Genomic DNA, 107,121 nt, shown 5'->3' on the forward strand with positions numbered 1-107,121 from the left:
TTGATGATGTGATTATATCAAGTATCCATCGAATTACCGGAAATGAGTATTTTAAACAATTGTTTCTGAGGCAGAGTCAAAACTGTTTTTCAGCACGTAGCGCAAAGGAACCCTCAACACAAAAATCACGACTTTGGGATTTTTTGTCAAAAATAGGGCGCTTTAACCCGTTACGATACATAAACTTTCTTTAAATTGTTATTTATGCAAAATGTGCATAAAGCACTGCTTGTTTAACAAGTGCTTTTTACATAGAAACCACAATAGTATATTATGATACGAGTCTTATAAGAAGCATTTTATCGCACGCACGGGTTTAGAGCACGACGAGCGTAGCGAGGAGTGCCCTAAAGGAGTAAGTGCGATAAAGTGCCTTATAAACGAGATGTCATACAGTATTTTTTCTACTTTGCCACTTTTTCAATGAAAAAAAAATAATTTAAAATTTAAAACCATTAAAGTTGAAGGATTCCACCCAAGGTCACGTCTGCGGTCTGCCGCGACACCACAGTATCCGTCAACATTAAAAAATTAAATTTCACTGTTTTTAGTATTATTATTATATCACGCCTTTTCCTATTACGATACGCAAAACAGTATCGTAATAGCATCAGTACGAACGCAAAGTAGAAAAATAAATTTTTTATGAAACGCTGCAAGCATTCGGGGCACTTTTCCAGATTCCGCAATATTATCGGAAATTTTTGTATTATAAAACAAAAATGTTTATGTAATTATGTTATTATGTTATTAATATTTTATGAAATAATTATTTGTTCATCAAGGTCAAAAAGTGCACCTTTTTTCCGAGTCTGAGTTTTTTGGCCAAGGCGCTTGAAAACAGGCGAGGACAAAAGGCACTTTTTGCCAGAGGAGCACATTAATTTTTTAGGGAACCGCACGAACTACAAAGCAAAAGACATCATTGGATACATTATAAATTTATTTTCTATCTACCTTTTTCAAATAGATAAATTTATTAATACATATTAACTTTTTTTAAATAGTATTTCCCAACAAAACTAAAAATTTACTATTTGCAATATAGTTACTTATTTAGGTACATAATTTATGGTGACAGAACAAATATCGGTTTTGTCGGTTTCGTTGCTAACTTACTAAAGAGACCAACAGATGGCGCCACGGTCATCGTCCGAAAAAGATTTACTTTTCGTTCGCTTGTGAGTAAATAAAATTATCTTCCGTATATGAATTAGGTAGTAGGTACTAATCCTTTATTGTAATTGCGTTACGTAGGTAATTACCTAAAAATAAAAAAAGATGTTGAAATGCACACATTGAAGTTCCTTTACAATTGTATGGGTTATTTGGAAAACAACTCCCAAATGGATAATGTTCATGAGATAACTGACATGTAAATCTTCCCATAATTAGAGAAAAAATTGTTATTTTTCTTCTTTTGCGCTGAACAATAATGAGATGTGGAAAAACTCAAAAGTTGGGAGTATTCGACAAATTTGTGACCCATCATGTTTCTAAAATGACTATTCACTTATTTCCATAAAATGACTGAATGCTGTATTGAGGCATATTGAGGCACTACCAAATATTCCACCACTAATTCTTTTTATGTTGTACTTATATTTGTAAAGAGCACTACTGATGAGTAGCAACTGCTACAAACTATTTAATAATACTTTAAGGGTCAGTTTATATAAAGAGAATTAAATATTTAATTCGAATAAAATTTTAATGCGCGATTAACCCGCAAATCCGAAACTTTGATTGGTTCGATCTGATCACGTGTTCAGTTAATCCCGCATTTGATTACCATGAACTTAATTTCGCTTCTGTAAACTGGCCCTAAATGAACTATTTGATATTCTGTTTTTATCCCTCTTCATGAATATAGTTTCATACCCGGTCGATCAGTAACGAACATGTTATTCTGTATTAATCGATGGTTGAAAACTTTAGGGCCTAATCAGTAATCAACCCTACTCATTCGTATGTTGGAACGGTATGGTATTCGGGCGATCCACTCAAATGGATTAAAGCTTGTGTGTTTAAAGTTGGATCTAATCATTTGTCAGGTAAAACTGTTTTCAGTGGAGTACCTACCTCAGGATCCGATGCTGGGTCATTTACTTTATCTCGCATACACGCAACTGTCCTATTGACACAAATTTCTTGGCAACACTCAGTATATGCAGATGATGTGAAAATTTAACATTTAACGGAACATGGAAGTTTGCACCACATATCAAATCTAATAGCGAAATGGTCTAATGATTGATTTGGTTTCAACATCCTGTGCAATTGCACCCGCACAAGGGTGGGGGACACGGTAGATAGGAAGAAGGGGAGTTGAGGAAGTGTCCAACGCCAGGAACACAGACTCGAGTCACAGCATTGTATAGTTCGTTTTTGTAAGAAGTACACGGGCGGAGCCAACAACCTGCGCTAAGCTGACGTCATAGTTATGAACGTTGGCGTAACCAAATTACCGGGCGATCCAAAAATCTTTCTATCAAGTGGAAACGAATGCCGTGGGGCTGCAGCATATTTGGCGCATATCTAAATGAAAATTAAAAATATATTTTATTAGTCTGTCCGTATCTTTTGATATTTTTAATTTCACATTTTTTTATTTTATGGTGTAATTATAATAATGTCATGGCTCACTTGATAGAGAGACTTTTGGATCGCTCAGTAATTACATAGGGTTTTTGTTGAATAAAGTTAAAATAAATGAAAGTACCTAGGCATATTTCTCGTCACAGTGTTAATTATATTGGACACCCAAGAAATGATTAGGCTTTTTTTAACAGTCGACCTCAATTAGTTGTAATGTATTATTGGATTACTTACAGAGACCTATGTTCTAGAGTGCAGGTTTCTATTGTCAATTGCAGTTCTTATCGTTTACCACAACTGAAAAACAGGACGCCACTGAATGTACGAACAGCTGATTGATTTAGCAGAGTGGGGCACGAGCGAAACAACGTTGGTTTTCTGCGCAACTACCGTGCCTTCAAATAATTTCAGAATTAGAGTAGGCTATGATTTATATATTTTATCTAGTAACGATTAGCAATAGACGTTTAACACGTGTATTGTGCTGTCCAAGGTCCCTGTTGTGCCTTTAAAAATTGCATGTTACCAACTTCATAATAAAATCACAACCAACTCTAATTCCGAATTTATTTGAACGCACGGTGTATGGTGTGTAGCTCTTACAAAAACAGGCTCTAACTAATCGCATGTATCGGCAAAGCATCAAAAACGAGAGCAATCAAGGCCCAGGGATCGAGAACTTGCCCAGTCCAGGAATCAAGTTAATTCCAGCAGCAGTATAGGTACGCAACACACTCCTTGTGTGAACTATCACTTAAGTAATGTTCAGATTTAGAAAGTTTTTGCTCACAAAGGCTTGGACATTACTACAACCGTGTCAACGTCAGACCAAATCGTGAAAACTGTAAATAAATTACTTAACACTTTTGACATGGTCACGTCCATCACTAGCACCTGAACAGGTTACTAAATTGTGCACAACTTATGTTAAACCTTAGCTGGAATTTTCAGTTCCTGTTTGGAGTAAAAACAACAAAAAAAGTAAATATTCATGTTAATTTTGCAAATGTATTGTGGGTTGAATTTTCAATTCCGTCGGGCTCATTATCACTCGAAAAATACCTTGTATTATGGTGGGAAACAAGAACAACGGTTAATATACTCGTGTAATATATACCGTCTGTCCATTCTCAAACTCGAACATAGGGAATTAACATTGTATTGAACGTTTTTGCTGATTCCTGCTCGCCAATTGAACTTACAGGTAAGGTAATGGTATCAATAGAAAGACAAAATTATTGCGCTTAAAATGATACTAATAATAAGATTAAAGGTGCTATTTTTATTTTAAAATACAAATTTAAAACTTGGCGATTTTTAAATATGACATGCCATGATTTTCAAATTGGGCAGCATTTGTCAAAAAATTTAGTAATTTGTTGGGTTAAGTCAGCGAATTTTGGTAAATTACTGTCAAAATTATTTACGGAAAAATGAATAGTTACTCCATACAGATTAAGACAAATTTCTCAATTTCTCTTGAAGTAAGTTTATGTAAATCGCGGATACTGAATATCCTCAGGAAGTACAAATATCATCCCTAAAAGACACAGTGTCATCAACAGATTTTTGCTGTTGATGAAGAAAGTAAGAGTGAAACCTGTTATGAAATACAGGAGCATGCTAATGATCGTCGCTTTCTGTCGACAATTTGCTTTACAGACGAATCTACTTTTACACTAAATAACGAACCAAATGTTCAAAACACGCGATATTGGGCTCAAGAAAACCCTCGAGTAAATATTCCTACTAGAACTCGGTATCCTCAAAAAATTCATATCTGGGCTGGGATTTTTAATAACATTTGAAATAAAGGGAAATTTAAATTCAGCAAATTATTTAGATTTATTATTAACTAAGGTAAGAACTGCATTGTAATTTTTTCAAAGAATTTATAATAAAAACTGCTTAAATTGTTAATTACTTTAATATCATAATTTAATTCTTTAATACATATTATTGATGTATCGAAATAATGGCATAATATCTATAAACTGAATGCACAGTGTTAATTGCCTATGTTCGACTTTGAGAGTGGACACCCGGTATAAGAAAACTCTAGAAATATCGAAAAGCTACCGCAATTGGCTAAAGCAACCAATTTAGAATCTCACCGAGCTGATTGCGCTTTTTGCTAAAGAAGAGGGTGCGAAAGTCGGATGTTTGAAAAACAACAACCCTATTGACAACGGCCCTGAAAAGCTGCATTCGATAATCAAAACGAACGCCGAACAATAACGAAGGGGGGCTCTGGGGAATTTTATCTCCAAAGTAACTGGAGGTACCTTTAATACCGACAGCAGTCATTTCGTGTCCACGTGTTGTAAAGCTAGTGTAACACGATACTAAATTTCACAGAAAATTCTGTAAAAATGACAAAGACAGACTATGATCCTGATCGTTCATTGGTCCTGATCGAGGGTCTCTCTTATTTTCTAACAAATTTTCTACAAAATTTAGCATCGTGTCAAACTAGGTTCCAGGAGTATCGCGTCAGGTTCAATTTAATAGGGTAGTCAATTCAATATTAATCACATCATATCACATAGTTCGCATCTCAAATTCTTATAATGCTGTTCACGTTCGTAAATTTATGTATTTATTTGGCTTAGCCATTTATATTAAATTGACTATATCATTCATTACTTTATAAACCAATAAGAATCTTTGATTTTCTTTAGTTACCATGTATTACAGCGGTTATTTTAGTAACCAGGGCGATTTCGAATATACGAACCTTTGTATATTCGAATATACCAACCTTTGTATTTTCGCTCGCCGCCTTAACTTACAAAAATTTTTGCGCTAGTCGTCAAATCAACGTCACATTAAATCGCTCTGCTATTGAATGCGCCCAGTCGGTTTCGGGAACCTGTTCATTTGTTTATTTTTTTTTATTCAGGATATAGTCTACCCGTATACAACTCGAGGATGGAAAATTCTCGATTATACTCGACGTGTTACCGGAAACACCACTCGATCTACGATCTCGTGGTGTTTCCGGGCAACACGTCTCGTATAATCGAGAATTTTCAATCCTCTAGTTGTATAATACCGGGACATTTTTTAACATTGAACTTAGCCCATACTTATTCCCTATGTTCAGTTTTATGTATGTAATCATGTAACGAAGGTAACGAAAATAAGTAATTGACAGTTTAACAAAATGATCAAGTTGTTTGAAGAAGAAATACACATAATGCAGTTATTCTATGCCAATCAGAGCATTAGAAATGTGCGTGACATTTCCAATGCAACACATGATAGACCAATTCCATCAATCGGAACAATTTTTAACATTATTTCAAAATCTCTGGTGTTCGGTATAGTTGGTTGCATAGCAACTCACAATGCATTGATCTGTGTTTTTTAAAATTGAATATAGGGAATAAGAATGGACTATGTTCAGAGTTAAAAAAATGTCCCGGTATATGATTATAAGGGACTTCGCTGCTTAAATGGAAATAAGATCTACAATAAGCCCTGATTTTGACTTTTAGAATTAACTAACAGAGAAGGTTGCCGAAGTTACGATAGCATACGATTTTAAAAAGCTCTTGAATGTGGCTAATGCTCAACACAACATCCTGCACATACGGCTAAAACCCTAGGATCTTCAGACTATTTGTGAAAATCACGTGCATTCAGTTTTACGTTATACCTTCGCATGAGGGCAAAAATGCCATGTTTAGTTTAAACACAAAAGTTGAGTACGCTACTGGTATCACGCTAGGAAGAATACGAGTACATTAAAAAAATTTTGGTTTTCATTCATAGTAACGTACGAGTATGTAACAAAAATTTTGGGGAATTTTTTTGTATTATTTTTTTCCTATTAAAATAAAATAAAGCAATCAACTTACCATTGGATATGGCAAATCTTTCAAGTTTCCCCTAGAGTTTAACAATACATTTGTGTTGACAAAAATTTACAAAATTTCTTACAAGCTAAAATTGCAAAATGGAATTTACAACTTGCTCAAACGTGATATTGTCGCCATTTATAGAAACCAAAATATTTCTAAGACAACAATTTACCGCATCATTAGGGAATGTGAGGAAGATTTGCCGTATATGAATCTTCACAAAGCGGGCCGTTCTGGAGTTTTTAATCATCCAAGACTTCAGAACTTGATTGAATCTGCAAAAAACATAAAGAGAGTTTCAACGGGAAGATTCGGTTGAAGATTTCACGCATCCTAGACATACGACCATCGCGCCATTATGCGAGAACAACCCAAGAGTGGTTAAAGCAAAAAAATATTCTATATGTACTGTTACGATTTAAATTTCTTACCAAATCATATTTCTAGAACCTTCTAGAATGTTCGAGAACATGCGCACGGCCCGCGGTGTTTCCGTATCCGCCAAACAGAAAAACCTGACTAGAGGGGCAGAAGGCATATAAGGGGGGAACCAGCGCGACTCGAGGAAGTTTTCACGACCTTTTGCCCGGTGTGTTGGTTTACAAAGGGGAGTGTAGGGGTATTAAGTGTGTAGCAGGTGCTGGTGTGATCGTGGTGGAGTCGAAACAGACAGGAGCAGGAAATTGGAGAAGCTCAAGCCGAATCGCTGCGGCGGATTTGGGATCTACACCACGTAAAGCTACGGTTTCTTAGAAAAGTACGCCACGCACAGTGCGCTCAAGTCAACGACTGCGTCCAAATCAAGTCGAAACTGATTACGACGTACACCACCCAACTCATACGCCAACAATGCGTTCAGCTGAACTTTTTCTAAGAAAACGCTTCCATCAGTATCAACTGATTGGATTTACGCGGTTGTGCGCGGCGCACGACTTACCGTGAGTTGTGCGCCGCGAACTTCTTTAAGAAACCGTAGCTTAAGGTTTAACGAACCTAACGCTCGACGGATTAACCCACGCCGGCGTCTGCTGGACCGTTCGTCCCCGAAACTCTCTCAGAGGACCCAGACTACGCCAGGACCGGACCTAGGGTGTCACCATCTTCACCACCAGGTCGTGGACTTCCCGGAAGGACACCTCATCATAATAGATCGCGTCAGAAGTCCATTCCGTCCATTTGGAGTCATCAGGACCTACTCGCAGGGAGAGTTACTGTACACCCCGCGATATTTAAGTAGTTTAAAAATTTTCATTTTTAGTCCGCCATCTTGGCCACTTTTTTTTTATACGTTTGCGTTGGATCTGACTGCGAGTGACCTCGTCAGGTTTGGCGTATCACTCGCAGACACGTAGAGGCGCAGACATCATTTTTTATTAGAGTTCTTTCTCCGGGTCTCTCCGAGAAAAATATTTTTTTTAATTTATTTAGTTTTTGGGACGAGGGAGGACTTCGAGGACCTCCCCGCTCATGCAGGCGGCGTAGCCGACTAGCGGCGTAAACAGTACTCAGGAGACCTTCCTCTCCATCCTTTTAGGACCTTTGGATTGATTCATTTTGGAAAATTTGTAGTCGGGGCCCGGAGCAAGACTCATTTGCAACGTAAGAAATTCATTTTAATTTATTGTTCACGCCTTCAGCGACCCAAGAAATTGTGAATTCTTTAGTCCACGGTTCAGGTTTTTATATCCTTTGTGTTGTATAACTCCGAAGTCGAGGTTGATTGTATGCTGTAAGGGCCATCAACGGCCGGTTAGGCTCCTTCTTCCTTGAGTTTTCATTTCGTTAGCCAGTTGTGACTTTGAGAGTAATAATAGTTATTTAAACATTAAGGGAGGTAACTAATATTTACCTGTCGAGGACAAGTTTGCCCCCGAGCGATAGCGAGGGGTAGCAATAGAGTCCGAGACTGGTTAAATTAGTTACCTCCCGAATTGTTTATAATATTTTTTCCACTCTCAAAGTTATTTTGAACTGCATACTTTCTTTTTGATGAATTTATTTGAAACATTTGAATAAAATATTAGTATGTCTGTTGCCGGTTGCTACGACTTTCATCACACAAAACGTCAATATTAAAAGCGTCGTGTCAAAAGTTTGTAAAATGAATTTGAACAAAATTAAAAGAGAAATGGAAGTTGCTGAGGCTGCAAACGCTTCATGTTCCTTCCCCCTGCCACAGAAATCGAATAAACGTTACCATAAGGCATATTAGTGTTTTGTTTGGTTTAATTTTTGTCACTTATTTCCCCGAGGGAGGTAAGTGGTTACTTACATCCCGTCGTTAATAGTAACCAACGGTAGGTCAAAAAAGTTGTACCTACATCCACCAAATCAATGTCATAACAACGTACTTACCATGTAGAGAGTGGAAAAACTATTGTACAAGTATTTTTGAGTTTTTCTCCCGATTTCCGGGCAAGCCTATTGCTTATCATTTTCAGCACTATCGAGGTGGTGACAGCGACATTCGATAGAAGACCAGTCATTCTAAGAAATCGTTATTGTTTCGATTCAAAAAAGAAAACACTAACGTAACAGTGCCTAGAGAGGATAACTCCCCGAATGTTCCTCAGGTGCGTCCTATTGGCGACTTTTCGGCTTTACTCAGTAGAAAAGTTTACGACGGTGGGTGGGAAGGTAAAATGAAGAAGAACTGCGACGAAGAATCTACCAAAGATTCGAGAGTTTAACCAATGTACCATCCAAAGGCTGATGAAAGGAGTTCGCACCAAATTGCGAACCATTAAAACCCATGGCAGTTTAGCGGCTATGTGATAAATTATAATTATTGTTAAATCTTCACTGAATAGTTTTCTGTAGTATTACTTTAAATAAGACAATTATAGTTAGTTTTATAAGATTTGAAAAATTTTCTCAAAACTTTTGTTACATACGTTATTCTAACATATTTTTGCGGCTCTATGGATTTAACCCTGCGTTACGGGTGTTTTTAGAGAGTCTAAAAGACCCAAAATTGAATAATTTTTTTTTTGCAAATTAGAAAATGGTTTTTAAGTTCGGTTACTGTTATATTGTTCATTAGGATGTTTGTCTTTCTCATATCCATCTAATTATTATGAATTTTAAATTAAAACCATGTTTTGCAATTTTATGTTAAAACACTGCATTTTCGGCGTGTTTGTTTTTAATGTTTAATTCCAAACAAACATTTTGTGATATCCCGTTATTATTTTGTTTTCATTAGATAATACATGACACTCTTCTCTTAAACCATCAAAAGGCATAAACAAAAATCAATACAAAAATTAGACAGGTTCAAAAGGTTCAAAGGCAACAGTGAGATCTAAACATAACTGAGCTTTGCACAATTTACAAAAATATTTTGTTTTACGTTCTTCCCATTATTTATACGGTCCTAGACTATTTGCAAGTTAACCGGAGTGCTGTTATTTCGGAAGTCCAATCAAGCGATTTTCTGATTCTCGAATGCTTCGTTTTAGGTTTGGATGACAATATATCACGAGAGGTCAATGTCTTGTGTTTATTATTTGTTATTTGTTGTTTTCTTACTATTCCACCTCCACCCGGCGGCACGGCAATTTTGCCGGAGTACATACACTATTACGGATAATACTATCAAGTAATAGTGCAGTGCTTATCAACATAATTACCGGCGTCTCGCCTCCACATTTTGACTTTTTTGTGTTTTATGTTCTGTGTCAATGTTAAGGAATTTCCTCACGATGTGACATGAGTATAATAATATACCTTTTTGAATTTCAACCACCAATGTGTTCTCTAAGTCCAAAATTTTTAAATTTTTAAAAAGAGATTGCGGTACTATTCCTGTTGCTGAAATTATAAATGGTAAAATCGAAATTTTTTCTAAACACCAAAGATTTCTCATAGCAACGGAGAGTTCTAAATATTTATTAATTTTTGTATTATATGTCTGTGTTATATTGTTAGTTGTTATTTTATTTATTTCAAAAAAAAAATAAAAAACAAAGTTACAGGATTACACGGGGTGGGTCTCACAGACTCAAATGCCCCCCTGACACTTAAACGGCTCCGGAATTATATTACCTAATTCGTACAGACTAAAATACACCAAAAGTTGAGAAGGTACTGCTGAACCCAATTGAGTTACTTAAGGCATAACGAAATTATAGCATATTTTTACATGGTCTGGGTCCCGCAGACCCAACCCGTGTGACGCAGGGTGGATTTAAAGTGTTTTTGGGCTATTTCAATCAATGTAAAGTTTTGTGACTCTAGGTTTTTAAAGCGTTTTTGCGGCTATTCATGTTTCGATTTATTACAGTTTGCAGAAGCGTCTCGTTCGGGATGGAATTAAGTCAAATTGGATTTTATAAATTTAAAATGTTCAACAACATTTTCAGTTTATTCACTTATTGAAGATACTATGGTTTACATATTATGATACGTCTTACTTACTAGGAATAAGTGCAATACAAACGGTGGTCACAAAACTAATAGGAACAAGTATCTATACTGTTAAGCGAATTTTCAGTATTTTCAATGATTCTACTAGCACAAGTCTTGATCTGATGCAACTGAACTTCCTTGTGGTGTTCTCTGATTTTAACCTCGTGTTCAATCACATGAGCTACTTCAGTAATTTTATCTTTAATAGTAGCGATAACGCGATCGAAACATTGTTCAGACTGACCACAGAGAATGATTTGTTTTTCTTCTTCAGCAATGGCATTCCAAACATAATCCGCTAGTTCCAATTTTTGTTTGGAGAGCAAATTTACGCTGTCATTTCCTTGTTGATTAATACATTGTACAAGTTCCTCCGTGTTCGATTTCTTCACATGTTCGACAACATTATCTCTTACCCCTCTGCACATGGGTGTCCTAACTTTATCAGCCTCCAGTTTCTTCAAGAATTTGTAGCATTTTTTTTCTATTTCGGCCAAACCGTGTTGCTTTGACATCAGTGTAGCGGCATCGATTTCATTTGACATTTTCGTATCTTCTGAGTTAGCTAGTCCCATGTGTTTGGCTGTAAGTTCTCTTAGTTCCACCAGTTTTGTCTTTGCTTCTGTTACTGTAGCAGCTTTGTTATCCTATAAAATTCAAAACTTTTATGCAATGGAAAATAACTAAATAGCCTTTTACCTGAACTGTTGCGATTACAACAAAAATAAAAATAATGGTGTTCGCGTTCATTTTGTTGGATGCAGCTTGATGGTGGGCTTGAATAGTTTAACAAAATACTGTAGTGGTCACCTTTTATACTACTATTCTTATCACGACTTTCAATCACTAGATTGTACTAACAATATATACGGAAATACATTTATCAATGATCTAATTAATTCGTATTAAATGCTAATTGTTAATTTTATTGTTTAATATTTAATAAACAACTCGAGTTATTTTGTGGTTTTTACAATGTCCATAGCCCTATTTTATATTTTTGTTGGTGAGATTTGTTTGATTTAAAAAAAAAAATTGCATACTATTGATTTTAGTTAACTTGAATGTGTCATTTTACCACAAAAAATGTCTGTGCAGGGTTTTTATTAAATACAATTAATTTATGTTCTTTATTTCTAATCAATATTTTATTCTATTTTAGTCAATAGTCGTCTTTATACGCCCCCAAATGAGGGCATAAATTGGCTTTTATGGCACAGATCTGTCAAAAAGCTGCCAAGCAACGGTTGGTTTAATTATTCAAACAATGGTATCAAACATTATTTTATTAAAGAAAATGATACATTATAGACACAATAACCCTAACAACATCAAAATAGCTAACTAAATTTGCATGGACACAACTTTTAATTGATTTCCTTTAAGGAATATAAATATTTTTCTAATTTTGACATATAAAGTGACACTTTTCAAAATTAATTGACGTTTGGAAACGTCACACTTTTCGTAACTGGTTACGAAAAGTAAAATCTTTCCCAACTGGTTAGGAAAAATTTATTTTCTAATAAATTTTTCCTAACCAGTTAGTCATATTTTTTGTTTTTAAGCAAAATAACCGTGCCTACTTACCTACTTGATATTTTAACACAATAATAATTTATTATTCATTACTTCGTTTAACGTTTGAAGAAACATTTCTTTTGTCAAAATTAGAAAAAATCTTGTATGTAACACGTCAGGAAATGCAATTTTGTGTAACTCGTGTGATTTTGCGGGATCTCGCTGCGCTCGTCCCGCAAATATTCCACTCGTTACACAAAATAACGCATTTCCTAACTGGTTACATAAATAGCTATTGTTTGAATCTTTTAGAAATTATAAAATAAAATAAAACGTAAATAAATAACTATTAATTGCTAGCCTATCAATTTTAAAATCAAATATATTGCGATTATTTCGCACTAATATCATAATTTTAACTTTAATAAAACTCTAAGAAATTAGAAAAGTTAGAAAGTATGTAATATAAAAGATAAATGTGTAGTGAAAAGGATTTTAGTCGTATCTATCCGCTACTGCGGCATGACAGTTAACTTCCAGATGCAATTTTTTATTTAAATTGTATCACCAGGTCTAATTTGATAGGTTCATTGTATTTAACTGACTATTTCCTTCAAAAAATTTAAGCCAATCAAAAAGCTCGAATAATTGAATTTTAGCCAACAGCGATAATACAGCACTACTGCAATTATCGATAATTTGCACTAGTGCCAAATTTTCGCGTAGTCCTAATTAAAAAATCATTTGATATTAATTTTATATTTTAAAAAGAATTACGTTTATTTGTACTTACTTATCATGTAAATTTTTCTCAGGAAATAGTCTGCCAAAATATCCTCTCGTGCATGATAATTTGACATGCACTCGGGATATTACTAGTGAAAATCGCACGACACTTAAAAATAGCCAATAGAAAAACAGAATTCGGTGCCTTTTCTATAACAATATAGAGATTTCCTGGAAATTTTTTGCACCTAGCTAACCCAACATGAAATTAATAAGTGGAAATTTTTTCAGCCAATCAAAATCATTTATTTATTAAAAATCTCCAAATTTTTTCCGTTGTCAAGGATAATTCTGTTATACAACTTGATTTTTTTTATCAGAAATTTATAATTTAAGAAGCGTAATGTCCGTGTCTTTGCGATTTTCTTACCGAATATGCCCTCGTGCATTGATTAATATCCGGAAATTTTTTCGAATGCATTTCCAAAACGTATTAATTAGCCCGAGTGGAACACACATAAATGAGAAGCATGCCTACTTTCTCATCGTTTGAGTAATAATAATTCATAATGAAGTTTTAGCAAAACTGTCAAAGTTGACAAACTCAGAACAATATAATCGTGGATTAATGTTCTAATTTTTTTAATATTAGAGATCTAGTGAATGCTGGAATTAATATTTTTGGTTGCATCAAAGACCATTACATTAATACCCCACAATTAACTCATACTGTATAATTATTTACTGAATATAATGCTCGAATTACTAAGTAATGCTACACGGAAATTTATAAAATATTGTTGATTAGGAGTACTTGATAATAAATACTATTGTCAACCACTATTAGAAATGATTTAAGTACCTACTTCCCTGATATGAAACAAAAAGTGTAAAATATATCTCAATTTTAATAAAAATAAAGTTAAAAGTTAAACATACTCGTATTAATTGTTAAGTTAAATCATATTAATTGTTCTTATCTAAAAATTATTTTTACTGTTGTTTATATCTTAACGATTTACTTATTGAATATAATTGTATTAGGTACTACTGTTGATTACTTGATAATATACGAGTATACTTTTGTCAACTATTATTATTAGTAATGATTTAAAGTGCATGTCAGTCAATTGCAATTCTGCAATATCCGTATCAGGTACAAAGGTACACTCGAAAATTTGGGTAGCGGAGAGGGTTTTCGGAAATCTTACGGATCATGTCAGCGATCCACTTGTCACCCGGTAGCCCGCGTTTACCTGCTCGATCCGTGCCGGATCTGGCGCTATGGCCCGTCACAAATACTCCGGTACGACGTTGTCATTCCGCTTTCTATGAATGATCTCAAACTCAAATGTTGGAGGATGTCTAAATCATAGCAACTACTGGCTAGATAAATTTACTGGAAGGTGAATAAGTAATAATAAGTCGCATGTCCCACCGACCGGACGTCCCAGCAGATCCTTGAGATTATTTAGCCATAATAGGGAATAATGGTCCGTCATCACCGTAAAACGCGTACCTTCCAGATAACACCGTAATCGAAAATAACTTTCTCCGTGGTATTGCACCTTCAGCCGCCAACAAGGTGCGCGAGAGGTAGAATATGACATGGTCGTGGCCGTCAATATTCTGAGTGAGTACCGTCCCGATACCGACGTCGCTGGCGTCACACTGGAGGTAAAGTCCTGGAGGGTGAAGTGATGTCCAAAGTTAGGGCAGAACAAAATCGGCGCGTGGATTCTTCATGTCGGTGAAGGGTCGATCACACTCCGGTGACCACGAAAAATGTGTTTTCCTCCTGGTCGGGTTGGTCAAAGGCGCGATTATGGCGAAAATCCGGAACGAACTGACGAAGCCAGCTCGGCATCCTGATCAGCCGGCGACGGTTCACTACTAACCCAGATAGTCGAGTTCACGTAAGGCTTGAGATCGAGGGTGAACAGCCCATATACCAAGGAGGTTCCGGCGGCATACTGACCGCGTCCGGCTATCGAAAAGGCTGTCAAAGGCCTGCTATTCTCCTCCAACGGGATCTCCCAGCATGCACTGGTAATATCTAAGCTAGACAGATACTTTGCATTACCCAAGTTGTCAAGTATATGGTAGATGTTAGGAAAAGGATAACACATCCTCTTCGACTTGGCGTTAACCCCGCGAAAATCGATGGCGAACCGGCACCATGAGGTAAGTGAGTTCCACTCCGATTCGGCCCTCTCGATGGCCCCCAACCTCAATATATTGTCGTCCTCCTTGTCGATGAGGCGTTGGATAAAAGGGCTTACGCGATAATTCCGGGCCCGTAACGATTTCGCGTCCTCGATCAGCACGGCACCCCAACATTCTGCATGGAAGAACAGTCACGAGGTATATGTTCCGGTTTCTTACAGCAGCAACAAACAGTGTACCGCGGACTGGACGACGCGTGGTGTCAACCTTTCTGCACGTGTCCGATCCGATGAATTCCGCGTTTTACTGCTACGTGTTGTTCAATATTGAAGCGTCGCCGTCGTGCCTAATCCGCGACAGAAACGGTACAAGTCGTCTAGCGATGCAACCTGTAATCGGTAGTAGTTTCTCCTGATCGCGGTCAGTTTCTCCGGGAAAGGCAACGGTCTGAACAAATAGCCCTCTAGTTAGTCGAAATGCGCTATAAACATTCTTATAGACTGTCTTTCCGTTTGCACTTTAAAGGATTTTCCCGCGTCGATTCCGAATCCCCTTTGGCAAGAATTTCTCTTTGAGACATTCGCGAAGATTTGACCAACTTGATACCCGAACTTCCATCAATCGCAACCAAACTAGGGCCTCCCCTTTGAACAATAGTTTGGCGTGTCGCAACAGGTCGTCTAGTGGCAGAGCACTTCTTACGACCTCCACCAGGATATCAAACACTGAAAGTTCGTTTATCCGGTCGCCCTTGAACGCAATGCCCCAGCTTGCGATTATTTGGGGTTGGTTGTTATGGCTCCTGTTAGGTTTGGGTTCATAGCCAAGATCTGCTTGCGGCGTAGACGTAGCCGTGTGCCGTTTCTCGCGGGCCACGGAACCCTCACGAACTCAGTGTGGCTTTCGACATTCGAAATGAAAATCACAGTTAAGCCCCCATCTTACGTTATTATTTTAATGTTTCGTCGAGAACTGACAACCGCACACCAGTGGTGAGAGAGTACGAGGGAAATGGTCAGCCAGTACCGCTCCGTCCGGAACCAGAAAAAATTAATAATAATAATAAACAAAATAGACAATACATTTACACCACTAGCTATACCCTACCTTAGTCGCCTGCCCATCATTTCCCAAAGATGTTCGATCGGCGTCCGATGATCGTGCAGGCCAGGGAAACATTTGCAATTGTGCTTGTTGGAGGTACGTCCTGGTAAGGTTTGTAGTTTGTGGACGTGCGTTATCCTGTTGGAAAATACCGTTTGGCAACGTCTGAATGAATGGTACTAACACCGGTTCCAGGACATTATGAATACAGCGATGAGTATTTAAAATACCTGGGACGAACACAAAAGGTGATCTTATACCGAAAGAAATCGCACCCCAAAACATAACTCCAGATGTTACGGCCGTCATTTGTCCACAAACAAAATCTTGATTCGTCACCGAAGACATGTCTTGATCTGATTCCAATGCTGCCGCTCTTGACAAGCCTAACAGCCTAACAGGCTGTGCATTGTGAGGAACGTTATTTAGAAACACTGCAATGCAAGCTACATTTGAACTTCCTTGTGATGCTCTCTGATTTTAATCTCATCTTCACCTACCTACGAGGGCAAGCTGATTAAAAAGGTACCTAACTATGAAGTAGTTGAAATAAAAAATTTAAACTTTCATCATTTTTCAATATAATTTCCTACTAATTCGACACATTTTTTACATTTTGAAATTAAAGAAAATAAACCGTCAAAAAAAAATGTTTCCTCTTGCTCTGCAAAAAAATGTTCAACTTCCCAAATCAACTCTTCGTCGTCCGAAAATCTTTGTCCTCTGAACTTTTTTTTTTATTTTCTGAACAGAAAATAGTCACAGGGCGCTAAGTCAGGGCTGTAGGGAGGGTGATTTAATTCTTGAAACTTTAATTTCTTCAGAGCATCTTGGACAACACCAGCTTTGTGCACCGGAGCATTGTCATGCAAAAGCAAAATTCCATTTTTGAATTTTCCTTTGCGTTTTTCTTTAATTGCTTTTTCTAATTTGCCTAATACTTCAGCATAATAGTTTCCCTTCATGGTGGTTTTACGTGGGAGGTAATCTATCAACAAAATTCCTTCTGAGTCCCAAAAGACCGTGGCCATAACCTTGCCTGCAGAGTGCTGGACTTTAAACTTCTTTGGGGGTGGAGAAACCTTATGTTTCCATTGCATGGATTCCTGTTTGCTTTCAGGATCATAGTGATGAATCCATGTTTCATCGCCAGTGACAATTCTTTGTATAATTTCTTCCTCCTATCCTTCACAGAGCTCCAAAAATTGTTGAGAAGTTTCAACTCGACGCTGTTTATCGAACGGAGACAACAAAAACTTTGACAAGTCAATGTACAACCGGAATTGAATAGTGAAAATTTCGTGACAGTATTCTGATAGTTTAAGGAATATGAGAAAAATACAATTTTTGTTTTTCATAGTCTCCTTCATAGTTAGGTACCTTTTATATCAGCTTGCCCTCGTACTTATAAGATCTGATAAGTCGGGACAAATTATTGGTTAAATAAATTTAAAATAATTTTCATTAAGCTATTTATTTTATCAAATATCTTACATGTTAATTAGCAATAAATATAATTAAGAAATAATACTAACAGTGGTTGCAAAACTAGTAAGAACAAGTATCTATGCTGTTAAGCGAATTTTCAGTATTTTCAATGATTCTACTAGCACAAGTCTTGATGTGATGTAACTGAACTTCCTTGTAATGTTCTCTGATTTTAACCTCGTCTTCAATCACGTGAGCTACCTCAATAATTTTATCTTTAATAGTAGCGATAACGCGATCGAAACATTGTTCAGACTGATCACAAAGAATGATTTGTTTTTCTTCTTCAGCAATGGCATTCCAAACATAATCCGCTAGTTCTAATTTTTGTTTGGAGAGCAAATTTACGCTGTCTTTTCCTTGTTGATTAATGCATTGTACAAGTTCCTCCGTGTTCGATTTCTTCACATATTCGACAACATTATCTCTTACCCCTCTGCACATGCGTGTCCTAACTTTATCAGCCTCTAGTTTCTTCAAGAATTTGTAGCATTTTTTTTCTACTTCGGCCAAACCGTGTTGCTTTGACATCAGTGTAGCGGCATCGATTTCATTTGACATTTTCGTATGTTCATCGTTAGCTATTCCCATGTGTTTGGCTGTAAGTTCTGTTAGTTCCAGCAGTTTTGTCTTTGCTTCTATTATTGTAGCAGCTTTGTTATCCTATAAAATACAAACATCTTGTGCGATGAAAATAATTAAACAGCTTTTTACCTGAATTGCTGCGATTACAACACTAACAAAAATAATGCTGTTCGTTTTCATTTTGTTGGTTGCAGTTTGATGGAGGGCTTGAATAGTTTGACAAAATACTGCAGTGGGCACCTTTTATAACGTGCGATCAATTAAAAAAAATCGAGTTACCTATTGCTATTCTGATGCTTTGATTGGTTCAAACCATCATTTTCGCCCACTCTATTTTTTTTTTATTTGATCGCCAGGTATTACTATTCTTATCACGACGTTCAATCACTAGATTGGACCAACAATATAATATACGGAATTACACATTTATCAATGATCTAATTTATTCCTATTAAATGATAATGATTAATTTAATTGTTTAATATTTAATAAACAACTCGAGTTGTTTGTGGTTTTACCACTTTCCATGGCCCTATTTTATATGTTTTAATAATAATAATAATAATAATAAACAGTTTATTGCAGCCATCGACACTGGTACATCCATGACATTAAAAAAAATACAAAACAAATCTTTAAAATTACAGAACAACAATATACAAAGTACATCGGGTGCAAAAGGCAGGAATCAGTCAAGGACTGTTTTCTATTCATGCCACTAAGAAGCCCAGGGCCTTATTGGTTTAGACATAAAATTTGTTTGAGCTTAACCCGAAAAGCAGCTTACGAATTAGAACTAAAACATTACCTAATTAGCATTTCAGAACTACTTTGACAACTTGACGTGCATCATATTTGATCCCGCCCGTTGGCAACTATTTGGTAACTGACAAAATTGGTTCTAAAACAACAAACAACATGTAACAACACACAAAAGTAGGCATTTTTTTAGTCATTGTATGATCAAAAAGTCTTTGGATCGCGATAGCCATGAAAACATCTATAGAATTATTTACTTCTACTGCCCGGGAAATCTCTCACGGAACTAATTTAAACATAAACGAGGCGAATAAACCCAATTACCATTTTCACCACGATTTCCATTACTGTAGTAATGTATTCCAGGTAAGTAACATCTTTACAAGCAAACTTACATTTCCGTCGATGTGCTCGTAAGTTGTAAAGTCCATGTAATACCCCAAGGCAGTAAAATATCCTTGTCTAACATAAAAAATTTTGATGAAACGGACAACTACAAAAAAAAACGTATTTCTGCTAGATCAATTGATACTTGTTGTTTTATATACAGGGCCTTTCACAACTCGCGCCCTAGAGAGAAAGGGCACCTACCGACGACAATAAGTTGTCAAAAAATAGAAACAAAGAATTTACTGCTGCTTTCATAACTGAGTTACAAGACTTGTAATTCTACCAATCCCAGAAGGGCATCTCGAGGTGTGATGTTATTTCAACCAAATAAAGCCAGTTGCTAGGTTTCAAAAATAATACCATCAGCTACAAAAAATGTTTGGGTTACTGTAATTTTGACACTATTAGATTTGACTTTTCATTCTCAACAAATTTAGTTTAACAATCTGAAATGTTAGAGCTGTCATTACATTGCAAGTTCAGATGTCTACTGCAAAGCCTATGGGCGATTCTAGGAGATGCTTGGAGTGTAGCGACTCCATGGACCTGAGCTGAGCCACCAGTGTCGGATCTGACAATAAATCGGTTACTGAGGCTCTGATGCTCAAAACCTACCCATGATTTTTGGCTGGCATGACCAGGTCGGACGCGCTCTCAAGTTTTGTCTTGGACGGGCCGCGGGCCTCGGACTCGTGGGGTAGTGGTTGATGCTTGATAGTCGCAACTAAATGGCATTCTAGGCATTTCAATTATTATTACAACGTATTGTAGCAAAAAATTAAAAAAATGTGTTGGAAACGAAAAAATAATTGTCATTTCTGCCCGGAAAACGTTCTTCGAAGACTCTTGCTGGCTCCCTAGCGTTACGCTCACATTCCCCAAAAATTATTATCATTTCTAAATAATCAGCGGCTGAATACATGATTGTAACCAAATAAACAAAGGTGTTGGCTTTTTTATTACAAATTTAATTTGACAGTGACATCTTTCAAAAACAACTCCAATCGCCCAAATATTTTAAAGATGTTTTTTCTTAAATGAAATCCTAGCAACGTAAAATTACGGCAAACACACCTTGGAGGTGTAGATCTCTGATTGGTTAACTTTAAGTTGTCCTTTCTCGAATATCTTTTAAGCTAGATTTTTTTTTCTACACATCCAAATGCGATCTCTTGTTTCCTCTTTTTCTCTAGGGCGCGAGTTGTGAAAGACCCTGTATATTATGCACAACATATTATCATGCACATACATTTTATAATTAAAAATATATGCTTTCATTCTGCTGACTTGGGGTATACATGGACTATACCACATACATACAACGTGATCAATAATGACTGAGTGTGTTGGCAATGAAACAATTGACTGACCGGATGTTTTAACTTAATGCGTCATAAAAAAAAAATAGGTTATGTCGGTTATGTGACAAGGAAGACAACTGGGACTCGGTGGCAGTCAAGATACAATAAATGTTGAAATTGTAAAGTGTAAAGACCATTTTAATAAATAAACCATTACAAAAATGAACCTCTGATCGTAAATTTCAAATTTGCCTTTCAACACTGTCAGAGTTGACAACCGGAAATGCGTTTAGATTACAATGATACCAAAATCATTCACATTTTCATTGTTTTCATTATTATCAACAGATTAATAATAAAAATGTTATGTTCTCTTTGAAACATTTTGAATTAAAACCTGAAAGTTGTCAAGTAAATGTCAAAAATAGTTGAAATAAATAATTTCATAGATAGCTTGTTAATTCCACGGCAACCCTGATCCAAAGACTTTTTGACCATACGATACAATTTAGCACACATACCGGGTATCAACCACCAAACCATAGGCAAATAATATATGAGTTGCTGTGAAATATATTATTGTATAATGTCATATTGACAGCTATAATTATCATCCGTACAAACAATACCATCAGGAAACTTTTGATGTAGGTAACGTAGAAATTAGAAATACTTTTGAAATTTGGAAAAGGGAAGAACGATCACAGAGCAGTATTATGCTCAATTATTGGGCAAATTTGACGAAACAATAATATGTTTCATAGCAACTCATATATTATTTTAATAGGTATGTCTAATGTGCCTATGGCCAGGTTTGGTTAGTTGATACCCGTTATAGGCAAATGAAGATCTATAAAATTCTTTGTTATCTTTTGGGATGTCAATCAGTTGATTAGACCACGTATTTCTATCATCTAAATATAATTCTGCTATATAAATATTCAGGGGTAACTACGAATACTGTTTTAAAAATAATGCTACACAAATAGTAAGTACTTACTTATTATACCTATTTTCTACATTCAGCCAACCCGATCGGCATAAATACGGTGTTGGTAACATATGTTTGGATTTTAAAAAATTTGCACTATTAATTTTGGTCATTTTATCATCAGATACTTTATAATTTAGTCTCTTATTTCTCTCAAAAAATGTCTTTACATTGTTTCTCTTAAATACTACTCCTATTAAATGATATTTTTTCTTGAAACGGATATTGAGTCAATTTATTTATGATAAGTAATTTTATTTTATTGTTGCCCTATTAATTTTAAAATGAAATATATTATGGCATTAATCTCATATTTTTAAGTTCAATAAAACTTCCCTATTAGGATTAGGAAAAGAAATAAGAAACTGACCAATCCTGTTGTTGATGTTAAGTTACCTATTAATTAGTTTTCCTGCTTTATTTGTAACTATGGATACATTTCAAATGATGCATATGCATTGTTGGGTATCCGCATTGTTTGTGCAATGACGGACGTTTTTAGGTTATAGTATTTTTCAGGTTATAGTATTTCTGCTAGGATGTTCCCTATTGGGAAAACGAACTGCGTACTCCTGAGGAGCAACTGTGGCACTCTCATCACACCGTCCATATAAGACAAGCATATCAAAATATTCTGAAGCGGCAAACATTACGCGTTTTTAATGACTTGTCAGAATTGTCAGAAATAATTTATTATGACATAATATTCAATTATAATGTCTTTGCAACAATCAAATTTGTTTCGATAATTACCAATATAATTTTTTAAGGTAATTTTATATCTACACGCGATTGGTCAATTAAAAACGTTCTTATTTTAAAATCCAATGAGGATGGATTTTTTAAAATATTTTTCCTATTATTTACAGAAGATAATTATTTCACCGTGTTATTTTGGTCCGCCAGTTCTGGGAGACCATGTAGAAGGAAAAAATATGTAATAAATAAGTAGATATCCCGAAAATAAAAAAATGTATTATATTAGACAGGGTGACTGACGAAAAACCTTTTATTCTTTATCCGATTTGAATAAGTGACACATCAAATGAAATAGTTCGAAAAACACTTCATTATTATCATCTATTTTTTGACAGACGATTTTTTTTTCAAATTACACTTTATATCAATAGCAAAGTTATAGCGTAGGCCGGTTTTTTATAAGACTACTGTATATCGACTACTGCGGCATGTCAGTTAACTGTCCCGATGTAATTTTCAATAATAGTATCAACAGGTTCAAATGTAGTTTACATTTGATAGGTTCATTGTATGTATTTACGTGAACACACAAGTTTGGCCATTAATAATAATTAGTGAATGAATAAACACAGGTTGATCACAGTGGAATAGAAAACCTAGTAAAACTAGGTACAAGTATTTTTAATACAGGTGTACCAGAATGAACCAGCATAATTTTAACCACGAGCTACTGGCTTCATGTAGACCTCGGAAAAAATATTTAAAATATCCTGTCAAAAATTAAAATGACATTTAATTTTTGAGGTACAATTTTTTTTAATTTTAAAAATACACCCTTGTATATCATATTTTATAAAATGTACACTAATGCGGTTTCCGTGTTTTAGAGCATATTTCCTAGAGGTTACACCCTGTATAAATGAAATACCGAAGTTCCTTCTACTGCATTTGCTGAGGAAGTGGGTTAATTGATTTACATTAGAAACAGATATTTTATAAATAGAGATTTGTAATGAAAAGAATTTGGTGCTTTTTTTAAAATTGTGTTAATTATTGGAACAAGAAACTATTTAGTTTAGTCTCAAGTTTAATAAATAGTATATTATGGTACAAGTTTATAAGGAAGCCTTTAAAGCACGCGCGACGAGTTTAAGAGCACGACGCGTAGCGGAGTGCTTTTAACGTTGCAATTAATGGCTTAATAGCCATTAATGCTCGAATTAGGTAGGTACTAAGTAATGAACTAATGATGATACATAGATATTATTAAATATTGTTGATTACTTGATAATAAATATTTTTGTCGACCATTGTTAGCAATGATTTAAAGTATTATACTTGCTAGATATAAAATAATAAAAATAAATTGATAATATATACTTTTGCCACCTATTATTATTAGTAATGATTTAAAGTGCATGTCAGTCAATTGCAATTGTGCAATATCCGTATCAGGTACAAAGGGGAAGAAAATATGTTGAAAAATAAATTTTTGAAACATTTTAAATTAAAATTTCTATAAAATGTTGATTGGAAAAATTACTTCAAGCTATGGAATTATCTTGTGCCTGTTTATTTTTGAAAAAAATATAGCTATCTAATACTTCCCCTAACATATTTGAAAATACATTGGCATAACGGAGAACCCATAAGTTTCATTAAAATTTTATTTGTTTTTTATAAATCAAGTCCTTTTATGGCCGTTTGCACCGTTGTGACATTAAGCAGTGAATAACAAAGTCTGCTTAAACTTTAATTATTTCTCAAATACATTTTAAGTTGCATTGTATTTTCTAAACGAATTCCTAGCAAAGAATTTAATGACGGCAACATGGTCAAAATTTAGTGACTTTAACAATTCGAGGTTGACGGGTAAATTAATGCTAGTAGAAATTTAATCGGAAGCGGCAGTGAATTGTGAAACTATCAATGACAGCTTTTAAATAATTTCAACAAACAATCAAAGTGAATATGGGTGCGGCTTCAGAAGAAAGTACACATAATTAAATTTCTTCATTTTCTTTCACAGAAAAATCTTGTAGATCGAACACACAAACAAAAAGATGAAAAGCACTTCATATTCACTTTTGTTAAAAAGTACAGAAACATCGTAGAAAATAAAAAGGCGGATGCAACAACTTGCCACGACAAAACCAAAACATGGCGTAAAATACAAAATGAATTTAACGCGCGTTTACCAAATTCTTGTCGAAGGAATGTAGAATCGTTGAAAAAGTTCTATTATAACAAAAAAAAAAGAAGTTCGAAAAGTCGCCGCTGAAGAAAAAAAGGAGGCTTTCTTGATTGGTGGTGGGAAGTCGAAAGTTGTGAAGAAAGATAATTTGTTGCTATCGCTAATGCGTGATACAACAGTCTATGGTTTATCTAACAGATTCGATTGTGACAATATTCCGTCTACTAGGAAAGATTTTGAAAATGAAAATTAATATATTTTGATAGCAAAGGAAGAAGAGATTATGATTCAGGAAGCAACAATTGCATTTCAAAAGGATTCTAATTTATTTGTTGATGCTGTGCAACCGAGCACCTTGTGCGGTGCCGTCCTAAAGACGCTGATGCACTTGTTGTCGTTGTGTTCTTCCTATGCCGGATCCCCCTATGTAGACATTACAAAATGCTGCGCCCGATCGCCAGAATGTGGAACGCGGCAATAGAGATAAATTAATACGAGTTATAGATATCATTATCTAAGGATTCATTGAAAACTACTTTTTAACGGAAATTATTTAAAATGTTGTTTAAGTGACGTTAATCTAGGAAATTTTACAAATGATGGTAGTCTAATATAAAATTTAGGGTCTTAAGAACAAGTAGACATGAAAATGATCTCTTTTTATCCAAACTTATTTCGAGGCAACCTGGATTGCTTACTTTAACATTGCCCAAAGAGAATTCCTTAAGTTATTGAACGAACCAACGCGCGATCATCGATCAATCAATATGATCCAGAGAGGTTGTTGTCGGTTGTGGGGGCTCTTATTGTCAATGAGTAATTTCATGCACAACAGACACATGATAGCGAAAAAAGTGCAAATCTTTTTTAAGGATAAGCTGAACTGTACCAAATAATAAGTTAGTCTCTTGGGTTAATCTCTGCCATAATTCTTTGTTCACCCCCTTCAATATTTTCAGCTGATCTTTTTGTCGGTCGTCTACTGCCTTTTTTGCGCAGAACACTACCTGTTTCCAAAAATATGTTTACGCATTTGTAGACTTTCTGGGCAAGTTATTGGTTAAGTGCCTTGAAAGTCCGGAAACTTTTGTTGAAATTCCTCAAAAACTCGAGGTGTCAAATAGAACCAAGCCTTTCTCTATTGCTGAAGAAACACTGGACAATGAAATTTGTTGCTCTAAAGTGAACATATTGTAATAGCAAATTTTAATAGTCAATAATTAATAATGACAATTACCATTGTAATGACATTTGAATTAAATTTTTACGTGCTGCCAACTGAAGTGTATTAATCATGGCAATCTCGATTTTTTTTATTTTCGATCGTTCGGTAGTACAGTCGATGGACAAATAAAACTGGGACAAAAATGACAATCACATAAGTCAAAATGTACAAATTTGCATCGTTTAATTACGCCTTTATCACAAATAGGTTAACTTTGGTATGACATATTATATAGACACTGACAAATATATTAACAATTCCATAGTCTGATTTACATAGATTAAATTTTAAGTGTCCCAGTTTTATTTGTCCACCGACCGTACCTAGCGCACGTAAAGGCGGCCTTACACCAAGGCAACAATTGGCAACATGTTGCCGGCAACATTTTTTAGTAATTACCGGCAACATTACTAAAAAATGTTGCAGGCAACATGTTGCCAATTGTTGCCTTGGTGTAAAGGCGGTCTTAAATTTGAAATGTATCCTTCAAGCAGTAACATTTTTGCTCTGAAATTATGCCCCAATTAATTAATGTATTCTAGTGCATTTTGTAGGTTGGGTTAATTTGATAAAATTTAAAATCTCCCAATTTTTCGCCGGACGAAGTTTACCTTGACAGAAGGTTAGTCAGATTAAAATAACTCATGTGCAGTGGCGGCTCGTCAGGGGTGGCAGAGTGGGCAGTGCCCACCCAAAACCAAATGACATATTTTTTTTTAATTTTATTTTCATTTTTAAATTTATCAATTATTTATTTGATGATTTGTTATTAGAAAGTAAATGTTTTTATAGGCAAATCAAAACATTTCCGAGGCGAATTTTTCTCAGGGTGGACATGTCTTCCCTGAGAGATGTTCGTTGAAATATGAAAGCTCTACGCGTATTATGGCCAACCGTGCAAAACTGCGAAAGAAAGAGACCGAAGTAGAAACGTTTGTTTAAGCTGGAGAAATGCAGGCAAGACATGTCTACCCTGAGTAGAAAAGCATTCATTTGTACATTACATTTTATTTTATTTTATTTCTCCCAATCTGTTCAATTAATTTATTTCAAATTTTGTGTAATAATATTTAGGACTAAGATACATTGAAATAACTAGTAATTGTGAGAAATTATGCACTTAATTTTAAATAAAAAAAAAATTAAAACAATTTTTCTTTGACCAAGATTTAATTTTTGCTAACGCTGGGGTTATTCTTAAAAATATAAAAAAGAGTTATAAAAGAAAGTTGAATATCAGAGAAAAATCTTCAAAAAAGTCCGCGACAGCATATGTCTAAAATAAACCATAAAGCTATTAAAACAATAATAAATAAATTCATTCGTATAATATCTAGCAGGCCAGACATGTCTTCCCTGAAACTTCGTCAAGAATCGGTACCTAATCGGTAACGTCCGCACAACTTAGTCGTTGGCTTTCATGTGATTCTGTCATTTCGTCATGGAGAATCTTCGAGAATTAGTAAGAAATAACGGTGATTTGGTTAATTATTTATTGACAAACGCGTTTAATAAATTATCGTACGATGACAAAGTTTTTATTAAACAATTAGACAGGCCAACCCCTTCATTAAATTCATTAGTAAACACTAATAAAAATTCTTCTAACCGTAAATTTAATTCATCGTGGTTTGGAAAGTGTCATTGGCTGACGGGTAGTGAAATCAAAAGTAAACTTTTTTGCTGGCCTTGTCTTTTGTTCAACGATTCCAAATTAAAAAGCCCATGGTGTACGACAGGAGTTGACAATTTGAAGGCGTTACATCAATCGGTCGAAAGACACGGGAAATCTAAAGATCATACGTACGCGGCCTTAAAATTAAAATTATTTGGAAAGCAAAACATAGAAAATTCTTTGGATTCAGCACATCGCACATTTATTTTAGAATATAATGAAAAGGTAAAAAGTAATCGGGAAATATTAAAACGTCTCATCGATATGACAATTTTTTTGGGTACCCAAGAATTGGCTTTCCGAGGTCACAATGAAAAAGAAGACTCGTCAAATCGCGGTAATTATAGGGAACTCGCGGAATTCTTGTCTTCTTATGATCCAAAATTTGAAGAATTTTTAAAATCGTCTTCGGTTTTTAGCGGTATGTCAAAAACAATTCAAAATGAATTAATTGAATCGGTTAACTATTACATAACTCGGCAAATAGAGTCAGAAATTCAAAATTCTGTTTGTTTTTCTTGGCAAATTGATGAAACCACAGATTTGTCCTGTCGTTCTCAATTATCGGTGGTTTTTCGATATACTTACGTTGGTGAAATAAAGGAACGGTTTCTCGGATTTTTTGACGTTAGTGCTGGTCGTACAGCAGATCAATTATTTTCTTTTTTAACAGGTAAATTTGAAAAATTCAATTTACAGAAGAAGTTAGTAGCTCAAACGTACGATGGGGCCGCGGTAATGTCGGGCGAATTAAACGGATTACAATCAAAAATTAAGAGTACGGCCCCGCAGGCACTATTTATTCATTGCTATGCACATCGATTAAATTTGGTACTTCAAGATGCGGTTGGTGAAATTCAAGAAGTTAAAATATTTTTTGCAACACTTTCAGGAATATCGGTTTTTTTTTCAAAATCAACAAAACGTACAAACGTTCTAAATAGAATATGTAGCCGTAAAATTCCGGGAAATTCTCAAACGCGCCGGAATTTCAAGTCACGTATAGTAAGTACAGTTTTAAAATATAGAGATGAACTTTTGGAGGTTTTTAATGAAATATCCACCAGTGCTGAATTCGCGAAAGACTCCAAGACGATACGTGAATCCATAGGCTATTTAAATTTTTTAAACGACTTTAACGCTTATTTTTTCCTTCAGATTTTCCACTTAATATTCGAAGAAACGGATCTAATTTATTCTATTATTCAAACAAAATTGTTAGATATTTCATATTGTAAAGATCGCGTAAATAAACTTTTAGAAACATTTCAAACGTACAGAACGGAAGAACAGTTTTTTAATAACATCTTTGAAAGAAGTGTGAATACAGTAGGTCCACCTACAAAGCGCAGACGAACAATTTTGGAAAATGATTTACAACTACATTGCAGACGATTATATAATCAAATTTTTGATATGATTACAAACCAAATTTCAAACAGATTTAAAGATTTTGAACAATTACATTTTTTTAACCTTATGAATAATGATAAATTTTTAACCTTCAAGCAACAGTTCCCTCATAACTTATTAAAAAAACTTTTAGATAACTATCCCCAATTTTTCAATAATGACAAACTTGAAAATGAGTTACGTGTTTTATATTCCGATCCTGGAATTTTAGGCGACTCTGTAGAAATTCGAGAAAAACTAAAATTTATAACTGACAATTCTCTTCAGGAAGATATTCCAGAAATATTTAAGTTAATCAGTTTAATTTTAACAATTCCAGCTACATCCGCGTCGGTAGAAAGAAGTTTTTCCGTTCTTAAACGTATTAAAAGTTTCACTCGCAACACAATTGATCAATCTCGACTAAATAATCTCGGTCAAATTTCGATAGAAAAAGAATTACTAAAATCATTGCGTAAAACGGATACATTTTTTGACCAAGTAATTGATCATTTCGCGGAAGCCAAAGACAGAAGAATCGATTTAATTTATAAAAAACTGTAACGTCATTTTTTGTTCTTATTAATTTTAGTTTAGTTAATAAGAATGTTATATTTTGTTTTTTATTTTATTTAGAATTTATTTTATTTACTTTATTGAGAATTTATTTTATTTATTTTATTGAGAATTTATTTTTTGTTTTATATTTATGACAATCTTGTTATTTTTGTTGACTATACTAACACTCATCACTTCCATAATAACAAATAACACTTCCTAATTCCTTTCCCGGCAAGAGATTTTCTGGACCTTCCCGTAGGTTCTTGCTGGACACTGCAATTAGCAGTGACTAACACAGAAATTCCTTTCCAGCAATTACAACAAACATAACAAAAAATATAACATGTAATAACAATAATAACATTGGTGGAGGGAAGTATTAAAATGTCTGCCCACCCAGCCAAAAATGTTACGAGCCGCCACTGCTCATGTGATTACCTTGTCTTTGGGTCTTACTGACTTTGTTAGTGTGATAATATGTTTAATAAAATGGAATACCAACTCCCATTCTGACCAGCAAGAACACCATAAGAAATAGATACAGTTGATAACTATCAAGATGGTATGAACTTTAGCATATACACAGAGGAACGTGTAGGAGCCAGAAAGAACCATTTCTTGAGCAATTTCACAATTGAAATCTCCACCAGCTCTTCCTGGTCCAGAACAGAATGGTTTTTGACGGTTTCAAGTCTTGAAATTGTTACTAAAAGAACTAAACTTGTACGTACTTAAACATTGTATAATGTATATTCGAGGAGAAACAGGGGTGACAGTGAGAACATAAGTGCCATTATAGATTCAGGCGAAAATTAGAAAGAAGATGGGCATTCTGATTGGTTCGTTGTTCAGTTTTTTGAGATTTTAATGCTATCTAATTTTAATCTCGTCCTCAACCACGTAAGATGTGACTTACATTATGTATTTATTTTATCAAATGTCTTACATATTAGCAGTAGCAACATACCTAATTAAGGAGTAATACTGACAGTGGTTACAAAACTAGTAGGAACAAGTATCTATACACTTAAGGGAAGTTTCAGTATTTTCAATGATTCTACTAGCACAAGCCTTGATATGATGTAACTGAACTTCCTTGTAGTGCTCTCTGATTTTAATCTCGTCTTCAATCACGTGAGCTACTTCAATAATTTTATCTTTAATAGTAACGATAACGGGATTGAAACATTGTTCAGACAGACAGAATGATTTGTTTTTCTTCTTCAGCAATGACATTCCAAGCATAATCCGCTAATTCTAATTTTTGTTTGGAGAGCAAATTTATGCTGTCTTTTCCGTGTTGATTAATACACTGTACAAGTTCCTCTGTGTTTGATTTCTTCACATGTTCAACAACATTATCTCTTGCCCCTCTACACATGTCTTAACTTTATCGGTCTCCAGTTTCTTCAAGAATTTGTTGCATTTCTTTTCTATTTCGGCCAAACCGTGTTGCCTTGATATCAATGTGGTAACGTCGAATTCATTTGACATATTTACATGTTTTAAACGGGCACCTTCCAACTGCCTCGTTGTTATATATTTCGCAATTCTTGGAGTTTTGTTTCCGCTTCACTCACAGTAGCAGTACTGATGTCTTATAAAACAAGATGCTATGTGTGATAAAAGTAACAGTTTAAATTTTTACCTGTACTATTGCCAGAGAGACAGAAATAAAAATAATTAGGTTTCTCTCCATTTTCCTAAGGTACGGAACGATCTGAAGGTAATATGTTCTTGACAACTTTTATATTAGTACCCTTATCGTTGCATATTTTTAATTCAAGGAAATATATGAATAGGCATTTAAGTACCTAATACTTTAAATTTTATCATTCATTGTTTAATTGTTTTTTAGATTGCAATATACGATAAATAGAGTAAGTATACAGTGAGTTTTTTTTTAAGACTGGCCATAGGGTTTTACATGCTAATTTTTCAACCCCCTGTTAACTTTTGTTCCGATGAAAATATTCAAACCATTTTTGGAACAAATTTGGAAGATTTTTTAAACTATCGGATAGATTACAATTCAATATCCCAAACTGTCGAAAAAGTTGTGAAAAAAATATTTTTTTAGCGCGCCGAAAGCGTCCAAAATTGGAGATCGTCAGGTGCTGGTTGAGCCGACAATGGCGCTACTCTGGCGGCCGCTCGACGTACTATTATTTCGGCGCCCTAAAATAGTTATTTATTTAACGAGTTCGTGTGTAATTTTGGCTATTTTTGGCATAAGTGGACCAGTTTAAAACTCGAGTGCAACGAGAGTTTTAAAGGTCCACGAGTGCCAAAAAAAGCCAAAATTACACAAGAACGAGTTGAATACAACGTTTTTTTGTTCGACGAGCCCCTTAAAGGCTCCAAATCGCTAAAAATCTTTAAAATTAGCTTGACGTTTCATTTTGACAAGTTGTCAAATTTATCAAAATCCGTTCACACAGGAGAAAATTCTCAAATTTTGACAGTGTCGAACAAAAAAATATTTTTTCACAACTTTTTCGACGGTTTGGGATATTAAATTGTAATCTATCCGATAGTTTAAAAAATCTTCCAACTTTGTTCCAAAAATGGTTTGGATATTTTTATCGGAACAAAAGTTAACAGGAGGTTGAAAAATTAGCATGTAAAACCCTATGGCCAGTCTTAAAAAAAACTCACTGTATGTATGAGGTAAACTACAAATTTTTTATGCAAATCAATGTGCAACCAATATCTCCGGCAAGAAAACCAACTGAAATACTTTTTCTTATAGGTACTTGAACAGTGATTTATCCTGGGTAATCAAGTCCTGTGTTTTCAAATACTAGTGAAGGTGTGACACGTGATGCAGGGAGTTGACCCATTAACTGTTGAGCTCGAACTCCACGAATACGAGCACAGGTGAGACATTTCTGGATGAATGACTTTACAGGAGCCCTGCCTCCTACGATCCAACAACTTTTTCTGATCAGGAAGAGGGTGAGTTGGGTACCTCCGTGAATTGTTGTGGAGTGAGTATGGGAGATGATGAGTTGAGCTAGTTGACTTTCTTTGGGCAAAATAGCTGGGTGCTTACTGTCTGCATCTAGCGGTGAGTTCTGGAGTCGATCACCGACGCGCAGGATGCCTGCATGATCAATTATTGCAGTCAATCGTGACAATGCGTGAGATTGCTTGAGACGATTTCCAGCTTGAAGAGTCTTGAATTCCGATGAGTAATACGCCTGTTGAGTTGTCTTTATCTTCATTCTTCATTCTCCAACAAATGCAACTTCGTTCGGTATGTTATTTATATGATGTTTTTAAAATACTTGTAGTTTTACTTTTGTTTTCTATTCCACTATGATCAACCTGTGTTTATTCATTTACTAATTTATGAATGGCCAAATTTGTGTTTTACTAAAGCGTCCAAGTAAGACCTTATTCTTGAGATATTGTTGAAGCTCCAGGTTGAACTTTGAGTGGTGTTGCAACTCTAGGCGGCGATGCAATTTTTGGCTGTGGCGTCAGGAGTCTGCCAAGTGGCAATGTAATTCTGGGTTACGCTGTTGCTTCAGTTGCATCAACAGATTCTTGGTCTGATACCTCAACAATGTGTACTGTTACATTTTAAAAATTCAAATTAAATTGGATCGTTCTCGAATGTTCGATCACCGTGCGCACGACTCGAGGCGATTTCCGTTTTCCGCAGAAAACGAAAAAAGTCCCAGTTGAGAGGGCGAAGGTACGAAACGGGGGAACAACTAGTGTCCATCTTGGTCTTTTGTCTTTGGTCTTTCGTCAAATCTGTGCCGGAGTGTGAAGGGGGCTGAAAACGTGAATGGCTGAGCGGCGAGAAAAAGAAAATGTGGAGACGTTGAGAGTCCGACGAGGGTGAGGCTGGCAGGAGAGTCCAGGGAGTCCGAACCCAGACGCCGAGGAGCGGATTTGCGGTTCCCTAACGGAAGGTTCTCGACGAACCGAAGGCCCAGGAGCGGACTCATGTTCCACACCCAGATTTCGAAAGTGGAGTATAATTCATCTACACTCAGCTACAGAAATACACTTGTTCTAACTCGGCGTTGTCAGGTCCCAGTACGACCCTCGAACAAGTGACGTCCCCACTCCTCCCGTTGCTATTGCGCACCCAAATCTTAGCAGCCATCCAAGATTTGACGAGCTGTAGTTTAAGAAGCCGAACGTTTTTCTTTTTTTTAATTATCGTTCAAACCTCGTTTCTCGCTCGACTGTTTGTCGCGGTATTCCGTTACAGGAAGATTAGTCCCGTGAATTGAACGCGTCGTTTTCCGAAGAACTTTTTTTTAATTCGCGGTTGGGTTATCGGTCTACCAACAACCGCGGCTGGAAGCGACCGACCACACCGATAGCAGTTTTTTTTATTTAGTTTTTCTCTTGTGTCCTCATCCGCCACATTGTTTCTTTTCGCTTTCCTTTAGGAAACGGGGCGAGGTCCGAAGGAACGGTCCCGCCGATCGTGGGCGGCGGAGAGAGTGAGCGCCGAGAACGGTATCTGTCTTCGCCTTCGGTTTTCCCCTTTTTTTAAAATTCATTTTCCTTTAGTGAGTTTTCCTTCTTTTTCGCGGTGTAGGCACAAGTACCCGGTCGGTCGGTACGTCATAATTCGTGGTAGGACAAAAATTTGATAAAAATTTGTATTGTAAGTTTAGGACTTGTTGAATAAATATCCTTTTGTTATTCTAAAGTTTCATTCTCTCAATTTCCGGGCAGGTTGTCACCACCCACCCCCTTACAGAAAAAAAAAACGTATTATTATTATACGAACTGATCTAGGGCATGCATTAGCAAGGAGTTTTGCGATGTTAGCCTGTTTTATTACACTGCCAAGATTTGAGCGTAGCGAAGAAGATGCCGCAGCCAGCTGAATTGCTTCTAAATTTTTGGTATAGGTATGTGCCATGAGCGTCCAGTAATAGTAAAATTTGTTTCTGGTCCCTTTTTTCTAATATTGTACATTTTATAAAATGTTCTAGCCATTGGACAAACAGCTTTAATGTTATCCATCCATTTTTCAGCATCCAAATGCTGTATTTGAGGAAGCCCCTTTTTTTTAACATGTCATTTATTCTGCTGTGCTTAAATATCAACATAAGTGGTATCAAATCACCTGCTGCATTCATTGCACATACGTAGTCAGACCCCTTTCTCCGTTTGTGACTGCACCCAGTTAGTGCTTGTCTTTTTGAGCAATGACTTTGGAAGTTTCGTGAACGGTTAATAATGCAATAATCCACATTGTATATTTGATCGGCAGTAAATTTGTGTTCATCCAGTACTTCTTCATACTTATCGAAAAACTCATTAATACGCCCTTTATTAAACCCCTTACTTCTTGTTTGCCTCCGGAACACGCAAGGATTAAGTAGGGGGTTCTTTCATAAATCTGTAAAACCATTTTATTGCCGGCTATTTTCTTTTCCTTATTGAAACGATGAGGTAGGTAGCAACTTGGTGGGCAAGCTTCTTTAATTCAGTAATACGTAGTTAATTCAAAGAAACTAGACTCTAAATTAATTATTATATGCTGTGCTAATTCATTTTCCATTTTTGCTGTCATATCATTAGGTCTTCCAAATTTTGTCTTTTTACTGAAACCATCAATTGACGTTTTAGTGTAAGCTTTGGTATTTTATATTTTCTACATGCTTCGTTAAATCCGATTTCACCATTCTTGTGTTAGTAAAACTTCGTCAATATCCTTCTGTTTCCAAGTATTGTAAATTTTCTTTTCCAATTGATCGGCTGAGAAAAAAGTTATAAAGTCATGAATTAGGTGGTAAATAATTTCCATCAATGTCTAAGTCACACACGCAGCTTAGCAAAGGGTGAACCTTGGTGTTCTGCTCTAGTCCGTTTGAATCATTAGCGATGGCAAATATTTTTTGGCAAAATGAACTCAGTTTCATTGTAGGTAATTATCCATCCATTACAACTTTTAGAAAGAAATATTCAATTCTTTCACTTCTTGCACCACATAGTTATACGCTTTCGAAACATATAAATTGCTTCAATAAAGTTCAAGGATATAGAATTATAATAACTTCGCCCATTAAGTTCCTTATAGAGGGTATTTATGAATAATTGTCGGGTCAAGCCAGCTTTGGAAAAAATATTATTGTGCCACCTTTTTGAAATAGATGCCCAATTTTTATTTATGATTAACTGTCACTTCTGACATTCATGGCGTTTTGTTCGCGCTTTTCCATCCAGTTTTCGTTCCTTATATTTGTTTTTCACATAAACACAAAAATCTGTATTTTTCAATACAAATTGGAAATACATCCGATTTTAGAGCTTAATAGACAGGCAAAATTTGTGAGGGTAGGATTTAGCCAACAACCTAACCTGAAAATGTGACATTCAGAATTTGCTGAATTTATTTTACACATAAAGCGGCACATTCTAAATTTGACAAGTTTTCATAGCAAGCTGGACCAGACAATTTATAGATACCGTTACGTTATTAAATTTATTTTTCTTGTGTGATAAATAGAATGACGATTTTTGAGACTGATGACTCCTCGGTCGCTCACACTGAACCCCAACGTCTCGAGAGTGTTGCAATGAAGATGAAAAGAATGTTTAACGGGCACGGTAATGTTCTTGGAGTTGGATAGAAACACAAAATCAGTTACAAGAGTTTAATTCCCCAACTTAAAGAGTTACAGTTGATTGACGAGAAAATCAATGTAAACTGTAAATATTTGTACAACCTAAGTGCCTGTTCGGCGGTTACAACTCTAACTACTAAAGATAAAATCAAATGAGAAAACCCTCCTCGAAAGGTGAATTAAATACAATAACTTTCCGAAGTTAACGATGACTGGGGTATTATGAAGATGAAATTAATTAATTTAACTCGGAATTGAGGTCTGCCGAAGGCGTTAACCTTGTTCAATCCCGATCCCAAAAGAAGAACCAATTACGTACCTACAAGGTTTCTATATGGACGGACGATGAGCTCTTACACCAGGCCGGCCACCCTCCTACTCCAGGAGGGTGTAAGAAGAAGAGATGAAAGAAGGACGTCGGAGGAGAGTCCTGCGAGTCCTTTCCCAGCGCTAATCTCCTACGCAGCCCGTGTCTACGGTGGAGCCTCGAGGACTTCTCCTGGGGAAGAAAATCCCTGGACACGTAATCGGCCTGGCGCAAGAAAGAAGGATAAAAAGTATAGTCGTGTCAGCTGATACATCCTCCCTGACGAGGTCACTCTCGGCCAGATAACGAAAAGCGTTCATAAAAAGTTGCCAATATGGCGAATTAAATTTAAGGGCCGAGCTTCTGAGACGTCCTCACCAGGTGAAGTGGACTTCCTCCACGGGTACGCCAACACTCCACAAATTTCCCCTTCAAAACACAAACACACACTTACGAACACGGTTATGAAGCCTCTCTAAAATGGCGCTGGTTCCACATTTTATAACTTTTGCCCCATCTCTCGCAAATTCGTCGTGGCCGGCACCGGAAGTCGGGGTTCGAGAGCCCGTTCTGGAACGCGTGCGAACCTTCTAGAATTTACGATTTGCCGCAAAATTTAAATGACAACAATACCCCATAGTTCGATGAAATTGATATAAACGACGCGCGGAAATGTGTTTTAGGGCTTTCAGTTTTAAATATTTACACTTTCCTATAACATCTTTCCCCCCAGCCAATATCAATCCATGGTTGTTGGTTTTAAATTTTAATAAAATTAGTTACAAGAACTTGTTGATTTCTATAATTATTTCGTGTTACAACTCATAACATTCGGCAGAATTCCTTCCCGATTGTGGTAGCCGTAGTTGTAATCTTACTTACTTCTGACAGAACATTTGTATAATCCTAGCAATTCTATGTTTATACCTGAAAAGGTAAGTTTAGTTAGGCCTCTCCACCTTTTTAACATTGATTCGAGATCTGTATCTCAATCAGCACACTTCCAACCGAGTGAACTGGTGAAACTTTTAAGAAACTGTCATTATTTTTAACAAGTTTTTATTGACAAACACTCAACCTAACCAGGTCAAACAACATTTAGTCTGCGATTTAACAACGCATATTTGCATATTTATAGGAATTCTATACAGTTGACATAAAATGTAGCGAAATTATTGCAAAATAACAAGAGAAAAAAATGGCTTATTACAAAAAATAGTTTGAAAAAATATATTCGAAAAGGTCCTTGACTCGGGGGTGATTTTTAACATAGACGGCTAATGACACTTGGCAGCTGAAACCGAACAGAGCTGTGCGAAGTACGGGTACAAGAGTGAAGGCAGGTGTGGCCCCTGGAGTGATGCAGTGAATCATTAGGCTTGTGATGGCCGGTGATATAGATACAGTTACCAGGTGTGTTGGTAACTGGGTAATAACAGGTTTGGGCAACCTGGGCGATGATGTTAGTTAGTTCCTGAGCATCGAACAAGGTTCGGGTGGGACACCTTTGGCTCATTACACGCCGGGCCGTTGATCGGCCGCATCTTGTAGGGATGGCCGGTGGTGGCAATCAAATGCACAGATCATACGTTTGCCTGATAAAAGGTTGTGAGGTAATTCCGATTCCCAGGTACTGAGGGAACATTAGTAACGTATGGACGGAAGCTATCGCGCTCTCACCTTGGGATTGGCGGTCTCCTTCTGCGGAGACTACGGGCGGGCTGTGCATCCTAAACTGCACATTGGGCCTGTTACAGGTGCTACCAGAACATGCAACGCAACCCCGGAATGTAGCGCTCTGAAGACGACGCCAGTGCTTGGAGCCCCTCGTCATGATCGAGTTAGGGGGCAGGAAACCCCCTGGTGCGTCACTGTATGCCTTTGATTTTTTTTACACTCACGCTCTATGATAAAACAATGGAGGATCCAAAAACTGTTATGTTTTTCTCGAAACACTTAACCGTAGTATAACTGAGGAAGTGTAAATGATTGTCAAAAACACTAAAACATAAGACAAGTTTATTTAAATGTTAATTTAATACGACACTGAATAATGAGACAACATTTAAAAAGTTATTAACACCATATTCATTGCTTAATGTGGTGGTGCCAATTGTATCCAGTTTGACGCACGTAAATCAGCATTTTCTGGGAGAAACTGGATCATTAATACCAAATAAGATCCTATCCATGCGATTACCTAGCACACAAAATTAAATCTTGGTGATACTTACTTAGAACTACTTACACTAAGCAAAGTTGAAGGAGTTACAGTAAACATTCCAAATACCGACAAATCTAATCTATTTTTGTCAATCAACAAGTAACATTCCATCAACTAAAAGACATAGGAATATTATTTATATGACAATATTTCAACAACAGATTTTACCTCATTAGCTTGATTTTGAAATCCATGTCTCAGTGACATAATATCAGCTGCGCCACCAGTTATCTCACTCACCTTTGAAAAACAAGGACTTTATCATTGCCACCATTTATAATTTGAAAAACTCACCTTACGGTGAATCTGATAATGAGCCAAAACGACCACAAAAATTTCAATCATGTGTAAAATCACTACATTAATCAAGACGAGATTCTGGGTAAAATTGAATTTGCCTTTGAAGACCAAGAAAAGATTATTAGTGACCGTTAGTGATGCTAAAATGAATAAAGTACATATTGGCAGCGAGAACAAGGGAATCATAGAATTTGTAATGTTGACCATTTCACTGAACAATTTAACAAAACTTCTAATGACCAACAAATTTTCAGTAGAAAACGGTCCCTGTCTCTGGACTTTTTCCAAAAACTGAACCAAAAGTGAATAACGTACGTGCAAAAAGTACAATGACATCACTACAAAATAAGAAAAGAAGTAGTTGGTGGTCACGGGCAGATAAAAGGACAACCAGTGTAATGAAGTTATATTTTTGTTAACTAACACGTTCAGAACATAGTCGACTATGATAAAATAGAGAAAGAGAACCAAAGTAAAGAATAAAGAAATGTAAAACACTTTTCTTATCTTTCGGTTGTTGGGATAATGGCCCAGCTTAAGCAGATTCTCATCGAAACCGGTCAATTTCTTGAAACACTCGAGAAACTTCTTAGAGTTTAACCAATTTGAAATAAAATTGGAGAGAAAAGTGATTACGTAACTGGACAACTGTAGATACAAGACAACATTATTCATTGACTGCAGCTTTCTGTTCCAGGTTTGGGCAAATCGAAAGTACAAGACTGTGGCATAGAGGCCTACCCAACACAAATTGTACAAGATCAAGAGTTTGTTTGCTCTTTTTGGAGTTCTAGCACAGTTGAAAGCGAATAATTTTGCCCAAATTAAAAAAGGTCGATGGGAGATGTCCATCTTGGAGAACTTGGAACGTAACTGAAAATTATTTGGCTGGTTACGAGAAGAAATAATTCTACGATAAAATTATTAAGAAATATCAAAGGTGACATGCCGTAATAGATACCTAGCTAGTCGTTAACAAAAATGTTACGAGAGAATAAAAAGGGAAATTGAAAAATCGATGGGAAAATGTATTAAATAATGAAGAGAATTATTAAGCAATTCGAAAAGTAACTCACTTCAAGAGATAATTTATTATCGAGTTTCTAAAATTTGTCGTTTTCTTCGACACTAAGTGACTTTCGAAATTTGAAGAAATTATACTACTTATTGTAGAAAACTAGTTACCTAATTGAATTCTGCTTTCACTTTTAGTCAGTTGTTGAAAATGGACAACTTACATCGGAGTTATTTAAATTTGTGCAAGATTTTTGGCTTTTTTATGGCAAAGTCAACCAAAACCGTGAGCAAGTTATTAATCTTCTGCAATATCATTTTTCTCATGCTGTATTTGGTGATTTTCTACACTCGTTGGACTGAATTTTTTAATACTAATCTTCAGCCCGTGAATAATGTTGTGTTTATTCTTCAAGCTGCAAATTATATGATCACCTTACTCTCAAATCTCATTTCAAGTCTGCTGTATTCTAAAAGTTTTCTCAGATGCTTACAAAACTTGACATTTTTAGACAAACATCTCGCTGAATTCGGATTATGTCTGAATTCCAAGATTATGACGAAACATTTTTATGTTTCACTAATTGTTGCTGTGGTCCTATTTCTTTACGTGGCTGTTGTCGATTTCATTATCAACTCCGTTCATTTAACTTTTAGCAGCTGTTTATCATTTTATATACCATTACTGGTAAATTATTTTTCGTCTTACTTGATAAGTGTATCTTTATATTTCTTATATGCAAGATACTGTCTTTTGAAAAAAATCTTGAAGAATATTTTGAAATCATGCTCAGTTACAAATGACAATACTGTACATCATTTGGCTTCTGTTGGTCGCTTCGTCGATGAATTTATTACTCTTAATAGAATATCTAAGCGAATGATGTCTTTGTTTTCGTTAAGGATCTGTGCAATTTATCTTTTAGCTTTCTTTATCACAACTAGTCATCTATATCTAGTTATAAGAGGTACTTACGCTACACCACAAAAGGTGGTTTGGTTTAACCTTATGGGAACTCATCTAACTGAAATGTTTCTCATAATTTTTGGTCACTACCAGATTAATTGTAAGGTCAGTGTTAGCGTCTAAAAATATTTTATTAAGAATATAATAGTTTCTAAATATGTATTCGCTTAGCGACGCTTCTAATATTTTTTGCTTTTAGGTAAATGAAATAATATTCATGAAATCAGAATTAACAAAAATTAATCACAGTTTTGCTAAATCTAATAAGGTAACATTTATTTTTTATGAATTAAATAAAAATTTATTTATTTTATTATATATTTGGTTATTTTAAACAAATTAAGCTGCTTGAATGTTGTCTATTGTTTGACAAAAATAAACTAATTGTTCAAGTATTTGGAATGTTTACAGTAGACCCGTCAAATATTCTTGCAGTAAGTTTAATTTAATTGAAATAATCAAAAATTCAAATTCATGGGAGTTATTTTTAGATTATGACTTGGATGGCATCTTATTTGATTGTGATGATTCAATTCACACCACCTGATGTATCACCAAATGAAAATAATTATCACTCAAGAATGGACACACCTTAATTTAAAAACAGTTATTTGTACAACTAGTTATGAAAGTCATAGTTTTTTTCATGAATTTGCAGTTTGATAATCAAGCAAATGAGTGAACAAAAGAGACTTTCATAACATGTTGTACACGATATTTTTTTGCATATCGTTGTAAGTTGAGAAATTTCGCCTAAAAGGATTTATGAAAAAAAAAACTTGCTATAAGTATATGCTTTGACAATCATCTCCAAGAAGATGGAATCAAATAATGAAAAAAAGTACTACTTCCATTACGATTTTCCGTTTAAAAAAGTGCTGCTTTCATTACGACTTTTCGAAAATAAAATAACAAGACCTAATTTTTTTATCGGATAAATTTTTCAATTTTACGAAAACTTTTTGCTTTGACAATTTTACGAGTTTAATTTGGGCATTTTTATTCTGATTATGCCCGAGAGCTTTAGTTCGAGGGTTTAACCTTTGTATAAAAATGCCCAAATATTAACGAGTAAAATTGTCTAAACAAAAATGTTCAAGTGAAAATTGGGAAATTTATCAGATAAAAATTAGGTCGTGTTATTTTTGGCAAGATTAGTTCCAGAAGACAAACTTTAACGTTAGGTAATTATTTATTTATAATAAGTTATTAAAAACAATTTGAGAATCAGACAATTTTAATCATTTTTGACAGATGACAGAGTAGTAGGACGTTTTTATCGCGATAAACATTTTAATTGGATGAAAGCAAGCGCTTTGATTGGCTGAACACGCACGTTTGATGTACGTGGGAATTAATCGTTAAAAAATTGTGCTATAGTTTCATTACCTACGATATGCAAAAAAGAAAATTTACTATAAGGTTAATGATGTATTTTCGTTCCTTATTTCCATTTGATACCACTTCCCTTAACACTAACCAATTTTTTCGCACGCAAACCGCTTAAGCCGAACCTTCAACCTTACTTTTCTTCATATTTTAAGTAAACATTTTGCTAAAAATTATTCATGTTACTGCTTTAATCATTTGTCCAATAAATTATTGAAAAGTTTCCACTTATTTAGTAACGAAATTATTTAATATTTTGCATATAGTGATAGCACAACAGAAGAAAACAAAAAATGAACCCCAACTTCGGAAAACAGTGTTAATTTCAGAAAAAGTTGGTAAAGTTTTGTCATATCATCTGCCGGTAGATAAGCAGGTGGATAAGTAATAATCGTTGTATTAAATTTTTTAGGCAACCGCACGAACTACGAAGCAAAACAGATCCTTGAAAAAATTACAAATTCATTAGAGCCACATTTTAACTACAATGGTGCATCAAGAAGAAAATAATTAAATACAGTGAAAATGTCTTACTTGCTTTCTTTTCACAAAAACCGAAGAAATATAAATCTTCGACTTTATAGTCGACATTTTCAATGTTATACAGGTCTCCAGATTTTTTCGGAAGCAAGTCTTGTTTTGCAGCGTTTGCTTCGACTGCAATGTCCGGCGGCGTATCAGTCATCGCTTCGTCAATTTCACTGTCGCTTACGACTCCGTCAACGTTAATTTTCTTATTTTCTCGCCAAATAACCACTACCAGAACTAAACGAAACAACACTTGCTCACATTGATTATGAGGTTAGTAGAAGCACTGCATTACGATGAGTTACACCCCCACATACACCACATCCACGTGTATTTGTATGGTACAGAGATGGAAAGTGTACTGTCCGGCCAGTAGGTCTACACACAATTGAAGATACCAGCTAAAGTTGCAAAGTATTGTAATAACCCAAGTATCGCCAGTCTTCCGCCAATATTTAAATATTTGAATATTCAAATTAGACCCGCGAAATTGAACAAATTGGCCATGTCGTGATCGTCATCGAAGCGGTAGAACCCCGTTGAACCTACGTTGTGTATTTTGAACAAAATGGCGGCAGACTAGCTCGGGATGCAAATGGCGGACCTGCAGGTTGGACAACTTTGAAATAAAAATGCATAAATCGGTGGGAGGACGCCTGTATTTATTTTATAGAGGTATTTTCATATTTGGTGACGGAAACAAAACACTGAGAAATGTCACAAAAATGTATTGTCAATGTCAAATTTCTCATAAACGCCGTAAAAAGGAATGTCTAGGTAAATTTAAATTTTCGCTAAATAGATTGAAAAAACAAATTCTAAGGAAACCAATTTTTGTCAGTGCTTCAAAAGGAAAAGTTATTCTCATATAGTCAAACGTATTACAAATTATTCCTCTAGTTCGACGATGAATAACTTTCTCATTGCCAATTTGCTGCATTTCTGTCGAAATCACGAACGTCTTTGAGAAATTTGACACTGACAATACAAATTTGTGACATCTCTGAGTCTTTTGTTTCCGCCATCAAATTTGAAAATATCTCTACGCACATGAATAAATACATTCTCGTTTTCATCTACAGTGTTAACACGATCACATGAGAAATTAAACAATTCAGCGGTGCGACTTAACATGACATAACAAGAAATACGTAACACAATAAATTTGTCGATCGACCTTCTGAGGAACGAAACGACACAATCAATAAAATAACAACAGATGCTCCGCAACAATAACTCACAATACAAGAACAAAGCGGCACCGTGAAGCAAATGTTAGTTAAATTAAATTATCACGAATAGACACTGTAAATGGGATGAGTAAAACCCCCAAAAATCATCCACAAACGATGGCGCACCGTAATCTTTTCCATAATGTAACAGGTTAATAACATTGCGCAACAAGACTCAAGATACCAAAGACAGACCTCTAATTCTCTAAATGAATATTACGCAACTCGGACTCTCAGCTCTTCAAGATAGCACGCGGGCTACGATCGCGAAGTTAACCTAGTTATCGCCCCCCAGTCTCCTAATTTCTACCCTAGTAACGACGGGTCGTCCAAGTCCCTGCGACACCTAACTCGTTATGGGTGCAGTGCCCCAGCTTGTGTCCTCCGAATCGCCACTTCGAAGACTACACCTGATGAAACAGAGGCCTTCCACCAAGGCGTTCGAAAAACTCTGCGGCCAAGATCACACGTCATGAAGGGGCCCTGCGGGCACGACAGAGGCCCCCCCACGTCCGGCTCTTTCAGCAGGCTCCCGTTTTTCATGCAACGTGGTTAAACTGCACCCGCGACTACATGCCTAACTTCGACCAAACACGTGCCCCGTTTTTCCTTGTGGCAAATGAAGGCCGTTCCCAAATGGACTCCCGTTTTCCCTATTTAAATCGCTGACGCAATATGTTCGGTTAACCGTTTCTACCACTACCCAGAAAATGGACTCGCCCAAAGTATTTCTAACGGTTCGCCCCTAAATAACTCTGATTTTAAAGCCTGGACGTGAACAACTGATTTCCACGATTCACCCCTTACTCTCTCTTGAAAATGGACTCGTCCCACGAATTTTAACTATCTGACAACTTTATTGCGACGTTCACGCAAGAAATTGAACCACTTCACCGGAGCTTATTGGAATAACAAAACGAAATAACATACCTGCTAAACGCTACTGGTGGTCTGTACGATCATCCTACCCGAATTACAACGCGCAAGCTGTCGGCGACACACGAGGTGCGCACCTGTAATTAACAAACACGTTCTCCTCCGCGATTGGTGAATGGTTACGCCGCACTGACAATACACAAACAAAAATGCCCGACTCGACATTCGTAATCGCAATAACTACATTTTCAATTCAAACAATAACAATGAAAACGACCGTTCAACCAACACACCCCTTCGTTTCGAGCGCTGAGAATCGAGTCCCCACCCCTTATTGTCCTTGGTACTGCGTCTTTTTTTTTCTCGTACCAATCGTACGCAATCCAAGTCTACCAACAGTGAACAACAAAAGAGCCAAATACTTCCTCTTGCGTTTGTTTCGGCGGCGGCAATTTGAATTCAAATTGGGGTATTACAGTATCTTCAATTGCCCCAACTCGAACTTCCATAAGTTTTTCGAATATTCAAAATCCTACCGTCAATATTAAAATTTCTTGATAATGAGTTAATTTTTAAATAAAATTTAATTCTTGGTATAACTGATTTATTATTTTACATGTACAAGTACTGTAATAGAAGTCAGGTAATAATATTACAGTACTAGTCAGGAAAAGATCAACTTTCTAACGTTAAAATAGCCTTGAAATTTTGATTTTCTTGACAGTTTCAGGAAAATACTGATTAAATCATTTTTGAAAAAGTTTATTCTAAACACAAACAAATTTAACTATCAATTTTTGCAATTAAATACATTAATAATGCATTTTTATCTGTTTGCGAAAGTCATTTTTATACCGCTCTTTGGATCGAATTAATTGAGAACCGCACTTGCAGCGTTGGCAATTCCTTGGATATTTTCTTCCATTTCAGGAAAATCGCCTTCAAAGTTTTCATCGGGCATTAAAGTCATTGTTTCTTTTTTTTCTTTTTGCAACAATTTTCACAAAACTTCTGACAGTAATTTCGTTGTTTATCACAACACAGTTTCCACGTCTATTAGGTACCTATTGTATGCTCCTAATCCTATCATACAACAACTGACACTATTTTTAGTACAAATGATAACAAAATGAATGTATTATTACCTATTGTTATCCTCGAAAAAGTTTAATACCTAACAATATTTGAAAAATGACTGTTTCTTTGCTGACAGCGAATAACATAACCTCTACAGTCTACGAATGACTTGGTTACTTTATCAGCCCGTTTTGGTGACACACACAGCTAAAGCATTTTTGAACTAAAAATCACACCGCCACAATATTGAATTATTTGACCTTGACTAGGAAAATCCAACGTGAATGAACTTTATATCATTTTAGCTTCGAGTACTTCTGCCATTTTTAAATAATGCAAAAATATGTTAGTGTTGCGACAATTTTTTGGCGCATTATATATTATGCCAAAACAACGTAAATGCATTTTATGATCGAAAATGCTTAAGGTAAACGCTGTTCAAAAATAAAAAAAACCATTGTGGTGCAAATGACTTATCTGGCATTGTGATAAATAATACAGGGTGAGCAACAATAACTGTTTCAGTTGGCAATAAAAAAATTTACATGAAATTTTCAAGACTGAATTATACCTATTTCGGTTTGTTTTATTGACACTATTGACAGCTGGTATACATTTCATATTTAAACGTCTTGGTTTTTGTATTCTTTTATTAGTAAAATGGTTTTCTCGTTGGAACATGGCATAAAAGCCACCAAAAGTCACCAGAATTTATTGCCAACTCAATCAGTAATTGTTGTTCACACGGTAGAAAATGTCATGAAAAATGTGTGTTATTTGCACCACAATGATTTTTTGATTTTTGAACAGGGTTTATAACATTTTAGGCACAATTCCTCTATATGAATGACCTAACATGACATGACATTGCAGTGTCCTATAAATAAGGAACTCTATGAATACACATGTCCAAAGTACAGTGATGTATCGATATAAAAGTAGAACAACCAACACCGATTCCAGTCTTTCGCAAAATCTTTTCAAACCTTTTACAAAACCAGTGAAAATGCTATGGAAGGGCTTGACTCTATTTGCAATTTTTTTAATAAGTAAATTGAGTGCAGCAGAAGTTTCAGAAAAAGAATACGCATTGATGCCGCCACTTTTTCACCTCGACAATTATGACAGTTGCATGTTGCACGGTGATGAAGCTCTGTATTGTATGGTAACAATTCAGCTGTTTCCAATCAATCCTAATAACACATCGAAGATTTGGAAAATAATAGAGGTATGTCTTTTATCGTTAATCTTGCATTTTAGAATTTGCTATGGTAATTTTTAAGGAAGTCAGTTCAAAATCAACTAGTTATAAACACGACTTTCTTCGACATGGACTATGTCTCAATGAAATGTGGCCTAACACCAACTTCATTAAAAAATATGACGTTACCGAAATCCACTTGAAATTAAATCAACATTACGATGACAAGTACAAACACATGGAAATCAAAAGCCATGTTGTAAAAATGGTTTGTGATAACAAAAACACTTATCCTGTAGACATTCAAGACATGATTTTTGGGTAAGTTTCTTTGTTCTAACTATATAATGCATAGTAGGTAAAGATACCAAAATGTTTCTCTACCGACATGTAAAATGTATGTGGATAAAAAAGAAATATGCAGCTAATGAATGATCAGATAAGGTGGTGTATATGTGTCGGTAATGACTGATTTATATCATAATATGGGTAAACATGTTGTCAAAGCAATAATTAGCTCCAAGTTTGTTATAGCTATTTACGTTACTACACCGGTAGTAACGTTTTCATGGACAAGCTAGTGAATTACGGGTAGAACCCGACAGGGCGAGGCGGTAAAGCGTCTATCGGTCGTGTGGCGTATAAGATTTTTTTCTATAGCAGATGTTAAAGTGTGCTTCTATCTATTCAAATCAAAAGGTCAAGTAGCGTTTTAACCGCAAGGGTAGATAAAGTAATTATTTTTTTTTTATTACCCTAAGAACGCTCATACTAACGAGATTTTAAAATCTGACACGATTAGTAATGAAATAAATAATGATTTAAAAAAAATGTTTTCATAATAAAATACAAATAAAATTTAATTATCTTATATTATAAAATATCTACAATCATTTCGTCAAACTACGTGTTTAAAGGTTTAGCATTTGAAACCTTAGGCCCTTGGTGCAAAGAAGCCATCGATTTCATTAATGTCATCGGAAACCGACTTATCGCGGAATCAGGCGATTCAAAATCAAAGAAATTCCTTTTCGAGAGGATTTCCCTTGCCATTCAACGTGGAAACGCTGCAAGCATTCGGGGCACTTTTCCAGATTCCGCAATATTATCGGAAATTTTTGTATTATAAAACAAAAATGTTTATGTAATTATGTTATAATATAATATTTTTCTACAATTTTATTTGAGAATACATATCATGAGAAGATCCTAATTTATACATTGGAACGAAGAAAATGGTGATTGAATTTATCATACACAATCTTATTTGTTGGATTCGTTACTTGAACTCCACGCTCCAATAAACACAGCTTGAAACATAGGTTAGACCTCGACATATCAATCCCAAAAGACAATTTCATCCATGGATTACAAATTAATTTTTTAAGATCTCCTTTTCTAAGAATGTAACGTGTATATATAGTTTTGTCATTTTCATTGTAGGTCGTAAAATTTTATTGCATATTATGAGTGATTAACGGCACAATGGTTGGGTTTGAAAAGGTTGGAAAGCGGCGCGTACCATTTGCCGCACCGTGCAAATACATATGCAAAATGTACTATACAACCCTGCTTAAAATATTACCTGCTAGTGGTAGACTAGGATTTAAAAGCCTCGCAAGATCTTAAAAATTAAAGTATCATAATATTTTATGACCTACAATGAAACTGACAGAACTATACAGGATGAGTCAAGTTTTACCGCCCAGTCGAAAGCACCCATTTCAAATCGACTTAAAATTGTTAAAAAATTCAGGAATGATTGTGAATCGCTGTAGAACATTCTGTCAAAATGTCAAATTATTTAATGAAAGAGGTAAATATTTCGTTTTAATTCAATAACCGCTACATTAATTTATACACGGTTATTATAAATGATTGTAGTCCAAGGAGGCCTAAAAATTGAATGTAAAATTTATGGTTGCCGCTCCATATAAAAAACGTCAGAATAATGTGAATAAGTGAGTATACACCGTTCATACACAAGAGTTTGTATTGCATACAAAACAACTCAATATTTTTAAAATTGATTGGAAAACAACTCAATATGTATTTCTGGATTCAATCGTTAATTTAACAAAAATAAATAAAAACTTCATCACCGCACTTTTCACCTAAAAAATGACAGTGACAGGGAGAAAAATTGACAGTTCACATGAAAACTGCTTCGACTACAATCATTTATAATTACCCTGTATAATTTTTCACCGAGAGTCCTCTCAAACATTTAGGAAAATTTTGGTGTCATGGAAATCATGAAAACATCATCGGTTTTTGAAATAAATAGAATTTGATATTAAGCGCAAAATTTTGCTATGATTTATTATTAAATTGGGGGGTCACTTTCGCAAAAGAGGTTGACATGTTACGTTATTGTAATTACTCTCCCGAACTGGGCAACCCTGTTACCGGTAACGAATCCGGACTGTTCAGGGGTATAACGAACAGGTCGTGGGCTTTGGGTCGGTTTACAGTGTGAAACCACGAGTATCGTTGACTGAGGCTGAAAAATGATGAGAACTGCCCGGAGTACGGATAATGACACACAGAAATTCGTGGAGGAAAGGTTTTATTCAAAAGCTTGGTTTATGTAATGCACAAGTACAAGCCAGTGAATTTATGAAAAAGGAAGAACTAAACTTAACACTTTTAACCTACGAGTACTACAACTCGACAAAAAAATTTAATATAACAATCCTGATTCTGACCCGCACAATATGCGAGTAATTCTTCTACCTTTTCTGGGTTGCTCACCGGGTCGCGCGATTTTATTTTTCCACTTCGTTGGCGGTATTAGGACGTTTGTTTAAAATTAATTGTTTAAATTGTTGCCATTACGGAGAGGAAGGCCAACTTTTATATCGAGTGCTATACGGTTACACCGCCCTCAGGTGAGGGGTAGGTCGTCGAACTCTTCTTCCTTTCCTTTTGAAAAGTGTTAATTTAATTATTAAACAATTTGGAGTTATTGAAATTATCAATCGCGAAATTTCTTTACCCAGTGAAGATCCAGTTACAAAAAATTACTACTGCTCGCTCAATAACTAAAAGCTGACGAGGTCACTCTCAGTTGTTAACGGTGAAGCCGGTATAAAAAGTTTTCGACCTTTGATGAAAATTTTTCAACCCAAAATATGTACAATACTAATTAATTTAATATACAATAAAATTGGGAATAAGACAATTATAAGCAGTTTACAAATAATGAATTAATAATGAACAATGCGGGAATTTTTTATTAACTTAACGTTATATACGGTGCCCGTGAGCTAACCAAATATAATAACAAAATGAAAGGAGCGTTTCCACCTTTGGATAGCAATAATTTATTAATAAGACAATAAACAATATGGCGGCGAGTTTCTCCCTTCGCAAGGGCATTAATTGATGGTCAATAGTTATGATTTGAATGTGGAAGCGACGGCCTAGATAAAAAGAAGGTGTCGCCACTACTCCGGACTTGGTTGGTGGGTAAATCCGGGACCCTCCGGTGAGCCAGGAGACGACCTTGACAGGCAGGATCAGACGTGGACTTGACCCGTTGAGCGTTCGATCCGAATATCTGTCGCAGTAGACGTGGAGTCGCTGAATCCGCTTGGCGATTAGGGCGGTGATACCTGGACGAATCTTCTCCAACGGCCTCCTTGGACTCCACCACGTTACCACGTCAGTCCTGCTAAAATTACTAGTTCACTGCCCCCTTGACTACCCTCGGGCATTACCTACACTGCAATCTGCAATTCAGCCGTAAACTCTCTCCCCTTTTTTGTCGCTGGTTCCCACGATTTATACCTTTCGCCCTCTCTCTGCGCGAATTCTGCGGAAGTCGGTGTAAGTTCTTGTCGCGATGGGGTTCTAGAACGTTCTAGAATAATCGCGAAGATTTAAAAGCGCGGCGATTTAAATCCTAACAGTACCTTTATGGACATAAGAATTACTAGAAAAGTTCTCAACAGATGCTTGTTGGCTATTTACCAACAATTGCGTATTTATTTATGACACTGTAGTTGTAAATCTCGGTCACACAGTTGCTACATAAATTTTCGTACATAGTTGCCATACTTACCCGCAATCATTTTGAATTACCCAACATGAGCGTGTACTAAACATTTTTTTCTGTTCAAAATCGATTTTTAAAATTTTATGGCTCTGAATGAAGTGATACATGAAAATTGATTGCACATATTTGAAACCTTGAATTAAGGGAATATAACTCTAACGTTTCGGGGTTTTTACTAATTTTTTAATAGGGTTTATCGCGCAGGCTGTATACAGGGAATTATGGAAGTCCACGTAATAAATTTAAGCACCAACAGAACTCTTTAAAATAAACATTTTTTAAATATTGATCTTATTTTATTGGAATATTTTTTTTTACATTTTTCTAGTCCCTAATTCGACACTTCGCTCATGGGATGATCATTAATTGAAACGAAAGTTAAAGTGTAAAAAGGTTGCAGTTTCTTTTGCGACAAGAACGACCGCTCTTTCCAGTGTTATTATAAAAACTAATTTTTTATTTTAAAATTGTTAAAAATGGTGAATTTCACTAATGCCGAATTAATTAACCGATACGGTGTTATTGTAAGGGGAAGCTTTAGGTAATGCGGTCGTAGAAGTAGCGATTTCCAAATCGTAGAATTCCGGATTCACGGACTTTTTCGGCAACTGTTCAACGAGTGCGTGATCACGGAAAATTTGATTCACCAAATCATGATTTGGGACATCCAAGAATTGACCACGTTTTGGAAATAGAACCTGAAATTTTAGAAACCATTGAAGAGGAGCCAAATTTGAGTATCAGAAGGCTTGCTTTACGTGTCGGTGTTTTCACTTTTATTGTCTATCGTACGTTACATGAACAAGGATTACTACATCTTTACCATGCCCAACGTGTTCAAGTTCTTCAAAATGCAGATCCATTTCGGAGGATCGCTTTTTGTCAATGGCGTGGCCGGAAGATCTACGAGGTACCAAATTTTCGATTATTAACAACGGACGAAATCGAAATTGTTTAATTGTGCCTCATAATTTACCCCCACGGTTGAATGGCGCAGCGTATTTGGTTTTTCTTCAAAATGTGCTGAATGATCCAGTTTATGTTTTTGTGATGCAAACGGCTGAAAACATACGTGAAAATCCGGAAATGTTAGTGCGAACACAGGCTTCTTTGGTCCTAAGAACACAAGCCTGCATGAATAAGGAAGGCCGCCATTTTGAACATTTATTATGATTAAATCAGGTCAGTGAAATTATTACTAACCTATCTATCTCAATAATACGATTTTCTAACCCCTAATTTGGCACTTCGCTCTTGGGATAATCATCAATAGCCTTGAAAGCGACGCTTCCAACATCCAACGCTCACTCAACAACGAGTGTTTCCCGATCGACTCCAATGTAAAAATTGCAAAAAACACTGGCCCTTTAAGGCATTAAAAAAAATCGGTTTTGATAATAAAAAAATTTAGTTCATAAAATACAACTTCCCTGGACTTTCCTCCATAAAAAAAATTAGGGAAATATTTATAATCGTTGAAAATTGTTTCTACAAAATTCACAAATTTTTGCAAAAATTGAAATGTCAAGTGAAGCCATTGTTTCTAATAACCAAAGGTCACTGCTTACTTGGTTTTATGTTCGTTTATGTTTACTGTATTAAAACAAAAATGTTTAATTTAATGTTCGTACAAAAAATATTGTACGAACCACTTGCCCGAAGACATCTTCCGCTCATTCGTCGCTCGTGCTTTAAAAAATGCGCTCATGCGGGAACATCGTCTTCTTGGTTCGTAAATAACTGTACTAGTTTTTTGAAGACAGAACGATCGCTGTTCTAATACTAACAGTTTTTACTGTTTTTCATTCGAGGATTTTAATCGAATAATTCTTTTTTCGTGCTTTTTAGAAATATCTAGTAAACTGTATTAGGCCAGTGTTTGCAAATTAATGGCCGCCACTGTACCAGCGGTGGACATTAAAAGCTGGGACAAGATGACAATTGTATAAAGTCAAAAACTACAAAATTTGTATTGGTTAAATTTGTTTTTTTACGAAAAGGTCATCGGGGTGAATGACGTCTATTTGTCAAAACCATCATGTTAAAGTTCAGTTTGTTTCATATTCAATGATATTGTTTGTTTTCTCAATTAAATAGTTGGTAACTGCGGTCTGGAAATGATGCAGTCCATGAAAATCGATGAGTCGATCATCGTCTTCGTTAGTCGTTACTTTTAGACGATATCAACCTGCTTTTCTTACAATTTTTCCGTATTCTTCAATTCGCTTTTTCGCTAGCAAGACAGTATTCTTGCTAGTGCCCAATTCATGAGCAATAGCCCGCATAGCTACGCCGGCGCCATCTCGGAGACGTTGCGCAATAGTTTGTTTTTGAATTTTACAAGAGTGTGATGTCAATGTGACAATAGTTAATCTGACAAATTGTAACAAAGCGAAAGTTTGATACACAATGAAAAAATTTTGAATACCCAGCTTTCAATGTCCACCGATGGTACAGTCGATGGACAAATAAAACTGGGACAAAGATGACAATCACATAAGTCAAAATTTACAAATTTGCATCGTTTAATTACGGCTTTATGACAAATAGGTTAACTTTGGTATGACATATTATATAGACACTGACAGATATATTGACAATTCAATGGTCTGATTTACATAGATTAAATTTTAAGTGTCCCAGTTTTATTTGTCCACCGACCGTACATACATAACGTGGGGCACAAACAATTACAATGCCCTGGTCTCTATGTTGATAGCATTTCTTCAAACATATTCCGTTAATTATAATATTATACTTAATTGTCGGTTATTACTGATTACAATTATTTTTTCTATTCTATGACCTAATATAGCACTTATTAGTCTTATTACTGTTCCATGATTAATTTATATTCCTATTTTTATTTTTTAGTACTCCTATTAAAGAATATGTTCATTATATCGTGTTTTTTTAAATTTCACCTCAAATTAGGCTTTGAAGAGTCGATTGTGAACGCACTACGGATTAAAAATCACGGACCAGCTGTTTAAATCTAACCTCACTTTTTGTGTTGTTTGTGTTTTTACTCTGCAGACTGACGAGTGGTGCGTTCAAAATTGACTCTTCGAAGCCAACTTTGAGGTAAAATTTAAAAAAACACCCGATATATGCGTTAACCCACAACCGCGATTAATGAGAAAGATTGCAGTTTCAAAACAATGTGGTCTCTATTAAGTTGCTATGCCTATGATACAGTACGTTATTCATAGGTATAGTTTATTTTTTAATCAAAGAACCACAACACCGCAATTTACACCCAAACTAGAGCTGACAACATTGTACACTTTTGACATAGGGTGAAAAATCTCATCATATAAAAACTGAGGTTATTAGAGATATTAGTAGAGATATTTTCATATTTGGTGGCGGAGACAAAAGACTGAGAAATGTCACAAATTTGTATTGTCAGTGTCAAATTTCTCAAAGACGTTCGTGATTTCGACAGAAATGCAGCAAATTGGCAATAAGAAAGTTATTCATCGTCGAACTAGAGAAATAATTTGTAATACGTTTGATTATATGAGAATAACTTTTCCTTTTGAAGCACTGACAAAAATTGGTTTCCTTAGAATTTGTTTTTTCAATCTATTTAACGAAAATTTAAATTTACCTAGACATTCCTTTTTACGGCGTTTATGAGAAATTTGACACTGACAATACATTTTTGTGACATTTCTCAGTCTTTTGTTTCCGCCACCAAATATGAAAATACCTCTAGTGCAGCATGTTAATAAAGTTAATAACAACAAATAACAACTAATTTGAGAGTTTAGAATAAAGAGAATAAATGTCTTACTTTGCGAGACATTTTTAATAACACGTTCAAATTTTAGCTGCGAGTTTGCGTACGTTGGCTGGTATAGCCAATAGATATCATTAAAATCCCTAAATTTAGTAAAATTTTATATATACAAACCTAAATCAACAGGTCGTGGTCCTTTGATTAAAAAATAGACTATGTATAATCTATTCATTTTGATTGTGACCACTCCGTAGTAACTTTTCAGTTGCTAGGTTATTGATAGGGAATTTTAGATAACACTAAATCCAATCGCAGTTGGCAACTCTCGGAGGCGCCATTTTGACAGAAACGTCACGCTCACAGAAGACAAAACGGAGAACGACTTGCGCAAACGTTTTTCAACGTACACCAGTGGCGGCTGGTCAGGGGCGGCAGATACGGCAGTGCCGACCCAGAAATTTATTTGAAAAGAACACAATTTAAAACAGTTCATTTATACTTTTTTTTTAAACAAGTTTCATCATTCATATCTCTCTAATATGCATATATTTTTCAAATTTTATGACATTAGCCCTTACTGGAGATTTAAAGGTCCCAGTATGCCGTAAAAGTGAGCGCATTAAAATAAATATACGCGTGAGCATGTCCGATGAAATTGCACGCTGTTTGGGTTTGGGTCGGCAAGTAGTACCAGATCAGCGACAGCGACAGCGAGAGTTGCGTTAAATGCACCGATACTTGCTTGCCAGATGCGCAGAACGTCGAGATTATTGCAATGCGGTTCCCTAGTTGGTACTGCATGCCGTACCGCACCGCTTTTCAGTCTTTAGATTCATAGATTCGAATTGTTTTTTTTAACGAATCACTTAATTCTCATTGATCTTATTAATTAAAAAGTAACATTTATAGTTGTTAATAAAATAATAGAAATTTGTATTTATTGAGAAAACAGCTGTGGGTTTTTGTGAACATTTTCAATAAAGCACTACATAATTAATACCTCCTAGCTCCTATTTTTTTTTTATACCTTTAAATATCAATTTAATATTTACAGACCATAAGAAGCTTTAATATTATGTTTAAGTTTTCTTCTTCTTCACTAAGTTCGATGAAGAAGAAATATTTAATAAAATTATTGCTCTTAAATTAAATGTTACATTTAGAAATTTAAAAAAAATCTATAGAAAAATAATGAAACTGAAATAATATAATTTAACTGAAAATGTAAGTTGATTGGCATTTGGCTTTGGCATAAAAATAGGAATTTGTTAGGAAGTATTGGGTGGCGACAGCGATTCAGTTTCTGGGTACGGCAGCGCCGTACCTCATTAACGCAGAGTAAGAGTTTTTGTTTATTTCGTTTCGAACCACAATAGCACTCAACGGTCTGACGTTTAAATTGTGTTACTTTAATTTTTATTGTTCCGTGTTAATAATGGCAAATGTTCGACAAGTGGTGAGCAATAATAATTCAGATACTCTAGATTTTTTACTGAGAAATAAATTATCTTCATTATTTTACGATGACAAACTGTTTGTTAAGGATTTGAAACGGCCTCGTCCTGCCATGTTAAATTTAGTAATTAGTAAAGCGGACAGCTCCAATCGTGGTTTTTGTGTTTCATGCTATGAAAAGTGCAAGTGGATTACAGGTAGCGAAATTAGGAATAGATTGTTTTGTTGGCCGTGCTTACTTTTTTCTGAGCAACGTCCAGGTCCGTGGAACTAACTGTACAGGCTTTAACCATCGTAAAGAGATCGGTAGGGCACTGCAAAAACACGGTATTTCAAAAGATCACACACAAGGCCTACTAAAATTTAAATTATTTGGAAGAAAACAAAATATTGCAAACGTCTTAGACAATGCACATCGCTAAAGTGTTATTAATTGGCCGATTAATTGACATCACTATTTATTTAGGAACACAAGAGCTAGCGTTTGGAGGGCATAATTAAAACGAAAATTTATTCAATCAGGGCAATTTTAGAGAACTTGCAAAATTATTAAGCGGCATAATGATAAATTTAAACAATTTTTAGACGAATCCACGATTTTCACTGGTTTGTCCAAGACCATACAAAATGAGATCATTCAAAGTATTAATAATGTAATTATAATTACGGTTGAGGATGAAGTAAAAAGCGCCCCTTGTTTTTCATGGCAAACATAACTTTGCCTACTCGTGGTATTATATGTGATATTTTTTTTTGGAATTTGCTTTTCTTTTACATTTGTATAGTTGTTTCGCTACGTTTTTTTTTTATAAATTATTAGTTACCTACGTTACCTTACCAAATTCCTTAATCCTCCCCTCCTAGCAAGAATTGCTCTAGCTAGACCTTCCTCTTGGTTCTTGCTGAACAGTGAATTTGTTCTTTATCAAAAAAAAAGTTTTTTTTTTAATTTCCATTATATTATTATTATTAAACATTATTTTAAATAAATATGGAACAAATACGGCGATAACTTTGAGCATTTAAAAAAAAATACCAACGAATCTGCCGTACCAGTTGAAATTGTTACGAGCCGCCACTGACGTACACTGTGCGCATATCTATAAAATTGAGTTTTGGTACAAAATTTTACAATTCAAAAAGAAAATGCCACGTCGTCTTCTCGAAGTTGGGACCAAACGGTTAATATTGACTTGTTTCGAGACATTTATTGAAGCCAACGGGAAAACAACTCACAAAAACGAACATCACCAATAAAGTTAACTCTTGTAATGATTTGAAGACATTACTTTTTCCGCCAAATATTTGAACCTGCGCAAACGGTAACAAATGTGGTCGTGATCGTCATCGAATCGGAGGAGCCCTACGTTGTGTCTTTCTTTTGGCGGAAAAAAAGAAAAGGTTCGGAATGCAAACGATGAGGGTTCCAGTTGGAAGAGTGCCGCAAATAAAACACACATGTGAGGGACGCCAACTTTTATTTCATTTAATTATTTGATCCGCAATGACTTTGAATTTTTGAAGCGAGCAACGCAAGATGGCAACAAAACAAAATATAAGGTGTACACAAATAAACAGCATTAAACGATGCAACACAAAATACATAATTTACCAAAATCGAAATAGCAAACGATGAATTTTTAAAGAAATAAAGACAAACAAGAAATTAGACACAATGCCAAATCTCACGTTGCACTCGCATACGCCAAACGAACCGACAAAGTGGATTTTTGGATTAAGGTGAATGAACGAATTTTCCCGACAAAACACAAAAATGAACAAATTATAAAACGCGGTTATTGCAAAACGGGACCGATAAAACCCCCATAAACGGTATCCCAAAGGCGGAATCTTTTCAAACTTCATAACAAATTTTTCTTAAACACGAATTATAATAAAATATTTCATTTCGGTACAGTTGAGATACGGGGACGCGCGATTTCGTCACGAGCCGTTTAGATGGAGATACAACAACTACAGAGTACATGTGTGAACATTATGCAGGAGCTATGATGCGAGTGCGAGAGAGATAACTCTCGCCGAGAGAGACAGCACACAAAAATAATAATAATGCTGATACTAATCAAATTGTCAATCAATATAACACATCAAACTTGATGCAGTGTCAGGATGTCGTAATTTGGTAATTGTCAGTAAATAAAATAATTGGGTAAACATTACGTTAACAATGGTGTCATGACGGCTTGTGTCGTGGATCGAGGTGATCGTGGTCTGCACATCTATCACAGGCTTACCTCCTGTAAAATAATAAAATGGGGTGGTGAGTAACCAGTTCGCTGAAAGTGTTGTGCGAGCACAACCAATACATATTTACAATAATAAATCACACACATCTCAAATATGGTACCATCACAATGTCAACGTTAACTCTTAATATCGTTGGTGATTATCAATTATCATCACATATTCATTGAGCTCTAGTACTTTAGGTTATTATCAATTATTATTAACTCATTGAGTTTTGTCCAGGGTTGTTAGGAAAAGGAAAAGAGTAGGGTTCACTCAGAACCCCCAGGACTCTAACAGTCCACTGCACAACTGTAATCAAACGAGGCGCCCTGATAACACTCAGCGACCCTCAATCAATTGTGATCACCAAAAACAGATGAGCGGCCCTGATGGACCTCAGCGGCACACTCGATCTGCCACACTGGCAGCATCCCCGGTCTCTGCCAGTGCATCACAATCAATTTCACCCCGCTAGCAGCTCCACGGTCTCTGCTAGCGTACAGTTGCCGGAACAAAGGAAGTTTGGACAGTCTAATTAATTAGCTCGACATGTCGGGGCTCAATCATATCAAAATTAGCAATTGCATCAAACTGTTATGACTCTGATCAAATCAACAACATAATCACCCTCAATGGTGAAAACAATATCATCTCAATTAATTATAACTCACGAGCAGTCCTGATCCCTGTCAGCGACTCTCAACTCATTATTAATCACGAGCGGTCCTGATCTCAGTCAGCGACCCTCAATTAATTAGCAATCACGAGCAGCCCTGATCTCAGTCAGCGACTCTCAATACTCTCAATTAATTATTATAACTCATTCAAAGACTCACCATGCTAATTGTATTTAATTATGGCCATGATCATCATCAATATCAATTATTAAAATAGGTAAACTCACCACATCACCAACAGAAACAGGTTACTCAGTGATACACTCACCTTGTGTAAATTAACTACACCTTTCACAAACTCACTTTCGCATAAACTTTAATAAGATATTCTAATTGGATTCTTTGCTCTACACTCTGTCACAGTTCGTCTTCAACTGACCTAATCCGCCCTTTAAATACCCTAATAATCAGCATCCAACAATCACGAAATGGGTCTCATGGTCTGACGCTGACAGATTTGTGACGGTCTGGCATCTCGCACTATTGGGGTGTGCGAGAGGGTTGTAAATAATGTCTCGGTACTGTTTTGTTTGTCTTGAACTATTTATCGAAATTCCTGAAGGTCCAAAACAAGTCTATAAATCCATCTAACTTTTGGACGTGACTTAGACATATGCAAAAGACGAAAACAGGAAAAAAATGTGTTTAATATTTCGTTGTCCTACAATTACTACAACCTCTAACGCATGCGACACCCCCGCGCCCTATTTCTACATCCACATACCGGTCGGAAGGGAGATGACGGGACACACAACTTCCATGTGTGGACGTGAATCTCACGCGTAGGTTCGGAGGGGACGAGGCACACAACTTCCATGTGTGTACGTGAATCTCACGCGTATGTTCGGAGGGGAAGAGGACAAAAGGAAAGGAAATTACGCTGAGCGAACGAAACTACAACGTGCAGTGATCTATATAGTCCCAATCATCAAATCAATGCCTATCGAAGTGCGGGACATTTATTACAGCCCGTGACGAAACGAACGCTGATGTCGCTCTAAACTGCTTTCCCAATTACATGACACAAACTTTTCTTCCGATACGAACAAATTATGATTTTAACAAATTTGTGAATTTAGCATGTCAGAATGGTAATGGAATTTAATATTTACAATGCTGTTCTACCTGCAAAACATACCTGTAACAACAAAACACAGTCCTGGCTCGAACAAAGATTAGTGTAACGCGTGAGACAAAGGGAAAAAGTGGCGCCAAAATGGGACAGCGTCAATATCACTGATTTGCACCAAATCTCACGAGAAAACACTCCGTCTGTTAATTCGCGAATGAAAAGCGTTTAATTCAACAGCGGATGGCAGTGGGAATTAGCAGAAAAACACGAGATTTTTAAACAAAACACTCCGCACGCACCAAACACGTCTTGCCTCCGGCGAGGGTGGAAAGAAGAAGGCTTTCTCCTCCCACCATTCCTTAAGTCACTTCTTGACCATGGCCTACTGGATTCCATTTTTGGTAAACAAACCAAGGCCTACTTGGTAGCCGTGAAGTGGAATTTTGAATCTGGGCACTACACTCTATTTGTGCTTTTTTGTTGTACATTTTGGCTAGTAAGTGTTGTAGTTTGATATCTTCTGCCTTTTCATCCCCTGTAAATCATTTTTTTGAACTTTCTGTCTGATTAGTTTTTATCTGAAAATATTTGTATTAATCAATGCTAATTGAAAGTTCTGATTACCTTTATACCAGGCATTTTTCGCGTTTGTCTTACTGCCAAATTACCATTTCCTTCGTTCTTCATTAATATCGAGAATTGCATGAGGTGATTTCGAAGTTTTTACGTTAAATAATCTGTACCTGGATATAACTCCACTTTTCAACAGACGTGATCACAGAATCAGACAGACGTTTTTAGTTTCTCCTACTTCAAATATTGATTTCCGTTATTAATATTGATAAATACATAAAAATCATTGCTTTACTACCATGATCAAGTTTTGACAATTCTGACATTTTCCATCATGTTCACACCACACAAATATTTAGTGTAAAACGTATGCAGCACACAGCTAAACAGCGCCTACTATGTTTTTCGTTGTGGTCACAATCAAAGTGAATAGATAATATATGTCATAATTCTTTTTAAATGTCATAATTCATAAGTCAATGGAGTTTTATGAAAAAGACGTACCTAGTAAATGAATGCTTGTGAATATTATGAAATTTTTACGCTTAAGAAAAATATATACAGGGTGTTAGGGAATGGTCTCCCAAGAATTTCAGGGTGAGTTTATCAGGGAAAATGTGGTCGAAAACCTTTATACCGCTTTTAGATAAATTGAACCGTTATCTGAAAATCAAATTGTTCCCTGTTGTTTTGGGACTGCTGAAATATTGCTTTGTGCACGAAAAAATCTTGCATGTTTCGATTTAAAAATGATTGCTTGGTAACGATTTGAAATTTACTACTGTCAAAGTCTACACTTTGACTTGATCTATCTTTTATCCGTCGCCTGCAAAGATTACAATAGTTTACAATGCCAGAATATTCTATCGAGGAGTATGCAGATATGCATTTTGTGTATGGGGAATGTAGCGGAAATGCTAATGCTGCTCTCTGAAGGTATGCTTGCGTACTCGTAATGGCAAACGGAAGATATTTTAACCATTTATTATAAATGTTTTCAATACAAATACAAATAAATAAAGTTACACAGAAATTAACGAATCTTATTAGGGTCAATGCTCGATTTCAAATCCCTTTAGAGGTTGATCGAAATGTGATATCCTAAATGAAGCTGCACGAATTATTTCAGTTCATTCAGTTCAGCAATAAAAGGGGAGTTACCTCGAGGTTGTGGTGAATATAGATAAATATTTCGAATATAATTATTGATTTTGTCAATAAAAAATGCAGTCCTGGTAGTTTTTGATAGCCAGTTTACAGAAGCGAAATTACACGTGATCAGATTGAACCAATCGAAGTTTCGGATTCATGAGTTAATCGCGCATTAAATTTAATTCGAATTAAATATTTATTTCTCTTTCTATAAATTGGCCCTTAGTTTTTAAATTTTTATGTTAAATTGATGGGGAAAAAATTATTGTACGAAATTCGATCGTTAAATGCTTACGATAGATCTCGAAAATTAAATAAACTCGGACCTCGGGTCTCTAACTTTTAGTAGTAGTACTTTTAGTAATACAGGGTGTTTTCGAAGTTTAGACGTTCCTTGCAACACGAGGTACTATACATTATTCTTAAGAATTTCCGCCTAAATTTTCTCAGTAGAATGTTTTTATTAACGAGATAATTGATTGTATATTTTTATAGTTTTCTAAAATTTTGATTCCGCCCCCGTCTATTTCTCCGCTGTACTAGATTAATAAACTGACGTGGCCCAGGATGGTGTCTTTCCGGAAATCGCTCTGCGTCTCTCTGGACGCCACAATTGCATTCTAATAGTATACATGATAAACTTCGTCCAGCGAAAGATTGGGAGATTTTAATTTTTATTAAATTAACCCAACACAACAAGATGCACTAGAATACATTAATTAGAGCATAATTTCAGGGCAAAAATGTTACTGCTTGAAGGATATATTTCAAATTTTACGTGTGCTAGGTAGTACTACTTTCTCTAAGTAGAATTTAGTGATTTTTATGTCAACCAATCTCCCGCTGGACAAACTATAGCAACATATCTGTGAGCTTATTATTTTCGGCAATAATATAACTAGTGGTATGATTATTATCGATGATATTATGAGTGAAATTGAGCTGGAGATTTCACGAGTCCGAAGGACGAGTGAAATGTCCTGCTTCAATTTCACGAATTTAATATCTTCGATGATTAATCATACCACGTGTTATATTCGATGAGACAATATAATGAATGAAATGCAAAATTATTCATTTATTTGTCAAACTGACAAATTTATTTCAATCAAAAATTGTAACAACGAGAGTAAATAAGATAATAATTTTTTTGTTTTTTATTATCGCTGTGATAGGCATGCAACTAAGGACTTTACGCGTTTTGATTGGATCATTCGTGATCACGTGATACATGAATTATATTGTCGTAATGATAAGCTATTCCGACTAACTAGATGACAACTCTGCCAGTATTTTTGATTACCATCCATGCTCATTTGATTTTTTTTTTGTCAATTCTAATTTCTACCAAATCAGTGTAAATATTAGCAGAACCGGTTTCAAAAATTTCAAAAAAATTAACTTATTGTATCTTCATTGTTGTACACTTATTACTAAGGTGATTTTGGCTAAAACTCCTTAAATCAGCGCATACAGTCACATGTTAAAATGAACGCCCCAACTTCGAAAACACCCTGTATACTATTTGGCAATAATATGACGTCAAAATTAGAATAAATGAGGATGTAAAGACAGCCACGGGATAGCTCCCGAGTTAGTGCACGTTAAAGACTTTTAATTGTATGGTTTTATTTCTCTTTTAATTATTTTAGGGTATTTACCATTTTGTACGGTTCAGTTTTAATTTATGCCACAATTTATGAAAAAAAGTACATATCAAAAATGAAAAAGAATGAAGAAAAAAGTTTTGGTAAGTATAAATAAACTGAAATTTAAAAATCTATGTTTATAATTTTTAGTAGACAAATTTACCTCAGCTATATCAATACGAAATAACTGGAAACGGCTAGTAACAGTTGAATTGTCTACAAAAGATCTTCAGTCGTTACAGTGCATACAGGCTGTTCGTGTTTATGCCACTTTGTGGGTAATAATGATCCATACAGGCATTACACTGACATCGTCGTTTGTGTTAAATCCTCTGCTTCTAGAGAGAGTACGTACTGATTTTAATGTTTATAAACGTTTCTAGCAATAAGTAATTAGATTCTCTTAAACAAGATTTGGTAATATGTATGTAATCAAATCATAATCAAGTCGCAAGTTAGGAATTTTAAAAATTTAAATTTCTATTTAGTCATCATAAATGATTGTCCCATCGCAGTTGGCGTTGAAAACCCGCACAAATTTTGGATGTGCCGCCAGTCTCGCAACGTTAGACAAACTAAACGCTGTTCAAAAATCAAAAAACCATTGTGGTGCAAATAACACACATTTTTCATGTATTTCCGCATCCCACCTCCACCCGGCGGCACGGCAATTTTGCCGGAGTACATACACTATTACGGATAATACTATCAAGTAATAGTGCAGTGCTTATCAACATAATTACCGGCGTCTCGCCTCCACATTTTGACTTTTTTGTGTTTTATGTTCTGTGTCAATGTTAAGGAATTTCCTCACGATGTGACATGAGTATAATAATATACCTTTTTGAATTTCAACCACCAATGTGTTATCTAAGTCCAAAATTTTTAAATTTTTAAAAAGAGATTGCGGTACTATTCCTGTTGCTGAAATTATAAATGGTAAAGTCGAAATTTTTTCTAAACACCAAAGATTTCTCATAGCAACGGAGAGTTCTAAATATTTATTAATTTTTGTATTATATGTCTGTGTTATATTGTGTGAATTTGGAACAGCTATATCTAAAAGATATGCTTGCTTTTGTTGTTTGTTTAAAATAATAATGTCTGGTCTGTTATGCTGAATGTGACTGTCAGTTAAAACTGTCCGATCAAAATATAATTTGTAATTGTCATTTTCTAAACAACTTTCTGGTTTATAAATGTAATGTGGTTGTGTATCCTTTAATAAATTGAATTTAACTGCTAAATTCATGTGTATAATTTTTGCGAATATATCATGACGTTTTTTATATTCGCTTTGAGCCAAAACGGTGCAAGAAGAAATGATGTGTTCAATGGTTTCCCCTTCAGTTCCGCAAATCCTACATTTATCGATGATCGATTGTAAACCGCATATGTGTTTTTTATAATTTCTTGTATTTATAACACGATCTTGTATTGCAAATATAAAACCCTCAGTCTCAGGATGAATATTTGATTTTTTAAGCCATGCATGAGAAGCTTGAATATTAATTTCTGGCTGTTCTAGCTCTTTAAAATATCTCCCATGTAAAGACTTTTGTTTTATATTTGCTATAGTGTCAGGTATATTTGGCTCAACAATATCTGAAATTATATTATCACTTAAATTTAAAGGTGTGTAACCTTTATCCGCTGAAACCAAAGCATTAAAAAAAGTGTTATCACGAGCTCTATTGAGAAAATAATTTTTTAGTGAAGCAATTTGATTGTGTTGCAGAATTTCTAGATTTGAAAAACCCCTACCACCATTTTCGCGTGGTAAATTAAATCTTTCAATAGCAGATTTGGGGTGATGTTGACAAAATTTTGTAAAGAGAACTCTAGGTTGAATATTTATATTCTGTAAATTAGTTTTGGACCATTTTATAACACCAAAAGAATAGGTCAACAATGGAACAGCATATGTATTAACTGCTTTAATTAAATTATTACCGTTTAATTTTGATTTTAAAATAGATTTAATTCTTAAATAAAATTGTTTTTCTAAATTTTCTTTTATAATTGAATGTTGAATATGATTTGATTGATTAATACCTAAATATTTATAAAATTCTCCTTTATTTAAATTTTTAATGATTTCTCCTTCTTTAGTTATATATTCTAAATTTTCGTAATGACCGCGACATATTGATTGCGTTTTACACTTATCAATACCAAAACTCATGCCAATATCATTTGAGAAATTTTCAGTTATTGTTAGTAAAGATAAAATGTGATTCTTTTTAGATGCATAAAGTTTTATGTCATCCATATAAAGAAGGTGATTTAATTTGGATAGTGTGGTATTATTAACTCTAATATTGAAACCATATCCAGTGCTATTTAATAAATTTGTCAAAGGATTAATGGCTAGACAAAACCATAAAGGACTTAAAGAATCTCCTTGATAAATTCCCCGTTTAATTTGAATAGGCTCGGATTTTAATTTAGTATTGTTTATTGATAAATTTAAAGTAGTTTTCCAAAATGTCATAACATGGGATAAAAAGTTAATCAAATCCAAATTAATTTTATAAATTTTAAGAATTTTAATTAACCATGAATGTGGTACTGAATCATAGGCTTTTTTGTAGTCTATGAATGCGGTACAAATATTTCTATTATTTTTTCTAGCTTGTTCCATTATTACCGTATCTATTATGAGTTGTTCTTTACAACCAAAACACTCCTTAACACAACCTTTTTGTTCTTCATTAAGTATATTTAATTTTTGACAATGGTCGTAAATTATTACTTTAATGCAAGATGTCATAATTTTATAAATTGTAGGCAGACATGTGATTGGCCTATATTTTGATGGATTTTTAGTATCCTATTACTTATCACAGTGACAGATAAGTTGCGGCACATCCAACTACGCCACCAACGCCTACTGCAACGGGACAATCATTTATAATGACCCTCTATTATTGTGTACAGTTTATAAAGTTTATTACCGAAGACCAAAAACCGATGAAGAGTTAAATTAATAATGCTATCTATGATTCTAATAGGTTAACAGTTTTTTTTTATTTATTATACGACAATTGCGGTGTAATAATTTTCTATTAATTAAAACAAAAATTATTAACACAAATCTTCTGAAAATTTGCTTATATTTAAACTGTTAAATTTTGCAGATGTTAAAAAATAAAATTCTGGTAGTTTTGTTTGAAATGACATGGCCAATGCAAATATTCTTCACATTCTCCACTTGGTTATTAACGTACAACTTCCTCGTGATGATGGAAAAAAAAGCAATAGTCACTATATTGGATGTAATGAAATTTGTAATTAAACGATATTTTAGGTATGAATATTTGAATTTTAATATCCAATAATTTACACTTTTTCTAGATTAACTCCAACCATGGCATTTTTAATAGCTTTTGCTAGCACGTGGATGATTCACTTTCCAGATAGTCCATTTAGAGATTTCTCCATAGGACATGAATATAGAAATTGTAGAAAGAATTGGTGGACAAATCTTTTCTACTTAAACAATTTTCTTCCAGCTAGTGAAATGGTGGTGAAATTTAATAAAATATCAGGATTTATTTTCCTCTGTTGTAGTGTTTTGTTCCAGGATGGTATCTAGCAGTGAATTTTGGGTTCTATATTTTTACACTTTTACTTCTTTATTTTACTTGGAAAAATCCAAAAATTATTTTTCTCACATTAGCAAGTGTACTCGTTTTGCACTTTGGTCTCGTAATATCTAATGCTTATGGAGTTCGCTACGCCCCTGAGATAACACCTGAGTAAGACCGTGTTATTCAAGTACCTACGTCTTCTTATTACGACAATTATATTTTGTAGGATGTATAGTGACCTTCTGAATGGAATAGTACCACAGAGTCTCACTGTTTATATGTCCAGCTATTCCCATTTGTCTGCACTGGTAGCCGGTGTAACTTTTGGTTATTTTTTTTACAAATACAGAGAACAAACCGTTTTCACAAATAAGGTAACTCAAAATTACCACATTTCAAGGTTATTGTTGTATGTTTTTAGAAATACATTAACTGGTTTTGGATTTTAACATGTGTAACCATTCTCGGTGATATGATGATACCCTTGTTCTTTACTATTGATCCAGAGCAAAGTCCGAAACTAAACTTAATTTATAGCATCTTGTGGAGAAGCGTATTTAATTTTACTTTTGGATTGATAATATTTGCTGTAACTCAAGGAGAAGGAGGTTCGTTTTAATTAATGGTTATTTATTTAATTATTTGTAATATTTTTAGGATTTATGAAAAAAATTTATGAATCATCGACGATTTATATTCTTGGTCGATTAACTTTTAGTGCATATATCACTCACACTTTTATCTTGCGTTGTATCTATGGAATAAGAAAATCCGGATACACAATGTCACACCTTACGTTGGTATGCGAATCAAAATAAGTAAATGATCATGACATAATCATTTTGTATTACAGATTGTGGAATCAACAGAAATTGCAGTACTAGCGTTTTTATGTTCTCTAATCTTAACTTTATTCATCGAAATGCCGGTTAATGAACTAGTTAAAATCGTTATGGATCTACGTCGTAAAAATGAAAAATCGACTAGTCAGTAATAACAATAATAAAAAATGTATGGTATATCTAAGGTTTTGTTTTTGAAATTAACAGTTAGCCGTAAGAAACCAAATAAATGTATATTAATGGTACCTATACCTGAAATTCCATTTATTTTGCAATTTCAGTAAGTAAATCCTTTTCTATTGAATTATCAAAATGTGTACTCTTAAACAAAGAAGTTCGATTAGAGTATAATTTATTTAGTTCAAGTTCAAGTTTGGACAAGACGAGATGAAAATTGACAGTCGTAGATAAATAAAGAGCGATCAAATTATGTTGTAATCGAGTTATCCATCAATTCGAAATCACATGTCGTTAGTTGAACTCCACGCTCCAATAAACACAGCTTGAAACACACGTTAGATTTCGACATGTCAATCGCAAAAGACATACAGATTCAAATCCATCGATGACCGGATTACAAATTAATTTGATCGCTCGATACAAATGACATAGAGGCCGATTTCAAGTTGACTTGCGACGGTGGCACTTGATGTTGTCATGGTAACGGCGCAAGAGAGAAAGATGAGGCATATTGGTAATTAATGTGTAGGACAAAGATAGGTACACATTTGCGCTGCACCACCTATTTGCCACTATGACTTGAAATCGGGCCCATAGTTGTAATTGCTGACAATCACTACAAATTAAGGGTAGCTGAGAAAAAAATTATTATATTCATCTACTGTAACTAATGAGTAATGAGGTTAGTGTTTGATGGGTAGATACTACTTTACTTTATTTTACCCTACGGGCTTTAAAGGATTCCTATACTTTACAGTTCTAAATAAATTTACAATTCCAAAATCATTCTTTTTTCTTTTTTAAATTAACCTACATTTTCTTTTATTCCCCACCCCTCTCCTTCTCTATCCTTTCCCTCCTCTTCCATACCTCTTTCATCCATCCTATCTCTCTTCCGTCTTCGTTCAGTATTTCTCCCCGTTCCTTTTCCTCCCTTTCTCTCATTTCACCGCATCCTCTCCACATGTGCTCGATCGTCTCTCTCTCCTCACGGCACATCCTGCACATTCTTTCCTCCTCCTCCATCCAGTACTTATTTTCTCTCTCTTCGTTCCCACATCTAAATCTCGCCATCATTTTCCTTTCTTTCGTGCTCTCTCTCCCCAGATACACCGGAACATCCTCTGTCACGCACCTTTCATACTCCCTGTTGTACCTCGCTTCTCTGATTCTCTCCCTTCTCTCCTGCTTGTCCGTATCTCTGTCCCTCTCGCTCAGCTCCGCACACATCCATCTTCCTTCCGCTCTCATTCTTTCCACTTCCTCTCTGGCATACCCGTTCCTCCTACAGTACTTCTCTCTCTCCTTCTCATCCGCGTTCTTTTTCTTTTCTCTATAGCACTCAGTCAGTATCCTGCATTCTTCCCTTCCGCCCATTCTGTCCTCGAACTTTGCCGCTCTCTTTCCCGCTTTTACTCTCAGCTTGCTCCTCTTGCACTCTTCCCTCACTATGTACCCTGGTGTTTCTCTGTCCACTCCTAGCACCCATCTCAAATATTTCTCTTGCACCCTCTCCACCTCCTCCCGTTCCTTCCATCCCCATATCTCTGCTCCGTACATCAGCACGCTCTCCACCATGCTCTCGAACATCATCATTCTCCTCCCGAACTCGCCTCCCCACATTCTCTCTCCTATTCCCCACACACATCCAACTACCTTGTTCGCCTTCCTCACTACCTCTCTCACTTGCGCCCTGACTGTGGCCCTCTCGTTGAAGGTGTAGCCCAGGTACTTAAACTCGCTCACTCTTTCTATCTTGCTTTCTTCCCACTTCCACTCGCTCTCCTCATTCTTCCTCTTTCTCTTGCTGAACACCATCATTTTTGTCTTCTCTACATTCACTTCCAGCTTTTTCTTTCTCACATACTTTTCCAGGTTCCTCATCATTTCTTTCATCTCTCTCTCACTCTTTGCCACAATCACCATGTCGTCCGCAAACGCCAGGCTCCATACTTTCTCCCTACCCACTACAACCCCCCCCCCCCCCGCCTGCGCTTTCTTCAACATTTCGTCCACATCCGCTACGTATATCGTGAACAGCAGGGGACTGAGCGGGCAGCCCTGTCTCACTCCCTTTGTTGTCTCAAACCATTCGCCCTCTTTCTCTCCCACCTTCACCTTGTTCCTCGTTCTCGCATATATCTCCTCGACCTTCCGCACCAGCCATTCACTTATTCCTCTTTCTCTCATACATTCAAACATTTTCACTCTGTCAACCTTGTCGAACGCCGCCTTGAAGTCTATGAACAATGCGTACATCCTCCCCCCTTTCTTCCTCAATTCGTTCCTTGCTAAATGGTCCAGTATGTACACATTGTCCACAGTACCCCTTCCCTTTCTGAACCCTGCCTGACTATCCGGCAACACTCCCTTTTCCTCGATTTCCCTCTTCATCCTTTCGCTCAAAACAGACGCATACAACTTATACCCCGTGTTCAGGAGAGTTATTCCTCGGTAGTTTTCCGCTCTATTCTTCTCGCCTTTTTTAAAAATTGGGCAGATTACGCCTTCTCTCCAGTCCTCCGGGAATCCCTCTCCTCTCCATACCCCATTCATCAGTTCCACCATTCTCTCTACCATTCTTTCAGTCCCATACATCCACGCTTCATTTTGCACCCCGTCCCATCCCGGTGCCTTTCTCTTTTTCAAGTATCTTATGTGTCTTCCCACCTCCTCCGCTGTGATTTCTGTTTCCTCCATCACCGTCTGCTTCTCTTTCCTTTGTGTTCCCACCTTTCCTTCTTCTTTCCTCCCTTCCAGCAGTCTCATGAAGTACTCTTCCCATTCTTGTATTGTTATTTTCTCGCTCACAGGTTCCTTTTTCTTCCTCTCTCTGTTTATGTATTTCCACACCTCCCTCTCTGTTCTTATTTCTTTTATCTCTTTCTCCTCCCTTTCCCTCTTCTGCTTCTTCTTCTCTCTACATCTCTCTCTGTATCTTCTTTTCGCTTCTAGGAATCTGCTTCTGTCAATTTCGTTCCTCCTCCATCCTCTCAGCGCCTTTACCACTTCCCTCTTTGCTTGCTCACATTCTCTGTCCCACCATCCATTTTTCTTTCCTGCCCCTTTCGCTCCCCTTACTATCACCTCCTTTTTCTTCGTCGCTTTCTCGATCACTTCCTTTAGCTCTGTCACCATCTTCTCTATTTCCTGCTCCTTGAATGTTGCTTCCTCCAGTCTCCTCCTGTACTCTCTCACTCCCTGTTCACTCCACACTTTTACTATCACCTTCTTCTCCTCCTCTCTCATTTCTCCCTTTTCCTTTTCTTCTTGGTTCGTTCCCTCTATGGTAATTTCTAGAGGGAGATGGTCGGAGTCCACTCTTTCTCCCACTTTGAACTCTTTCACTCTCTCCCATGCTGCCTCATTTACTATTGCGTAGTCTATGACTGTTTCCCCCCTGCTGCCTACGTATGTCACTTCCCCTTCCTCATCCCCTCGTTTATTCCCGTTCAGCACTTCCCATCCATTTTCTTCTATCCACTCTATCAGCCTCTTCCCCTCTGCATTTTCCACTTTGTCTTTCGTTTTTCTTCTCCCATCCCCTTTCTCTTCTTCCCTGATGGGTAGATATTTCAATGTTTCTTCAACCCAAAATAAAGAGCATCACTAATTAAAAAGACATGGCTTACGTATGTAATGATAATTGTAAAGTTGGAGATAATATTGTTAGGAAGTTTAAAAGAAACAAAGGAACGTAACATCAGGGGCGTACGGGTTTTCAGAGGTAAAGTGTAACCAATGACAATCCAACGCGAAAATTTTTAATCAATTAAATTGCAGTATTTTTCAAATTTGTACCAATCAAATTGATTTTATAGTGACTATTTCATTCATAGTTGTTTCAACCAATCATATTCCGTCACTCAACAATGAATACAAAATTTCAACTGGAAAAATTAATCTAATCAAAGTTTTGTCAGATCCTATGGTCCAATGAAATCGAGAAGCTAGAGGGTTTTCAGATGGCAAATTTTTTGTCATAGCATATGGTAGAAATAGTTCAACTGACTGACTGCATAGGGTAATAGGATTATTTGTCAAATTCATGAGTTGGCTATGGGTTGTTTAAAACCAATTGTAATACACTTTTATTCACAATCAATCATTTAATAAAACAAGCAACATTATAATAATAAAAAATAAATAAAAACCTACCTCCGTAATATTACCGTTTATTTCGGCGAAATATAACACTTAGTAGGCGTTGCACGATTGACATTCAATTAAATTAGTTAACAAAAGTCCGATGGTGAATAGTGTGCACTCCGCCAGAATTGCGGGGATCCGCACAAAAATTAGCACTCAATCTCTTACCTGAGAAAGGCAAACTACGATACGAAAAAACGTACAGAGATTTTAGCGACTGGTGAGACAGTAAGATACGTCTCATTAGTCATTACTGACTCCCTTTTTTACCAAATATTTCTGACCGGTTGAAGTGTACGCGTGGAATCGTTCACTTTCTAACCTTTAAGGGGTTTTAAAATTGTACGTTTTTTACTAACTGATTATGGAAAATAGTAGATTATGCACCGAGGGAGTGAAGTGCTTGATTTTTACCCGAAGTGCAGTTTGTAGCTCGAGGGCGTAGCCTGAGGGTTCTACAAAGCACTGAGGGTAAAATCATTCACTCCTGAGGTGCATATACTTTTTTTGCACGGCCAATGCTCTTGTTTTTCTCTCTTGTTGTGTTTCAAGGTCGCTTCAAGTTCGCGTCAATGTCTAGTATAACTAAAGGGCAAGCAACCTCAAAATTTACAATTAATTAATGTTTTTCAAAATTTTTGCCTAAATGAACACGAAAAACGTTGTGTGCACCTCGGCCAAGAAGTGCTTTTTGTCTTCGCCTGTTTTCAAATCTTGACTGCCACTCGACTAGAAAAGTCAGACTCGGACGAAAAAGATGCACTTTTAGGGCCTTGATACACAAATAACTATTGCAAAAATCAAACACGTTATGGGCACTCGTCGTCTTTCAGCTCTGAATCAAGGTCAAAAGACAAGTGAAGAAATTACGAAAGGTGCTGGACAAAAGGCTTCGACATAAACAACGGAATGCGGCTTCTGGTCACTTTCCAAATCTGGCTCCCAGTACAATTACGTAATTTCATTTGTTTACTGTTGGTTTATTGTAGAACAAATACATATATAATAAACCAAACCACAAACCTAACCTCAACGGCAATCTGCCTCAGGATTAGCCATCCACAAATTTTTGTTATAAGCAATCTGTATATGACACAAGAACTGTGAGTTCTTGAATCTCGGCTGCTGAAAATGGAAAGACATGTCTGCTAAGGAAGTTTCCATTACAGGTATGTTTTCAAATATTTGTGACGAAGACGACGTCAATGAAACTGTTCCGTCATTCGACGAGAATATTTTTAAAGTTGTGGGTTATGATATGATTGCCGATAAGACTCCAGTAGGAGATCAACTTCATACCCAAATTGCGTAAGTTTGGAAAAATATTTTGCAGTCAGGATTATCGCCTGAAGGTTGTCTCCAACTGACGCTGAATATCACGTCTTTTCCAACTGCACATTGATGGAGCTCCAAAATTAAATGTTGAAGTTAAAAAGTCTCTGTCAGAGGCTTCCTTTGCAATAAATTTACGAATAGTCTCTCTGCAAACCGAAATCGGTGCTGGTATGTTGGCGCTGGGAGCTGTCCTACAATTACTTATCTCTGAAGATAACTCACGGGACAAAACAAACCTCGTTATAGAAAGAGTGAGCGACGCCGCTCGACTTTTCGCAGACATTCATTTTGTTCAATCCCAGTCTCGTAGGGCGGTGATGAAAGGTGCTCTTAATAAAAACCTGATAGACACCCTCACCGAGGTATCAGTTGACGGCTGCCTTTTTGGTCATAACTTGCCAGATTGAATTAAGGCTGCGAAAGCTTTGGACAAAACCTCCAAAGAGCTTAAAGTACAGTCTACACTGAAAAATCGAGGTGAAAAATCAGTCTCTCGTAATAAGCCGCAGTTAAACTACAAGGGCCCAACTCAAAGGCCTGCTCGGCAAGGTGGACCCAAACTACAGAAGTCATTCTCTCAGAAATCGAACTCGAGCAATTGATATTGCGGTAAATGCAGCAACAACAAATTCCGTTAGTAGTAAACCTATTTCTACAATAATACATATTAAAATTATAATCTCAATCTTGGATTTGCAGTACATTACTCCTAAGCGGATCATTTCAGATAAAGATGGGTCCATAACAAAACAATTATATGTATTTGCGTAATTAATCCGTGCCATTCTTGGTGGAAATGAGTGGAAAGTATATTTTATATTTTGTACAGTTTTGAATACAATCATATAATTTTGGACAAATTAATTATTATTCTATGAATCTGCACTGGCCACTGACCGAGATATTTTCAAAAAACGCGGCGCCGAAACTTTGTCCACCCGCACAACCGAACCAGTGCGCAATATTTGCTTTTGCCAATTTAGAAAGTCCAAACTGTAATTACAAATTACAATTAAACTAAAGTATCATTTATCATTGGACAACTACGCATGACTGCATCATGCAGATACATGTGTGTGGACTGCATGTCAAAATTGTCACGATGCACATGACGTTGTCACATATTTGATAGCATGACAGTTAGTTGCTAACAGCAATCTCCGAAAACAACTCCAAACGTCAGAATCATGAGAACAATAGGATTTCTCGGTCTACGCCCGGGCCTGACTATCTAGCAGCATCTATCGTGCTCCATACAATCAGGGAGTAAAGTTGCTCATTATAAAATATAGAGGGCGTGCAAAAACTAGGTACTCAAGGTTGGTAGAACTGACCAATTTGTATAGTAGGTTGCCTCATTGAAAATTGGGGGGCGGAGGGAAAAGTAACTCGTGACGTAAAATCAACCCAGAAATTTTGAGTGTTCGAATATAACCCAAAGTTTATAAGCTCCGTGGGGTTTATTGGGTCGTTTTTTGGGTTTTATTCTAGTGAGGGAATACCTAATGCGTGATCGACTGACTCTGTAGTAAAAGCTTAGTGCATTATGACGTCACGGGTAACTTTTGCGGGGGGGAAAAATTCAAATTACTGTTTCAAATGGCAACGAGGCAACCTACTATACAAATTAGTCAGTTCTATCAACCTCGTAGGTACTATTTTATCCTAGCTTCATTTATACTTCCCACACTAGATAGAGCGTTGTAATTCGATTTATAGGAGCGTTTGGACCACGCAACGTCAACTACGACACGTCAACTACGACCGTTATGTAGGGTAAAAATAAATAATGTAAGGTATCCCATCACTATCCAGAGTCAAATTTGTATCTATTTGTGATGACGTCATTATCCAGTGTCACATGTGTGGACCGTTTGGGTGGTCTTTGACCGTTCGGGTGTTTTTTCTAAAGAACCCCCCGCTCGCTCTGTTGTCACGATTGGGTCCAACTTATTCGTAAATATGCAGCGCCGGCCGAAAATCAGTCAGTCTTGGTTAAACTTGACTACCCGCTTTTTCGTTTGATTTCCGACCCGAAACATCTGCGACAGTGCACCCCCTTGTCGGAGCGCCGACATCCCGAACGCGGCAACCAGGTCGCCCGCCTACGACGTCGATTCTTATTGGAGTCACTTCGATACAAGTGGACATCGCACTTGTCACCGGAGCCGAGATTGGTTAGAGTTTGTACACAAACAGTTCCGGTGGTAACACTAGTAACTTCACGTATGTTTGAGCTAGGATCAGAAAAAAATTTGAATTGATCATAAATAAATAAACGTACCGCTTTTTTGTTTTGTTCTCTTTGTGTCGTTTCAATAGAGAGAAAGCGAGGAAGGAAATCGTGACGTCACCTCAAAAGGGTAAAAATTGGACTATACTTCCCCAGCTTAGTGATAAAAACCTCGTTATCAAAGGATCGATTTCTAATCTATAAATTTATTTTTATCAATAAACGCTTTTCGATAAACCTGTTTGGAAATGATGCACTTCTTATTTATACAGGGTGTTTCTGAAATAAGTACATTAATTTTAACTGGTAATAGAACTCATCAAAAGGAACAACTTTTCTCTCTGCCATTTTGGCGAAAAACGTTGCGTAGTGGCTTAAAAATATAGGAAAGATTTTCCTAAAACCGTTCATATCTCCAAAACTAAGCTACCTAAAAACGTGAAACAACCAGATTCTTACGAAGTGGATTTTTTGCTATACGGGTAGATTTATTTGAATTTCGATTTCGGCGTTAAAACACGTTTTCTGGATGAAAATGGATGTTTTTTTCATATTAGCACTGATCTCAATTAGCCATTGCAGTATTTAGTGGCGTAGGGTTATTTTAGTGAAAAATCTCTCCAATTTTTGTTTGGAATTAAACATCGTTTTTCGGCAAAATGGTAGATAGAAAAGTTGTTCCCTTTAAAGTTAAAATTAATGTACTTATTTCTGTTACACGTTGTATGTAAGCATCTATCTGAAAATTCCTCAATACATCTATAAATTGAAATATATTTGGATGCCCACAGTAAAAAGGTGGATATAATTTTGAGTGAAATCCTTCACAAACGTTGGTAGTACGTTGGGAACTTGAATTGTTCTCACTGTTTTTAACCCACATACAGGTTGTCCCAAAAATGGCGTACAAACTACTTACTACGTTATCGAGGATGTTTAAATGTACATGAAAAAAATATGGAAAAAATGTTTCCGACAAAAAAATCAATTATTATTATTAACGGTAATACAATGTAAACAAATATATATTCGTATATCATTACCTCGAAATGTTACCCCGTAGTGGATTTAAAATAATTTTTTGGATTTCCAAACCTTCTAAATTCTCTATTATGCAAGATTAGATATTGGTAGTGAGTGATCTTGTACTTTGTGATAATATGTACGATGAGAGGTAGCTGCCATGACAATTTCATACATATATTTCAAAATAATTGACCTGTTAAGTGCCACTTTCAAAGATCGCCAAATCAGTAAATAAGTCCAATAGATTTTTTTTAACATTTTTCTGACGTTTACGGTAATCTCTTCTACACCGTAGTGCAGCGTTAGTACGCCATTTTTGGGACACCCTGTATAAGGTGGAAAGTGGAAATCTTCAGCTATGTACCATTCACGAGCTAGTCAAATGATTTGAACCTTCTAAAGGTACATCCAATCAAAATTATCCTGAGATGGCAAACATTATTTATTTTACTCATAAAATTTCAACCAGTCACCCTTATCAGTCTTATCACTAAATACTCTACCCATACTGTAGGGAATAGGAGGAGTGGGCAAATGGGGATTCATTTATTTTAATTCGCAGGGACGCAACTAGTATAGGATTTTAGGGGTCGGTTTGACTGCGAACTAGTGTGCGGCGGATTCAACATTTCCAGAGTATACAACCCCAATTTCTTGAAACTCGAATTTTTATTTTGAGATGAGGACCCTTAAAGTCAGAAGTTTTTACTCGTCGAGTGCAATTTTGTGAATTGCTCGTCAATAAATCTAACACCCATGACCAGTGGATAACGACCGGAAAAGATTACCTGAATTTTTTGAGCAACACTCTAAGGTCGGTCCTTCCGGTGGGAACGCAACGTAATTTGTAGTATTTGCACAATGGTGCAACCCCTTATTATGCATGTAATCAAAGTGAGGGAGTGGTTAAATCAAAACTTTTCTAAAAGAGGGATTAGAGAAATAGTCGTGTTTTATTGCCTCCTCGTTCTACGGATTTGAACCCTGTGATTTTTTTAATGTCGGGCCACATGAAACAACTGGTTTATTCAAGTTCTATAAATGCCATGGATGAACTTTATGCACATGTACATGGGTTTTTAACGCCTTTAACGCGTGATTTCTTAATTCATCAAACCCGTGCCAGTATCGATACTGAAAGACGCCATTGTGAACAATTTGCATTACTGTGATTGTGTTTCATGAACTTTCGCTTAAACATCTCAAACGTTAGTCATTGGTTACTGCGGCAGGTTCTTGCTCTTCTTTGTGTGACATGTTTTTCCAACTTTCCCAGTACCTTAAAAGTTTTTCAAATTGTTCTAGTATTTTATTTACACAGCAGATTTTTTTTCTTAATTTTGCAGTCTCATTAATAGAGACCATACTTCATAAATAACTCTGGATCACGACCTTCTAAATAGTCGAGACGCAAACGCTCTCTCCGGCCTGTTCATTTGAGCAAAATACCATTATGCACTTGTAAGCCGTTTGGCGCTAGTGAACGGGGGATTTGAGTTCGGAACCACGCGATTTGAAACTTGGCTTTCTGTCATTGTGTTGTCACTTTGTCGGATAAAGGCATTTTAATCGAAATTTTCGGTTAGTTAAGCATATTAATTGCATAGATAATCGTTCCTAATATACATATTCTTAAATACAACGAAATTTATGGAGATGTGAGTATGAATTTAATTATTTCACGGAATTCAGTACTTGCTATAATACCCACAACATTGGAAGTAGATGAAGGAAAAGAATATGAAGATTTAAGCAGGCAAAGGAGTGTTTGCGGTGACAGAGAATGTTTCAGTCGGGATCGGTACATTAGCAGCACTATTGGAAAGGCTTGCCTACAACGTTATGTTAGTGAAGAATATTTTTCAAATACATTTTAAATTATTGCAAGTCCATTACTGATTAAAAGATTTTTGAAATCCCTACCTGGGCAAATATTTAAACTTTCTGAAGCCAATTCATTAAATGTTTTTGTCTTTTTATAATCCTTACACGTCTCCAAATAGCATTTTACATGCCATCTTTTTGACATTTAACGTTTCGCGCCAATTTCGGCGCCGGCAAAGTAGCGCCAAACGGCGAACGCCGAAAACTGGCAAATGAACAGGCCGGAGAGAGTCAAGCGTCAAGCGTCTCGACTATTTAGAAGGTCGTGCTCTGGATAATTGCTACCGTCTGTTAAGTCTACAAAAGAAAAATTATTTTCTGTCACATTCTAGAGCAAAAACACACAATGTAAAGTGAAGTTTAATAAATACTATCTGTCCACTTGATAACAATAGGGTTGGTAAAATTACCTTCTAATCCTTTCTGCTTGATATGGTTGACTCGTTTGCTTAAGGCTTAAGCCACGCGCCTACGGCTTGTAGCTCAATTCTGCGAACTCGTGTGAAATCTTTCGTTTTCAACACTTGTTGTACAATATACTATTTCGTGAAGATATTTTATCATTACTTCAACTTCACAAACTAGGTACTGTCCAATAATGATTCTTGGTGAAACAGTTTTTTATTTGTCAACCAACAAATTCTACACCCAGGAAAAAAATTATAATAATTGATTTCCTATCTCGTCCGTAAGACATTTTTCCATTCTCCCTCTGTGTCTTTCCTGTTAGAAGAAGCAGAACCAAAACTTTCCAAATAAAGCGCTAAAACTAAATAACGTAAAATCTCAAAAACTGGATTTTCTCATTGGAAAATAAGTTTGTTTCAGACCATCATACCACACAAATGGATAAATAGATAAAATTTATTGAAAGGCAACAATACAAAAGAGCATCCACTTATTATAAATGCATATTAATCACACAATTCTTGCATTTTGTTCGCCCAGTTGCCGACATCGTCTTTGTCTCGGTCTTCAATCCCTAGGCTTAGCACAAAAAGACTCACTACTCTTAATGATATCACCTACCAGTCTCGTCTTTGTTGCTCGCACAACAGACCACTTTGTAATACACGTCATACTGGAAAAACGACGCAGACTGCAGTGACGCCTCCAGAGACGCTCGTCTCTTGCGAATGCACTCCAGGTCGTCCTCGAAACAGTATCAAACAAGTTTCCGTTGCAGGTCCTGCTATTTTCCTTAGTTGACGTCGAGGGAACCTCAATGTACATTTTTCGAATTAACTCGACTCCCGAGAGCCGCGACAAAACGTAAACGATCCGGCTCCAATTATGAAAAATTAAAAACTAACGCGTTGTTTACAAACAGAATTAGCTGGTTATCCTGGAATTGAGCAAATTGTTACAATCTTGTTGCTTTGATTTTAAATGAAAACGATTGAAACAGACATTTAACAATTATTATTTATTATTTTATTTTTTAAATTAATTATTAGCAGCCGTAGATAAAATGTTGTACATAACACGTGGGCTAAAGCATATTACAGTAAACTCGTGTGATTACAGATGAACTCAGGCTACGCCCTCGTCATCTTCAATCTTCACACTCGAGTCCTGTAATAATGTTTTTTTCTAATTCAGTTACGAAAAGTAACCATTGTGATATGTCATTTTAGTTGTCAAACGTGCTTCATTTAATAACTAGTCAAAAAAGTGACATTATATTAACACTAGTGTTAAAAAGTGACATTATATTATCACTAGTGTTAAAAAGTGACATTATATTATCACTAGTATTAAAAAGTGAGAATATAGCCTAAGGGAGTCCGTTTCGGCTCTGGGACGCGAGGGTCGCGGGTTCGATTCCGACGATTCCGCGATTCTATCTCGTGATTCGGAAGTCACGTTAAGCCATTGGTCCCGGTCTATTGAGTTGGTCATCACGCCCCTCATAGATTTGTAAACCAGTCCTAGACTGTGTAACAACATTTTTTATTATCCCGGAAAATTATTGAAATAGCAGATTTTAACAGGATTTTAATTAGAATGTGTGCTTTTCGTAACTAAATTAGAAAAAATCTTGTATGAAACTCGTAGCAAAATGGCTATTTTTTGCAGACGACATGTTGGACCACTCGTTGACACTCGTGGTCCAATTGTCATGTCTACTGCAAAAAAGATGCTTATTTTGCAACTCGTTGCATAAATAGCTATTATTTCACTAATTATGTAAACACTCTACAGGGTGTTTTCGAAGTTGAGGTGTTCCTTTTAACCTGTGATAGGATGCGTTGTTCTAAAGAGTTTTAGCCAAAGTCACCTTAGTAAAATGTGTACAGCAATGAAGATACAATAAGTTGATTTTTTTAAATTTTTGAAACCGGTCCTGCTCAAATTTGCGCTGATTTGTTAGAAATTAGAATTGACAAAAAAAAAATCAAATGAGCATGGACGTTAATCAAAAATACTGTCAGAGTTGTCATCTAATTAGTCGGAATGGCTTTATCATTACGAAAATAATGAGCTCTCAGATATGTTACTAATGTATGGGCAATGTTATCACGTTATCAGAATGCAGCGGCGGCGTCCAGAGAGTACGCAGAACGATTTCCAGAAAGACACCATCCTGGGCCACGTCAATTATTAATCTAGGACAGCGGAGAAATAGACAGGACCGGACTCAAAATTTTAGAAAACAATAAAAATATACAATTAATTATCTCCCTTAATACAAACATTTTACTAAGAAGATTTAGGCTAAAATTCTTAAGAATAATGTATAGTGTCTCGTGTTACAAGGAACCCCTCAACTTCGGAAACACCCTTATAAACACATTCATAGTTACGTGTTACCCGATAAAAAAGATCTCATCTCACGACTAATATGAGTATATCCAGACCTAAAAAATCAACTGATTATACGTGGTGGGGCATCGTATACGCGCACGCGAGAAATCGCGACTTCTAATTAAATAAAATTGTCGAAATTTTTCACACTTACCTGGCTATTGGTAAGGTACATTTCATAATTTTTTGATAATTTTTCACTTACAAACAAAGCCAAAAATAAAAATGTAAATTTCAACCAAAAAGTCAAATTATTATTTTTATACTGACCTACCCAGATTCACTTCTTATAATTATTTACGAAATCAGCGGAAAAAAACACCAATTATTTTGAATTAAACGCAGTTTTACATTTCAACTTTCAAAATCATTTTTACTTATGACCTGCTACTTGTGCTGTCGTAAATTTTGGTGACAATGGGAACTGTCATTTTTATGGCAAAGAGGCTCAAAACGGCCGGCTACTAGTGAATGGTCCTTTTGTTGGCAAATTATACGATTTGGGCCATAAATCAAGCGTCTGGTTTACCTTAAAATAAAAAAGCGAATTATTTAGCTAACCAAGTCAAAATTTGTAATTGTGCCATCAGGGTTTGATGCGCTAGCAGATACAGATTCATTTAGTGTAAAAACTTTATAGGTAAATTAACAGTTAATTTCAGAAAACTAATAAAACTGTTACGGACTTATTTATTAACAAACATTTTTTTTTTTTTTTCAAATATACCTTATCAATAATAATTCGTTAAGTATATAAAATTTCGACAATTTTATTTAATTAGAAGTCTCCATTACTTGTATACGACGCCCGACGCTGTATACAGGGTGTAATGGAAGTCCACGTAATAAATTTAATCACCAATAGAACTCTTTAAAGCAAACATATTGACCTTTTTTCATTATTTTTTTTTTTTTTTACATTTTTCTAACCCCTAATTTGACAATTCGCTCATGAGATAATCATCAATTGAAACGAAAGAATGAGCGAAAATGTTTTTGTGCGGTAAAAACCTAAAAATTTTTTGAAGAAAGTACGATCGCTGCTCTAATACCAACAGTTTTTACTGTTTTTTATTCCACTACCAAAGTATTAAAATCGAGTAATTTTTTTTCGTAGATACTTCGTTATCAATGGATGTGTAAACACATGAGCGGCTATGAATCTGAAATTATTTTTGATTTTAACTCCGTTTGGAAGAATGTGAGGAAAAAACAATAAATACATTTTTTATTTATTTTAACGAGCCCTGTTGGTTAAATTTATTACGTAGACTTCCATAACACCCTGTATACAACTAGACTTCCATTAAGGCTTGAAAGAAGACGACCTCGTCCTAGTCTACCACATAAATGAATGTTGTAGCGGTTGCTTAAAAATATATCAGCTTATGCAAGACATTTAACTTTCACTCAACAGTATTAGCAGCAACGTTGTCTTGTTGCTTTCATTGATAGAATTGGCATCAAACACACAAAAAATTAAAACTCATACTTTATGTATTCTTTGTCAATATCCTAAATTCTTAGTTTTTTATTTTATTTTGTATAAACAAATTTTGTGATATAAATTCTGTTGCGTGACTGTGCTTACCTCATTTAATTAATCAGTTAATCACTCACCGCTAATTCACTGACATAATTTCGGTTTTTTTCTTGTTTTGGTTATATAAATGGATCCGTCAATTGTACCATATAGATTACTGCACAACTTAATTAGTTGATAAGAGTTTACCAATACTGATTTATGAAATACATAAAAATGCGCATAAATATTATTGTTTATATAAGCCAGCCATCAACTTAAAATTTTTAAAAATGTTTCCATGCACACTCCAAAATTACAAGTTACAGCAACAACAAATTCTTGCATAAATAACAACTTTTTATTCTATTAAAACATTATTAAGCAGCAGTTGGTTATTGAACCAAGTACAGTCAACAACACTTTTCTTGACGGTTATCATTATCAATACAGTCGTTCAACAATAAACAAAAATTACGTTTACGAACTGGGGGTCTTCAACAAATAGACCTGCACACAACACCTCCAAATAACCGAAATGTCACGTGAGAGTTGAATTTAAAAAATGATTATATAAACCCTACTGGATCGGTAAGTTTTTATTAAAAGTAATCAGAATGTGTGCGAGACAAGTGGTACTTGCGGTTTACTTACTATGGACACACAAAAATCTTGTGACAGCTGAAGTCGTCGAAAAGGAGTACGCACTAATTCCTACTCTCTTTCATTTGGATAATTACGATAATTGCATGTTGTACGGCAATCAAGCTCTTTACTGTATGGTAACGCTTCAGTTACTGCCGACTAATCCCAACGAGACTTCAAAAATCTGGAAAACAATAGAGGTAAGTGTGGATTTTTGTTTTGTCTATGTTTCAATTTAAAATTTAAGGAAGTCAGTTCAGAACCCAACAACTATCGGCATGATTTACTACGGCATGGACTGTGTTTGCCTGAATTATGTGTCAACTGTAACTTTAGTCTAAAATATGATGAAGCTCAAATACGCCTAAAACTACAAGATTACTACAATGATAAGTATAAATATATGGAAATTAGAAATCGAGTGGTGGAAATACGGTGTGAAAATAAAAATTCACCATATTCTATTGATTTGTACGATATGATTTATGGGTAAGTTTTTAATCTTAATAGTCCAGTCAATCTATGACAGCACCTACGTAATCACTGGCATTAATTGTCAGAGTACAAAACAAATATATGAATGGTACAAAGCATACAATTTAATATTTGCACAGACGAAATACTAAGGAATAGATAAGTTTTAAAAATATTAAAGTTACTTCGTTACCAAACAAGGTAAGAATTTAAAAAAATGTCTATTTATTGTTGAAGTTATTTACAAACAAAATGTTATGATCAATTTGACGGTAACTATTTATATCATCATATATCTACAAAATTTTGCATATTCAGAGCATATTTAATTTTTCCCAAAACAAACATTTATTATCCAAATTTAAATAATTTATTTCTCCACGACTATTAAAGAATGAATGCATTCTTGTTGGATATTCAATAAAAGAGTTGGTATTAATTCCACGCCCCGTGTTAGAATATAATGAAATCCAGGGCTGTCGGCCAATCACATCCCTCATTATCAACGGCAGATCGCCAGTCGGATGCGTTTGTAAACAAAAAGTCGCGCATCGCGTAGCAAGCGCTAAACGAGGCACAATTTTAATTGTCAAATATTAAGTCAGATTAAATTCAATTTTCAAAAATTGTTTTTTCTTAGTATAGTCGTGGAGAAAGTATAGTTCAACTAGCGTATAATGGTTATTATTCACTCGGATGATCCCACCACTTGCCTACGGCTCGTGTTGGAATTTTCATCTCTTTGCACATACTATTAAAAACCCTAAAATGTATAAAAAACGAAAAACTAAGATTTTATTCAATGAACTCATTTTCAGACTTTTCTGAAACAGCGAAAGAAAATGAAAAAAATATGTTTTCAGTTTTTTTTCTGTTGTAGCTTATAAGATTATAACGTCGAAACGGTTTACAGTATGAACAAATTTATAAGGCAAAAAATATTCATATACTTACTAGCAAAAAAGAAAATATACTTTAAATGTGTCGAAGTCTAGAGGTGTTCTGATACATTGTGATTCATGTGCTTTAAATACACATTTCAAGTTGCGAGATGTACACTTATAGGCCTCTGAAAAAATAAGAAAAAAATTCTGCTGTAAACACAAAACGATAATGTAGTCTGAAAAACTTTCAATAGTCACTAGAAAATTTTCCTTAATAAATATTCATTCATTACGGAAATGAAACAAAAATTTTCCGTTGTAAACCGGTACTTACGTAGCGTTTCGAATATAGAGCGAAAGTTACAAAAAAAAAATTAACATCAGTAAAAATCGTTTAAAGCAGCGTCCTTCGTTATCGACATAGGCGCTGGCACTATTAAAAACTCCGAGCATTTGACCAATAGTTCTTGAGACAATTTTGACAGGTATATCAAGGTCGTTACTGGTATTTATAGGACTGCAATAAACAATATACAATATACTTTACCAAAGGGACGTTTCCTAGCAATTTATCCAGCGTGACGCAATTAACTTCGTTCAACACTTTTCTTGAAAATTCACTGCATAATCATATGCGAATTAAAGGAGCAATCGATTATAAATAATAATATTTACGTTTAACCTTCACCTCTAATAAAACACTGACATAATTATGTAAATAAAATGATTGAAGGATAACAAAACTAACCAGCTTAACATGACAAAAAGCACATTTTTACTGTGTGCTGTTGATAACAACTAATTCATTAGCTTCTTTTAACTTATTCATGCAGTTATCAAACAATTTTTACGATCATTTGTAGTTGACAGAATTTTTTTCATATTTTTGCAAGGGCCCATAATTAGAGACCAAATGCAGTTACAAATATTTACCATACTTCGTGAATCAGCCTGTATAAATATTTGTTTGTAAAAATCTTTAAAAAGAATTAAACAAAAATGCTTTAAAAAATATTGTCTTCTAACGATTCAATAATAAAATCCATAATTCATTTTTTTCGCCCCCTAAATTGAGTGAAAATGTACAATTCTATGGTTATATCTATCGGGGGTTCATTTAATATTCTGGTAGCATTACCTATGGAAATATTTTGTTTCTGTAAAGGTACAGTGGCGGCCAAAATAAAGTAGGACAAGTCTTATTAAGAAATTTAGCCAAAATTGAGTTGAGTAAACCGGGGTTACTATAATAAATAAATAAATATTTTCATAGTAACCATAGAAAGGGCAAGCAAATTTACATTAGCGAAAAAACATTGTCCTACTTTATTTTGGCCGCCACTGTATGTCGTCGTTTGAATTTCCCGTTACTAAAATTAGAGTAGTACTGTCAATTTTGACATTTGCGTTCAGACAAGTTTACTGTTTGCTGGTGTTCACGTTAGAGCAGAAAACGTTTTGATTGAAAGTAATTTTCGCAATCGCAATGATTTGAAAGTGAATGGTTATGGATCTACTCCGTACAAAACTGCTTAGAAGAGTTTATCGCCGAATTTCCCAATGTTATTGTTGACGGAAAACCTTCGAAGATAACCTGAGCCGGTGTGAAAAGTTGTTTCGTGAAACTGGAGACGTTTACCAAAGAAAACCACAGGTCAGCCGCTTAAACGCACTGCTGCAGTTAGTGCAGTTATTGAAACTGTAAGAGAAATAATGCAAAATGCTCCCCACACTTCAGTGCGTCAGTTATCGCAAAGCAACAGATTGAACCTTATGTAGGAAAGCAGGAACGTGCCACAAATTGTTACGAAAAGAAGAAGGTAGACATTTCCAGCACCTCATTTAATAAATTGATTAATTTGTGCGTGAATTGTAATTGTGTTACTTTTTTTTATCATAATTCGTGTCATGCTATTATTTTTTAGTCAGGTTATGTCGTATTTTAACGCTGCGACATCCGTTTTTTCTGGTGCTACCAGAATATTAAATGAACACCGTTTACTAACATTCTATACAGTTTTATTCTAACCGCCGTAATTGTCACTACGAAGTCGAAGAACCTAAAAACAAAATTTTCAAAACATTAATAATATTTTTTCACTATTAGTCTTAGAAGGCGTCATTATTGAGTCTCGAACTGAACCCGGAAGTAGAATTTCTCTCCTCCTGGTTAATAAATTTTCATTATGAACCAGTGGTTAATAATGAACAGCCGTCACCTAGCAACGAAAGATTTTCGTTGATTTCATTGGTTAACGTAGACAGATGATTTTCAATTTCCATTTATTAGAAAGGGCTTTAACGTATCTATCAGTGAAAAAAATAGTATATAAACCACGGTGGAGAAGTCCCTTATAGCCTTCGCGCCTTAGATCCCTCGACGCGCCTCGAGATCTAATCTTGGCGCTCTGGCTATAATCATGCACTTCTCCACCTTGGTGTATAATATACTATTTTATTATACCTGAATCGTAATCCCTGTTTTTGATACTAAAATGCGTGCGAAAAAACGCCTTTAAAACACTAAGGGCCAGTTTATAGAAAGAGAAGTAAATATTTATTTTAATGCACGATTAACCCATGAATCCGAAACTGCGATTGGTTCAATCTGATCACGTGTTCAGTTAATCTCGCATTTGATTACGATTAACTTAATTTCGCTTCTGTAAATTGGCCCTAAAGCTTTAAGGGTTGCTTAGGTAACAACAAATTCACCTACATTTTGAACAATAATAAATAAGGTACCTGTTCCAAATAAGGCCCGCTCGAAAATAAGGCCCACTAATGATATTGACTTAGTTATAGAAATCTCCAAATATACGACAACATAAGGGCTTCGTTTAGCATGAGTGCATAAAATTCGTACAAATGACCGTACCAGATATGTTCAAATTTCGCGGTAAAATAACATTGCAAAGTTCACCCACCAATGTTGTTAAAAAGCGAGAAAAGTAAATGTAAGATTTTAAGGTATTTACAACAAATTTCTGTTTGAAAATAGCATTGCAGTATTCCTTGGAAAGTTCTTTTTCATTGCATGCATTTATTTCAAATCTGCTTTTAGCTTCTTTTCGTATCATATCTTATACCCTTTAATGTGAGCTGGTTTTAATAAAGCCCGGCAAAGGAGTGGGCCTTATTAACACCGTAGTCGGCTTTATTCTTGAATTATTATTTTGACAGAAAATCAAATAAGGGAAGTTGGTATCGTCCCTGATGTGACACCTGTGAAATGATAAGTATGCGTATGTGCAAGAATTGTTCTGTTTGGTACCACGAATCTTGTATAGGCCTAATAAAAGATAATCATTTGGATTATTTGTGTGGTTCATGCAAGTGAAAGTTGTTTTTATTTAAGTATTCTAGAGGAAAATGATGTTTTATTAACTTTTATCGAAAATTTAATGGGTGGGCCTTATTAAGCACATCGTACGCAATAAGGCCCACAAACAATGTTTTTTTGAAAAAGGAATAACTTCTTTGTTATTATTTTTTTTATTTATATGTTTATGCTATTATGTTAGGAAAAGAATAAACTTTCATTTACAATCCGCATCCAAATTTCTTACTTGTTTTTACTAACCGATATTTGAAAACAAAAATTAGGTGGGCCTTATTTGGATCAGGTACCTTAGACATTTATACACAATTTATGATAGCAACAAAACAACAACAATTGACCATTTCTATATCAACGATTAATGACACAGATTACTTCGGAAAAGGTATTTCAATTTACTTTTTTTTGTTATAATTTTCAGATTGTAGTGCAGGTATAACAAAAAATAGCGTATGATACACGTTTATAAGGGCCTTGCGACGTTAAAAGCACTCCGCTACGCGTCGTGCTCTTAAACTCGTCGCGCGTGCTTTAAAGGCTTCCTTATAAACTTGTATCATAATATACCTACTATTATAAATTGTTGAAATGACTAATCCAGTATTCTCCAGTGCAATGTATCGGATTTATCGTCAAAGGTGACGTTGACGAGCCGATTGTGAACACACCACTCGTCACTCTGCACAGTAAAAACACAAACAATGCAAAAAATGAGGTTAGATTTAAACAACTGATCCGTGATCTGTAATCCGTGGTGGGTTCACAATTTACTCTTCAATGCCTACTTTGAAGATAAATTTAAATCAACACCCGATATAATTGAATATAATGAATTGATTTGTACATACTATAGTTGGCGCGGCGAACCAGTAGAGAGTCACAAGGTGTTCACGTGATAGTTGGTAACGACGTCATGAAAACATTGCCTCTCCAAATTTGAGCGGGAAATTTAAGAATGCATTTATGCATCAATCGAAAATAAGCGATAATACTGAAATTGTGTAATTTTATTCTGATTTGGTGAATTGTGGAGAATGACTTGGTAGAATAAATAGTGAGTTGAATGAAATAAAAAAAAGAGTGTGTCGTAAAGACGCACGATAGAAGTGAAACTTTTGTATTACAGGGAAATCAGAATATTGTACATTATCCCTGATAGGTGCAAGAAGAGGTGGCTGAGCCGAAGTGCTAGTTGCTGGTTCATTGTCTTTATTATTTACACCGTGCAAACTAGCACGTATTCTACTCCTTTCTCTACTGTCTCGTTCAATTTCAGATCTATTTTTTCTTTTTTTCACATTCTGAACTGTCCCTTCACTCGCACGTTGTCTTTTCACATTCTGAACTGTCACTTCACTCGTACGTTTTCTCTCACGCCACGCTCTTGTTCTTTCTGCGCTTGACTTAGGCATATTCACAACAAAATTGTATATTTTAATGAAGAAAATAAATTATAAACAACGATAACACTAAACAATATCAAAATGCGTAACTCATTGTTCATTTTTAAGCCTCCAAATTAAAACAGAGGACATTATCGATAAATGCCGTGAGTGTGACAAAGACAGAAGTATACACAATTTTAAGGGATGTTTGTATCGTGCCATAGATTCCAAATTAAGTGAGATGGAACACGGATGGAACCGACCCGACAGTGTTTACCCACACCACTTTTCATCACACAAAAAGGTTGCCGATCAGAATTTCAAAACCCTCCCATAAAAATTTTCACTTCAAAAACTATCACTATATTAATACACATGAGACTTGGAAAATTTCGGTTGCGTGCATTGAGCTGCACCATACTTCTTAAGGCGCGCCCTTTAACAAATAGGAAAGCATCGCCTGAAAATCACATTTATTTCTCCATTGAGTCGCAGCGCTGACTATAGTCATATATTTTTTGTACTTTTACTTGACTTGACTGGACTATAATGTCTCTTTTTTGCTCACCGAAGTTTTAGATTTTTAGTAATTTTGTATGCCTCAACTTTAATGTCAGCCACATGTTACGATTCCTTAAAAGCCAAAGTCAGCAACGATGACAAGAAGAATTTCTGTAAGTATTAAGTTTGCGTAATTCGGGATTTTAACTTCATAAATTTTCAGTAGAAAAATATGTGTCTGCTGTTTCCATTCGAAAAAACTGGAAACGACTCTTGAAAGTTGATTTTTATAAAAAAGACTTGGAATCATTACGCTGTATACAGGGTGTTCGGTTTTATAGTATGATCTGGCTAATAGTGATTCATACAGGTTTGCGTAATGTTGCCTCATTTGTGGCAAATCCTCAGTTTGTGGAGAAGGTGCATCCCTTTGTTGTATTTTTGCAATTTCTTTCTGAAGTCTAAAAGACATTTAAAAAATTTAAAAACAATATCAACAACTAGCATTCTTACAGCAAATGAAAAACGAAGCCTCTAAAATTTTATTAGATCCGACATTTTCCATTCAAGTGTTCTTCATGTTATCTAGTTGGATGTTAACTTACAATTTCTTTGTACAAATGTCTAAAAAAGAAAGAGTTACGCTGCTAGATTTGGTAAAAATTGTTATTAGGAGATATTTCAGGTTAGTGAAAGAGGCATCTTTGAACACTTTTAAATATTTTGTCGTAGATTGACTCCAGCAATGGCATTTCTAGTAGGCTTCTACAGTACGTGGTTGGTTCACCTTTCGCGTGGTCCTTTGTGGGATCTAACTATAGGACCGGAATACAGAAGCTGCAGGACGAAATGGTGGACAAATTTGTTATATATTAACAACTACTTCAACATGAACAAAATGGTATGGAATTTATGTGAAACTTTTAAAACTAACTTCCTGTTCTAGTGTTTTAGTCACGGATGGTACCTGGCTGTAGACATGCAGTTCTATCTCTTAAGTTTACTACTTCTCTGGCTGATGTGGAAATGGCAAAAGAAGATTTATATAACTTTGGGGACCATTCTTATTTTACATTTTGCAGCTTTATTCACCGTTATATACAAAAGTCACTATAAATTCTCTATACGTGCAACACCAGAGTAAGAGTACCTACTGCTTCAAGTATAACCACTAACTTGACTTATATTCTTTAAGGCTTGCCTTTAAACAACGTTTACAAGAACGACTCCAATTTCATCTAATGTACCTCTCTGTTTTTTGTAATTGTTCTGCAATGGTGGCCGGTTTAGTTTTTGGTTATATTTTTTACAAATACAAAGAAAAAAATATTTTTGCAAATAGGGTAATTAGAATCTTTGTTTTTGCAAAAGTTATCATCATCAGTTTTTAGAAATTCAGTGTCATGTGGTGGATCTTCACTTGTGGAATAATCGGCGGTATCATGTTTTTACCATTATTGGTTACTATTGATCCAAAACTTAGTCCAACTTTGAATTTAATTTATGGTACCTTATGGAGAAGTATATTTATTTTTTCTACTGGAATGATTATTTTCAGTATGACTCAAGGGCAAGGCTGTTAGTATTTTTTTCCATTGTATTATTTATTATGTTTTTCGATTCTATCTTTACAGGGGTTATTCGACAAGTTTGTGAATCATCAACAGTTTATATCCTTGGACGACTAACATTTGGTGCATATCTCATCCATATCTTTATAATGCGTTTTCTGTTTGGGATAAAAAGATACGGAAATGTTCTATCCTACTCTACAATGGTATGAATACTGATTAAATGAATTAACCGATCCTTTTCATATCTTATTTTAGGTGTTTGATTCTATTCAGTACATCACTCTGGCATTTCTTGGTGCCCTAGTGCTAACTTTATTTATTGAAATGCCATGTTATGAATTATATAAGAACTTTGTGGAAACAAGGAGTACACATCGTAAACATGATAAATCTACTAGTCAAACTTAAAAAAGTGTTATATTTACATGTGTGCATTAAAAAGATATTGAAAACATAATTTTAGTGATTTTATAAGTTTGAGATTGTGATATTTTTCACTGTTGTATTAATACGAGTATTCCACGAAACTAAATTTGTGCATTTGTTTACTAAAAATAGCTTTGAATTTTTTAATAATAATAATTAGCAATTTGCCTAAATGAAAAGCTAGTTTTATGGTTAGAGAATGTTTTAACTCATTCAGGGCCGGTTGCACCAACGCCAGTTAAAGTTAACTGTAGGTTAAATTGTTTCGTTACTTTAGTTACCTATTGTTATAACAATGTTTTCGTATATTTTAATCTATAGTTAAATTTAACTCACGTTGGTGCAACCGGCCCTAAGCCTGTAACAGAAATAGGTAGGGGAAAGATGGGGAATTGCAATCACCTAAGTTTAAAAACTTAATTTGGAGTGCTGGAAAGGAATAATGGATTGAAAAAAATTGAATTTATTAGCCCACAATAAATACTACAACACCCTTGAGAAAGTTTTTTATTAAAACAAAAATTATATTCATTAAAAAATACTTGATCGCCATTGCCAACCACACGTCGGGTAATGGCAATCGGTGACAGTAATCACAAAAAAAATATTACGGTTTGCAAAAATCGCAAGCTGTCCCCAAAAAAGAAGACTTATTTATCGGAGGATTATAATTATAATAAATTAACTTATAGCCAATTTTTTTTCAAATTTCAAATTCTGAGAGAATTTTATTCAGAAAACAACAATGTATCACACGTAGGGAAAGTAGTACCTAGCGCACGTAAAATTTGAAATATGCCCTTCAAGCAGCAACATTTTTGTCCTGAAACCGTAACGCAATGCATTTTGATAGCTTCTCGCTTGGTGCTCGTCATTTGTTTCAAAAGTTAGTGTTATTTTTTTTATGTGAAGTTATACTTGTGATACACTGTTGTTTTCAGAATGAAAATCTCTATCAGAATTACTTAAAAAAAAGAGTATGTGTTCCCATTTGAAAAAAAATATTTTGACAGTTTAGCCTTGGAGCCCTTGGGGCTATACGTGAATTAAGTAGGCCATCTTGTAGCTTATTCATAAACATTTAATTTGATGTCTAGATAATTAAAATCCTCCGATAAATAAGGGAGCTATGAACTCGTCTTCTTTTTTGGGGACACCCGTATGTCTCGTCTTCACGTTTTCCATACCTGTACGTATTTGTTTATCTTGCCCAAATTCTTCACAATACAGACATATGTCATTTTCGTGGCCTTCTATCTCTATTTCTGATTCGCTTTCTAAAGGAAGCTCATCGGAAAACGATTCATTGAATGACCTTTAGAACAGTGGCGGCTCGTAACAATTTCAACTGGTACGGCAGATTCGTTGGTATTTTTTTTTTAATGCTCAAATTTGCCGTATTTGTTCCATAATAATAATATAATGGAAATTAAAAAAAAACTTTTTTTTTGATAAAGAACAAATTCATTGTTCAGCAAGAACCAAGAGGAAGGTCTAGCTAAAGCAATTCTTGCTAGGAGGGGAGGATTAAGGAATTTGGTAAGGTAACGTAGGTGACTAATAATTTATAAAAAAAAAAAACGTAGCGAAACAACTATAAAAATGTAAAAGAACACCAAATTCCAAAAAAAAATTTCACATACTCGTATAATACCACGAGTAGGCAAAGTTATGTGTGCCATGAAAAACAAGGGGCGCTTTTTACTTCATCCTCAACCGTAATCGTAATTAGAATTACATTATTAATACTTTGAATGATCTCATTTTGTATGGTCTTGGACAAACCAGTGAAAATCGTGGATTCGTCTAAAAATTGTTTAAATTTATCATTATGCCGCTTAATAATTTTGCAAATTCTCTAAAATTGCCCTGATTAAATGAATTTTCATTTTTATTATGCCCTTCAAACGCTAGCTCTTGTGTTCCTAAATAAATAGTGATGTCAATTAATCGTCCAAGGATTTCGCGATTTTCGGTGACTTTGGGATTATGTATATTCAATAACACTTTCGCGATGTGCATTGTCTAAGACGTTTGCAATATTTTGTTGTTTTCTTCCAAATAATTTAAATTTTAGCAGGCTTTGTGTGTGATCTTTTGAAATACCGTGTTTTTGCAGTGCTCTACCGATCTCTTTACGATTGTTAAAGCCTGTATAGTTAGTTCCACGGACCTGGACGTTGCTCAGAAAAAACTAAGCACGGCCAACAAAACAATCTATTCCTAATTTCGCTACCTGTAATCCACTTTTCATAGCATGAAACACAAAAACCACGATTGGAGCCGTCCGCTTTACTAATTACTAAATTTGACATGGCAGGACGAGGCCGTTTCAAATCCTTAACAAACAGTTTGTCATCGTAAAATAATGAAGATAATTTATTGCTCAGTAAAAAATCTAGAGTACCTATCTGAATTATTATTGCTCACCACTTGTCGAACATTTGCCATTATTAACACGGAACAATAAAAATTAAAGTAACACAATTTAAACGTCAAACCGTTGAGTGCTATTGTGGTTCGAAACGAAATAAACAAAAACCCTTACTCTGCGTTAATGAGGTACGGCGCTGCCGTACCGAGAAGCTGAATCGCTGTCGCCACCCAATACTTCCTAACAAATTCCTATTTTTATGCCAAAGCCAAATGCCAATCAACTTACATTTTCAGTTAAATTATATTATTTCAGTTTCATTCTTTTTCTATAGATTTTTTTTTAATTTCTAAATGTAACATTTAATTTAAGAGCAATAATTTTATTAAATATTTCTTCTTCATCGAACTTAGTGAAGAAGAAGAAAACTCAAACATAATATTAAAGCTTCTTATGGTCTGTAAATATTAAATTGACATTTAAATGTATTAAAAAAATTGGAGCTAGGAGGTATTAATTATGTAGCGCTTTATTGAAAATGTTCACAAAAACCCACAGCTGTTCTCTCAATAAATACAAATTTCTATTATTTTATTAACAACTGAAAATGTTACTTTTTAATTAATAAGATCAATGAAAATTAAGTGATTCGTTAAAAAAAAACCATTCGAATCTATGAATTTAAAGACTGAAAAGCGGTGCGGTACGGCATGCAGTACCAACTAGGGAAGCGCATTGCAATAATCTCGACGTTCTGCGCATCTGGCAAGCATCGGTGCATTTAACGCAACTCTCGCTGTCGCTGATCTGTTACTACTTGCCGACGCAAACCCAAGTCCCAAACAGCGTGCAATTTCATCGGACACGCTCACGCGTATATTTATTTTAATGCGCTCACTTTTACGGGATACTGGGATCATGAATTAATGGACCTTTGAATCTCCAGTAAGGGCTAATGTCATAAAATTTGAAAAATATATGCATATTAGAGAGATATGAATGATGAAACTTGTTTAAAAAAAAAGTATAAATGAACTGTTTTAAATTATGTTCTTTTCAAATAAATTTCTGGGTCGGCACTGCCGTATCTGCCGCCCCTGACCAGCCGCCACTGCTTTAGAATAATCTTTTCTTAAATAATTTATTTTTTCTAGTCTTGCTCTTTGCAGCCATTTTCACTGGAGGTGAATTGTGAAGGGTAATTGCGATCAACTGATCACCATTATCCGTCAGCGAAACATAAGAAAAAATGGTCGTAACCTAAAATTGGTTAAAAAAATTTCGAAATAAACTGACTCGAATCTATCATTAGACATTAGTGAAGTCATACGAATAGATAGAACTGAAAAAAAAAACATTTATTTCACTTACCAAAAACATTTTGTGAAGCACAATTTTACAACACTAACCGTTTTCAATTTTGTTTCAATTAAATTTTACAGGAAACTGGCACGACCGCCAGTATTAGTAGTTAATCTTTTGCATTTGCAGTGCGGGCTGCGGGCATAAGTATGATTCTGTCCTATCAACCAAAGTATCAATACAGTCTGATTTTGAAGGTTGTGCAGATATTTTAAAATGAGCTGGTACGTGTTAAAAGAAGGCAAAATAACCCAACTTACCTTATACAAATGTTAATGGTTTACAAGAAAATCAAAGGAATCACTTTGTTTGGGAAACTGACAATTTTCAAATTTGGCGGGCAGTTTTAACGTACGACCAACCTAAAATGTCAAGTTTTTCTCTCATTCGAGGTTATGTTTGGTTTTCATCGTTACAGTTTTTTGAGTTTAATCATGAATTTTGGAAATAATTTGTAAAGTGATGATAAAATAGTGCCTGCAACTTATTCAGGAAACAACAAAGGCTTAATTTTGAATTAAGTGACAACAAAAGTCTACTGATTTATTTTTGACCCATTTTACGATAAAAATCAGTGGCTCCCAAACTTTTTGCAAAACTTTGAGCTTCTTTTTCTCGAAAAATATCCATTTTTGTATAAGGCATCATTGGCTCAATCGTTACCTTTTGTGGGCTTTTATCACCGGTTAAAATATCTGCACAACCTTCAAAGTCACTCTATACAGAGTGATTCTGAAATAAGTTTGGAAAAAAAACCGGTAATTGGTGATGATGAGAAGAAATCATTGACAAAAAATTTTTCTTATAAAAGTTTTTTCGTTTTTGAGATACGAATGAATTGCTAGTATGCTGCTGAGTTAAAGGTGATTACTATGGGGGACAAAAAATTTTGAACGATCAAATTTTGGCATATCAAAAAATGTCATTGTAAGCTGCCCTTAACTGTTATTATGACATTTATAAATCGAAAAATTGACCTGTTTGAAGTAAACGTCTATCAAGTTTATAATAATAATTTAGTGATACAATGCCAGCCGTATCTGAATTTACTAAACCCAAAATAGTAACCCTTCACCAGAGAGGTATGTCGTATGGGCAAATTTCGACGAATTTAGGGTTATCGAAGGGCACTATCCATGCCATTATGCGGAAGTGGCAACACACTGGGACGGTGGTTCGGAGTCCAGGTTCTGGAAGAAGCCGCGTGTCTTCCGTGGAACAGAACGAGGCACCCCCGCACTATCACCGAAATTTGTGCCTGTCCATGAGGAATAGATTGCTCTTGGTTGTACAACAAAATGGAGCAATGATAAAATATTTTTATTTGTAAATTTTTTTTTATTTTAAACTTTTAATTTTAATTTTAATAAATAAATGTTATAATTTGTTAGTATTGTGGATTGATCTCTACTTTGAATTTTTTGATATTTGCGTACCAAAATACAACCTGTTGGGTCGTTCTGTCTTCACGTAAATAGAACTAAATTTGGTTTCATCTATGATGAAGACATTCCTGATTTTGTGTTGATGCTAAACCTTTAAGAACTAGATAGGTACGTATCTCCATTCTACACCACTCGATAGCCTAGGGGCTGCAGAGGCTTTCGCAATTTCGACGGCAAAGACGAAACGATTAAGATTCATCCACGTTCACCATTCGTGAGCTGACATAGGCACACCAAAATTTTTTTGTTAACCTATGATTGACTATTCTGTCACTGGTGACATGACAAGAAAGGCAAAAATAAAAAATGAGGTTAGTTGACCATAAAGCCAGTTTTACATTTATATGTCAAAGGAACAACAAGTCGTTAAAAATTTTTGTCCGCCATAGTACCTGATTATCTTGGTAGTTTAGCAACAATAATAATTAAAGGTGCACAAACGTAACCTTACTCCCCTTGACCATTTTCATAGAAACATTTACAAAGCAGTGTACTTGCCGCTACGACTTTATTGTTGATGTAACAATGGTTGCTAATGAAGTGAACAAAGTCGAACAAATTTTCCCTATTCATAGGCGTTGGAAATACAAGGATATAGGGTAATTTCCATCCTTTCGATTTCACCTATAAAAGTCATTTTTTTCCAAACTTATTTCAGAATCATACCTTATACAGGTATAAGGTGATCGCAATTGCCCTCCTGATCGCAATTCCCCATCTTTCTCCTACATTATTTTTAACTGGTAAGAAAACTCATCAAGAGCAACAACTTTTCTAAATATTTGTTTTTTGTAAACATTTTCGTTAATGCGTTAAAATTGTTTAAAAATTTTCACTGGAGACCACACTACCTGGTGGACAGTGATAACCGACTAAACAAAAAGGGGCAATTTTGTATTTTTAAATGATGTTAAAAATGCACTGAACAAAATCACCAAACAAATCTATCATAGTAGATGTTCAAAGTGGCCACTGTTATTCTGAATGCAAGCTTGAGGAAGCCGACAAAATGATTCTTCCACTCTTGCTAACATTACTCCGTTATTAGGAATCAATTCAGCAGCATTTTCCACCCGTTCTTGAAAATTTTCAAGAGTATCATCTGGGGTCGAGCATACCAGTTCCTTCATATACCCCCACAAAAAAAAAGTCGCATTGATTCAACTCTGGCGATCGGCCACGCCAGGCTACAGGACTATTTCATCCTATCCAACCTGCAGGAAAGCGCGTACGTCCGTACGTGCATTGTGACATGGGACACCATCATGCAGATGTTTGCGCGAGTTTCTAACGGTAAATCTTCCAGTAATTGAAGCAATACATTGTTCAAGAAATTTAAGTATTCTACTGCATTTAAGCGTGCTGGCATTATGTAAGGTTCAATGAGTCGTCGATTTATTATATACAGGGTCTCCCAGAACTGGCGGACCAAAATAACACGGTGAAATCATTATCTTCTGGCAATAATAGGATTTTAAAATAAGAATGTTTTTAATTGACCAATCGCGTGTAGATATTACCTTAAAAAATTATATTGCTAACTATCGAAATAAATTTGATTGTTGCAATAATAAATTATTTCTGACAATTCTGACAAGTCTTTAAAAACGCGTAATGTTTACCGCTTCAGAATATTTTGATATGCTTGTCTTATATGGACAGTGTGATGAGAGTGCCACAGTTGCTCCTCAGGAGTACGCAGTTCGTTTTCCCAATAGGGAACATCCTAGCAGAAATACTATAACCTGAAAAATACTATAACCTAAAAACGTCCGTCATTGCAGAAACAATGCGGATACCCAACAATGCATATGCATCATTTGAAATGTATCCATAGTTACAAATAAAGCAGGAAAACTAATTAATAGGTAACTTAACATCAACAACAGGATTGGTCAGTTTAAATTGCTTCTTTCCTAATCACAATTTAAGATAGATTTTTTTGAACATTTTTCCTATTATTCCCAGAAGATGATGAATTCACCGTATTATTTTGGTCCGCCAGTTCTGGGAGACCCTGTATACGTATGCAGGGTGTTTGGGGTATAAGGTAACAAACTTCTACTGTGTAAAGAAATAGACAAAATAAAACTTTAATTCTAGTAACATTTTTTAGTATGTGTTATAATTTTCTAGTAATCATTTTTTCAATTTGAAAAACTACTGTGTGAGATCCACCGATTTCTAAATTATAAAGGCGGCAGCTAAGGCATTTTCCTTTACAAATCTTTATTGGCTTGGTATTAATAATTACAGATACGAACAGTGGCTCTCAAACAGTGAAAATAGAGTTTAGTCAGTTTAGTTCACCATAATAAAAAAAGCAAATTGAAAAAAATGTCCGCTACGCGTCGTGCTCTTAAACTCGTCGCGCGTGTTTTAAAGGCTTCCTTATAAACTTGTATCATAATATACTATTTTTTATTGGTACCTAACCAATTTTGCTCATTTAAAACACGCATGAGCGTGTTTAAATCGAACTTTAAAAAACGTTCTATTCCATGGCAACATCGCGTGTTTTCCATGGAAACATCACCAAACCCGAGAGGACCGGAGAAACGTGAAGTCTAAATGTTAACTCATTTAACATTTAAAAAAAATTATCGTAAAGTATTTGTGGATAACTGGTCTTTAAAACACTTGCTCTATTTCGAACACTCCGGCTGTGCCGTCGTGCTCGAAAAATCGCGCGTGTTTTAACGACCTTAATATACGAAGCCCTAATATCCCGACTCGGTACCCCCACTTTTCGTCACGTGTCAGGTCGGGTTTTGTGATCAGGTATTGCGGCGGCCCCAGATGTCAGGTTCAAACGTGCAAAATAATAGTTATTGTCGATATAAGGACGCTGTTACATCATTTTTCAGGTCAGGTCAGGTCAGGTGTAGTGGGCGTTTTAATTTTCAATATGTATTTACTCTTACAATTTTGACAAGTGGTGCATAGTGAGGGGTGTCGACTCGGGAAATTAGACCTTCGTCTTAATATCCACATATTTTTTGAACATAACTTTACTTTTCGATACAACTATCAATAAATATCATAAATCAATGGCGGCCGGCGAATGGCGGCCGGGTTTTGTTTGTTAATATATTAGAACTGCTAGAATAAATTTGTTTTAAGTGGTAAATGTGTCGCTCAGGTTATTTGATTCTGAAGGGGAGTGAGTGTAATTGATTTGGCATTCATTATCTAACGACTTCTGTGTTTTGTGCACATACTGGTAAAAACTTATCTTTTTATCATGGGTATTTGTTCTTTGTGCGAAGTGAATGCGAGGTGTTTTCCTTGTGATGCGTGCAAGAAGTCTTTCTGCAAGGAATGTGCTGATCTCACAGAGACAGAAGTAAGAGCCATTGAATTAAAAAATAGAAGAATGCGATTTTTCTGTAAAAACTGTGTTCTTATACCCAAACTAAGTGATATGATCAGTCCGCTACAGGGTCAAGTAAACCAGTTAATGCTTAACCAACAAAAGGCAAGTCCCAGTGTTAACGAGGAGTCTATAATAAATGAGTTGCAGGATCGTCAAAATAGGTCAAAGAATGTCATTGTATATAATGTTCCGGAATCGAGATCATCAGTTATAAATCAGAGAATTGTCCATGACAATGACCAGATTGCCAATGTAATAAATGACTTAGGTGTATCTGTTAACGTTTGCAAAGTTATAAGGTTGGGTAAGTCCACTGATAAATCTAAACCTAGGCCTATAAAGTTGATATGTAAGGACTCAGCTGAAGCATTGGATATGTTGCGTAACAAAAAAAAGTGCAAGAGTGATATTAAAATAAGGAATGATTTAACAAAAATGCAACGAGATTACATGACAAAAATCCTGAAAGAATTAAGTGACAGAAAATCTAAAGGTGAAGTAAACCTATCTTTAAAGTATGATCTGATAAAAAAAAACTAAACAGTTCAGGGTGCGACCCTATCAATTTTTACTTTCAAAACGTCGGTGGTATAAGAACTAAGTTAAATAAGTTTCGTAATGTAAGTATTGAAGAATATGACGTTATTATACTGGTGGAAACCTGGTTAAATAGTGATTTCAAGGATTCTGAATTGGTGTTATGTAATTATACAGTTTTTAGAGCAGACAGAAATTGTGTTTTGCTTAATAAATTTAGAGGTGGTGGTGTCCTCGTCGCAGTACATAAAAGGATCAGATGTTCTAAAATATTAGCTATGAGTGAAATGTTTGATGTATTATTTGTTGATCTTCAGTTGTCATTTAATTGTGGGTGCTACCTATATCCCACCTAATGTTGATGTAGGAGTGTATGAAAGATATTATTATATCACTTGTGATACCTTAGATAAATGGTGTGATAATCTGATCGTTGTTTGTGGTGACTTTGACTTGCCCAATACTACATGGAGTACAATCGACAATAATATGACATATGATTGTTCTAATGATCCCAAATCATCATGCGTGGTTAATTGTTTCTCTTATTTGAACATGTTTCAGGTAAATAAAATTCCTAATAGTATGAACAGATTCCTGGATCTGGTTTTTTGTAACGAACTTTCGGTTATGCCTTCCGTGGACCATGCACTTATTTTAAATGAATCCATTTTTCACTTAGCATGTGGATTTCAGATTAATTCTTGTCTTAATAATAATCTCAAATTGCAGAGTGAAGATGTGTATTATGACTTTAAGTATGCCAACTATGAAGCGATCAACTATCATCTCTGTCAAATTAATTGGGATGCAGTTTTTATGTTTAAGGATGTTAACGAAGCGTTGAATTCCTTCTATTGTGTGGTACATAATTTAATTCAAAACCTAGTTCCCTTGAAGAAATGTAGAATATCTCAATTTCCTAGATGGTTTTCGCAAAATATAAATCCACAAATGATAATGTTGATTATATAGAGTTCTCTCATATTAGATCTTTATGCAAGTATGAATCCAAGCAATGTTATTTATAATCGGTATGTTAGTCAGACTGAGGATGCTATCAATTCAAATCCGAGATCCTTTTGGAGGTTCTGGAGGAGGAGGAATGGATTGGAGGGTTATCCAAATTCGATGAAGTACAATAACAAATCATCTACTGATACAGGCGAGATAGTTAATTTATTTGCAGATTTTTTTCAAACGGTATATAGCAACTCCAAGGAAAACATTGACTATATCAAAGTCAAGTCTTTAGGTGAAACTTGCTACAACTGCAATATATTAAGTTTGGATGAGGTCTTCAGCGGTATTTTGTCATTGGAAAATCCAAGTAGTACTGGTCCTGACGGTATTCCAGCTCAGTTCTTGGTTCCTTGTGTCTTTGGTTTGTGTAAGCCCATACATCACCTATTTAATTTGTCGATTGGCTCTGGTGTTGTCCCTGAACTCTGGAAAAATAGCTATCTCATACCGATTCACAAGTCTGGAGATAACCAATTACAGGGGCATTAGTATTCAGCCAACCTTAGCCAAACTCCTTGATCGTTTAATGTCAAACCAATTGAGAACTGCCTGCAAGCACGTAATCGATAGCGTTCAACATGGCTTTCGCCAAGGTAAATCCACTTCCACCAATTTACTCATCTACCAGAATTACATAGTTGAAGCTTTGAAGAACGGTCATCAAGTGGATTCAATTTACGAAGATTTTTCCAAGGCTTTCGATAGAGTGAAGCATAACATACTTATTTATAAGCTGCGTTTGATGAACTTTGATGGCATATTTGTCAATTGGTTAGATAGTTTTATATCTGATAGATCACAGCTAGTTAAGATTGGTAAATACTTATCTAATCCTATTGAAGTGAAGTCGGGTGTTCCACAGGGATCGCACTGTAGACCACTCCTACTTGATTTATTTATTAATGATATTGTCCTTTGCGTGCAATTTTCAAAGCAACTCTTGTTTGCTGATGATCTGATTTTCAAAAAAATATCATCGATCCAAGATTGTTTTCTTCTTCAGAGAGATTTAAATAGCAATGAGCGGGGTGCATGTAACGACATGCATTGCTAAATGCAACAAAATTTCTTTTTTCAGGACTAAAGACCCCTTTTTGTTTGATTATAAAATCGATAACTTTTCCGTAAATGTGGTTCAGGAGCTGCGTGATCTTGGAGTGTTGTTTGACACCAAACTAAGTTTTGTTCCACATATTAATTGTGTTACAGCTAAAGCTTCTGAATTGCTTAGTTTAGTCACTAGAACATTGAAGGAATTCTCTGTCGAGGCCCATAAATTGGTTTACTGTTCAATCGTCAGATCGGTCTTAGAATACGCAAGTGTGGTCTGGTCACCAACATATTTAGTACATGTTAGCGCCAAAACGTACCGCATTACGTGTCCAAGTGGTGATTCTGCATAATAGTGCTAGTCTTACACATTCTTAAGTGCGGACCGCACCCCGGCAGATTGACCACGCGCCTCGTACAGTGCGGACGCATAATCTTTGTTTAAGCTTTTAACATCAAAAGCTAATATCAGAAGTGGGATAGTGACATCCGTGTCCAATTTTATTCTTTTCCTGTTTGTGTAAAAAAAAAACACAATAGTCTGACCCTGTGCAAATGGAGGGTGAAAACCTGGACAGTGTTGATCCCCCATCCGCGGCTGCCGCTGAGGCTGGGAACGCCACCGAAGAAAAAGCTGCCCGATCCTGCTTGGTCACTTTGCTTCGTGGTTTGCTGGACCACGTGGACTCTCGACGTGTAAATGTGTCGTCTTCAGGGGACCCAGTCACATTGCCGAAGTTTGTGCCCGGACGCGATACTCCACAGCAATGGGTGGATGAGGTTTCGGAGCTTGCGGCAGATTTGGGATGGACTGACAGCAATCTTCTGGCCAGAATTTCCGGTTGTTTTGAGGGCGAGGCAGGTGAGTGGTTCTCCTCTCCTGTTGGAGCCCTTTAGATCGCCGCTCGTGACGAAAAAAATATCACGTTTTGCTCGACACCGGAGCTCAGTTTCACTGCTGCGTGATAACCTTGTGCACAATATGCTGACAGAACCTTTTCCAGAACAAATGGTCATCACTGGCGTAGGAAATAATTCATTTCGCTCACTTTCTGCTATTCGTGTTAAAATTCGGTTCGACACACATACATTTCCACTAAAAATGCATTTAGCGCCCCCGGACACAATCCCTTGTGATGCCATAATTGGCCTAGATTTTCTGGATAGACCCGGTATGAGTCTCAATTTTAATCAAACTATACCTTCACTGAAATTTACCCCTGTCACTACCGTAAACGCTCGCCTTGACCTCTTGTTAAATGAATTCCGCGATATAACTACCAGCGGTAACAATATCCCTTCTCCCATTACTACCGGCGAGTTTAAGATACGGCTTACCTCGGATAAAGAGATAAAGTACCGCCCTTATCGCCTTTCCATAGCTGAACGGGAAACTGTTCGCACCCTAATTAAGGATCTCATGGACAATTCTATTATTAGGCCGTCTCAATCCCCCTATGCCAGCCCAGCACTTTTAGTGCGGAAAAAGAATGGTGAACCACGTTTAGTCGTTGACTTCAGGGCCTTAAATCGCATGACAGTTAAAGACCGTAAATGCCACAGTAAATGGTTTACCACCGACATGGCCGCTGGATTTCATCAAATCAAAGTACATCCTGATTCTGTGGAAAAATTAGCTTTCATAACCCCCGAGGGCCAGTTTGAATATTTACGGATGCCGTTTGGTTTGGCAAACGCTCCTTCCATTTTCCAGTAGAATGGGTCTGATTTGGTCGGGTCCCGGGGCTTTCGAGTTTTTTAAGAGAGAGATGATGGTTTTGACTTCGTCGGTGGTTAGTTCGTCTGTAAGGTGTTCGTCGTGCAGGGGGTAAGGAAGAGGGTCGATGAGTGGGTAGTTTTGAAGGCGAGAACGTTGTTAGCGATTTGATCGAAAAAGGTGGCGTTGAAGTTAGGGTCGTTTGGGACTTGGTGAATTCCGTTTAATAGTTCGGCAAAACAGTTGCCACGTTCTTGTGGCGTCCTCAAGGAAAAGTTTCGCGACAAGGGGTGCGTGGTTGGATGTGACGGTGGTGCCTATGAAGGATTCTGAGTCTACGTGCGCGGTGAGACTTTCGGTAATTACGATGTGATCGACTATCGATTGCGCGTCCACGCTGGTGTGACTAATAAACGTTGCCGAGCGGTTCTCAAGACGGTAAATTCGGAAAATTTACGGCCGTTCGCGTTGGTGGTATGTCTCGCGTTGAAATCACCTAGTAGTATACAGTAACGGAGGCTGGAGGCGTATTGGAAAAGTTCCGGTGAAATTGGTTTTAAGGGGGGTTGTAATATGAAATTATGGTTATCGTTTTATTGTTGAGGAAGGTCGTGTTTTATGCTGTTTATATTTGAGTCAATGAGAAGGGCTACTCCGCGGCGAAAGTTGTTAAATCTAGATGGTCTGCTGCAAGAGCTGAAGTTGGGTACCTGAATCGGATTTTGCGTGTGTGTTTCGGTAATTGAAAGTATTTTAATTTGGTCCGACGCGATAAAGGCCTTGATGGCGTTAAATTTAGTTTTGATGCCATCAACGTTCACGGTGGCCATGTTCAGGGTGTTGGGAGGGAAGTGGGGAGTGGGATTGGGGCCGCCCCCGGGGACGGCGACAGCACTGGGAGGTGTACTGTACATAAACGGGGGGAAGTTAGGACGGACGAGTGAAATAGATGCGCTGACCGGTGTGGTTGATTCGGGTTTTCATACGAAGTATTTAACGCGACGCGAGTTCAACGAGTTCGTGGATTTTGGGGCGCTGCAGGGGGAAAAGATCGTACAGGATTTTTGTTACGAAAACTAAGGTCTGTTTGGTATTGATTTTGAATTCCGCGGATTCGTCGATGAGGACTTCGGGATCGGCAAACTCGACGGAGGGGTTAATAACATACGTGGGGGTTATTGGGGTCTCTTCGGTCTTTGACTTTGGGGCACTTGCGTGACGAGGCTGCGTGAGCGCCTCCGCAGTGGAGACACTTCGGGGTCGCGGCTTCGCAGTTGTTGGGGGCGTGAGTTTCGGGGCATTTGGGGCACGCGGGTTTGTTGGTGCAGGCGGTCGCGGGGTGGCCGAGTTGGTAGCACTTGGTGCATTGAAGGGGGGTGGGTTCCGGGGGCTTCGATGGCTCGCACTGATGGTGGTTGCCAAACAGGTT

General features: G+C 35.7%; 1 protein-coding gene and 5 long non-coding RNA genes across 7 annotated transcripts; 2 read left to right on the forward strand and 4 right to left on the reverse strand.

Annotated features, from left to right (window-relative positions):
• Positions 1-10,837: 10,837 nt before the first annotated feature.
• On the reverse strand, positions 10,838-11,715 carry LOC138133719 (uncharacterized). Its single transcript, XM_069051659.1, has 2 exons — positions 11,574-11,715; positions 10,838-11,521 (listed from the first exon to the last, which is right to left on the reverse strand). Exons 1-2 carry the CDS (start codon positions 11,622-11,624, stop codon positions 10,919-10,921), a joined length of 654 nt encoding a protein of 217 aa, XP_068907760.1. The 5' UTR covers positions 11,625-11,715; the 3' UTR covers positions 10,838-10,918.
• Positions 11,716-17,837: 6,122 nt separating this feature from the next.
• On the reverse strand, positions 17,838-30,740 carry LOC138133317 (uncharacterized). The gene is made up of 3 exons (XR_011160320.1): positions 30,619-30,740; positions 18,594-19,365; positions 17,838-18,542 (listed from the first exon to the last, which is right to left on the reverse strand). It is a non-coding gene; the product is annotated as an uncharacterized lncRNA (long non-coding RNA).
• Positions 30,741-47,111: 16,371 nt separating this feature from the next.
• Positions 47,112-68,687, forward strand: LOC138133192 (uncharacterized). 2 transcript variants are annotated; one of them, XR_011160273.1, is made up of 11 exons: positions 47,112-47,401; positions 47,457-47,695; positions 64,011-64,108; positions 64,158-64,354; positions 67,148-67,317; positions 67,365-67,533; positions 67,581-67,768; positions 67,827-67,974; positions 68,022-68,208; positions 68,258-68,400; positions 68,454-68,687. It is a non-coding gene; the product is annotated as an uncharacterized lncRNA (long non-coding RNA). The 2 variants fall into 2 exon arrangements; XR_011160274.1 differs by having other exon boundaries at positions 64,161-64,354.
• Positions 49,927-55,145, reverse strand: LOC138133903 (uncharacterized). The gene is made up of 2 exons (XR_011160559.1): positions 51,097-55,145; positions 49,927-51,047 (listed from the first exon to the last, which is right to left on the reverse strand). It is a non-coding gene; the product is annotated as an uncharacterized lncRNA (long non-coding RNA).
• Positions 58,096-61,091, reverse strand: LOC138133524 (uncharacterized). The gene is made up of 2 exons (XR_011160397.1): positions 59,830-61,091; positions 58,096-58,892 (listed from the first exon to the last, which is right to left on the reverse strand). It is a non-coding gene; the product is annotated as an uncharacterized lncRNA (long non-coding RNA).
• A 14,932-nt stretch (positions 68,688-83,619) lies between the features above and the next one.
• Positions 83,620-92,839, forward strand: LOC138133321 (uncharacterized). Its single transcript, XR_011160321.1, has 11 exons — positions 83,620-84,424; positions 84,472-84,713; positions 90,887-90,981; positions 91,032-91,228; positions 91,324-91,493; positions 91,541-91,709; positions 91,755-91,948; positions 92,004-92,151; positions 92,200-92,386; positions 92,443-92,585; positions 92,638-92,839. It is a non-coding gene; the product is annotated as an uncharacterized lncRNA (long non-coding RNA).
• Positions 92,840-107,121: the final 14,282 nt, after the last annotated feature.

Source organism: Tenebrio molitor, chromosome 6 (genome assembly GCF_963966145.1).
Source record: "Tenebrio molitor chromosome 6, icTenMoli1.1, whole genome shotgun sequence".
Classification (NCBI taxonomy): Eukaryota; Metazoa; Arthropoda; class Insecta; order Coleoptera; family Tenebrionidae; genus Tenebrio; species Tenebrio molitor.

Coding starts and splice junctions, on each gene's coding strand:
- LOC138133719 (XM_069051659.1), bottom strand. CDS start 11,624: ATGAACGCGAACACCATTATTTTTATTTTTGTTGTAATCGCAACAGTT. Junction 11,522..11,573: donor TTGTAATCGCAACAGTTCAG/GTAAAAGGCTAT, acceptor TGAATTTTATAG/GATAACAAAGCTGCTACAGT.